Genomic DNA, 137,768 nt, shown 5'->3' with positions numbered 1-137,768 from the left:
TCCTGCGGCCCCGAGGCCCCGCGCCCCGGAAGGGTGATGAGGGGCTGGGCGGGTGCGCACGGTGCCCCCCGGCCCGGCCCGCCAAATTGTCGCCCGATAAGTTTGCGGCGCAGCGTGGGGGGAGGGGACTTTGGCGCTCGGGCCCGAGGGGGTCGCCGCGCGCCGCTCCCCGCCCGCCTTCTGATTCCGCCCCCGGGCACTTGGAGATGCGACCCGCTAGGGTCGATAGTTTTTTTTGGGGGGGGGCTACCGTGTCCTCCCCGCCTTTTTTTTTTTTCTTCTTCCCACCGGGGGAGCTCCCGAGCGGTAATCAATCGGCCCCAGTTTTTATTTATTTACTAGGTCCGGGGAGCCCTTATTTCCCTGCTAATGAGCATCTTGCTCAGGGGTCGGCGCGGTGGGGGGGGTGGAGCGTTTTCCGGGCGCCCGAGGCCCCGGGGGAAGAGCCCTTTGTGCCCGGGGTGGGGGGGAGCCGTGGAGTTTCTTCGCGGGGCCCACCTGGAACAAAAGGGTTAACCCTCCCCCGCCGGCTTCCTCCGGAGAGGAGGGGCGAGCTCCTGGCTGACCCCTCCCCTGATCCTGCCCTGACCTCCCCTTCCCCCCCTGCCCCCTTCATATTGGGTGGGCGCGCGCCCGCGGGGCTCCGGGTGGCATTGGGCACCTTTAGCGGGGGCGCTGGGCGCGTCGGGCGGGACGGGGAGTCGGGGGGCTTCGCGAGTGAAGTCTGGCTGGACTTTGGGGTCTGTTCGCCCGAGCGGCGTTGGGATCCGCAGGCCGGGCCGTGCGCCCCCTCCACGCTTGGGGGGCGGAGGGGGTCGCTATTGATCGCCGGGATTGGAGCGGACGGCCGCGTTGCGCGCGGGTGCCCCCTGCAGGCCCCGCCTGGAGGTGCGCCATGTGCTGAGAGGCGGGTCCCCGCGCAGGTACGGCGCACACCTGACGGGGCGGGGTGAGTCCCTGCGAAATCTTTGGGGGCTCCCGGGAAGAATCCCTCGACCCCAGAATGCGGTAGGGAGCTGCCGCCGTGGAAGGAAGAGCCGTTTCGCCGAGCTCTGCGTTTATTTGCGCGGACTGCGTTTTTGCCTTTGAGCTGCTAGCGTGTGTGTGTGTGTGTGTGTGTGTGTGTGTGTGTGTAAAATATATATACATATGGAAAGGGTTGCTGCAAACTTATCAGTGAAACATTGGCCATTCTTGCAAAGCCAACTTGAGACCCACTTGTGAAGGATGTAGCGTTTGAGAGGAAAATGAGAAAATGAGGTGGGGGGAATCAATTAGCAGGTCAAAAAATCTGCAGGTGGGCAGAGTACCCGCTACCTAGGAGAAAATTAGCATTTTCTCAAAAGAGTTTCAAACGCCCTTTGTGCTGGACTGGATTACAACAATTAGGACTCCCAAATTTCCAGTAACTGCCTGGCCTCCGTAACGAGCCTGGAAGAGGAGATTCAGGCCTCCGGGATTGTGAGACCCAGGCCACTTGGGAGTGCCTGTTGAATGGAGGCAGAGGAAGTCTCGTTAGTGCCTTCGCTAATATTGCAGGGCTGCTTTCTAGGTTTCCAAAAGCCGGGCGGACCTGCCGCTTTCCCGACAGCCCCTTTGTTCTATTAAAAATGCACAAGTGGAGATACTTGATCGGTCAGGGCCGGGCTGACTTCCTCCAGTTTTTTTTTGGGGGGGGGGTGGAGGGAGAGGGGCGTGTAGCTTTGCTCGGCCTCTAAATGAGCTTTGTAGTGGTCGGGTGCTGGGGAAACTGGGTTTGGGGAAAGCCTTTGAAGTGGACCGGTCCAGCCTGGTTCCATGGCTTTTTAACCCTTTGAAGCTCGCGCGAGCATTCCCGTTAGGGTATTGGCGTTCTTCTCTGCAGTGGAGGCTCAGCGTCTTTATTTCAGTTGTTGGAGACCTACTGTGTGCTGGCAATGTGGTCAGCACTGGATTTTGTCCAAAGTAATGAAGACTGTTTGGTTTTCATCCACCCTGGAGTTTTTGAAGTGTGCTGTTGTGCAGGTTTTTAGATTGAGGACCCTGGAAAGCAAATTCAGGCAGTTGTTTTTTCTCTGGCTCTAAGCCCTGTGAAAATGGTCGAAAAGACATTTTGATGAGGGGCTGGAGCGATCGTACAGCAGGTAGGGCGTTTGCCTTGCATGCGGCCGACCTGGGTTCAGTCCCCGGCGTCGCATATGGTCTCCCCATCACCCCAGATGGGAGCCAGGAGTAACCCCTGAGCATTGCTGGGTGTGACCCAAAAAGCAAAAAAAAAAAAAAAAAAAGACATTTTGATAAGTTTTCTTTTCAAAATCACCCTTCGTGCAAGGGGCTGGAGAGAGGACAGCAGGTAGGGCGCTGACCTTATGTGGCGGACTTCTGGGTTCCATCCCTGACACCTCGTATGGTCGCCTGAGCTTGCCAGGAGTTATTCCTGAGCACGGAACCAGCAGTAAGCCCTCAGTAGCGTCGCCAGGTACAGCCCCAAAACCTAAAAACATTTTTGAATTATTTGGGGTTTGGAACCGTAACAGACAGTGCTCAGAGGTCACTCCTGGCTTGGGGACCGTGTGTGGAGCTGGATAGAGCCCTTTTCGGGCACTTTTTTTTTTCTTTGACCTTACCCAGCAGTGCTCAGGGGTTTTCCTCCTGCCTCTGCACTCGGGAATCACTTCTGGAGGGGTCAGGGAACCAAGCCAGGGTCCAACTCGTGCCTGGTAAGGGTCCGACCTGCTGTACGATTGCTCTAGCCCCCTGCTGCCACTTGCGTGGATTTCTGGGGTTTGATCCAAGACCCGCTGAAATAATTTCCTTAGCTCTTCAGCGGTCCCTTTCATTCCAGCTCCGATTTGCCATCTCTGCCCTGAAGACTTGTTTCTGCTGAATTCAGGTGTGAACTGGAGCTGGTAAAAGGGTACTTTGAACTTTTAATACTGACGAACTTCTCATTTCCTTTTTTTCCCCCCTCTAAAGTGCTTATCCTTGAGTGGGGGAGGGGGAGGGGCGATACTGTGTGCTTTAGATAATCTACTCATTGTAGTTCCTTTAATATTGGATGGGGGGGGGGAGATAAGCCGAGGCCTAATGCCTTTCTCAAGATATACAGGTTTTCTTTTTTTTTTTTTTTAAGCATTTTCAGGATCCAATTGGCCCCTAATAGATGAGCTTTCTTCCCATACAATAGTAAGAGTATTTTCTATCCATTTGGCAGTGATTGAATGTAGGACCCCTGCCGGGTTTACCGCATTCTTCCAACTTATTGGATAACTGATGCAGAGAGATAACATTCCTAAAATTCGGAGTGGGGGTGGGGTGGGGGAGGGCCCCACCGCTTGCCTTGTAATCCCTCTGAACTTTGCTTTTTCCTTTGGGGAAGGGTTAAGTTAAACCTAGCCGCGATTGTTCATAACTGAGCCCTCTTACTCTTGGGCAAATAGAGCTTCAGACTCTGCCATTGGTGGTCTGGAGGTCGAGTTTTTTTTTTTTTTTTTTTTTTTTTTTTAACTGCAGGAGCAAACAGCTGCTGCTGCTTTAAGACTGGTGAGATGTTGGGGGTATTGCGGGAGGCTGCAGGGGCCTTGTGTATACAGTGAGGGCAAGTTGGTATTCAGGTTGTAAATCACTCTTGGGAACTGTTGGGATCCTTTTAGTCCGGGGAGCTTAACCTTTTTGGTGCCAAAGACGGCGCCTCAACAGAATATTGGCGGGTGGGGGGCTGCTGAGACGTCCGCTGAAACAGCGCTCAGAAGCCAGGACTTTGGGGATCATGGGCTGCTTTTTATTTATTTATTTTTGCTTTTTTGGGTCACACCCAGCGATGCACAGGGGTTACTCCTGGCTCATGCACTCAGGAATTACTCCTGGTGGTGCTCAGGGGACCCTATGGGATGCTGGGATTCGAACCCGAGTGCAAGGCAAACGCCCTACCCGTTGTGCTATCACACCAGCCCCGGGCTGCTTTTTTTTTTTTTTTTTTTGCACGCTTTTTGGGTCACACACGGTGATGCACAGGGGTTACTCCTGGCTCTGCACTCAGGAACCACTCCTGGCGCGCTCAGGGGACCATATGGGATGCCGGGGATCGAACCCGGACCCGGGTTGGCCATGTGCAAGGCAAACGCCCTGCCCACTGTACTGTCTCTCTGGTCTAAAGCCTCTGTTTTTCTTGCACGATGAAACAGGGTCTGGGAGCCCCAGTGAGGAATGCTCCCCAAATCCAGGACAGGAAGAAGCAGTGTTCTGTGTAGCTCGGGTTCATGACCAAAGGCCAGCTTTCCCGGCCACTTGAGGGTTTGGAACAAACTAGGTCCCCCCAGAGGGGAGATGAGTCTTGATTTGGGTGAAGGGACAGAAACCTGTATTGATACTGGTGGTGGTTTGCGGCCGGCTGTGTAGACACAAATGTGCAGTATCTGAGCCATTAAACTCGCCTGTGTGGGCATGATTCGAGGGACATGCTTTATGAGCTCGTGGAGGGGGGAGGAAGTTAAGAAAGGTTCGAGAAACTTAACACGCTCGCTGTGAAGCTCATTTTCTGAATTAGGCACCATAGGAAATAAACGGCGAGTGCTCAGGACTTAACTCCTGGCTCTGTACTCGGGGTCAACTCCTAGCTCTGCTCTGGGGAACCAAGTGCGGTGACAAGGATTGAACCCAGGTCAGCTGTCTGCAAGGGCAAGCGCCCTCCCCACTGTACTCTCTCTGGCCCACCATGTAATCTACAGGTGGTCTTTGCTGTCCTGGAGACATTTCTCCTGAGGCCTCAGTTTCCACATCTGCAGAGTGGGAGCACCGGCATTCGGTTATGGCTGTGAAGAGTTCAGAATGAGGGGCTTGGGGGTTTGTGGAGAATGGTGGTGCTATTTGGCACTCGGGGTTCCCTTTTGTGGGGCTTGGTCCCCACCTTTGTAGAAAAATCACCTGCACACCCTCTTCTCCCCCAATCTATCTCTTTAAGCAAAAAAAAAAAAAAAAAAAAAACTCCCCCTACTGGCACTGGCAATTTCTACCCCCCTGGATGTTTGGGGGGGTGTGGGGAACAGGATTTATGTGGGTTTACATATTCTCTAGGTATTTGTACGCTTAATACCAGACATCTACCCCTAGTAAATTTAACAGATTGAATTTCTATGGGAAGTTGTTGCAAGTTGTAGTTGTTGCAAGTTGTTGATACAGAGTTGCTCGCCTGCCCTTCAGCCCTTCCTTGAAAGTCCTGGGAAAGAGTCTGCGTGGATACTTCCTGGGAGCCTGGGAACTGATGTTGTTTGTAACCCTTCTTCCTGCAAGGCTATGAGTCCTGTCCCCGCCCCTCCCCACCTGCCTGGGGCAAGGACTGCACCCCCTAATGCTTTCAGTGACGGGTGCTGGGCCCTGGGAAGATGCTTAATGTGTTTGTTTGGGTTTTGGATCTCAGGAGGAAACTCTGGGAACCATGTGGGATGCTGGGGATCAACCCTGGGTCAGCTGCCCACAAGGCAAACACTCGACCCTCTGGGACCCCTCTCCCAGGGTGCTTTTCTAAGCCACACCCCCTTCACCTGGCCTTTCCACCCACCCAGGGTCTCTGGGGTGTTGTAAGAGGAAAGAAAGTTGCAATTCTAAGAGGAAACATGGTGGGAAGCCTTCAGGGTTCAACCGAAGGTTTGAGCGCTGCCCGCGGGCAGAATGGGCTGGGAGCCTTGTGGCTGGAGGTCCCCTGCCTTGGTTTCCCCCTTCTGAGCTGTGAGGGGGACTTCATTTAGTCTCCTGCATGTTTCGAATGGCACCTGGCATCGTTGATCCCGTCAGTCACTATTGTTTCAGAATCACGGGCTCGTTTTCCATTGGTGCTGCCGTGACCTCCGGCAGGCTTGAATGGGCACTGGGAGGGCAGCCGAGAGGTGCCGGTGTCAGCACATCAGCTTCACTGAGCACCGCCCTTGCCCTTCCCCAGAAGTCAGGGATGCACGCCAGGCGTGCTCAAGGCCCCGGGTTCGATGCCTGGCCCTGCATGGAACTCCCTGCCCCTGTGCTCCTGGTGGGTCCTGCCGGTGCCATTCTGTCAACCCTGTAACAGCACTCGGCTGTGTCGGCTGAGTATATGCCGTGTAAGATACATCAGAGAATTTGGGGGCTCTCTCCCGGTGGTGCTCAGGACTTTACTCCTGGCTCGGGAGTCAGCTCCTACCACTGCTAGGAGTATATTTGGGGAATATATTTGGGGAGGTCCTGGGGCCTCCTGAGCACTGTTCTGGAGCCCCAGAGAGGAGTGGAGCAAATATCGACTCACTGATACGAATGCTGTGTGGCCGGCCGACGTCCAGTGGGTGCAAGCTTGTCTGCAAGAGGCTGCCAAGGTCACTTTAATGCCCAACGCGGCTGTGGAGATTCAGAAATGTGGCACTTTCAGAGAGCCTTGTTTTGAGGTCACCCCCTCCCACATTGCTACTGGCCGGACCCTCTCTAAATCAGGGCTTTATTCTGGGGGCTGGGGGAAGATTTTGGCATGGGGGGTGAGGCTTTTTGGGTCACATCCGGCAATGCTTAGGGGTACTCCTGGTTCTGCACCCAGCAGTCACTCCTGGCGGTGCTCAGGGTTCCCAATGGGATGCCGGGGGTCGGACCCAAATTGGCTGCATGCAAGGCAAACGCCCTCCCTCTTGTGCCATGGCTCCGGCCCCTTGGCGAGTTTTTTTTTTCCTTTTTTGGTTATACCCGGCGATGCACAGGGGTTACTCTTGGCTCATGCACTCAGGAATCACTCCTGGTGGTGTTCAGGGGACCCTATGGGATGCTGGGAATCGAACCCGTCTTGGCCGCGTGCAAGGCAAATGCCCTCCCCGCTGTGCTACCGCTCCAGCTCCTTGGCGAGTGTTTTTATCCCGCACCACACGCGCCAGGCTGTTCCCTGCCACTCCTGTCATTGTCTCTGTCCTCCTAATCCTGTCAGTGTTTTTGTTGGCTTGGATGGGAGCCTCCATGGCATGAGTGGTTGGTGCCTGAGCTCAATAGAGCCTCTCTGGCCCCCTAAACCTCACGGGGGTGAGGCTAGTACGGGGGACGGTGCTTGCTTGGCACGTGGCTGGCACTGTCTGGTCATTGGCACCCTATTGGTCTCCTGAGCACCGCTGTGTGCCCCCCCTTTCCCAGAAACCAAATACGCTGAAGTAAGCACTGCTGAGTTAAGAGGAGTAAGCACCGAGGGATACCCCAGGCGGGTGGAGCCAGTGATGGTTAGGGTTCTGCATACCTGCTCTGGCCAGCACCCGCCCATCCCCCAGTCTGTAAGTTTCAGATGGGTCCTTAAAATACAAATGGGCCCTTTTTAATTCTTTAGAAACCGTTTCTCCTTTAAAAGACAATTTGTGGGGTTGGTGGCCACACCAGCATTGCTCAGAAGTTACACTTGGCTCTTCACTTGGGACCCCTTCTGGTAGCACTTGGGGGACCCTCTGGTTGCTGGGGATCAAACCCAGCTTGGCTGCATGTGAGACGAACCTCCTACTTCCTGTCCTGTCGCTCCGAAAACAGCTTTGAGGGGCTGGAGTGATAGCACAGTAGGTAGGGTGTTTGCAAGTGGCCGACCCGGGTTCGAGTCCCAGCATCCCATACGGTCCCCTGAGCACCGCCAGGGGTAATTCCTGAGTGCAGAACCAGGAGTAACCCCAGTGTATTGCCAGGTGTGACCCCAAAAAAAAACCCAACAACAACAACAAAACCCCTGGCAGTGCTCAGGACTTCCTCCTGGCTCTGTGCGGTGCCTGGGATTGAAACTACGCAGACTGTGTGTCGGACGCGCTGGGATTGAACCAAGGCTGACTCATGAGACAAGGGCCTTGGCCTGGGTCATCTCGCTAGCCCCGTGGGAACTGTTATTTTCACCTGAACATTTGACGCCGGGGGCCTGGAAAGACAGCAGGTGGGGAAGGCACTTCCCTTGCACCGGGTCTCCCCAGGGTCAGGCCTGGCACCACGGGGTCCCTGGGGCACCTCCGGGAATATTTTCCTGAGCATAGAGACTGGAGTAAGCTCTGAGCAGTACTGGTGTGGCCCAAAGCCACATCCCCACCCCCTACCGCCAAAAACATAAAAACAAACCAAAGAACCAAACGTTTAAATGTCCACAAGTCTGAAGTCTGCACACTTGGCTTTTGTGCTGCCCGTGGAAGCATTTCATTTGTTCTTTGTCGACACGTGTGTCAAAAAGACCCTTTGGGGGGCTGGAGCGATAGCACAGCAGGGAGGGCGTTTGCCTTGCACGCAGTCGACCCGGGTTCGATTCCCAGCATCCCATAGGATCCCCTGAGCACTGCCAGGAGTGATTCCTGAGTGCAGAGCCAGGAGTAACCGCTGTGCATAGCTGGGTGTGACCTAAAAAGCAAAAAAAAAAAAAAAACCCAAACCTTTGTGCTTGGGCCTTTGCACGGTAGAACCAGCATCTTCGTGATGCATAACCAGGCCTGTGGCTCCCACCGGTGGACAGTGCATATATCGGGTGGCCCAGAAGTAAGAGTGGCCGCGTCCCTCCTCAGCCCCTGGGGAAAGGCCTGTGAGCTGCAGGCGGGCCCCCGCCTCTCAGGTCTCTCTCCCCCAGGGAAGGACTCAGTAATGTCCCTAAGTCCCTAAAGCACAGAAGGAGCTGCGGTCTTGTGACTGGGGACCCCCCCCCAGTGTTGTTCTCTGAGAGTCTTGAGAAACATTCTCCTCCGTGGTACGATCTGGTGTCATCTAGAAGGCTCCAGAAGGCTTGTTCTCCGTGCTCATGCCTTTCCTGGCGCACACGGTCCTTCATCTTCCCAGGGCGGCCTTGCCAGCTTGGGGGGGCGTCTCCCGGCAGCGGTCAGGGCGCCTCGCCCTCTCTCACCCGGCGACTTGATGCCCGACCTCTGCTGTGCTGCTGTTCAGGCCACCCTTGGGGACAGTTGGGGTGGCCAGAAAGAGGGTGGGCCCTGCCCTCCACTCTGGCACGGAGTCTGGTCTTCCTGCCCACCGGGTGGTGCCCAGGGCCGCTCCTGGCCCTGCGCGTGGAGGTGCTGTTTCCCGGCCTTGGACCCTCGTGGGTGGCTCAGACGGCTCCCAGGTCGGCCGCATGCAGAGCCTGACCTAGCCGGCAGCTGCCGCTGGCCCGGTTCCCCCTGTTACTGTTTTGGTTTGGGGGCCACACCCCCACACAGCGCGGGGGTTGACTCTTGGCAGTGCTCAGTGCTATCGGCAGCCCTCTGTCGGCAAGTCGGGGGTGGGAGGGGGCACCGTGTCCTGCCCTCTCCAGCCCCGCCCTTCCCAGTGTTAATCATTAGGCTGGCGGCAGGGTTGAGTCCCCTTGCTCCCTCCCTGACAGGAAGGTGCCCTTTGCTCAGCAGATACTTTGTTCTGGGGCCGTAGCCAGTAATGCTCAGGACTTAACTCCTAGCACTGGTGCTTTGGGATTGCTCCTAGCAGGCTTGGAGGAGTCTCTGGGGCCCTGCGGGGGGGGGGGGTGAATGTGGGTCCTCGATGTGCAAGGCTCCGCTTGGATCCCTGATTCATGAATGTTTTCCCCCCTTTATTTGTTTTTGGGTCACACCCAGTGATGCTCAGAGGTTACTCTTTTTTTTTGCTTTTTGGGTCACACCCGGCGATGCTCAGGGGTCACTCCTGGCTCATGCACTCAGGAATTACCCCTGGCGGTGCTCAGGGGACCATATGGGATGCTTGGAATCGAACCTGGGTCGGCCATGTGCAAGGCAAATGCCCTACCTGCTGTGCTATCGCTCCAGCCCCTCAGAGGTTGCTCTTGACTCTGCAACGCGGGGGTCACTCAGCAGTGCTCATGAGATGCCGGGGATAACCAAGGGCCAGCTGTCTGCAGAGCAGACGCCCTCCCCGCTGGACTGTCCCTGCAGCCCGAGTCCGGGTGCCCAGCTCCGGGTCCGTCCTGCGCTTCCCCGGGTGTTTCCTGCGTGGCTGCAGGCGGCTGGGGTGCTGCTGATCCATCCTGGGGGCCAGACGGGTGTTCTGGGGGTGGTGCCCCTCCCGCGCTTGGGGAGACTGTAGAGGGGCGTGTCCCTATGGGACGGGGGCTGTTAGGACCCGGCCTCCGAGCTGGACATGCGAGGGGACAGCTGTGCCCCAGCGGCCCCGCCCCCGGCCCCCCCGGAAGAGGCGCCTTCACTCTGCCCCCGTGCCCCCTCCTTCCCTGCCCTCCGTCCGCACACGGCTGCCGTGGTGCCCTGAATTGTCGGGGTTCTCCTTGCGCTCACTCTTGGGCAGAGTTCTGAGTTCTCTCTCTCTCCCCCTCTCTCCTGCCTCAGGGACTCCACTGAGCCACCCGGGCGGCGATGACCCCAGCATGGACGGGGCGGCGGCCAAGCGGCGCCGGCGGGAGGAGACCCTGGTGTGCGAGAAGTGCTGTGCCGAGTGCTTCAGCCCCGCCGAGTTCGCGGAGCACAAGAAGAGTTGCACTAAACACCCGCCCGTCCTCATCATGAGCGAGGGCCCGGGGCCGGCTGACGACTTCCCGGGGGCCCTGCTGAGCCCCCCCGCGCCCCCCAGCCCCGGCCGGCAGGACGGGGGCCCCCGGGAGGACGCGCTGGGGGGCGGCAGCGTCATAGGCGTCGGGGACCCCCACGAGAAGCCCCTCGGCGCGGAGCCCGGCGGCTACTTGAAGGCGGAGGCGGGGGCCCTGCCCGCCCCCCCGCAGGACATGAGCTACGTCCCCAAAGGCAAAGTGGCCAGCACCAACGTCACGCTCCAGGCGCTGCGGGGCACCAAGGTGGCCGTGAACCAGCGGAGCGCGGACGCGCCGGCCGCGCCCCTGCCCGGCGCCAGCAGCCTCCCGTGGGTGCTGGAGCAGATCCTGTGCCTCCAGCAGCAGCAGCTGCAGCAGATCCAGCTCACCGAGCAGATCCGCGTGCAGGTGAACCTGTGGGCGTCCCACGCGCTGCACGCGGGCGCCGAGCCCCTCAAGACGCTGGGCGGCCCCGTGTCCCAGCAGGTGTCGGCCGCCGTGGCCTTGCTCAGCCAGAAAGCGGGCGGCCCGGCCGCGCTCGCCCTGGACGCCCTGAAGCCGGCCAAGCTACCTCACGCCGCCCCGTCCCCAGCCGCTGCCGCCGCCGCCGGCCGCGAGGTGTCCCCAGGGCTGGCGGCCCTGGCCCTGAAGCCCGACGGGCCCCGCGTGGTCCCCGGCGTCCTCTCGCGGCTCCCCGGCGCCCTGCTACCTCAGGCCCCCGGCTCGGTGCTCTTGCCGGGCTCTTTCTCCACCGTGGCGTTAGACCCGGCCAAGAAAGGGAAAGGGAAGCCCCCCAACATCGCCCCGGTGGACGCCAAGCCCAAAGACGAGCCCGCCCTCTACAAACACAAGTGTAAGTACTGCAGCAAGGTTCTGGGGACCGATAGCTCCCTGCAGATCCACCTGCGCTCCCACACCGGCGAGAGACCCTTCGTGTGCTCGGTCTGTGGCCACCGGTTCACCACCAAGGGGAACCTCAAGGTGCACTTCCATCGCCACCCCCAGGTGAAGGCCAACCCCCTGCTCTTCGCCGACCTCCACGAGCGCGTGGCAGCCGGTGGCGGCCCCCCCTATGTCCCCGTAGACGAAGCGAGTCTCGGCTTAGACAGCAAGCCGGTCCTGGCCACGGGCCCCCCCCACCTAGGGCTACCTCAGAGTCTCCCCGCCAGCACGCACCCCAAGGACCCCCTGGGCGAGCCGCAGCCCGGCCCCCCGCCCGACAGCGAGGAGGGCGCCCGGCTCTCGGGCCTGGGGGCCTCCCCGCACGCCAGTGGCGGCGGCGGCAACAGCAGGACCCCCGAGCCGGGCTCCGAGACCCTCAAGTTGCAGCAGCTGGTGGAGAACATCGACAAGGCCACGTCGGACCCCAACGAGTGCCTCGTGTGCCACCGCGTGCTGAGCTGCCAGAGCTCCCTGAAGATGCATTACCGCACGCACACGGGCGAGCGCCCCTACCCGTGCCGCGTGTGCGGCCGCGCCTTCTCCACCAAGGGCAACCTCAAGACGCACCTGGGCGTGCACCGCACCAGCGCGGCCGTGAAGACGCAACACTCCTGCCCCATCTGCCAGAAGAAGTTCACCAACGCCGTCCTGCTGCAGCAGCACATCCGCATGCACATGGGCGGCCAGATCCCCAACACGCCGCTGCCCGACCCGCCGCCCGCGGAGCCCGAGGCCGCCACCGGCGGCCCCAACACCGCCTACGACGACGGCTTCCTCCTCGATGGCCTGGACGGGGACGAGGGCGCCCCCCCGGAGACGCCCGGCGGCTCCTCCAAGGGCCCCCTGCCGCTGCCCATCCTGGGGCTGCCAGTGCTGGCCCCCCTGGACCCCCCGGGAAAGGCGGGCCCTGGCACTCTGCGCCTGCAGCGGCAGAGCAGCCGGGAGAATGGCTCGGTGGAGAGCGACGGCTCGTCCTCGTCCCTGGCGGGAGACCAGGAGTACCCGAGCCGGAGTCCAGACGCCCTGGACGCCGTGTCCTCCCAGGCCCTCTCCCCGGCCACTAGCCAAGCGGAAAGTGCCCGCTCCAGGTCTCCCGAGGCCGGCGGCAGAGCGGACGGCTCCGAGAGCGGCCGCCCCGACGTGGAAGGTGATGGCCCTGGGGGTTTCGCTTCTGTCCCGTTGGGAGCACCAGGCCCGGCCCCGAGGAACACGTGGGTCGAACTTGGCCCGACCCCGAGCTGCTCCCCCCCTCCCTCCTGTAGGGCCGCTGGCCTTGGCGTCTCTCTGGCCAGAGGGGACTCGGACGCCTCTGTCGTTTCGTCCTGGGACCTGCGTCCCGAGAGGACCTGGGTTATCCTCAGTGAGCACTGCCCTCCGCGAGCGAGGACAGTAGGGGCTCCCGGAGAGGGGGGGCTGTAGCCTCCTGACCCCCAAGGCTCCCCCTAGGGCTAAGGTCACGCATGGATCACCGGGGGGCCGGGCCAGAAGACTAACCCACCGTGTGCGTAGATAAACCCGAGCTGCGGATTAATGATGAAATGAGGCGGAGCGAGGCACACAGCAGGGTCCGAGCACGCCGGGGGCGTTGGAAGGGGAACCCCAGATGCAGGCGTTTGAACCTGGGTCCCGTGTCACCGCTTTACCTTCGCCCCGAAGGTGGCGATTGTTCTCTGACTCAGGGGGGAACGTGGTGTCGATTTGCTGCCATCGGGGGGCGGGGACGGAGGGGGGGCGGTAGGGGTGGGGCAGGCGGGTCCTAACTTGTCGGCCCTTGGGTCTGTCTGTTCTCCCCCGCAGGTCGGAGCGGCCTCCCCGCCACGCTCATCCGGTCCTCGCAGCCCACCCACGTCAAGGTTGAGGTTCCTGGAGCCTTCGCCGGGCCCGGGACCATGTCCCCCGGCCTGATCCCCCTGCTGGGGGCCCAGCCCCGGCGCCAGGCCAAGCAGCACGGCTGCGGGCGATGCGGGAAGAATTTCTCCTCGGCCAGCGCCCTGCAGATCCACGAGCGCACCCACACCGGAGAGAAGCCTTTCGTGTGCAACATCTGCGGGCGGGCGTTCACCACCAAAGGCAACCTGAAGGTGGGTTCCGGGGGTGCTCGGGGGGCTGCCGCCGCGCCCAGGTTAGCCCTCCACCCGGGTGCGGAATGGCTTGGAGGGCTTTCTGTCTCACATGCAGCCGGCCCTCAGGTGGGTCTTGGTTTTTGTTTTTATTGGTCACATCCAGCATTGCTCAGGGGTTCCTCCTGGCTCTGCACTCAGGAATGACTCCTAGTGCTTGGGAGACCCTATGGGATGCCGGGGCTTGAACCCAGGTCAGCCGCGTGCGAGGCAAGCGCCCTACCTGCTGTGCTATCCCTCAGGCCCCTGGTTTTTCTTTTTCTTTTTGGTCATACCAGCAGCACTCGGGTTACTCCTGGCGCTGGGCTCAGGAATCACTCTTGGTGGTGCTTGGGGGACCACGTGGGATGCCCGGGATTGAATCCGGGTCAACCAAATGCAAGGCAAATGCCCTGCCCACCGTACTTACTATCGCTCTGGTCCACAAGTGGTTCTATTTTCTCCTTTTTTTTCCCCCCCTTTTTGGGTCACACCCAGAAGTGCCCAGGAATTAGTCCTGGTGGTGCTCTGGGGACCCTTTGGGATGCTGGGAATCGAACCCAGGTCGGCCGCGTGCAAGGCAAATGCCCTCCCCGCTCCAGCGCCTCTCCTCTTAATGACGGTTTGACAGATGCTGTCTCTTAGCTAGGGCACCTCGGGCTCTGGCCTCCTGAGGTGCCAGGGTAGGCGCTTTAACCAGCTGCACTGGACTGTGATGACCTTTTTGCCAGAGACGAAGCTATTGGGCCACTTGTCCAAGGGTGGGAGACCAGTGGTCCCCATGACTGACGAGGCAGGTGCCCCCACACCTGTGCCACCCTCCTTCCCCAATGCGCGGCTACTCTGGGGTCTCAGAAACCCACATTACCCCGCTCGGGGCTTGGACCGGAACCCAGAAGGCATTTGTGGACTAGCAAATGGAACAGGTTTCTAACTGCCTTGGTGACTTTTTGTTATTTTGGGGCCATTGGGGTCCGTCACACCCCGCGGGGCTCAGGGCTTCCTCCTGGCTTTGCGCTCAAGGAATCACTCCCGGCAGGACTTGGGACCCTAGGGGTTACTGGGGATTAAATCTGGGTTGTGGCCTCGTGAAAGGCAAACTCCCTCCCTGGTGTTTCTAGCGTTGCTAGTGTTCACATCTAGCGTTCACACAGTGCTCGTGTGAGATTTTGGGTTTGGTTTTCTTTATCTGGTAGTTTGAGAAAATATTTTTCATAGATAATTTATAGCGAGAATTTTTCAGTAATGTTTTTTGTTTGGGGGGGGCCACACCTGGCTATACTCAGGACTTACTCCTGCCTTAGGGGTTACTCCTGGCCACTTAGGGACCATGGGGGTGCCAGGCATAGAAAGAAGTGCAGTTGGCTGCGTGCAAGGCGGAGAGGCATGTTGCTTGCCCCCATGTGACTGACCTGGGTTCAATTCTGGCACCCCGTGTCGTCCCCCAAGCACTACCTCGGTGATTCCCGAGCACTCAAACAGGAGTAAACCCTGAATACCACGAGGTGTGTGATTTGCTTGTTGATTTTTTTTTTTTCTTTTGACTTTTTGGGTCACACCTGGCGTTGCACAGGGGTTAGTCCTGGCTCTGCACTCAGGAATCACCCCTGGCGGTGCTCAGGGGACCATATGGGATATTTGGAATCGAGCCCGGGTCGACCAAGTGCAAGGCAAATGCCCTACCCACTGTGCTATTGCTCCAGCCCCTTGCTTGTTGATTTAAAAAAATCTAATCTATATTATTGAGCAAAAGTAGGATGCAATTTTTTTTTTTTAGTTTTTTCTGTTTGTTTTGCTTTTGGGGTAACACATGGGGATGCACAGAGGTTACTCCTGGCTCTGCACTCAGGAATCACTCCTGCCAGTTCTTGGGGGACCCTATGGGATGCTGGGAATAGAACCCGGACTATGTGCAAGGCAAACGCTCTATACCCTGCCGTGCTATCGCTCCAGCCCCAAAGCAGGATCTATTTAATGCATTCTGTATCTGTGTTAAATGGACTCTGGGCCTCCCCCTCCCCCCCAAGCCTGCCGGCTCTTGTCCCCGCCTACATTTCCTAGACCTGGGCTGATGGCAAGAGCTTGGAAAGGCTATTGGGTGCCCTGGATCCTGTCCCCAGCATAGCACGGCTCCCCCAAGACACCACCCCCCCCCCAAAAGAAAAAGTGTATTTGGGTAAGACTCCAACACAGCAGGGGCGTGGCCGCTCGCAGCCATCATTCGGACACCTTCGTCCCCTGTCCCCAACAGGTCCACTACATGACCCACGGGGCCAGCAACAGCTCGGCCCGCCGCGGGCGGAAGCTGGCCATCGAGAACACCATGGCACTGCTGGGGGCCGACGGGAAGCGGGCCCCGGCCCCCGAGATGTTCGCCAAGGAGGTGCTGGCCCCAGCCGTGAGCGTGGACCCCGCCGTGTGGAACCAGTACGCCACCATGCTCCACGGCGGCCTGGCCATGAAGACCAACGAGATCTCGGTCATCCAGGGCGGGGGCATCCCCACGCTGCCTGTGTCGCTGGGCGCCAGCTCCCTGGTCAACAGCAGCCCCCTTGTCAAGCTCGAGGGCTCGCAGGCGGCCCTCGGTGCCGAGGTGGAGAAGCCCGGCGCGGCCGACAGCCCCCCCTCGCACCCGTTCCCCCACTTCGTGGAGGAGAACAAGATCGCCGTCAGCTGAGAGCCCCCCGCTCGCTTCCGGGGACCAGCGCAGCCTTGGACCGCGACAGCCGGGACCTTTTTGTTTTGGGTTTGGTTTGGTTTTTGGTTTTCTTTTTCATCTGTTGGGGGGGCGGGGGGACCCCCACGTCTTCAGTTTCCTTTTCTTCCTGATGTGCAAAGGATGTTTACAGCAGGGGCGGCGAGCAGCCCTGCAATCACTGAATCTCTCAGCGCTGCTTTGAGAAAGAGACAAAGTGGAGAAAAGACCAAAATCCCATACTCCATCTCCTCCCCGGCCCCCCCAGTCTTCACAGGGGGTGGGCCTTGCAGAGCAGCTTCCTGACTGGCGACGATGCAGACAACCTGGTCCTGTCCTGTCCTTCCCTCCCCCCATCCCCCAAGTCCCAAAGGCTGGCTGACGTCAAGTTGGGTTGGGATGGCTGGACCCCCGAAGCCTGATGAACATTAGAAGGGCTTAGCGTAGTGGGAGGGGCTGTGGCCCCCGGAAGTGGATGCGGGTAAGGGACATGGTCCATGGGGGGGTCTGTTTAGGGACCCGTTTTGCATGCCTCCTTCCCAACCCAACACCTGTTCATTTTTTCGTTGTCCTGTTTGAATGTACTTTGAAAAAAAAAATGGAAAAAAAAAAGCGAGAGGTTGGAGAATTCAACCATTTTCCTCTAGCCTGGGACCCTCGAGTAGGACGAAGCCCCCGGTGCCAGTCCCTGGGGGGAGCCAGAGTATTTGCTGCTTATTTACAGTTCCGGGGAGCCCCGGGAATTGGCCCTCCAGTGCCTTCCTGAGGGGTCGGCCTCTCCCCATGCCCGGGAAAAGGGCCCCCCCTGCAGGGGCGCTCACTCAGGTAACCGCCAGGGCACTGGCAGAACTGGGTTTTTGTTCTCGAACACACAGATGGGCACATGTCCGTGCCCAGCCCCCAGCCCCATCCTTTTCCTGGGTGCAGCCCCAAGCCCAGGGTGGATTGGGGAGATGTCGCACCCCTGACCCAATTGCATGAAGCTACGAGGGAGAAGCCGGCCAGGGCCTGGGAGTGAAAGCTTTAATTTATCTACCTCATTTATTTTTGACATTTCTAGGCTTAGTCCCCTTTTCCTGTCCAGTGACCGCCAAAGTGTTCCTGGGTCGTTCCCCCCCACCCTTAAACCTCAGAGCCGACACACTGGTTGTCGGCAAAGGTTTCTCGACGCTTTTTAAACCCTTTTTGTATCTGCCCTCCGAAGCAGTCGATGAAAAGTCGCTCTCCGGTGGAATAAGGAAGGAGCGAGCCCCCAGCCTCCAGACGTGAGCGGTTCTTTTTTTTTTTCCTCTCTGGAAGATCAAAGACCCCACCCCACCCCACCCCCAAGTTTCTCTCAGTTGTTGCACCTGAATCATAGGGATTCCCCCTCCAAAAAGAAAAAAAAAAATTTTATTATTGCCAAGTTGTGCCTTTTGTTCTGGAATTGTCGGCGAACACAGCGCGAGCACCTGTTTACATGAGTGGGAGCTGTTACAGGCGTGCGGGCTCTGCCTTCCGCCCCGCCGAGCTCGTGAGGCCTCGTGAATGTATGACCTACGGAGAAGCCCTGTAGTTTTACCTGCTGATGCTGTCTGTCTGTTGAAAATAAAGTTTGGATGTTTTTTTTTTTTTCTGCCCCCAACTGTCCTGTGTGTCTCTCCCACTGTGTGCGCATCAACCCTGAGGTGTTTCTGCGGCCCCCTGCCCCTCACTTGGTCAGGACACATACTTTGCTGGCAGATGATGGGGTGGTGGTGGTGGTGAGGGGTTTGGGCTGTATCCTGTGGTGCTCAAGGGCTACTCCTGGCTCTGCTCACATGAGTGTACTTCCGGCATGGGCGGGGGTCCCCACAAGCATTGCAAGGCAAGCCATAGTCCTGACGCCTAGCCCCCAGGGAGAGACGGGGGTGCTGCTGGTGTGTGGGGTCTCGTGCTCAGCTGTTCACGAGGGACTTGAAAAAGCCACTGGCAGGCCAGAGTGATAGCACAGCGGGTGGGGCGTTTGCCTTGCACGCAGCCAATCCGGGTTCGATCCCTGGCATCCCATAGGGTCCCCCAAGCACTGCCAGGAGTAATTCCTGTGCATCACCAGGTGTGACCCAAAAAGAAAAACAAAGCCACTGGCAAGACCAGCACGCAACCTTGGGAGTTTTTGTCTGGTCCCTGTGTTGACCTTCATGGAAACGGAAGTTGTGAGCCTTTGATCCCATTCCCATGGGAATTCTATGGGAGAACTCAGACCTCACGCCCCGCCCCTCCAAACTCCAGGGTTTGTTTTTCATTATTGTTACTTTTATTCTTTTTGGCTTTTTGGGTTATACCCTTGATGCTCCGGGGTCACTCCTGCCTCTGCACTCAGGAATCACCCCTGGTGGTGCTCGGGGGACCCTATAGGATGCTGGGAATCGAACTTGGGTCGGCTGCGTGCAAGGCAAACGCCCTTCCTGCCTTGCTATTGCTCCAGCCCCAGTGGCCTCATTTAATCGGGTGAGGTAGCAACCCTGCTTTCTGTTAGGGGGCCACTTCCGGTGATGCTGTTTCTGGTCCAATGCTTCTTGGGGTTTGCGCCTGCTTGGGGCTCGAACCCGGCATGCCGGCAGAGTGTACGTCCCGCCCGCTGTGCCGTCTCTGGCCCTGAACAGCCCAGTGTGTGTTAGGCCGAGCCTCTATGTCAGAGCCTTGGGGAGAGCTGAGGGACCTTGGGCCTGAAGCCTCTTCTAAGGCCTCACCTGGCTGTGGTTGGGGCCCGGCTGAGATGTCACGCCTGCCGGGGACCATGGGCGAGACCCGTGTTTGTGTGGACACGAGCTGTTTTCTCAGCCTGTTAGTGTATGGTGACGGAAACACACCCAGAGGGTCCCCCCGTTTATGGGAATCTGGGAACGTCCTGATTCGCTCAACTCAGTGACGTGTAATAAACCAGCTCAGCCCCCTCAAAGGGCCTTGAGGGCCTGGGCGGGCTCGCCCTGCGGCAGCCTCTGCTGGGCGGTTTGCCCCAGGGGCAACGGGGCTTGTGTCCTGTGGTGGGCATCCCTGGGACCCCCCGAGAGGAAGCGCCTCTGCTTGCTTCACGTCCGTTCCTAACTTTGTTCTCTTACTGGCATTTTTTTTTGGGGGGGGGGCTGTCACACCCGGTGATGCACAGGGGTTACTCCTGGCTCTGCACTCAGGAATTACTCCTGGCAGTGCTCAGGGAACCCTATGGAATGCTGGAAATCGAACCCAGGTCGACCGAGTGCAAGGCAGACGCCCTCCCCGCTGTGCTATTGTTCCAATCTTGGCCTTTTTTTTTTTTTTAATTTTGGGATTTTGCAGCCAAAGTGACTTTTTTTGGGGGGGGCGGCACACTGAGCAGTGCTCCGGGCTTACCCCTGGCTCTGCTCTCGGGTCACTCTAGGCGGGGCTTGGGGGCTAGGTGGGGGACCGGTGAGTCCCATGCAAGGCAAGCGCCCTCCCTGCTGTACTGAGGCTCCCGCCCCTGTCCAGATTGACTTTTGAAGGTGCAAAGTCACCCCATGGGGGAAATTTTCTGCTGTTTGTGGGGTTGCAATTTCTGGTTTTGGTTTCCAGACAAAATTATTAAGCATTACGGGAATATGCCTTGATGGGGGCGGGGCGGGGGAGGTGCTCATTTCTGGCCGAGCTTGGGGACGGTATCTGGGGTCTGAGGTTGAACCCCAGTTGGGCCACGTGTGAGGCAAGAGACCCCCTGAGCTGCTCTGCTATTTCTCTGGCCCAGGTTTGCAGTGTGGGTCTCGCTTTTCTGCTCTTGGGTTTGGCTGCACGCAGGAAGGCTCAGAGACTGCTCTCCACTCCAGGGGGCACTCCTAGCAGTGCTCAGAGTGTGGCCTAAGTGAGGGTTTGGGGGGAACCACATGTAGTGCTGGTACGGCCCCCTGCAAGGCAAGTGCACCTCAGCCCCTGTGCATACAGCCCCGGGAGTGGACTCTCAAACGCCGTGGGCACTTTGGACACAGGTGACCTCTGGGCCTGTCCACTTGGAGAGGGGCAGAATCCCCCCAAGAAGCAAAGGCGCCTGGCCTGGAAGGGGTGCTAGTGGGCAGCTGCCAGTGTCCATCTCTGTGGACATGGTGTCCATCTGGAAGCAGGTCGCTGGTCTCCTTGGCTCTGTCCCCCACCCCCAACTCACCCCCGTCCCTAAATCCTGTATACTCCATGTGGCCGGAGTATCAGTGAATAAAGGAGGAACTCTCTGTAGGTTCCCCCACGCTCTCTGGATAATTCTGGAGGTATCATCGGTACCAATTAAAAATATGTGCCTAGGGGCTGGAGCAATAGCCCAGTGGGGAGGGTTGTTTGCCTTGCACGCGGCCGACCCGGGTTCTATTCCTAGTATCCCATAGGGTCCTCTGCGCACCGCCAGGGTGAGTCCTGAGTGCAGAGCCAGGAGTAACCCCTGAGCATTGCCGGGTGTGACCCATAAAGCAGAAAAAAAAAATGTATAGTGGGATAGGGCCATGCTGGGCAGTGCTTAGGGCTTACCCCTGGCTCCGCAATCAGGGATCATTCCCGGTGGTGCTCTGGGGAATCAGAGATGGTGCCGGGGACCAAAGCCCGGATCAGCTGTGTGCAAAGCGAGCAGCACCTTACCTGCCATGCTCACTCTCCGACTGCGGCTCGGCGAAGACTAAATCCTAGCTAGCTAGCGTTGCTTGAAGGAGTCTTAAAATTTTCTTTCCAAAACAATAGTGGTAGGGCTGGAGTGATAGCACAGCGGGGAGGGCGTTTGCCTTGCACGCAGCTGATCCCGGGTTCAATTCCCAGCATCCCATAGGGTCCCCCGAGCACTGCCAGGAGTAATTCTTGAGTGCATGAGCCAGGAGTAACCCCTGTGTATGGCAGTGTGTGATCCCCCCCCCCCAAAAAAAAAAGCAAATAGTGGCAGAGGGGCGGAAGGAGGAGATTTGTTACAGAAACAGCCTTACTGGTGGTTTGAAAAGTAATTTGAGGGGCTGCAGCGTTAATACAGCAGGGAGAGCTTTTGCCTAGCACACGGCTGACCTGGGTTCGATCCCTAGTATCCGGCATCCCATATGATTCCCCCCCGAGCACCACCAGGAGTAATTCCTGAGTGCAGAGCCAGGAGGAACTCTTGAGCATTGCTGGGTATGACCTAAAAAAGCAAAAAGCAAAAAATAATAATAATTTTTAAAAATCGTCTGAAGGGGCTGGAATTTGCAGTGCTCCAGCACTTTCTGTGCCTGCGTGAAACCTGGGTTCGGTCCGGCTGACTTTCTGGAAGTGCCTCTGCCGAGAGGACAGACCCAGAACACCTGAAATATCCTGACAGGCCCACGGCCCACAGACCCCCACCCTGACCACGCAGCCGAGAGCAGAGCTGCTGAACCCTTTTCCTTTTGCAACCACTTTCTGCCCCAGAAACGTTTGCGTGGTCCGGGTAGGTGAAAACAGGCCTCAGGGTTGCAGAAATGGTGTAGGGCGAAGGCAGCTCCCATGGTTGGATTCCCGGCACCACGGAAGTTCCCGTGAGCACCACCAGGGGTCACTCGGCACAGAATCAGGAATAACCCCTGAGCATCCCCTGTCCCCAGATCCCACTCAAGAATCTTCTCGAATTGACAAGTCTCTGGGCTTGTTGCATTCTTTTTTTTTTTTTTTTTTTTTTTTTGCTTTTTGGGTCACACCTGGCGATGCACAGGGGTTACTCCTGGCTCCGCACTCAGGAATCACCCCTGGCGGTGCTCAGGGGAACATATGGGATGCTGGATGCTGGGAATTGAACCCGGGTTGACCGCGTCCAAGGCAAAACGCCCTACCCGCTGTGCTATTGCTCCAGCCCCGATGAGGATTCAGTTTTGCAGCTTAGGGTACCACTTAATGTGGGGGCAAGGGGGTCCTGTTTGGACCAGAGTAACCCTGAAGGGGCAAGAATCCGGATGAGGGGCCCTTGGAGGATACCCTAGTGCGGACTCAGCTGGTCACAGACCCTCTTTTTTTTTTTTCTTTTTGGCTTTTGGGGTCACACCCAGCGATGCTCAAGGGTGACTCCTGGCTCTGCACTCAGGAATTACTTCTAGAGGTGCTCGGGGAACCCTATGGGATGCTGGGGCGTCGGCCGCGTGCAAGGCAAACGCCCTACCTGCTGTGCTATCACTCCAGCCTCCAACTGACTCTCTTTCCTGTCCCTGCAGTGGCAGCTGTTTCCGCTGAATCCTCCTTCCTTGCCAATGGCCTGGCATCCTCTGAGCCCGCCCGGGTCTATTTCCTCTCTGCCCAGTGACTGGCAGGTGCTGGGGGCTGCACTTGTTCAAAAAACATCGGGGAGGGCTGGAGAGATAGCACAGCGGGGAGGGCGTTTGCCTTGCACGTGGCCGACCCGGGTTCAAATCCCAGCATCCCACATGGTCCCCTGAGCACGGCCAGGGGTAATTCCTGAGTGCAGAGCCAGGACTAACCCCTGTGCATCGCCAGGTGTGACCCAAAAAGCAAAACAAACAAACAAACAAACAAAAGCCATCGGGGATGGGAGCGATGGTGTAGAGGGAAGCATCGCCGGACGTTTGCCTCGCACGTGGCCAACCCAGATCCAGTCCCTGGCACCCCAGAGGGTCCCCCCAAGCCCCCCAGGAGTGATCCCTGAGTGTAGAGCCAGGAGTGAGTGAGCCCTGAGCACCCCCAGGTGTGGGACCCCCCACAAAACACAGAGACACACACACGACTCCATCCATGTTGGAGGTGTTTGAGAGAACACTATTTTGCTTTTTGGGTCGCACCCGGCAATGCACAGGGGTTACTCCTGGCTCTGCACTCAGGAATTACTCCTGGCGGTGCTCAGGGGATCCTATGGGATGCTGGGGATTGAACCCGGGTTGGCTGCGTGCAAGGCAAACGCCCTCCCCACTGTACAATCGATCCAGCTTCCGAGAACAGTAACTTTTTTGTGTGTGTGTGTGTTTTGGGTCACACCCAGTGATGCTCAGGGGTTACTCCTGGCTCATGCACTCAGGAATTACCCCTGGCGGTGCTCGGGGGACCCTATGGGATGCTGGGAATCAAACCCAGGTCGGCCGAGTGCAAGGCAAACGCCCTCCCCACTGTACTCACGCCCTCCCCACTGTACTCACGCTCCAGCCTTGGAGAACAGTAACTTGTTTGTGAACACAGCCTTGTGTCTGGGGCCGGCAGGGGGCTGGGGTGAGGTAATGTTGGGGCCTGGCACGAGGGGCGGGGCCTGAGGGGAAATGCCAGGTTGAAGGTGGTGGAGGGAGGGGCCTGCTCTGATGCCATAATTAGGCTCGGGGTGAGCCGGGCATCTGGCTCCTGTATTACTGAACCTGCCGTGGGCAGGAGGCAGGGGAGGTGGGCAGATAGGTGGGCCCGGGATGCTGAGCGCCGGGCACAGGTTCCAGGCAGCAGCAAACACTGCGGGCATGCTGCCCCAAGCGGCTTCACGGGACAGGAGAGGAGTGGAGCTTCTGGGTCCCGCTGGAGGCGTGGTGGGGACCCCTCCCTCAGGGCAATCCAGTGAAAGGGGCCCCAAACTACAGAGGAAGTGACACAGTGAGAAGGTCCTTTGACTTAGGAGTTTGGGGGGGGCACCAGGAGTCAGGTGTGGGGATTGCTTAATTACAAATGGACAGGGGTACTCCCAATTTAGTGCTCGGCAGAGCTGCCAGGGATGGAACCCAGGCCTTCGACATGCCATGAGCTCAGCCCTTTGAGCTCTCCCTTGGGCCCAGGAAATGGATTCTCTCTCTGTTTCTGTCTCTCTCTCTGTCTCCCTCCCTCACTCCCTCCCTCCCTCCCTCTCTCTCTCTCCCCCTCCTTTCCTCCCTCCCTCCCTCCCTCTCTTACCCCCCCTATCTGCCCCTCCCTTTTCTTTCTGTTTTTGGGTCACAGCACTGCTCAGGGCTTACTCCTGGCTTTGTGCTCACGGATCGGAGCTGGGGGAGCCATCCGCAGTGCCGGGGATGGGATGGAAGCCGGGCCCACCGAGTGCCAGGCAAGTGCCCACCCGCTGTCCCGTGTCTCGGACCCTTATGGATGGATTTTCAACCTTCCTTTCCTCCCCGCCTCTGTTCGTTTCCTTCCCACCGCAGCAAAGGCCGAGGGCGGGGGTGGGCCGGGAGAGTGGGTCTGTGTGAAGGGGTCGTGTGCGTGTGTGTGTGCACGCGCGCGCGCGCGATAAAGGGGGGCGAGAGGGTCGAGGGGGGTCTGGGAGGCCCAGCCGGGCTCTGGGTGGCCCCGGGTCCCCTTGGTGTGAGGCCCGGCGCGGGGGGCGTGCAAGTGGGGGGAGGTCTGAGCGGGGTGGGGGGCGCTGCCTGCCCGGGGGCCTCTCCCGGGGGCGGGGAGCGCGCGCGCGCGCGGGGGCCGGGGGCGGCGTCCGGGCGCGCGCACGGCGGGGCGGGGGGGCGCGTGGCCGGGGGCGCGCGTGGGGGGCGCGCGGCGCGGGCCGGGGGCGGGGACACTGCGGCGGCGGCGGCGCCGAGCGGGGCCCATGGTGCGGCCGTGTCCGTCGGTCGGGCCGCGCGGGCGGCTCCGCGCGTGGCCCGGCGCTCGCGAGCTCGCCCCGTCGCTGCGGACCCGGCCGGCCCGGTGCCGCCGCCTCCTCCCGCGGGGCGGCGCGGAGGCCGGCGCGGGCGGCGCGGGGGGCGCGGCGGCCAAGGCGGGCGGCGCGGGCGACATGACGGACAACATCCCGCTGCAGCCGGTGCGCCCCAAGAAGCGGATGGACAGCAGGCCGCGCGCAGGGTGAGCCCCGGGACGCCCCCGGCCGCTCGGGACGCCGGGCCGGGCCTGGCAGGTCGGCGGCGCCGGGCGCGGCCCCGCGCGCGGTTCCCTGCGGCCGGCTGGGGCACGGGCCTGGGCCGCGGGCCGGCTCTCCCGCGCCTCCCCCGGGCGCCCCCACCTCCCCTGGGCGCCCCCACCTCCCCCGGGGTCCCTCTCCCTGCTCCCCCGGCTCCCCCCGGACCCCTCTCCCGGCTCCCCCGGGCTCCCCCCGCCTTCCCCGGGCCCCTCACCGCACCGGGACACCCCCCCCGCGACACCCCCGCCTCTCCCGGACACCCTCTCCCATCTCCCCCGGGACCCCCACCTCCCCGGGGTTCCCTCCCCGTCTCCCCCGGGCACCCGCGCGTTCCCCCCGGCTTCCCCCAGCTCCCCAGGGGCCGCGCCTGGCCGGGCACTGTCTGCCGAGCCCCCGCCCCGCGGCCCCTGCGCGCTGCCCCTCGGAGGCCGTTTCTGCCCAGCCCGGGGCGCGCGGGCCCGCGTGGGCCGCGGGAGGCTGGGCGGGGAGGGGGCCCTCGCGGGTGGATCCGTGACCCCCCGCGACCCGAGAGGGTGGAGCCGCCGGGCGATCCCCCGCGGTGACCACCTGCTGTGTCCCCGTTTTTTCCCCCTCCCCCCCGCCGCCGGGCCCCACGGTCGCCGGAGGGTGGGGGCGCCTGGACGTTCGCCTACTGGGAGAGGGCGGTGACCAGTTGGGGTGGGGGCGTGCGGCGGGGGACCGTCCCTGGCGACACTTAGGGAAGCCGAGGGTGGGGGCGAGCCGGGCCCGCTGCAATTGGGGGACCGGGAATGTGCTTTTCCCCAGGGTTGTGGCCCAGCCCGCCCTGTTGTCGTGTTTGTCCCCGCCCTGTCGCTCCCTCTCGGCCTGTCCCCGCCCTGTCCCTCCCCCACCGCACCCTGCGTCCCTCCCCCTAGAGGCCTGTCCCGGCCGGCGCTGCCGGCTCACCCCGCGGGTGGCTTTGCCAGGTGGAGGCTTTATCAAAGGGAGCAGGAGAGGCGCCAGCTGCCATCTTGTGGGGTCTTTGTCCCCGTCCCCGGCCACGGCCACGGGGCCCAGGCAGCCAGAGGAGGACGCAGCTCCGCACCCCTGCGGGATGGGGACTGGACCCGGAGTCACTGCCCCAGGGTGAGCCCGGACAGCCTGGAACCTCAGCCTTGGCCACTGTTAATGACCACCAGCCAGACGCTCGCTGGCTCCTAATTCATGCCGAGGCCCCCCCTACCCGTCCCCCCCACAGGCACCCGGACAGGCAGGGGTGGGGGTGGGGGTCTCCCCTGGGGGAACTTGAGAGGTCCCTTCCTGCTGAGGGCAGTGTGCAGGGGGCGGGGTATCCACTTCACTTTGCCTAAGTTTTCATGTGCAGAAGCTCTCAGCTTCTGGTTCGGCTCCTGGGAGAAAAAAAAAATTGCAGATGATTATTTAGAAGGGTTGATTTCCGGGATAGAGAAACAGGCACCCCTCATCTGGGGCCCAGAGGGAGCCCTGTTTTTTTTTTTTTTTTAAACAACAAAAAGAATGGATTTCTATTTGGTGTTGGGATGGAGGGGCTGTTGCTGTCTGTCTTTGGAACTTGCCACTTTTGGAATTGTGTGTTCGCAAAGAGTGACGCGCGTTCACATCCGGGTTGTGTACTTGGAGGCCCTGGGGCGTACGTGTGTGTTCTTGAACCTGGGCTGCGTCCGGGGGAGCAGGCGTGTGGCGGAGGCTCTCGGTTTCCCCCCCCCCCCCAGAAGGAGTGCTCAGCGGGCTGCCTTGAGATGCCAGGTTGGGGGGGGGAGGTGATGAAGGGGACCGGGCTGGCAGCTGGAGAATTCTGTTTCTGGCCTTGGGACGGCCGTGGGTTTGGGAGTTGAGTGATGTTGGTTTCCCCGCCTCTTGAGACTGCAGAGGGCCTGGTCCCTGGAGAACGAGCACAGGGCTTGAAGCCTTTGCCTTGCCTGCTGCTGACGCCGGTTCAGTCCTCAGCCTGCGCCTCCCCCTGCCCCAAACTGCCAGGAAGGATCCCCGAGCACTGCTGGGTGTGGCCCCAAACCCAAGCCACCAGCATCAAATTCCACCTGGTGGCTCTAAACTAGAGGAGGTTTTTTTTGGGGGGGGGTCACACCTGGTGATGCACAGGGGTTACTCCTGGCTCATGCACTCAGGAATTACTCCTGGCAGTGCTCAGGGGATCCTTTGGGATGCTGGGAATCGAACCCAGGTCAGCCGCGTGCAAGGCAAATGCCCTACCTGCTGTGCTATCGCTCCAGCTCCATAAGCTATAGGAATTTTGTGGTGGCTTCGGGGCGGGGGGGGGGGGATGTGCTGGGTCATACCCGCACTGCAGTGCTCAAGGTTTGCTTAATCCTGGCTCAGTGCTCAGGAATCACTCCTGGCCTGGCTGGGGGCGGGAAGGGGAGGGAAACCTCTTTGGTGCCAGGGATCGAACCCGGAGTGGGTGTGGGCATGGTAAGCGCTTCCGCAGTCGACTGTCTCTCCGGCCCCTTCTCTGGTTTATCTCTCCATTGAAACCTGTGAAAGAGAAGTGAGGGGATGGAGCGATAGCACAGCGGGGAGGGCGTTTGCCTTGCACAAGGCCGACCTGGGTTCGATTCCCAGCATCCCAATGGGTCCCCCGAGCACCGCCAGGAGTAATTCCTGAGTACAGAGCCAGGAGTAACCCCTGTGCCTCGCCGGGTGTCTGGTCAAGCCGCAGGGACTCCCCCTGGGGAATATCCTCACCCCACAGGGGCAGTGGGGGTCTTTCCTTTTCTCCCGGGGGTGGGATGGGGGGTGCCTAAGCCGTGCTCAGGAGTCCCAGGGCCCCTGCTGGAGACGCTCCACCAAACCAGGTTGGCAGTTGAGGGCGAGGCCCGAGGATGCGGTGCCACACGTGTTCTGGGCTGCCCAGAGAACCCCCAGACCGTGCCAGCAGCGTTCGGGGCCTCGGGGCTCCTCCCCGCTCCGTGTTTAGAAGCCCCTGTGGAGCCGGGGGTCGAATAATCCGGGCCAGCTGCTTGCAGGGCATGCGCCTTCACCCCAAACTCTCTCCGGCTCCCGAAAGCCGGATGATCTGAGGAAAGCCATCCCTGCTGCAGGAGAGCCCCGGGTCACCATCTTCACCTTGCATGTGGTCAGCCCCGGTTCAGTCCCGAGCACCCCGTATGGTCCCCTGAGCACTGCCAGGCGGGATGCCTGAGTGCAGGGCCGGGAGGAAGCCCCGAGCACCTCCATGTGGCCCAAAACCCCCAAACCAAACCAAAACCAAAAAACCCATAAACCAATAACAAAACCCCAACCACCCTGCCCCCAGACCAAACCACCACAGGCTTCCGGTGGGCGGCCCCTCAGGGATTGCCAGCAGCGGGGCCAGGATTGTCTGGGCGTAGCGGGAGGCTGAGCCCGGCTGCCTGCAAGAGAAACAGCCTTGGTTTCTTCAGGTGCATTCAGAGACTGTGCAGCCCGACATTGAAGTAACGTTTCCAGACTGTTTTTGTTTTTGTTTTGTTTTGTTTTGCTTTTTGGGTCACACCCAGCGATGCACAGGGGTTACTCCTGGCTCTGCACTCAGGAATCACTCCTGGCGGTGCTCGGAGGCGCATTTGGGATGCTGGGAATTGAACCCGGGTCGGCCGTGTGCAAGGCAAATGCCCTCCCCGCTGTGCTGTTGCTCTGGGCCCCCCCCTCCCCGTAGCTGCCCGCCTTCTGTCTGTAGGCCTGTGCCGCCTGCATGCGCCCACTCTGTGGGAGTGTTTAGAGGTTCCCTCTCCTGGCTCTGAGTTTTCTGTCCAGGGCTCTGCCGCGTTTGTTTATCCGCTCAGCGAGCCGGGCCCTGGGATCCCTTCCAGTTTGGGACTGTTGATGATAATGTGGCCGGGAACATTCCAGACTGGCTCCGTGCTTTCATCCCCTTTCCCGCCAGGAGGGTCCGAGGGGCTGTTTATCAGTGCCCTTGGTCCCGCCTGCCGTGCCTTGCCTGGCTCCTATCTCTCAGGCCAGGCCCGCCCGCACCTACCGGCCAGCTCGCCCCAGGCTCTGCCCCCTTGGGACTCTCAGCCTGCCCTCTGCCCCTGCCCCCCTGCGCCCAGGCTATTGGCCGGCGGTGAGGAGGGCCCTGGCAGAGACGTGGTCAGCCCCGGGGAGACCCAGGACTGTCCAGCCATCGGCCGAGGAACTGCCTTCCTGTGGCATTTTCAGTTCAGATTTGAAATGATTCGAGTTCAGGGGCTGGAGTGATAGCACAGCGGGGAGGGCATTTGCCTTGCACGCAGCTGACCCGGATTCGATCCTCAGCATCCCATAGGGTCCCCCAAGCACCGCCAGGAGTAATTCCTGAGTGCAAAGCCAGGGGTAACTCCTGTGCATCGCTGGGTCAGACTCAAAAAGCAAAAAAAAAAAAAAAAGAATGAAATGATTTGAGTTCATGGGGCCAGGCAGGGGGTTCCAAGCGCTGGGCACCGGGTGGCATGGCGGGCCCCGGGTTCGGTTCCCAGCACCGTGTGGCCCCTTGGGTGGCCTGGAGCCGCCCTCTGGAGTTACCACGTGTGTGTGGGCGAGGCAGTCCAGGGGCTGAGGCCTTTTTTTTTTTCTTTCCTTTTGGGTCACACCTGGTGATGCTCAGGGGTTATTCCTGGCTCTGCACTCAGGAATCACCCCTGGTGGTGCTGTGGGGACCCTATGGGATGCTGGGATTCGAACCCGGTCAGCCACAGCTGCCACCTGGCGTCTCAGCTCCCCGCACAGCGCTGCGTCCGGGTGGGTGCCTGAGTGGCAGCTAACGGAGCTCGATTAGTGTGACCCCCCCCTCAGCCACGGCACAAAGGAGGGTGACCCCGGCAAACGTGGGACTGGTACGTGCCACCCCAGGGAGCCCCTGCCCGACACCCAGCCCGCGGCTCTGCCCGTCCCGGCACTGGGGGAGGGGGGCCACCGTCTGCTCTGCACCGTCTCCTCGGCGCGAGGACCTCTAGCTGTCCAACCTGTGTTGCGGGGGACTATGTGGTGGCTGGGGTCACCGCGAGGGTCGGCCTCAGACAGGCCGTGTCCCTCCCCCGTGCCGTCTCTCGGCCCCGGCTCTGCTGTCTGAAGGGCTTCTCGGGACCAGGCGGGGCTCGGGGGGAGCTCAGGAATTGAGGGGTGGGCGCGGGAGAGGGGAACTGCTCGCAGGCAGAAGAGACAGCCAGTGCCTCGACTGCCTCGTCTCTGCCCGTCCACGAGGGGCTTGATGGGGACGGGAGTGGCAGGTGGGGGGGTTGGTAGAGCCTGGGCAATCACTTTGCTTTCACTTGATTTATTTTTGGGTTTGGGGTCACAGCCGGCGATGCTCAGGGATCACTCCTGGCTCTGCCCTCAGGGATCACTCCCGACAGTGCTTGGGGGACCCTATGGGGTGCCGGGGATCAACCCGGGTCGGCTGCGTGCAAGGCGAGTCCCCTGCCCATTGCACTATTGCTCTGGATCCTGGTTTTCATTTTTTTTACTTTTTGTTTGTTTGTTTTGAGGCCGAATCTGGAGATGCTCAGGGGTTACTCCTGGCTCTGCACTGAGGGATCACTCCCGACAGTGCTCGGGGGACTGTACGGGAGGTGGGAATCGAATCTGGGTCTGCAGCGTGCAAGGCCAATGCCCTCCCCGTTGTGTTCTCACTCCAGCCTTTTATTTTATTTTTATTTTATCTTTTTTTTTTTTTTTTTTTTGCTTTTTGGGTCACCCCTGGCGACGCACAGGGGTTCCTCCTGGCTCTGCACTCAGGAATTACTCCTGGCAGTGCTCAGGGGACCCTATGGGATGCTGAGAATCAAACCCTGGTCAGCCGCGTGTAAGGCCAACGCCCTACCTGCTGTGCTATTGCTCCAGCCCCTCGTTTTTATTTGAAACTCAGACCCAGTGCCCGGGGAGCGAGCTTACAGGAGCAGCCCGGATTTTGATCCTCGGTACCTCATGGCCCTCCCTACCTGCCCCCTGCATTGCTGGCTGAGCACTGAACTATCAGGACACACTGCTGGGCTAAGTATTGCCTGGAGTGACTCCTGGGACCCCTGAGCCGTTGGGAAGTGCCCCCTCCCCACAAGGAAGCCCCACTAGGCCAGTGTTCTGGCCAAGGCTTTGTGTGTATGAGTTGTCTTTGCTAAAAAAGAAAAAAAAATCGGATATGCTGGAGAGAGAGAGTAGAGGACGCCGAGTGGGGAGCCTGGTCTGTCTGATCCCTGACACCCCAGAGGGTCCCCCGAGCACTGCCAGGAGGGATCCCTGAGTACAGAGCCCTGAGCACTGCTCCGTGTGACCCCCTAACAGATGCAGCCAGTCCGGTGTTTAATGGACAGGCAACGGTCAGCAGCAGGTGGCCGAGGCTGCGGACACGCTGCTGTGGGGGTCTTCTTGCAGGTGACCGAGCATCTCGCACCCGCGGCTGGTGCATCGCGTAGGCGGGGCAGAGCGGAGGGGGACGTGGGCGGGCAGGACCACCTGAGGGACGCAGCAGTGCCCGGCTGGGTCTGGAGCGCTTGTCGCAGCCTTGGGGCTCTGGGCTGCAGGGCCCGGAGTGCGGGTGGTCTCAGCTTGTCGTGTGTGTGTGTGTGGGGGGGGGGGGCGTGCTCCTCCCCTCGCAGCCCTCCTGGATGGGCCCGGGACCCCAGGGTGGTGTCTCCAGCCGCAGCCCCCCCGCCCACCCCTGCCCCCGGCTGCCTTGGGCCCGTCATGTCCCATTTCCGAGGTTCCTGCCTGCCCAGTCCTGGTGGGTGCAAGCGGGCTGACGGCTGAGGGGAGGCTCAGGGGAGGGAGCCCCCCAGGGCCGGAGAAGGGGGTCTCGTGTGCGGCCCCTGCGCCGGGCGGGGAGAGGCGGTGGGCGTGGTCTGGCCCCTCTGCGCTGTGGACTGTTGGAACCGGAAGTTCTTTTGTTTGTTTTGGGGCCACACCCGGTGTTGCTCAGGTCCTGCTCTCTCTGCGCTCTGGGATCACGCCTGGCGGGGTCCGGGGGCCAGGTGGGGTCGGGGGGCCAGGCGGGGTCGGGGGCCAGGCGGTGCTGTGGCCTGCCCGGGTCTCCAGCCCGCAGTTCTTTACATCTTCTCCCAGATGAAGACATGGGGGTCCCTCGAGGGCTGGCCTGCGCTGATGGCCACTTTGGTAGTGGACACAGAGTGTCCTCAACGCTGCACAGGATGACAGGCAGGGGCTGTGCTTTCACTTAGGCGAAGGGAAAAAAGGCTGGGAGACATTTTTGTTTTGGCCACGCCCACCAGGGCCCGGCGCTGACTCCTGGCTCAGTGCTCAGATCCTATGAATGCTGGGGACAGAACCGGGGTCGGCCGCGTACTCAGTGAGCACCCTCCCCGCTGTCCTATGGCTCCGGCCCCGGGCTGGGCGACCCTCCCCTGAGGCCCTGTGAGCCCTCCAGCGGTGCCTTTTGCTTTCTTGGGGAACATGGACTCATGGGCCTGGTGCCCAGCCTGGCACAGGCTGCCCCCCCCCCCCCGGAAAGGAGCGCGGTTCCTTTTAGGGGCCTTTCTGTTGGGGCCTGGTGATACTTGATTTCTCTTGCTTGTGACAGGAAGTTTCTTGCTAGAGCCGTTTAATGTCCATAACACTTGGCCTGGCGCACAGCTCAGTCATTTTGTAACTAAATGTTTCTCTGATGTAATAGCCTGACTCCTAACGACCATCATACATAGTATGTAGCAGCGTAATTGTGGGATGTAAACATGTAGTTTGTGAGTGCATGGTCGTGTCTCAGTATGTCTGATGGCATGTGCGTGTGCTGCTGTATGTGACATGTATGTGGGGGGTTGGGGAGGGGGCTCGGAGGACTGGAGCGCGTGGCTCTGGGGTCCGCTCCTTCCTGGGCGACCTCTCAAGCACGGCCAAGTCCAGAATCCGAAGGCCGGGCCGGGGTGATAGCACAGTGGGGAGGGCATTAGCCTTGCTCGCGCCATCCTGGGTTCGATCCCCGGCATCCCGGTGGGTCCCCGAGCACTGCCTGGAGTGGTTGCTGAGTGCAGAGCCAGGAGTGACCCCTGAGCATCGATGGGTGTCATGACCCAGAAAGCAAAAAAAAAAAAAAAAAAACAAACCCAAACCCAAAACCCCACAAACCCCAAGCCCTGAAAGAGGTCAGTCATCGTCCCTGGATCTGGCGGGTCAGAGGGTGTCTGCACCCAGGGGTCACTCCTGTGGGTGCCAGGGGTCGATCGTGGGCCGGCAGTGCGCAAGGCCGACGCCCTCCCCACCTACCTGTGAGCTGCTCCTCTGCGTGGCTCCGGAACAATGGCCCAGTGGTCCGTGTTCTCGGCTGACCCCGGGTGCCCAGCGGTCACGTGGCGGGCTGGGGGCGGGCGGGGAGAGAAAGGCTCCTTGTGAGGACAGGGCTGGCGCGATGCCAGCCGGCGAGTTCTCTGGCGCCAGACCAGCGCTGGGCACGGGCCTGCCGGTTGAGCCCTCCCAGAAGGGGGTCGGCGGGACCCGCTCCCTGCCCGGAAGGTGGGCGTGTGGCCTCCCCGATCCCTGTGGGTTCCCAGGCCTCGCCCCAGCCCACCTGGGGGCACACAGAGGGGGTGGGCGGGGCCTCCCTCTCTCCCTTCTCCTCTCTCCCTCTCTCCTCTCTTCTCCTCCCTCTCTTTTCTTTCTTTTTTGCTTTTTGGGTCACACCTGGCTCTGCACTCAGGAATTACCCCTGGCCGTGCTCAGGGGACCATATGGGATGCTGGGAATCAAACCCGGGTTGGCCGCGTGCAAGGCAAACGCCCTACCTGCTGTGCTATCACTCCAGCCCCTCTCTTTTCTTTTCTACTCTCCCCTCTCTCCCTCCCCTCTCCCTCTCTCTTTCTCTCCTCCTCTCTCTCTCCCTCTGTCCAGCCACATTCCCTGCAGTATTGTCCTAAAGGTGCCACACCCTGTTGTCTGGTGTGGGGGGAGGAAGAACCCGTCAGACGAGAAATCCCTGTTGAGAAATCCCTGTCCTGGTTCTTGCCTTCGGCTGAGTTCGACTCTCCAGCTTAGTGACCCGGGACCTCGGCCTGCGGGGACGGGGGCGTGGGAGGGCCTTGGAGGGCGCTGGACAGCTGCCTGGCGTGGAGGTCTCCGGGCGGGATCCCCAGGGCTGTGGGCCCCAAACCCCACCCCAGGCACTGCCTCGCTGGGGCCAAGCTCTGGACCCCCAGCCCAGCTGGCCGGGTCTCACGGCAAGAGGCCTCGCGCCCCTGACCACTGCTTGTCCCCCCGCCTGCCCCACGCTCATCTCGGTGCTGGCCAGGGCCCTGGTCACTCCCTGCTCACAGACGGGCCTCAGGGCCTTGGCCGATGCTCCTGGGAAGAGACCAGGACGGGAGGGGGGGAGGGGGCGGGGCAGGGGGAGGCCTCAGGACTCAGGGAATGTGGGCTCAGCTCACGGCCCCCTCATACCCCACAGCCTGCTTCCTGCCCCACCCCCTTGCTCTCAGAGTCCCTGGACCCAGGGACAACAGGAAACTTGTCATTTCTGGTGATTTCGGCAGGTGTGGCCTCTCCCGGTGAGCGTGAGGCTTGCTTCAGTGTAGGGCCTTAGACGGCAAATGGACCGTGCTCAGGATCACTCCTGACCCAGTGCTCAGGGCTCACTCCTGACCCAGTGCTCAGGGTCACCCGACTCAGTGCTCAGGATCACTCCTGACCCAGTGCTCAGGGATCACTCCTGACTCAGTGCTCAAGATCACTCCTGACTCGGTGCTCAGGGATCACTCCTGGATGTGCTTGGGATCATAAGTGGTGCCGGAGATCAATCCTGCAAAGCAGGTGCCTTAACTTACCCTGCTCCATCTCTCGGGCCCCCTCAGTGATATTAAGCCTTTACTTGGGGGCCTGGGCAGTTAGCGCTGCCGCTTGCCGTAGATGCTCCTGGTGTTTGAGCTTTTCCCCTGAGCCCAGAACCTTCATTTCAGTGTTACTTTTGGGCCGCAGCAATAGCACAGCGGGGAGGGCGTTTGCCTTGCATGCGGCCGACCTGGGTTCGATCCCCGGCATCCCATAGTGTCCCCCGAGCACTGCCAGGACTAAATCCCGAGTGCAGAGCCGGGAGTAACCCCAGAGCATCGCTGGGTGGGACCGAAAAGCACTTCATTGTTACTCTCCCCCCCACCCCTCGGTGCTGGGGGGTGAGGGGCCTGTCTTTGAAAAGGATGTTGAGTTCTCCACACTCTGCGGCTGGGTCTCTGGGGGGTGGGGGGGCTGCCGAGCACCCGCCCCTCCCCCAGGCAGCCTGCATCAGCCGCTCGTGCTCTGCCAGCAGATGTGCCTTCCAGATGTTTCCTCGGGCTGGAGTTCACGCGGTCCCATTGCCAGTCTGTCGGCACGTCCCTCTCCTCGGGTCCTTTGTCGCCGCTGTTTGTGCCTGTGGAGGGCGGGGGCTGGGGGGGCCTCACTGGCAGATCTGGGGGTCACGGCGGGCGGGGCCCGGGACTGACCTCGCCCCTCGCCAGGCCGAGGGGCGGGTGCTCCTGCCCGTCCCTGGATCGTGTTCGATTCATTTGCCGGGAACTACACCCGCTAACTCCAAGGCAGTGCTCCCTCGCCACCCAGAGCTGTTCCGTGGGGGTCACCACACTGAGTCTTCCCGAGAACCCTCCTCTCGGGGTGGAGACGGGGGATGGGTAGATTTTTCTCTCCCTTCTAGGATCGTTTTTTTTGTTTTGTTTTGGTTTTTGGGTCATACCCAGCAATGCACAGGGGTGATTCCTGACTCTGAACTCAGGAATTACCCCTGGCGGTGCTCAGGAGACCATATGGGATGCTGGGATTTGAACCCGGGTCGGCCGCATGCAAGGCAAACGCCCTCCCCGCTATGCTATCACTCCAGCCCCTCTAGGATCGTTTTGGTTTAGGACTTTGTGAACATTTTCCCAGGCGATGCCCGCTTTTTGCCTGAAACACTACTGTGACATGGGGCCACAGATGCTGCTGACCCCACCGGGTTCATCACACAGTTGGTTCTGAAATCACTTTTGGTTTCTGCGTGTCCAGAAACTCCGTTCTGTTGCCAGAGTTTCCTCTAGAGTTGAGAATGACACAGCCCAGTTTCCGGTTGGGGTTTTATTTGTGGGACTGAGGACATGCCCGGCGATGCCCAGGGGACCGTGAGTGCAGGGCCTCAAACCCGAGCTCCCTCGGGCTCGAGGGGTGGTGCAGGGGGTGGGACACTTGCTTGCACGTGCTGGCCCCTGGCTGGTCCTCGGGGCCACATATGGTTCCCCCCAAGGCTCATCAGGAGTGAGCACTAAGTGTAGAGCCAGGAGTCGGCCCTGAGCACTGCCAGGTGTGGTCCCAAAACAAAACCAACCATGAAACAAAGATCCTCTCAGCTTCCTGCACTGCTCCCTTCGAGCTGTTTTCTACAGCCTCTAGTTTTAGGGCTTTTTTTTTTTTTTTCTTTTTTTGCTTTTTTGGGTCACACCCAGCGATGCACAGGGGTTACTCCTGGCTCATGCACTCAGGAATTACTCCTGGCGGTGCTCGGGGGACCCTATGGGATGCTGGGAATCGAACCCGGGTTGGCTGCGTGCAAGGCAAACACCCTCCCCGCTGTGCTATTGCTCCAGCCCCCCTAGTTTTAGGTTTTTAAAAAATTCTTATAACAGATTTTTAAGAAATTGTGCTTCACTGTGAGTCTGCATAATCCCTCCTCCGCATCCTTTTTTTTTCTTTTTTATTGACTCACTGTGAGATAAAGTCACAAAGCCTTCGTGCTTGAGTTTCTGTCACACTGATCTGCCACCCATCCTTCACCAGTGCACATTTTCCACCACCAAAATCCCTGGTATCCCCCCCCACCCCTATTCCAAACCTTCCCCTGCCTGTGTGGTAGACAATTTCCACAGCCCTGCCCAGTGTTGGAGGTTTTTTTTGTTTTTGTTTTTTTTGGGGGGGTTTATTTTTGGCTTTTGGGCCACACCTGGTGGTGCTCAGGGGCTTATTCCTGGCTCTGCGCTTGGGGATCACTCCTGGTGGGCTCGGGGACCCTCTGGGACGCCCGGGATTGAACCAGGGCTGGCTGCATGCAAGGCAAACGCCCTGCCTGCTGTGCCATTGCTCCGGCCCCCAGGTTCGCTTTTTATCCTCCCCACTGGCATTGCCACTGCCGTCACAACCGTCACACACCCTGGTCCCCAGCAGCAGTGTTTTGGGGGTGGGCAGTCGGCAGGGAGCACTGGGATCGGGTGCCAGGCCTCGAGAGCCCCAGGGGACTCCCTCTCTCCCATCCTCTCCCCTCCTTCCTCCCCCTGATAGCCCTGTGGGCCACGGGCCGAGGGGGCAGCTGCGTCTCTAGCCCATCTGGTAGGTTTCCCCCTAAATAAAGGGATCTTCGGGCTGGTTGGTTTGGGGGCCACACCTGGTGATGCTCAGGCGTTACTCCTAGCTTTCGCACTCAGGGATATTACTCCTGGCGACGCTCGGGGGACCACACGGGATGCCGGGGATCGAACCCAGGTTGGCCGTGTGCAGGGCAACTGCCCTCCCCGCTGTACTATGGCTTCAGCCCCAAGAAGGAGATTTGTTGGGTCTTGATTTGTTTGCGGTGGTTGGGTCGCCCTGGGCAGTGCTCAGGGGTCCTTCTCGCCTCCGTGCTCAGGGCACCTTCTCTGGTCGCGATGATTCAACCCGGCGGGCTCCATGCATGCACGCCACGTGCCGTATGCCCTGAGCTTTAGACGTTATGCGCCGGGGGCTGGAGAGGGAACTGCAAGGGCACCTACATGTTCTGCCCGTGGGTTTGAGACCCCCCGAGCACAGGATCAGGAGCAGGCCATGAGCAAAGCTGCAGGAAGGAAACAAAATTAAGAAGCCTGGGCCGGAGCGATAGTACAGCGGGGAGGGCGTTTGCCTTGCACTTGCCTGACCCGGGTTTGATTCCCAGCATCCCATAGCGTCCCCTGAGCACTGCCAGGAGTGTTTCCTGAGTGCATGAGCCAGGAGTGACCCCGGAGCATCGCCGGGTGTGACCCAAAACGCCAAAAACAAAACAAAAACAAGAAGCCCCCAGCACACGTGTGTGCTCTGGAGGGGATAGGTGCGTGCCCATGTCTGATGTTCCATGGGGCTCCTCTCCCCTCACCCCTGCCCGCTCCCTGCCACTGCCTGGTCTCTCCCTGCCACTCCCTGCCACTCCCTGGTCTCTCCCTGGCTTCCCCCTGGAGGCTCGCAGCTGAGAGCCCGCGCTCCCGTTGGAAGCTGGGAAATGCAGCCATGGGCCGGAAGGATGGCACCGCGGGGAGGGCGCGCCTCGCCTCCCGCTTACCCGCGTACCCCTGGAGTGGGCCCCGAGCACCGCCCGCTGCACGGCCTCCCGAGGTCCTGGGGCTCCGAGCCCCGCGCTTGTCTCTGCCTCGGTTTGGCAGTTGGGACCGAGCCATCCGCTCCCAGCCACAAATGCCGCCAGCACGAATGCTTCCTGCTGCGGACACAGAAGGTGCCCTGTTGGGCTCGTGTCAGCTCTGCCGGCTTCCTGGTGCCCGCAGCACTGGCCCGGGCACGGCAGTGGCGCAGTGTCTCACCAGGGTCCCTGGGCCTGGCGCTCGCCGGTTCCCCGCAGCCTGGGTCAGCTGAGCGCTCGAGCTCCCGGGGCTTCCGCCGTCTCACTTGCCACCCTCCCCCCCCTTCACAGAAGCCTGCGACCCCCTCAGAGTCAGGGGTCCCCCCGAAAGAATGGGCTCTACAAAGAGCTGGTCAGTCAGGTTGGCATATTGAGTGGCTTGGCATCAAGATGGGCACATAGTAGCTGCTCATTAAATCTCACTGGGAGCAAGGGAGCGAGACCACAGCTCCCTGGCAGGCAGCCGCCTCCCATGCCCTGAGCTTTTTGGGTTTTCCACATGTATGGTTTTTGCACCAGACCCAGCGGTGTTTTGGGGTTACTCCTGGTTTGGTGCCTGGAGGTCTTAGGGGGACCAGGCAGTGCCTGAGACTGAACCTGGACCTCCTGCCTGCACTGCAGGAGCCTTGTCTAGTCTGCTCAGCCCTCCGGCCCGGCTTTGTCGGGGAACATCGCCCCAAAGGCCTGTGTTCTTCATTCCCCTGGGGGGTTCCCGGCACAAAGAGGGGCGTCTGGGTGAGCTCCGTGCTAGTCCAGGGGCTGGAAGAAGAAAAGTAGTGGAGGGGGCCGGAGCGATAGCACAGTAGGGAGGGAGTTTGCCTTGCACGTAGCCGACCCGGGTTCGATCCCCGGCATCCCATAGGGTCCCTAAGCACCTCCGGGAGTAATTCCCGAGTGCAGAGCCAGGAGGAACCCGTGAGCATCACTGGTGTGACCCCCCCCCCCCAAAAAAAGTAATGGAGCCTCCCTCTCTCTCTTTCTTCCTTCTCTCTTCCTCCCTTCCATCCTCCCTCCTTTTCTCTCCCTCCCTCCCTCCCTCCCTCCCTCCCTCCCTCCCTCCCTCCCTCCCTCCCTCCCTTCCTTCCTTCCTTCCTTCCTTCCTTCCTTCCTTCCTTCCTTCCTTCCTTCCTTCCTTCCTTCCTCCCTTCCTTCCTCTTCCTCCTTCTCTCTCTTTCTTCCTCCCTTTCTCTCTTCCTCCCTTCCTTCCTCCCTCCCTTCCTCACTTCCTTCCTTCCTCCCTCCTCCCTCCCTCCTTTTCCTATTTTCCTTTCTTCCTTCTGTCACAGCTGTACTCAGGGGTCACTCCTGGCTGGCTTGGGGGACCACACAGGATGCCGGGGATTGAACCCAACTTGGCCGTGTGCACGGCCCCTGCCGCTCCAGGCTCTTCTCTGAGGCCTGGACACAACTCTCGCGTCCCCCCTGGATGCCACTCGGTGGAGGTGTGTCCCATCTAGGTTTTGCCATTTCCAGTGACTTGGGATGAGTCCAAGGCCCCCGTCGTTTCCGTTCCCTGCATGCGCGCTGAGCTGCATCTCTGCTGTCCTCACGGGTACTGAGCCCCGAGAAGGAGCCGCCGGGCCTCACCCCGGGGAGCTCAGGGCCCCAGGAGGAGCCCGGAGCCCTCCCCGAGTGCCCAGCTCGCCCTTTGGAACAAAGTGTTTGACTTTCCAGTTGCAAGAGAAGTAGCCAGGAACTCCCGGTGGCAGTAGCTGGAATTATTTAAAGGCCTTCCCACCCTGCTGACTTTTGGGGACTTTATGTTGTTCATTTTGTTTTGGGGCCACGCCTGGAGGTGCTCAGGAGTCGTTCCTGTTGGTGCTTGGCTGAGCTTACAGCACGCCGGGGGTCAAACCCTGGTCGGGAGTGTGCAAGGCGAACACCCTAGCTGCTGTTCTATTGCTCCAACCCAAGTTCATTTTCTGAAGGGGTCGCACTGGAGGTGTTGGGGGCAGCTGTGTGGGGCCTGGGGTGGAACTCGGGGCTCACGCCTGCTGCATGACCACCCTCTGCTGCTCATCGAGCACCGCCCCCGACCTGCATTTTTATTGAGTGACTATTATGGGGACACGATTCCTATCCAGGTTTGTTCTTACACGGGGAGGCCGGCTTGCTCATGCGCTTCACGTCTCACTCGCCTCCCGGGCTGGAGTGCGCAGGTCCTTGAGGGGCGATGGGCTCTCAGGGTGGAGTCTGAGTGGTCCTCTGCCTGCCCCAGATGCCAGGCTCCCTCCCGGCCGCAGGTCTGCACACGGGCCACGGCTTGCACGTCACTCTGGGTTTGGTGCTCCCGTCCCTTGCTGAGTCACCCTCATCCTGCAGCTGCTGCCGGGTCCCGGGCAGGCAGGGGTGTGGCTGAGAGCTACTGTGGGCGGGGGCGGGCTCTGGTTGGGCGCTGGGTGCCGAGAAGACCAGGCCTGTGTGGGTGCGGAGCGTTTGGTCTGTCCTGTGACGCTGGGGCCAGATTCGAGGCCCAGGTCAGGGCTCAGGGGGTGCTTTTCCTCTGGTTTGGGAGTTACACCCGGCCGTGCCCAGCTCTGGCTGCTGGCTCTGCGCTCAGGGATCACTTTACCAGGGTTGAACCCGGCGTCTCCTGCAGGAGGGGATGTGCATTTTTTTGGGGGGTCTACAGGGGTTACTCCTGGCTCTGCACTCAGGAATAACTCCTGGCGGTGCTCAGGGGACCCTACGGGATGCCGGGGATCGAACCTGGGTTGGCCGCGTGCAAGGCAAACGCCCTCCCTGTTGTGCTACCGCTCCAGCCCCCTCTTTTGCTCTTAAGATGTGTTTGTTCTGTCACCCTTTGTGTGACAGAACAAGTCTCTCCAGGACTTGGCCCAATGATTCCTTCTGTGTCATTCTAGAGAATTTTTTTTTTAATGAAAAAAAGTGGAATGTTATTCACCTTCACTCAATTTCATTGAATTCAGGGTTCAAGTTTAATTCATTCCAAGATTCGTTATTCACTTTAAGACCTTTACTAAAATATTACTAGCAAGCAAATAAAAGGTAAAAAAATTAGCGAGAGCATCTGATGAAAGGAACCAGTGGGTCTTCCCTAAGGCCAGGAAGACAAGGGTCCCACGAGCACCGGAAGCAGAGTCACCATCTGTGCCTCCAGCTGAGCCATGGGCTTCCATGGAGATCAGAGATCAGAGCAGCAGGGCCTTTGCACGAGGGGACGGTGGTCCCGGACAGGCCCATCCTGCTCTGCGAAGAGTTTCCGGTCACGGAAACAAGATGACTGCGATTTAAGAGGGCGAGAAAACGGTGAAAGCCTCACTTGTCCTTGTGGGCCTTGACTAGAGAATTTTTATCTTTTTCTAATAATTATTATTTTGCTTTTTGGGTCACACCAGCAATGCTCAGGGGTTACTCCTGGCTCTGCACTCAGGAATCACCCCTGGCGGTGCTCAGGGGACCCTATGGGATGCTGGGAATCGAACCCAGGTCGGCTGCGTGCAAGGCCAACGCCCTCCCCGCTGTGCTGTTGCTCCAGCCCCCTTTGGGTAGTTTTTGAATGAAGAGGAAGCGCGTCCCTCATGCTCCCCTTGCCCCCATTAGGCATCTGTGCTGGAGGTGGGAATCGGGGGATGGGAGCCGCAGTGCAGGGCTAAGTGCTTGCCTGGCCCGTGGCTGACCAGCTCCTAGTCACCCTCAGGAGCGAGCCCTGTTCACCTTGGGTGTGGCCCCCAAACTGCAACAGTAGCCAAAGGGCTGGCATTCCATCCTTGTAGCGGTGCTGTGTGGGGGCGGGTGCCCCAGGCCCCAGGGGCTGTCCAAGGAAGGGTCACCATGTACCTGTCACTTGCCAAACTCGGGGGCACTGGGGTGGACAGTGCCAGCGGCCACCCGGGCAGAGACGGACCCCGGGCGGTGCTGCCCCAGGCCAGGGCCTCTCCTGGGCTGTTGATATTCAGGGTGGGGCAGGCCTGCATCCGCTCTACTGGAGGCTGGTGAACTCTGGACTTCCCCTTGCACACCTGCCCCCTCCCCCCGACCCCGGGACAGCAGTGGGGACAAGTCCAGGCATCTGGGATCACTGAGGCCTGGGGCGGGGAGCCCACCCCGTGCCCGCTTGGGCACCCCTGCTGCAGCCCGGCCTCTCCACACCTCTCCTCCCTCTCCTTTCCCAGAGTGAACAGAGCCCCAGGGCTCCCGGCAGGTTGCGGGGAGCCCAGAGACGACCTCTGGGCAAATATTGACCCAGCGGGGGCAGCTCCTGGCTACATTTGTTACCTTTTCTAGAAACATCGGTCCCTGGCGCTCCCCAGGAATGTTAGCTTCCCCAAGCACTTCCACCAGGCTGTGGGGCCCCTGCACCGCCGTGGCTCCCGTGGGCTCTGGTGGTGGCCAGAATCTTTGCTTTCACTGATTTCGTTTGGACCAGGGATAAGGCTCGGGCGGAGAGACTGCCTTGCGTGTGCCAGGCCCTGGGTTGGATCCCTGGCCTTGCAGGGGGAAAAAAATAATTGTGGGGGCCGGAGCGATAGCACAGCGGGGAGGGCGTTGGCCTTGCACTCGGCTGACCCGGGTTCGATCCCCGGCATCCCATAGGGTCCCCCAAGCACCGCCAGGAGTGATTCCTGAGTGCATGAACCAGGAGTAACCCCTGAGCATCGCTGGGTGTGACCCAAAAAGCAAAAAAAAAAAAAAAAAATTGTGGGACTCAGTTAAATATAGCTTGGGGACCGTTCCGTTCCCAGCTCAGCGCTGGGCGGGGCCGAGAGTGGACCCTGGACCACCGCTTGTGGGGCGGGTGCTCAGCCCTTAGAGTGCCCCCTGGCCCCCTGCCCCCTCCAACCCCCCAAGCCCAGCGTGAAAGACGCTCAGACCCCATCCGAGCCCTCTGAGGCTGGTCCTGCCGTGTGCCGCGTCCTGCAGGTGGACCCGGGTCGGCCACCTTCGCGGCAGGCGCCCTCCCCACTGTGCTGTGGCCCCGCCCCTCTAACCGACAGCTACAGTGGTGACCACAGTCCCGGCTGGTTCTGTGCATGGGTCAGCGTGTCAGTGGGATGGTGTCAGCTCATCTGTCCCCTGTCAGGTTTCCCTGGAGGCGGCTGTTTCTGTCCCGACACCGTCCTGGGGGGCCTCTGCCCTCCTGGCTCCTCGCTGTCCCCTCTGCTCTGCCCAGTGTCCCCTCTCAGTGCTGGGCGGGCCCACGGGTCACCCAGTGTCCCATCCAGCCACACACACATTGGCTGTTGCCAGCGCGGGCAGAGCCGTGCCCCCCCCCACTAGTGGTCACGCCCAGTGTGCCCCTTCCCCAGCAAACTCACCCCCCCTTTCCCACTTCCGTTCTTGCCCACTGTGGCGTCCTGTCGGCCAGCTGGACTTGAGAACGGCCCCGGTGGGCACGGGGCCCGCTCCAGCGTTCTCCCCGGGTTGTGTCCCTGGCACCGCCGCCCGTACCTGCGGGGTGTAGCCCTGCTGGCCCTGGGCTCGCCGGCATCTGCCCCACCTGCCTGAGTTTGGCCAATTATTGCCCTCGTTTAAGAAGCGCACCTGTGGGGCCAGGGCCGTGGTACAACGGGAAAGGCTCCTGCCTTGCACACGGCAGACCCGGGTTCGATTCCTGGCATCCCGTGTGGTTCCCCTGAGCACTGCCAGAAATGGTTCCTGAGTGCAGAGCCAGGAGTGACCCCTGAGCATCGCCATTGTGACCCACCCCCCAAAATAAATACATAAACAGCATCACCTCCAGACTGGCCGGATAGTACAGTGGGTAGGACACTTGCCCTGCACGTGGCCAACCCAGGTTCGATTCCTGCTACCTCCTAAGCTTCCTGGAGCACTGGCCAGGAGCAAACCCTGAGCACCAGCAGGTGTAGCTTCAGGGGGCAGGGCTGAAGCCAGGAGCAACCCCTGTGCATCGCCGGGTGTGACGCCCCCAGGGCACCTCGAGATGTGACCCTAAATCAAAATGTGGGAGACTAGGCCTTCCCTGCTGCCCCGTGTGTGGTCCCACTGTTTGTTGGGACCCCTTGCTCCGCCCAGGAAGGGCCCAGCTCGTCTTCTGCACACCCCTGGCCTTGCCAACCCCCTCCCCCCGCCCTGTGATACTGGGGTCCTCCCTCCACGCCCGCTTCTTGTGGTCTGAGCGCCCAGGGCGGGTGAGTCGGTCCTGGGCGTGCCGCGTGCTCTTCTGGCGGCTGCTGTGACGGGAAGTGGCCGGGATAACGATCCGTCAGAGCCGGCGCTGGTGACGAAAGCCGGGAGACAGCAAGTCCTTGCTGTGTTCTGGCGCCGAGCCGGGGGTCCGACCTGGGGCTCCTTCTCAGCCCTCCGAGCGTCGGCCTGGCCCTCAGCCCTGTTTTATCTTCATCCAAACACCCAGTTTTGCAGCGTGATGGGAGGAAGCAGGAAGGAGGAAGCCACGGGGCCGAGCTGGCCCTGGAGGAGTCTCTGGCCCTTCACAAAGGCCTCCGTGTTCGGGCTGGCCAGAGAACCAGCGGAGCAGGACGGATGTCACCTCGGGCAGGCCGGAGCCGTGCCACAGAGCGGAGGGGCTGGCCGTGCACACGGCTGACCTGGGGTCGATCCCCGGCATCCCATAGGGTCCCCTGAGCCCCCGAAAGGTGATCCCTGAGTGCAGAACTTGGAGTAAGCCCTGAGCACTGCCAGGTGGGGCCCCCCACCCTCCAGCCCCACACAAAAAGACAAGTGACCTAGTAGACCCAAGGGAGAGGCAGGGGAGGAGGCATTTGCCTGAGGGCCGGAGGGATTAAGACAGCAGGCTGGGGGGCTGGAGCCATAGCACAGTGGGTAGGGCATTTGCCTTGCACTCGGCTGACCCGGGTTCAATTCCCAGCATCCCGTAGGGTCCCCTGAGCATTGCCAGGAGTAATTCCTGAGTGCATGAGCCAGGAATAACCCCTGAGCATCGCCAGGTGTGACCCAAAAGGCAAAAAAAAAAAAAAAAAGGCAGCAGGCTGGGTACTCACCTTGTCACATAGTCCCAAGAGTGACAAACCACCACCACCACAGCAAACCGAAACAGTGTCCTTTATGGCTCGGGAAATAGGGCGGCGAGTAGGGGGGAGAGGTCCTTGCAGGGGGGAGAGGAGCTGAGGGCTTTTATGCGAACTGAGGTGAGACCTAGGGTATCTACTATCAGGAACCTCAGACGCGTGGTCGCATTCACCCGGGTGACCCCGTCCTTGGCGGCGCACAGCATGCGTGGACACAGCGTGTGGTCCGCGCCTTCCCGGGAGCCCCACGCGTGTTTCTGGAACATTTACCCGACTGTGTCCGCCGGTTCCTGGGCACTGGACCTGCAGGGCTGCAGCTCTTCGGGATGTAGCTGTCTTACAAGTGAGGTCATGTGGTTTCCCAGCTCTCCCTCCCTCCATCTCTCCCTCCATCTCTCCCTCTCCCTCCCTCCATCTCTCTCCCTCTCCCTCCCTCCATCTCTCCCTCCATCTCTCCATCTCTCCCTCTCCCTCCCTCCATCTCTCCATCTCTCCCTCTCCCTCCCTCCATCTCTCCCTCCATCTCTCCATCTCTCCCTCTCCCTCCCTCCATCTCTCCCTCCATCTCTCCCTCTCCCTCCCTCCATCTCTCCCTCCATCTCTCCATCTCTCCTTCTCCCTCCCTCCATCTCTCTCCCTCTCCCTCCCTCCATCTCTCCCTCCATCTCTCCATCTCTCCCTCTCCCTCCCTTCATCTCTCCCTCTCCCTCCCTCCATCTCTCCATCTCTCCCTCTCCCTCCATCTCTCCCTCTCCTTCCCTCCCTCTCTCTCTTCCCTCTCCTTCCCTCCCTCTCTCTCTCCCTCTCCCTCCCTCCATCTCACCCTCTCTCTCCCTCCCTCCCTCTGTCTCTCCCTCTCCCTCCCTCCATCTCTCCTTCCCTCTCTCCATCTCTCCCTTCCTCCATCTCTCCCTCCCTCTCTCTCTCTCCCTCCCTCCCTCTCTCTCTCTGTTGATTCCTGGGAGCACTCCTGGTGGTGCTGAAGCAACCCTAGGGGGTGCCTGCTCTCTCCAGCCCCTGCTTCCGTGTGTCTGTGTGTGTGAGGGGGGCAGGGGGCCACGCCCAGCCATACCCGGGTTCTTCCTGGCTCAGCTCTCAGGAGTCACTCCTGGCAGGCTCTGGGGACCATATGGGATGCTGAGGATCAACCCTGGGTTGGCCTCCTGCAAGACAAACGCCCTCCCCGCTGTGCTGCCTCTCTGGCCCCTTTATGTATTTGTGGATTCAGAGTCCAGAGTCCCCAGCCGGCAGTTCTTGGCTCTCCGGGGCCTGAACTCCATGCAGGGGCAGAAGGGCCTGGTGTGGGGACTAGGCACTGGTGTTGGCCAGTTGTTGGATCCGGGTCAGGGCCATGTAGGCACTGTGCCATCTCTCTGACCCTCGCTCTGCTCATTTTATTTTTGCTTTTTGGGTCACACCCGGCGATGCACAGGGGTTCCTCCTGGCTCTGCACTCAGGAATCACTCCTGGCCGTGCTCAGGGGACCATATGGGATGCTGGGAATAGAATCCGGGTTGGCCGCGTGCAAGGCCAACGCCCTCCCCGCTGTGCTGTGGCTCCAGCCCCTCTGCTCATTTAAAGACTGTGGAGGGCGCCCTTTGCTGGGCGCTCCTGGTTTATATAACAGCTCCGAGCGCTCAAGGAATAATTTGATTTTTCAGCCTTTGCTGCCTTTCGGGAAGGAGTAGCGAGCATGTGAGGTGAAGGCTGGAGAGCACAGGGCCCAGTGGAGTGCAGAGGGGAGGCGCTTGCCCTGCAGATCCTGGTTTGATCCCCGGCACCCAGCATCAGCAGACACCAGCAGGGGTGGCCCGATAATGCGCTCCTCCTCCCCCCACAACTCCACAGCTCCTCAAGTGAGGCTGCGGGGGGGGGGGGGGCAGAGAGTACAGCAGCGAAGGTGCTTGTGCTGCCCAGGGCTGTCCTGGGTTCAAACTCCGGCTCTACATGTGGTCCCCCCCCCCAGCACTGCCAGGAGTGATCCCTGAGCAAGGAGCCAGGAGCAAGCCCTGAGTCCTGTCAGATGTGGTCATAAAAACCAAATCACAAAATTCATTCCTGACTGGACTAACCTGTAATATAAATAATATAAATAATAATAATAATAATTCTTTAAAAAATTTTTTTTATTGAGGTACTGTAATTTACAAAGTTATTCATAGCTCCCACCTTTACAGTCAGTCAAGATCAAATTCCATATGTATGGTTTACCCGACTTCAGATCTCAGCCTCATCACACATCACTCCCGCCTGGGCTCTGGGGCCATATGGGGTGCCAGGGACCGAACCCGGATCAGCCGCATTGCGAGGCAAACGCCGTAACCGCTGTCCTATCACTCTGGCTCTAATAATAATTCTTGAAGCTGGAGGAAATGATGTCTTCTAAACTGATGACTTTAAATAATGGGTATTTTGTTTTTGTTGTTGTTGTTGTTGTTATTTTGCTCTTTGGGTCACACCCAGAGATGCTTTAGGGCTTACTCCTGGCTCTGCACTCAGGAATTACTCCTGGCGGTCCATCGGGGGACCCTGTGGGATGCAGGAAATCAAACCCGGGTTGGCCGCGTGCAAGGCAAACGCCCTCCCCGCTGTGCTATCGCTCCGGACCCCGTTTTCTATTTCTAAGTCCCTTTTGTGAAAACATTTCCTCACGCTTCCATTCTGCACACAAGAGCCTGTGCATTTCTCGCTCTCTTTCTCTCTCTCACACACACACGCAGTGACTGTGCCTGGCAGGAGTGGTCCCCAGGATTCTCGGTCCCGCATCCTTCTCCAGCACCCGGGGGAGCCGGCGTCACGGGCTTATTATGGGCTGGGAGAGTCGCGGAGCGCTTCCTGCCCGGGGACGCGCGCGCCTGCCCGCCCGCCTCCGGCGCTCGGTCACCGGGGAGTGCCGGCTGCCCGGGGCCCGTGGGTGCGGCTGGCCTTTGGACTGATCCCGGGGGTCCTCCGTGCCCAGAAGAGGCCACGGGCAGGAGCTCCTAGGGGAGGGAGAGAGGGGCCGGCCCGCGCGAGCCACCCTGCCCGCCGCCCGCCCGCCCGGCCGGGGCGAGGATGCTATTTTTAAGAGCGCGGGGAGAGCGCTGGGTTTCATCATGGAAACTGTGAGCGTCTCGCCGGGCATCGGGCCGGCGGGCTCCCCCGGGGGGCCCTGAGGCCGGGCATCGGGCTGGCGGGGCCCTGTGCCCGCACCCCGGCAGAGGAGGGAGCAGGCGGCGGCGCCCACCAGCAATTATGTAAGTTGTTCTGCTCCTCTGGGCCGTGCTCGCGGCGGGGGGCTGGCGGCTGGACGTCACCGCCAGGCTGACCTCCCGGCTCCCGCCTTCCTGCGGGGCTGCCCTGGAGGGCAGGACGGGGCGTTGTCGGGGATGATGCTTGGTCCACCCTGAGCCGGTGGCACGGGCTGGCAGTGCCCGCGGTCGGTTCCTCCGCAGACAGCCAGGTGCGGGGGAGGGGCGGGAAGGGTGGGTCCGTGAATGCGGCCAGGAGAAGGGGGAGGGGCATGGAGACTGTCCCCCTCTCTTTCCTTTCATTATCTCGGGTGCCCTGCAGCGTGGCCAGCGCGGGGGAGGGGAAATACCCCGCTGTAGGAAAGCCGGGTTCAAGGAAACTCGGGTTTCTCGCCCCGGCCCCATCCGCCGCTCCGCTTTTCTCCCTCTCGGCTGCAAAGTGGGTACAGATGAAAAGTAGTTTTTCATACAATCTAATGATGCCATTCCGACAAGTCTGACTGTTGGGGGAAAAACTCCAAATAATGGTAGTGAGTTTCCTGTCGAAAATTGAATGTAATCAAAGTAAGGAAAGAGTAAAGTGAAAATCATCTGCCACACAGGCAGAGGGGGAGTGGGAGGGGGGTATGCTGGGGTTTTTGGTGGTGGAACATGTGCACTGATGAAGGAATGGGTGTTCGAGCATAGTATGACTGAGGCTCGATCCTAAAAGCCCTGTAACTGTTCTCACGGTGACTCAATTAAAAAATAAATAAAACAGGGGCTGGAGCGATAGCACAGAGGGTAGGGCGTTTGCCTTGCACGCGGCCTATCCGGGTTCAAATCCCAGAATCCCATATGGTCCCCTGAGCACGGCCAGGGGTAATTCCTGAGTGCAGAGCCAGGAGTAACCCCTGTGCATCGCCAGGTATGACCCAAAAAGCAAAAAATAATAATAATAAATAAAATAAATAAAACAAAAATTTAAAAAAATTTATCTTAGCCTTATCTTAGCACATGTATACTGGGGAAACTGTGCAATGATCCAGCCAATATATGAAAAAGCTACAGAAATTGATTTTTCTAAAATGAATTTTAGAAATAAAAAAAAAAAAAACAAGTAGTTTTCGCGGAAACTGACCATGTCTTCAGCAAACTGAACGTTCCCGTTGAGGATGCAGTGTTTCTGCACCTTTCCCTGTCTCCAGTCTGTCTTAATTATCCCCGAAACTTGGCTGTCACCGGGGAAAATACCACCACACCAGCTGAGAGCCCCCCTCTGCCCCTCCCCACCCCCCGCCTCCCGTGTGTGCCCTCAGAAAATACTCGAACTCTCCCCCAATCTGGTTATGGTGTTTTTATCATTCATATAGTCCTTTAGGTGTTTTTTTTTTCTTTTTGGGTCACACCTGGCGATGCACAGGGGTCACTCCTGGCTCTGCACTCAGGAATTACTCCTGGCGGGGCTCAGGGGACCCTATGGGATGCTGGGAATTGAACCCGGATCTGCTGCTTGCAAGGCAAGCGTCCTCCCCACTGTGCTACTGCTCCAGCCCCCCCGTCCTTTAGGTTTTTAGGCCACACCTGGTGGCACTCAGGGCTTCCTCCTGGCTCAGCATCCAGGGGGCCGTTCGTGGGGCTGGAATCAGGCTCGGGTCAGTCGTGTGCAAGGCCAGCATCCTATGTGGGGCCCTATTGCTCCTGCTGTAGTTTTTTTTTTTTCTTTTTGGGTCACACCCAGAAATGCTCAGGAGTTCCTCCTGCCTCTGCACTCAGGAATTATTCCTGCCAGTGCTCGGGGGACCCTATGGGATGCCGGGGATTGAACCCGGGTCAGCTGCGTTCAAGGCAAACGCCCTCCCCGCTGTGCTACCACTCCAGCCCTCCAGCCCTATTTTTAAAAACTTTATTTTAGACACTCCGGTTTGCAAGACTGTCCATGGCAGGGTTTCTGCATAAGCCATTCCAACCCCTCCCCCAGCACTATGTCCTCCCCCCTCCTCGACTCGACTGTCCCAATGTGTCCCTACCCCCCATTCTCCTATTTTGCTGTTTCGTGATTGAGACTGGAGTTCAGCTGAGTCACAGATTGATCTTGGTCGCCAAAGTGTAAAAATATCACCACGCCTTCCGAGAGGGACTGACTGCAGGGAGCACTTTCCCAAAAGTGCTGCAAAATTCTACATTTCTACTATAATGGGGTGAAAAAATAAATGTATGGAATTATATCAGGTGTGACCTATTTCAAATACTTCATTGTTTAAGATTTGTCTTTGGTTTTGGGCCACTGTACTCAGGGCTGACTCCTGGCTCTGTGCTCAGGGGTCACGCCCGGTGGGGTTCGAGGGACCCTATGGGATGCTGAGAGTTGAACCTGGGTCAGCCACACGCAAGGCAAGTGCTCTTCCAGCTACACTGGCTCCCGCCATCCCCTGCTCCCTTGATCCTCACAACAGAAAATTAAGAACGTGTTGCTGTCTTTTTCTCTGTATGTGTAGATACTTTTTTTCAAAATCACACAACTCTTTTTAATGCCTGAAACATTCTTTTTTTTTTTTTCTTTTTGGGTCACACCCAGCAATGCACAGGGGTTCCTCCTGGCTCTGCACTCAGGAATTACTCCTGGTGGTGCTTGAGGGACCCTATGGGATGCTGGGAATCGGACCCGGGTCGGCTGCATGCAAGGCAAACACCCTCCCTGCTGTGCTATCGCTCCAGCCCCTGAAACTTTGTTTAGACACCATGTGATTTCCAAAGTTGTCCATAATGCAGTTTTCTAGGTACTCAGTGTTCCAACACCAGTCCCACCCCCAGTGTGACCTTCCCTCCTCCAGTGTCCCCAGTGTCCGTCCCCTCACCCCACCCCCAGCCCACCCCCTTGGCAGGCACAAAATCATTTCCTTTGTATTGCCGGCTACAACAGAACTCTCACACGGTGTTCAGAAGTCACTGAGCGTGTGCTGAGCCGGTTGGTGCCGACTGAGCCTCCTCTGTTAGTTTCCGCTCACTGAGCTTGGTGGCCTCGACCAAACGTCCCCTTCCAGTTTGCCTGACTCCTCTGAGGTGGGTGCCATGGAGCGAGGCGGCGTTGGTGGCCAGGCTCTCCAGGGACCACTCTGCAGCGCGGCGTCTCCTCGAAGTTAGTCTTGGAGCTGAGAGGCTGGGCCGTTTATCTGCTGCAGGGTGTTGGGGTGGGTGGGCGCTGGGCTCTCTGGCAGGGCGGGGACGCCGCCGGCCCCATCTGGGAAGGCTCCGAGCACCCAGCCTAGATCCCCGGCCCCCCTGGTCCTTGCCTAGCTGGCGAGGTTAGTCATGGCGCCCGAAAGCACATCATGCTGGTGTTACCAGGACTCCCAAAGGGATGCCTTGAAAGCCGGATCCGTTCTGCACTGCGGGAGGCTCTGCCCAGTCCTTCCGTCTCCTGGGTGGGCCCCTGTGTCTGGGTGATTCCGTATCTCCTACTGGATGGCTCCATGTCCTCTGCATGGTTCCACGTCTCCATATGGTTCTGTGTCCCCGGGTGGTTCCTTGTCTCTAGGGTGGCACCATGTCCCTTGGGCTGCCAGATGGTCCCATGTCCCTCAGTTGGTCCCGTGTCCCCTGGATGGCCCCATGTCCCCCAGATGGTCCAGTGTCCCCCCAATGGTCCCGTGTTCCCCGGATGGTCCCGTGTCCCAGATGGTGCCGTATCCCCCAGATGTCCGCGTCCCCCGGCTGGTTCCCTGTCCCCTGGGTGGTGTGTCTCCGCATGCTTCTGTTTCTCCCGGATGCTTCTGTGTCTGGGCAGCAGTGCTGGGGGACATGGCCCACTCCCGGTGATGCTGCGGATCAGGCAGTCCTGGGTCCACTTGATTCCCTGCCGGCCATGTGTCCTTGACCACTGGGCCATCTCCTTGATCCCAGCCCTTATTTTATTTTCTAAAGATTTGGGTGCATGGGGTGGGGCGGGTTTGAGTGGGTGTCCCAAGTGGCTCAGGGCCCAGGGTCTCCCCTGGTGCGATACTCAAGCCAGCCACGCTGGCGGTCAGTGCTCGGGCAAGGCGGAGGGGCTGCTCAGGCTCTGTGGTGCTGGGGCCACTCCTAGGGCCAACCTCGGAGCCTTGGGGGCTTCTGCAGCCACAGCCAGAGAGGGTGGGGGGCAGGGTTTGATGCTGGGGATTGATGCTATGGATAGATGCAAGGCATGTGCCTGAACCCTGGTATTGTGCTCCCACTTACTATCTTATTATTTGAAAATGAGTCTTGCTGAAATAATTGGGGCTTGGGGACAAAGCCCTTTTTATTTGGGTCACAGTTGCTTGGAAAGCCTCCACTGTTTGCCCAGCTCGGGCTGTATCCAGGCCAGAAACTGGGCAGCGCAGAGAAAAACCTGGGTGTGGGCGTGGCTTGGAGGATGCAGGCGGACCTGGTGCGGAGCGTGGGCGTGGCTTTAGCGTGGGCGTGGTCGAAAGGCTGGGGCGTGGCCTCGGCCTTGTGGGCGTGACCTCGGATGGGTGTTTTTCCCCTACCTGTAGGCGTGGCTTTGACCGTGTGGGCGTGTCTTCCCCACAGGTGCTGCGAATGGCTGAGATGCTGTGGTGGAGGGGACCCCAGGCCCCGCACCGTCTGGTTGGGGCACCCGGAGAAGAGGGATCAGAGGTACCCTCGAAATGTCATCAACAATCAGAAGTACAACTTCTTCACCTTCCTCCCCGGGGTAGGTATGAGTGGGTTGGATTTCCGGAGCTCATGCAAGACAAGCCCCCAACTCCTTTACTATCCTCTGGCCTCTGGAACGTTTTTGCTGATGAATATTCTGCTTTACCTAGTGGGGGCTTTTGTCATACCTGGCGATGCTCAGGGGTTACTCCTGGCTCTGAACACAGGAATCACTCGTGGTGGTGCTCGGGGAACCCTATGGGATGCTGGGGATTGAACCCGGGTCGGCCTCTTGCAAGGCAAATGCCCCCTTTTACTTTGTGATTTACTCTTCTGGTCTCCCCACACTGGCTTGTACAAATCCAGGGGTGTGGACCCACACACCTTCCGCAGCACACACATCAACTTCATACCCTTGATTGGTTTTAGAAATAGCAGCCCTCAAAAAGAAAAAAAAAAAACAGAGCTGGAGCAATAGCACAGCGGGGAGGCGTTTGCCTTGCACTCGGCTGACCCCGGTTCCATTCCCAGCATCCCATATGGTCCCCTAGCACTGCCAGGAGTCATTCCTGAGTGCATGAGCCAGGAGTCACCCCTGAGCATCGCCGGGTGTGACCCAAAAAGAAAACAAAAACCAAAAAAACAAAAATAGCGGCCCTTAGTTCAAGTACTGTAAGGAATATGTGACTGTTTTGAGAGGTAAATAGAAATCCAAGTATACGGTACCTAAGAATCAGTTTAAGGGTTTCATTATTTTTTATTTCTGGGGGGGGTCACTCCCTGCAGTGCCTAAGAGCAGAGCTCAGGGACCACCATTGCCACACCTGGCAGTTTTAGGGGTCATGTGATGCTGGAATGGAGCCCGGAAGTCTGTGCTCTGCCAGTGAGGCATATCCCTGGTCTCCAAATTCTTTCATCTTTGGTTTTTGTTTTTGGCCACACCCAGCGTTGTTCAGATGCCCAGGCCCTGTGCCTGGGGCAGGTCTCGGCAGTCCTTGGGGGACCGTTGGATGCTGGGGATCAACCCCTCGTCTCCTCTGAGCCTTCTCCTGCAGAAGCATTTCGTGGGGGAGCAGGGTGCGGGTGAGGGGTGCTTAGAGCTGGCTCCTGGCTCAGTGCTCAGGGGTCACTGCAGGTGAGGGTTGGAGGACCATATGTCTGGCAGGGATTGAACCTGCTCCGGCCCCGTGGAGACCCATTAAACGAAACAACATTTTGAGTGGCCGTCCTTTTATTTTGTGTATTTTTGTTGTTGTTGTTGTTGTTGTTGTTGTTTGTTTTGAGGCACACCTGGTGATACTTAGGGGTTACTCCTGGCTCTGTACTCAGCAATTACTCCTGGCAGTGCTTGGGGGACGGTCATATGGGATGCCAGGGACCGAACCCGGGCCAGCTGTGTACAAGGCAAATGGCCCCCTGCTGTGCTGTCTCTCAGGTCCCGGGTCTCTCCTTAGAGAATAGAGCTGAAGCCCCTGGAGTGCCCCCCCACCCCAGGAGGTGCCCCATCTAGAATCCAGCCTGTATAATGAGTCTGTATGGATGTACAGATGACTAAGTCCTAGGGATTTTCCTGACCCGTGTTGTACTTTCAGCGCGTGGAACCGGAAACTGGCTCGGGGCTGGCCTGGCACGAGCATGCTTGGTCCTCCCGGGTCTGGTCGGTTCTGTGCAGGGGAGAATGGTCTTGGCCCCGCTGCTGCCTCCGCTCGACCCCCTCCTCGGACCACCCGTGACGCTCCCCTTTCTCTTCTCTGCCTTCCAGGTGCTGTTCAACCAGTTCAAGTACTTCTTCAACCTCTACTTCCTGCTGCTCGCCTGCTCCCAGTTCGTGCCCGAGATGAGGCTCGGGGCGCTCTATACCTACTGGGTGCCTCTGGTGAGTGGGCGTGCCTCGTTCGTTCCGCTAGACTCGGGGGCCGGGTCTCTCTCTCTGTAGGCTCTGACCCTGGCGTTTGAGCCCAGCAGGTGACACCCTCCGCCATCCCCACTGGGAACCCCCAGGTTTTCTTCCTGAAGCTGTTTTCCTCCAGCACTGATGCCCTGGACAGCAGCGACTGGGCTGCTCAGCGCTTTGTAGATTCTCTGAAAAGTGGTCACAGGCAGTGCTCTTGATCGTTGGGTCTAGACTGGGTCTTGCCTGGTTGGGTGTTGCCTGGTTGGGTCTTGTGGGTTGGGTCTAGACTAGGTTTTGCCTGGTTGGGTGTTGCCTGGTTGGGTGTTTTGGGTCTAGACTGGGTGTTGCCTGGTTGGGTGTTGTCTGATTGGGTCTTGTGTGTTGGATGTAGACTGGGTGTTCCCTGGTTGGTGTTTTGGGTCTACACTGGGTCTCACCTGGTTGGGTGTTGCCTGGTTGGGTCTTGTGTGTTGGATGTAGACTGGGTGTTGCCTGGTTGGGTGTTTTGGGTCTAGAATGAGTGTTGCTTGGTTGGGTGTTGCCTGGTTGGGTGTTCTGGGTCTAGACTGGGTCTTTCCTGGTTGGGTATTTTAGGTCTAGACTGGGTGTTGCCTGGTTGGGTGTTGTCTGATTGGGTCTTGTGTGTTGTATATGCACTGGGTGTTGCCTGATTGTATGTTTTGAGTCTAGACTGGGTGTTGCCTGGTTGGGTGTTTTGGGTCTAGACTGGGTGTTGCCTGGTTGGTGTTTTGGGTCTAGAATGAGTGTTGTCTGGTTGGGTCTTGTGTGTTGGATGTAGACTGGGTGTTGCCTGGTTGGGTGTTTTGGATCTAGAATGAGTGTTGCCTGGTTGGGCCTTGTGTGTTGTATATACACTGGGTGTTGTATATACACTGGGTGTTGCCTAGTTGGGTGTTCTGGGTCTAGACTGGGTGTTGCCTGGTTGGGTGTTGTCTGGTTGGGTCTTGTGTGTTGTATATACACTGGGTGTTGCCTGGTTGTATGTTTTGAGTCTAGACTGGGTGTTGCCTAGTTGGGTGTTTTGGGTCTACACTGGGTCTCACTTGGTTAGGTGTTGCCTGGTTGAGTGCATTGGGTCTACACTGGGTCTTGTCTGGCTGGTTCTTGCGAGTTGGGCAGTGTCTGGGTCTGCAGAGGACAGAGATGTGGCCCGTCGCCCTTTGCTCTTGGTGCTCTCCACGAAGAACCTCATGGCATGGATTCAGTTTGTGCGTTGTGTAGTGGCTTTCGACCTCTCTGAGCCAGGCCAGCCCCGCGCTGAGGACTCGTCTAAACCTCAGCGCTGTGCCGGAGAGATAGTTCAGGGCTAAGGTGCTTACTTGCCAGCGACCGTGTTGGCCAACCTTGGTTTGCTCCCTGGCACTGCATTTGGCCCCCTGAGCACTGCCAGGGTGGCTCTTGAGCACTGTAAGTTCGATCCAATTCCCCCCCCCCGTCCCCCCACCCAGAGAAAACACTCCACCTTGTTTGGGGCCAGAGATATTACAGATGTGAAGGCACTTGCCTTGCATAGGCGGATCCCCATTCAACCCCAGCACCATAAGGAGTGAGTCTGAGCACAGAGCCCAGGAGTAAGCTCCGAACACCACTGGGGTGTGGTCCCGAAAGAAAACAAAAACTAAAATACAGGGACTGGAGAGAGAGCATGGTGGTTACAGTGCTCGCCTTGCACATGGCCGGCCCAGGTTCGTTCCCTGGCCCCCCACACGGTCCTTCACCCACTACCAGGAGTGACCCCTGAGCACAGAGTCTGGAGTATGCCCTGCGCACTGCCGAGTTGAGCAGCTGTAGCTTAGTTTGGGTGAAGCAGGAAGTGTCCAGGGCCAGTGGTGGACACCCGCGGCTTTAGCTTACGGGACCTGTGACCAGGCAGGCCAGCACCCCTCTGGCTAGCTGCCCCCCCACATCCTCCTCTTCTGCCCCCCTTGGCAAATGGCTGCCGGGCACCTCCTCTGTACCAGGCTGGCTGGGGGCATCAGTCTGTGTGGGAAACAGTCTGTTTTGAAGTTTGTCCTTTTATTTTTATTGGGGGGGATGGGCAGGGGGATTTGAAGAGCTACCCCTGGTCGTGCTGGGGTGGAACCTGGGCTTCTGTGTGTAGAGCTGAACTCTGGCCCTGTGACCTGTCTCCTTGGCTCGCCATTATAAACACACACACACACACACACACACACACACACACACACACACACACACACAAATCACACAGTCTTTATTTTTGTTTGGGGGCCACACATGGCGGGGCTCAGGGTTTATTCCTGGCTCTGCACTCAGGGATCACTTCTGGCGGGCTCCTATGGGATGCTGGGGACCAAATCCAGGTCAGTGTGTGTAAGGCAAACTGCCCTAACCACTGTACTATCTCTCTGGCCTTGCTCATCATTTTTTTTTTCCTTTTTTTTTTCTTTTTGGGTCACACCCAGCGATGCACAGGGGTTACTCCTGGCTCATGCACTCAGGAATTACCCCTGGCAGTGCTCAGGGAACCCTATGGGATGCTGGGAATTGAACCCAGGTCGGCCGTGCGCAAGGCAAACAAACGCCCTACCTGCTGTGCTATCTCTCCAGCCCTCCCCCCCATCATTTTTAACTGTCAGTTGTAAACTCTCATCATCGTTCTGTTGATTGTCCTTTAAAGTGTAGTTATTTGATGGGCCGGGAGATGACCCCGGGAGCCTTGGGTTCAATCCCCACCACCGCCTGGGTCCCAGCCTCCTCCCCACTGGGAGCCACCCTAAACACCACTGGACGTGACCCCTCTTGCACACAGCCGACCTGGGGTCGATTCCCAGCATCCCATAGGGTCCCCCGAGCACCACCAGGAGTAACCCCTGAGCATCTCTGGGTGTGACCCAAATAAAGCAAAAAAAAAAAAAAAAGTGGGAAGTGTTAGGATAAGACTGAAGATCCCCCTTTACCCCAGCCCCTTCTTCGTTACTGGGAGCAATCATACCCAGCGGTGCTCAGGGAGCACTCCTGGTGGGCTCAGAGGACCATATGGGTTTCTGGGGATCAAATCTGGGTCAGCCGCATGTAAGGCAAGCACCCTACACACTGAACTATTTCTTCTGGCCTCCTCCTTTCTCTCTCTGTCTGTCTCTCTTTCTTCCTTTTCCTCCCAACTTTATTTTTTTTTTTTTTTTGGTTTTGGTTTTTGGGTCACACCTGGCAATGCACAGGGGTTATTCCTGGCTCTGCACTCAGGAATTACCCCTGGCGGTGCTCAGGGGACCATATGGGATGCTGGGAATCGAACCCGGGTTGGCCGCGTGCAAGGCAAATGCCCTACCCGCTGTGCTATTGCTCCAGCCCCCCAACTTTATTTTATTTTTATGAAGTTGTAGCACAGTGGTTGGGCAATCGCCTTTCACATGGCTGACCCGAGTTCGATTCCTCCGCCCCTCTCGGAGAGCCCGGCAAGCTACCGAGAGTATCTCGCCCGCACGGCAGAGCCTGGCAAGCTACCCGTGCATATTGGATATGCCAAAAACAGTAACAATAAGTCTCTCAAGGAGAGACATTGCTGGTGCCCGCTCAAACAAATCGATGAGCAACGGGATGACAGTGACAGTGACAGTGTTCACAATAACTTATTACATTCAATATTCCAGCACCAATCCTACCACCATGACACCTTCCCACCACCATTATTTTGAATTTTCCCACCACCACCCAAATCTGCCCCCCAAAAGCAGGTCCTAAATAATGTATTTTGTATGGCTTGTTATGAAGAATGCATTAAGAAATCATCCCAAAAAATTTCCTTAGGGGTAAATGAGTGAAGATTGCTGTATCTCAGCCTGGAGCCATCAAGCCCTTGTGTGAGAGATTACTAACAAGCTATTACATGTTGAGCCTCGTGTGGTAATACTTAGTTATTTTTGGATAAAATAATTTTATCCAAAAATTTAATCTTTTATCTTTTTCTTTTTGGGTCACACCCAGCGATGCTCAGGGGTTACTCCTGGCTCTGCACTCAGGAATTATTCCTGGTGATGCTTTGGGGGACCCTATGGGATGCTGGGAATCGAACCCGGGTAAAAACAAATGCCCTCCCCGCTGTGCTATCGCTCCAGCCCTGTTTCTCTCTCTCTCTCTCTCTCTCTCTCTCTCTCTCTCTCTCTCTGTCTCTCTCTCTCTCTCTCTCTCTCTCTCTCTCTCTCTCTCTCTCTCTCTCTTCCTCCTCTCCTCTCCCTCTCCCTCCCTTTGTCCCTTCCCTCCCTCTCCCTCCCGTGCAGAGGGCTCTGGCCCCTCCCTGTCCCTCCCGTGCAGAGGGCTCTGGCCCGTGGGTAAGAACTTTGGGAAATTATCGCAGACACAGAAAATGATTGCTGCTATGGAAGAGCGTCCCCGGGGGCGGCTGTTCTGAGAGGGGACTGTCCCCTCCCCTCTGCGCCCGGCCTGCCAGAGAGAGGGGACAGGGGGCAGCCTCACTCCCTGTGTCCTTGGTCAGCTGATGCCTCCCCTCTCCGACTGGTCCCGCCAGGGGCTGGTTCTGTGCCAGGAGGGCAGGTGGCATCCTTGTGACACTTTCGGGGGGTCACACTGAGTGTCACATTCCTTTGGGGAATAGCGCTGGGCGTGTGGGCAGGTGCTGGGCACTAAGCTGTCCTGGGCCACTTTCTCCTTCCTTCCGCCCGGGCCCTGATGTCCCCTCTCGTTGGTGCCTCCTGTGGGGTTCCTGGACGGCAGGGGGGGGCGGGGGGGGGCGGGGGGGGGGCCGTGGGGGGCCGAGGGGGGCTGCCCTGGGCATTCCCGCCTGGCCTTCAGCCTTCTGCCTCTGTCCACTTCCCCTCTCTAGCGGGGCTCCGGGAGCCCCCAGTTGTCGCCCGGCGGGGGGCGCTCACCGGCCCCTGGCAAAGGGCTCCACTCTGGACGTGTGTCCCAGGGTGCCCCACCCTCTGCCTCAGCTTTTAGGGGGGACCTTAGGGGGGTTCCCAAGGGGTGCCAGGGGCTTCGGGGCCCTCCTGGTGATGTGGGTCAGGCCAGGGCCCTGCGTGGGTGGGGGCTGGGTGGGGGCGCCGGCCACATCCCTGCGCGCGCTCCCCTCAGGCGTCTGTCCTCCCGGTCACCGGCCGCCCCCTCGTCTCTCCGTAGGGGTTCGTGCTGACCGTCACCGTCATCCGAGAGGCCGTGGAGGAGATTCGCTGCTACGTGCGTGACAAGGAAGTCAACTCCCATGTCTACAGCCGGCTTACGGCGCGAGGTCAGGCCAGGGGCTGACTGGGGTGTGTGTGTGTGTGTATGTGTGTGTATGCCCCAGCTATCTACAAGGAGGCTGCAAGGTGCTGCCCAGGGTCCCAGACACACGTGTGTATGTGTGTGTGTGCGTGCGTATGCGTGTGCATGTGTGTGTGTGCACACACATGCGCATGCCTCAGCTATCCATGTGGAGGCTGCAAGCTGCTGCCCAGGGTCCCAGACACGCACAGCTGTTCTGTTTTGGGTTTGGGGGGTTCCCTGGGGATGCTCGGAGCACTGTGCACAGTGAGGGAGGAACCAGGGTTAGGTGCTCGGCAGCAAACGCCTTCACCCCTGCGCTGTCTCTGGCCTCTGTAGCTCTGGCCGTCTGGGACTGCTGACAGGCTTGTGGCGGCTGCCTGCGGAGTTGCCTCTTCCCAGAGGCCCCAGGGTGGCTCCGGGTCACCTGGTGTTGGGGGGGGGGGGCGGGGGGGGGGCAAGGCCGGAGACTGGACACCTTCCAGCGCTGGGCTCCTGCAGAGATGCGGGAGTTCTGGGGGGCTTGTTTTGGTTCTGTTTGGCGTCTTCAGGAGGGGGGTTGGGGGAGAAGGAGAGAGACCATGGGCTTCCCCAGAGGTGCCGAGGGCCCCAGGACACATCAGAAGGGGGGACCTGTGGGCGACACGTGTGCGCCGCATGGGGGCACAGGCGGCACATGGGGGGACTCGGGCATTACGGGTGGTGGCCTTTCCCGACCCAGCCAGTCTAGAAGCCACCAGGCATCCCGGCCCCCAATGGGGGCTGCGTTGCCGGCTTGATTTCCCTCCGGCTTTGCTCTTCCAGGCGCCTCCTTTTTTTTTTTCTTTTTGGGTCACACCCGGCGATGCTCAGGGGTCACTCCTGGCTCTGCACTCAGGAATTACTCCTGGCGGTGCTCAAGGGACCCTATGGGATGCTGGGAATCGAACCCGGGTCGGCCCTGTGCAAGGCAAACGCCCTCCCCGCTGTGCTATGGCTCCAGCCCCCACGCGCCTGTTTTCATGTGTTTGGGGGAAGGGGGCGTGTGCCCCTTCCAGTCCAGTGCTTCCAGGCTCATTGGTTGCTGGTTTCCCGGGCACTGGGCCCCAGCCTGCTGCTCCTGAGCGGTGACCCCGGGGGGCAGAGAAGGCTGGACACTCAGCCGGGGCCAGAGGCTGGGGCGCCCGGGGCAGGTCCGGCCTCTGAGCCTGGGCAGGGACTCAGGGGCAGGGCTCAGGGCTCTGGGCTGGTGACACCTGGCGGTGCCGGGCACGGTGGGATAGCCCTGGGCTCCTTCCCCACACCTTGCAGTTCTTCCACCTGGATCTTCCCGGGACGTTTCCTCCCTCACCTCGGCTCCAAGTGGGGGGGATGTGGCAGAGACGGGATGTTTCAGAGAGACCGAGGCACGTCAGAGCACATCTGGCGGGCACAGTCCTGTGAGGGTGCTCAAAGGGAGAAGCTGGGTGCTCGGGGCGGGGTGTGGGGGGCTTTCTGGATTCCCAGCCTGGGGAGCCCCTGGAAAGTGCATTTGCCACCCTGTGGGGGATCAGGTTTGGCCTCGATTATTTTTCTTTCTTTCTTTCTTTTTTTTCTTTTTTTTGCTGACCAACAGTTTTTTGACATATCAAATACGCCACGGGGAGCTTGCCAGGCTCTGCCATGTGGGCGAGATACTCTCAGTAGCTTGCCGGGCTCTCCGAGAGGGACGGAGGAACCGAACCCGGGTCGGCCGCGTGTATTCGATATGCCAAAAACCGTAACAAGTCTCACGTTGGAGACGTTACTGGTGCCCGCTCGAGCAAATCGATGAGCAACGGGATGACAGTGATACAGTGACAGTGATCAACATTTTATTTTATTAATTTTTTCCTTGGAATCACTGTGAGATGGTGATTCACCCTTTCGAAGCTGTTCATAATTAGGTGTCAGTCGTAGTGTTTGGACACCAGCCCTCCACCTGTGTACATTCCCCGGCACCAGTTTCCCCAGATTCCTCCCATCATCCCCCCACGCCCCACCCCTCCTAGTCTGCCTGTGTCTGTGTCTGTGTCTCTCTGTCTGTCTGTCTCTCTCTCTCCCCTTTTGGGCATTGTGGTTTGCAGTACTGATGCTGAGAGGTTATCAAGCATATCCCTTACCTACTTTTATTTATTTTTATTTTATTTTATTTTATTTTTGCTTTTTGGGTCACACCCAGTGATGCTCAGGGGTTACTCCTGGTACTCCTGGCTCTGCACTCAGGAATTACTCCTGGCGGTGCTTGGGGGACCATATGGGATGCCAGGGATCGAACCCAGGTCGGCCGAGTGCAAGGCAAACGCCCTCCCCACTGTGCTATGGCTCCAGCCCCCCCTTACCTACTTTTAACCCTCAGATCTTGCCCAGCGTGATCACTCCCAGATAGTATTATCATACGGGTCTCTTCTCTGTCTTTCCTACCCTCCGCCCCCCCTCCACACACACACCCTTGTGGTTGACTCCAATCACTGACCAGTCCTTCTGGGCCCTGTTTTCCCTGGCCTAGAGTTTTCTTTCTAGAAAAACCAGTCTGTGTCTTCAGAACAGAACAATGAAAATTTTAATCAACTCCCTGAGGACACAAGGGTCTTTTGTTTGGATGCATTTGAATAGGTCTTCATAGTAGGTGGTCTTAAAAATTTGCAAGTCTCTGTGACTGAGCAGGAGATTTCAAGTTGGCAGAGAAATGCTTTATTCTTGCTAAACTACTGTTCATGCCAGGGCATTTTGCTATTTAAATGAGAAACAAAGCCAAAAAAACCCCTCTGTAATCTTTGTGAAGGCAGGTGGCCTGGCTTTCCATGTGGGCCATCAGAAGACCCCTCTGAAGGCTGTTGTGTGTGTTTGTGTGTGTGTGTGTGTGTGTGTGTCGCTTGTGTTCATTAAATCTCCCCCTAATAACATATTCTTACTATAACATTTAAAACGCTTGGCAACAGACAAAAGCCCCTTGGGAGGAGTGCTGGGGAGATTGTCTCGAGGGCCGGGCAGGGCCGGGGCTTCTATTCATGGCCCTGCCGGGGCCTGACCCTTCTGTGGTTCTTTTCATATTGCAGTTGCTCCGCCTGTGGGTGATTTTTCTACCCCCCCTGCAGATCCCCTCCTCTGTTCCCCCAGCGACCCTAAGGAGAATTGGCAGATGGCTCTAGCTTTCAAGACTTGTCTCCTTTTGTCTCGCCCCATTTGTGGCCGGTGGGTCTCATTGTCCTGCCGGTGCAACCCCTGGGGGAGAGAGAATAGACTCCGGAATATTAACCCGGGCCTGAGTTTGGCAATTTGTTTGAAAAGCGGGGACCCCCCCCCCACCTCACCCCGTCCCCCCACCCAAACAGCAGAGAGTCTGTCTGCTCCAAGGGGGGTGGCGGGGAACCGGCGGCAGAAGCCTAGACTGGAAGATTGGGGGGAAGCCCCTCCCCCCTTTTGGAATCTCTCTTATTTAGATTTTTGTTTTTGTGTGTTGTGTGTGTATGTGGGGGGGGGGGGAGTGTGTGGTCACACCCAGCAGCCTGGCTCCGCTCCCAGGGATCAAACCTGGGCGGGTGAGTGCAGAGCAAGTGCCCTAAACCCTGTCCTGCCTTACGCCTGAGCTGCCTGCTGGCTTACACGAGGCCGTGTTGGGCACCCGATCATCTTCATGCAGCAAGAGCCAAAGCAAAATGAAACTGATGTATGGGAATGGATGTGAAGGACTGTTAGGTTTTTTTTTTTTAATCATATCAAATCTTTTGCTTTTTTGGTCACACCCAGCGATGCTCAGGGGTGACTCCTGGCTCTGCACTCAGAAATTACTCCTGGTGGTACTTGGGGGGACCCTATGGGATGCCGGGGATCGAACCCAGGTTGGCCCTATGCAAGGCCAACCCTCCCCGCTGAAGTATTGCTCCGGCCCCAAATCTTTGCTTTTTGTTTCTGGTTGGGGGCTTACTGCTGGCTCTGTGCTCAGGGAGCACTCCTGGAGGTGCTCCGGAGAACTCGGAGTGTTGAACCCGGGTCCACTGCGTGTAAGGCAGGTGCCCGAGCCACTGTACCAGGCCCTCGGCGCTCCAAATGGTCCCGGAATGTCAAGGCCTTGGATGAACTTTCACCCGGATCAGCAGTGGCTGGCACCCCGCTGTGTTTGCTCCTTCAGATTCCTCCTCTCACACCCGGGACAGGACGGGTCTGTTGCCCAGCAGATACTTTCGGTTTAATTCCTCCCAGAACCTTCCTCTCCCGGAACTCCCCCGGGGTCTCAAGGCCAGGACTCGTCCTATTTGGCTGTTCCTGTTCGCCTCCCCTGCCTGGGAGCTTGTCCCGACCAAGGTCCTGTGCTGCCCGGGGCCCGTGTCCAGCTCTCCCTCGCGCTCCGCGTCCCTGACCAGCTGCCCCGTCCTGGCTGCTGTTGTTGCCTACGTCATCGGTGCATCTGGCGTGGTTCTCCACGTCATCGGCGTCTCTAAAGAGGACGCCCTTTTGGTCACTTCTGCCTCGATTTGTGTTTGCCATATGTTACCGGATGGAGGGGCCGGTGGCCGTGGCAGCGGGAAGTCAGAGGGTGCCCGTGCGTGACTTCCTGTGGGGACGTCCCCAGCACTCTGCAGGGTTTACATTCAGGCCAGTGAACGCCTGGCAGAGCCGTGGAGGTGGCAGGCTTGATTCTGTGTGTTGGTGGTGGTCTTTTTTTTTTTTTTCTACACCCGGCGATGCACAGGGGTGACTCCTGGCTCTGCACTCAGGAATTACTCCTGGCGGTGCTCAGGGAACCATATGGGATGCTGGGAATCGAACCCAGGTCGGCTTCGTGCAAGGCAAACGCCCTCCCCGCTGTGCTATCTCTCCAGCCCTCCGTGGTGGTCTTTTTGTTTGGTTTTCCTTTGTTTTTAGGCCACTCCCAGGCATGCTCAGGGTTACTCCTGGGTCTGCACTCAGGACTGAATCCTGGCGGGGTTCTGGGGACCGTGTAGGGTGCTGGGGATCGAACCTGGGTCTGCTGTGTGCAAGGCAAGTGCCCTCCCCGCTGTGCTGTCTCTCTGGCCCGCACATTGTTTTTGCTTTTTTTCCCCCCTCTGGTGTTTGGACCCCACTGGGTGGTGCTCAAAGGTCACTCTTGGCTCTGTGCTCAGGAATCAGCCCTGGTGGTCTCGGGGGACCACCTGCGAGGCCAGGAATTGAACCCGAGTTGGCTGTGTGCAGGGCAAGCACCTTTCCTGCTGTGCTCAGGCCAGATTTGTCCAGATTTGTTGTTGTTGATTTGGGGGCATACCTAGTGGTGCTCAGGGGGTACTCCTGGCTCTGCACTCAGGACTCACTCCTGCTGGTGCTCGGGGGACCCTATGGGATTCCAGGGCTCGAACTCAGGTCAGCCAAGTGCAAGGCAAATGCCCTCCCCGCTGTGCTATAGCTTCAGTCCTTGTATTCATTCTTTTGGGAATAGTTAAGACGCCAGCCCAAGCCTGGGATACTTTTTTTTTTTTTTTTTTTTTTGCTTTTTCGGTCACACCCGGCGATGCTCAGGGCTTACTCCTGGCTCTGCACTCAGGAATTACTCCTGGCGGTGCTCAAGGGACCCTGTGGGATGCTGGGAATCAAACCCGGGTTGGCCGTGTGCAAGGCAAATGCCCTCCCCGCTGTGCTCTCTCTCCAGCCCCGGAAATTGATTCTTGGTTTATTTTGGTTTGGGGGCCACACCTTGCTGCAGCCAGAAGCTACTCCCGGCCCGGTGCTCAGGAGTGACCCCTGGTGGTAGTGAGAGGCCATGCGCGTCATAACGTCTTTCCCGTGTTATTTGGGGTCCACACCTGGTGGTCTCAGGGGTCACTCCTGGCGGGGCTCAGGGACCCTAAGAGATGCCAGAGATTGAGCCCAGATGTGCCGTGCGCAAGGGCAGTGCCCTCCCTGCTGGCCTGTTGCTCCAGCCCCCGAGACGGGGTCTCCGAGCAGCTGCTGCGTGTGCCCTGCCAGGACCCCCGTGTGGCCCAGGACATGCCCTTTGTGGGGCTGCCCCTTTCCCGGACACGCCCACCCGGCCAGACCCTGGCGTGGGAGGGATTCGGCCCAGTGCTTGGGAGTTGGGGCACCCTCCTGAGTTGGAGCTGATGGTCCTGGGTCTGGGCGCGGTGAGCACTGGTGGGTGAGTCAGGGAGGCTGTGGGAGGGAGCTCTTCAGAGTGGAGCTGATAGTACCTGCCGGAGAGGGGGCTTCCCTCCCGAGGCTTCAGGGACGAGAGGCAGTGGGCCTTCCCGGTGATTTGGGGGCCTCGGCACAGGGCAAGCACGTGGGATTCTTGTTTTTAAAAATTCGGGTTTCTGTGGCTGGAGCGATAGCACAGCAGGTAGCGCATTTGCCTTCCACGCGGCTGACCCGGGTACGATTCCTCCTCCCCTCCCGGAGAGCCCTGCAAGCTACCAAGAGTATCCTGCCCTCACAGCAGAGCCTGGCAAGCTCCCCGTGGCGTATTCGATATGCCAAAAACAGTAACAACAAGACTCACAATGGAGACGTTACTGGTGCCCGCTCGAGCAAATCATTGAGCAACGGGATGATAGTGATACAGTGATGAAATTTGTCTGTTTCCATACCGAAATTTTTTCCCAGACAAATTTGTGATATGGGCTAATGGAGGCAGAGGGCTAATTAGCCCCAAGAGGGTGCAGACAGGAGCGTGATGGACTCAGTGCTGGGTTCTTTCCTGCTGGGGACACCTGAACTGGGAACCAGCGGGCAGATGCCTCCCCTGTTTGTTTTGGTTTTTAGGCCACACCCCGTGATGCTCAGGGCTGACTCCTGGCTCTGCACTCAGGGATCCCTCCTGGCGGGCCTGGTGGACCCTATGGGGCGCTGGGGAATCGAACCCGGGTTGGCCACATGCAAGGCAAATGCCCCACCTGCTGTACTGTCCATCGCTTTGGCCCCCACCAGAATTTGTTTCTGCAAAGACAATTTCAGTGATCGTCTTCCTGTCTTACTGCAGCACATTGCACTGAACATCCTCTCTGAGGGGGTCACTGTCACGGTCACTGTCATCCCATTGCTCATCGACTTGCTCAAGCGGGCACCAGTAATGTCTCCATGGTGAGACTTGTTACTGTTTTTGGCATATCGAATATGCCACGGGGAGCTTGCCAGGCTCTGCCGTGGGGGCAAGATACTCTCGGTAGCTGGCCGGGTCGGCCGCGTGCAAGGCAAACGCCCTCCCCGCTGTGCTATCGCTCTGGGGCCCTGGGTCTGTTTCCGAGTCTTTCCTTAGGCTCAGGGGCATGGAGAGGTTGCTGTCGGTCTGACCGTTTCAGCCTGGAACCTCAGAGGCGCTGTTGGGTCCCCAGAGGGGTTTTAACATCCAGCCCAGGAGATGTAGGTGCAAACGTCACCGTGTTTCTTTCTTTCTCTCTCTCTCTCTCTCTCTTCCTCTTTCTTTCTTTCTTTCTTTCTTTCTTTCTTTCTTTCTTTCTTTCTTTCTTTCTTTCTTTCTTTCTTTCTTTCTTTCTTTCTTTCTTTCTTTCTTCCTTCCTTCCTTCCTTCCCTTCTTTCTTTCCTTCCTTTCTTTCTTTCTTTCTTTCTTTCTTTCTTTCTTTCTTTCTTTCTTTCTTTCTTTCTTTCTTTCTTTCTTTCTTTCTTTCTTTCTTTCTTTCTTTCTTTCTTTCTTTCTTTCTTTCTTTCTTTCTTTCTTTCTCCCCACCGTGCTCCGGCCCCACATGCCAGCCCTTTGGGCCACCTCCCTGGCCCCTCTCTCACGCAGTTCCCGGGGGCACCGGACGCCCAGATGCCACCAGGCCCTGGGGCTCAGGGACCAGAGATGGAGGCGGGCTCATGGGCGTCACTCAGGACCCTGAGCAAACACAGCGGGGCCGGGGAGGCAGAGTCCAGACGGGCCGACTGTAAGTCAGACCCTGCGGGAGCGTGGGAGGTCTAGGCCTGCGCCTCGAAGTGGGCGCTGATAGGATTGATGGTTCCTTTTTTTCTCTTTCTGGGTCACACCCAGCGATGCACAGGGCTGACTCCTGGCTCTGCACTCAGGAATCACTCCTGGTGGTGCTCAGGGGACCCTATGGGATGCTGGGAATTGAAACCGGGGTCGGCCACGTGCAAGGCAAACGTCCTCCCCGCTGTGCTATCGCTCCAGCCCAGTGGTTTCTTTTTTCTTTTTAGAAAAGCATCTCATGTCTGTCATTAAAAAAATCCATGGGGCTGGAGCGATAGCACAGCGGGGAGGGCGTTTGCCTTGCACGCGGCCAACCCGGGTTCAATTCCCAGCATCCCATAGGGTCCCCTGAGCACCACCAGGAGTGATTCCTGAGTGCAAAGCCAGGAGTAACCCCTGTGCATCGCCGGGTGCGACCCAAAAAGAAAAAAAAAATCCAGGTAAGGGGTCAGGAAGGGGCCCAGTGCTCACTCAGACTTTGCACCGGGAACCCCAGCCTTATCCCACCACCACCTGGTACCCGGACACTGGGCCCGGGCATCCCTGGCCATGGTCCTCAAACCAAACAGTGAGTGTGAGGGTTCAAGACAGAGCCTTGGCCAAAGAGCGGGTGCACCCTGCAGCCCCCGCCCCAGCTGGTGGCCCTATGTTGGCAGACTCTGCTAACCTTTGTCCTTTCTCTCATTCATGTCCTGGCTACGTACTGTGGGTGGTTTGTTTTGGGGCCACACCTACCTGGTGATGCTTGGAGCTGACTCCTCGCTCTGTGCTCAGGGATCACTTCTGGCAAGGCTCGGGGGGCCCTGTGGGATGCTGGGGGTCAAATCCGGGTTGGCTGTGTGTAAGGCAAGCGCCCTGCCCGCTGGACTCTCCCCGCCCGTGGGTCAGTGCACGCACACTCCCTTCAGGAACCCTACACCATGGCCAGTGAGGCAGTACGACGGGGAAGGCGCTGGCCGCACATGGTACCCACCCAGGTTGGTGCCCCAACATCCTGTGTGGTACCCAGCAGCCAGCAGGAGCCATTCCTGCAGAGCCAGGAGTCCTCGCTGCTGGGTGTGGCCCCAGAACTGAGAAAGGAGAGGGGAGAGACAGAGACAGAGAGAGACAGGCAGAGACAGAGCAAGCGAGAGACAGGAGAGAGAGAGAGACAGACAGACAGAGGGGGCACTGGAGTGATAGCACAGCAGGTAGGGCATTGGCCTTGCATGCAGCCGACCCGGGTTCAATTCCCAGCATCCCATAGGGTCCCCTGGGCACCGCCAGGAGTAATTTCTGAGTGCAGAGCCAGGAGGAACCCCTGAGCATCGCCGGGTGTGACCCAAAAAGCAAAAAAAGAAAAAAGAGACAGAGCAAGTGAGAGACAGGAGAGGGAATGAGAGAGAGGGAGAGGGAGGGAGAAAGAGAGAGGAGGAGGGGAGAGAGTGAGAGTGAGAGTGAGAATGACTGAGTTCTTGGCAGTCCCGAGCTGGGGGTGGTGCTGGTGTGGCCGCACCTGCAGTTTCCTCTGGGCCAGGAAAGCAGAGCCCGTGTGTCACTGGAGGCCGGGGCAGGGGGTGAAGGGACCCTTTGTGGGTGCAGGGACCCAAGGGACCGTCCAGGGAAGGGCCCCGAGAGACGAGCAGCCACGCCTGCTGCTGCTGCCACCTACTGGCTCAGCAGGAAGAGAACTTGGGATTCTTGGAATTCTTCCCTCTCCTCAGAGCCTCAGAGCTTCCTCTCCCCCCCCCCCCGCATCCTCCCCAACCCCCCTAACACCCCAACGCAGCTTCGTAGAAGATTCACCCATTTGGCTTTGGATTTTGGTTTTGGGCCGAACCTGACGGTGCTCAGGGCTGACTCCCGGCTCAGTGCTCGGGGATCACCCCTGGAGGGCCAGGGGACCGAATGCGGGTGCCAGGCTCAGACCCAGGTTGGCTGCGTGGGAGGCGAGAGTCTAAGCCATGTTGGCGCCCTCCTGTGCCGCGACGCAGCCATTTGCAAGAGAAACGTGTCCTGATTCAGACGCACGGAACAGCCAATGCCAGCATCTGGCTCGCCCGGACACCGGGAAACTGTGTGCTCCGAGCACTCCCCTGCCGTCAGGCCAAAGCGTCCCGGCCAAAGCTTGGTTTCTGTCAAGGGCTGAATCGCTTCGTTTACTGAGTTCTGTGCTACTGGGGAAAAGTGGTCTTCACGCCCGCCGCAGGGATTCATTCATTTAAATATTTTTTTTGTTTTGTTTTTTTGCCTTTTGGGTCACACCCGGTGATGCTCAGGGGTCACTCCTGGCTCTGCACTCAGGAATCACTCCTGGTGGTGCTCAGGGGACCCTATGGGATGCCGGGGATTCCACCGGGGTCAGTCACATGCAAGGCAGACGCCCTCCCCACCGTCCTACAGCTCTGGCCCCTCTCAGTGACCCCATCCCGTGCTTGTCGGGCCGGCAGGCAGCTGAGAGCATCCCGAGGGGAGCCAGCTGGTCCGGGACGATTTGAAGCAGGATTTCTGCTGTGTGTGATTTCAGTACCACTGTCAAGGCCTGTCGCTGTGGGTCAAGTCTGACTTTGTGTGTCTCTTAATTTTTTTCCCCCCTTTTTTGGGCCACACCTGGCAGTGCTCTGGAATCACTATGGGATGTTGGGGATTGAACCTGGGTTGGCTGTGTACAATGCCAGCATTCTCCCCGCTGTGCTATCTCTCTGGCCACTCTGGATTGTTTTTTTTTTTTTTTTAATGGAGGCATTTTGATTTTCGACGTTACTTAAGGTTGTACTTCAAGCACCAAGTCCCTTCCCTGCGTCTTTCCTTCACTGATGGTCTGTGACGGTTTTGACGGGAGGAAGCCGGAGGCTGATGAGTCTGCAGCTTGCCCGGACTCCGGCCGTTGGGTCCCCGCGGCCCTGGCTTTATGAAGACCAACGCATTCTTAGTAGGGTGAGATTCCTGAGCTCGGTGGCGGGTCACACCCGGGCACTGCACAGCTGTTGCTGCGTCTTCGCCGGCATCCTCAGCTCTGCGCGTTCCCGTGACAGCACGGTTCGTACACACATGAGCTCCAGCAAACGCCCTGGAGCTGCTTCAGTGGCAGTACCCGGGCGCTTTGAGCATTCTCAGTGGCGCCGAACCCATGGGATGACACAAGTCAGCAACGGGGAACGCGCAGGGGGACGATGGCACCGGGACGGCCCTGCGTCTGCTCGGTGGCCTCATCCGTGGTCCTGCGGCGTGCGTGGCTCTGATCTGTGTCCGGAGCCTTAATGACCGTTCGGCTGTGTGGCCCCCGCGTTGTTGTTGGTGGGCTTAACTAAACACAGGCTCAGGGTATGCTGAGCACAGAGGCGCCCGCCAGGGAGAGTTTCGTGGTTGTTCCGGGGCTGTAGCGAGAGGGTGAACCCTGACCCCGGCCCATTCTCCCTGTGCTGGGGGGGTGGGGAGGGACCCGCCCACTCTCACCCTTCACCTGCCCACGGGAGAGGTGGGAAGGAGGCCAGACAGACGGATGAAAGGCCGTACAGACAGCCCTGTACCCGGCAGTATAGACAGGTCAGAATCCTTCCTGGGGCGAAACCCCAGCCATTCGGGACGAACCCCTTTTCTTTTGGGGGATGTTGAAAACTGAGCAACTCCTCGGGAGGGGTCTGGACCCCCTTGTTTGTCCTTCTGTGTTTGGGTTGGTTTTGAATCTGAGTTTCTCTATTTTGTTGTTGTTGTTGTTGTTATTTTTGGGTCCTCGCTCAGCAGTGCTCAGGAGTTACTCCTGGCTCTATGCCCAGAACACTCCTGACAGGGGCCCCTGTGGGAGGCTGGAGAGCAAACCCAGGCTGGCCGCGTGCAGGGAAGTGCGCTGCCCACTGTGCTTTCTCTCTAGCCCCCGACGCCAAGTCTCTGCGATGCCATTTAGGGAGGCTGCTCAGGGACGCTGCAGATCTCCCTTAGGGACCTGAGTGACCGGGTGCCGGGAGCAGGATTAGCCGTGACCTAGCTTGAGGCGGCAGCGGGGCTGATGCTGCCGGTGGGTTTCCTGGGCTGTGGCCGTGGACTCAGGCCTCACGTGCTGGCCCATTGCTTTGCAGGGACGGTGAAGGTGAAGAGCTGCAACATCCAGGTGGGCGACCTCATCATTGTGGAGAAGGTGAGTGGGGGGTGCCTGGAGGGGCGCCGGGGGCTGTGCGGGCGTGTGTGTGCATGTGCAGATGGTGTCCTGGCCGCTTGGGGTGTTTTGTGTGCGTGTGTGTGTGCAGATGGTGCCCTGGCCTCTTGGTGTGTGTGTGTGTGTGTGCAGATGGTGCCCTGGCTGCTTGGTGTGTGTGTGTGTGTGTGTGTGTGTGTGTGTGTGTGTTATGTGTGTGTGTGTGTTTGTGTGCAGTTGGTACTCTGGCCACCTGGGGTTTGTATGTGCAGATAGTGCTCTAAAGTGGGTGGGTTCTTATATGGGCCTTGGGGACTGTGCGTGCACGTGTGTGTATGCCTGTGTGTGTGCATGTGCATGCATGTGTGCACGTGCATATATGTATGTGTGTGCACGTGCATGCATGCGTGTGTGCATGCGCATGTGCGTGCGCATGTATGTACGTGCATGCGTGTGTGTGTGCATGTGTGTGTATGTGCGTGTGCATGCATGCACGTGCGCGCAGATAGAGCTCTGGCCACCTGGCCAGGACCCTACCATGAGTCCCGCCGTCTGACGTCTGCCGGAGGATCTGATTGTATCTGACCGAGGCATTGTTCTCAGGAAATGTGTTACACAGGCTTTGTTTTGGTTTTTAATTTTTGTTTTTGGGGCCACACCCGCTTGTGCCCGGGCCTTACTCCTGGTTCTGCGCTCAGGGCTCTGTCCTGGCATGTGTGGCGCCGGGGATATGGGCCAGGCGCATGCAGGACAAGTGCCCTCCCCGCGTACCACCTCCAGCCCTATCCTACGGGCTTGGGGTTTTTTGTAGTGATTGCTCTGTTTTGTGGTTTTTTTTTTTTTTTTTTGCTTTTTGGGTCACACCTGGTGATGCACAGGGGTCACTCCTGGCTCTGCACTCAGGAATTACCCCTGGCCGTGCTCAGGGGACCCTATGGGATGCTGGGAATCGAACCCGGGTCGGCTGCGTGCAAGGCAAACACCCTACCTGCTGTGCTATCTCTCCAGCCCCCTGTTCTGTTTTGTTTTGAGGCCACACCCCAGTGGGTGTCCTCAGGCCTGGCTCTTGGTTCAGTGCTCAGGAATCACTCCTGGGGTGCCGGGGGGAGGGGGGCGGAAATCAAACTTGGTGCCGGGGATGGAGCTGGGCCTGAGCCCTGAGCAGCCCTGAGCGTCTCACTGGTCTGCAGCTCGCTGTTACCCGGGACAGAAAGCTCTCAAGCTCTCGCCTCAGAGACACTCACAAAGCACTCTCTCCAGACAGTGCCCTGAGTTAGCCCCTCCCGCTGTCCAGCACAGCCCCGCGCTTGGGGTCTCAGTGGCTGGATCTGCCGTGTTGAGGCTTTCGTTGGAGACTTGTTAGAAAGTCTCCCCAGCCTCCTGCTTGCTTCATAAGCACTTAAACCAGTTGCGACACCCTGAAAACATACACAGTGTTGCAACGGAAACCACAAAAGCTGCAAAACATAACCACTCTCCCCTGGAGAAGTACCTGTCACTGGACGGCGTTAGTTTCAGCTTTGGGCTCTCCCGGCACTTTGAGGGATTTGGGGATGGGAGGTTATATAGGGGATCTCTAAAAATGGCTCTCAGAGGTCACTGTGTTGACAAGCCTGTGGCAGCAGTCAGCTCTCCTTGGGGTATCGGGAGGGCCTTGGATTATGACAGAGGCCCCGGAGAGCCTCAGAGTCGTGTTTGATTGAAAAAAGAGAATCGTGTTGAAAGGAGCGTGTCAGCCCAGCTCCTCCAGGAGGGTTAAACGCAAGGACGCAGCTTGCAGCTTTGATTTGAGGCGCTCAGACCCGCCCCCGCCCCCCGCCGAGTTCTGGCCGGCTTTGCAGCTCATAATTCAAGGCGGGTGGCCGGAAAGTGGGTCCAGCAGAAAGCAGGAGCCAGCGCCTGTCCCTGTCTGTGTGCCAGCAGAGGAGTGGGCCAGGGTGTGGACAGGCCCTGTGGAGGGAGGGAGGGAGGGAGGGAGGGCGGGCGGGGGGAGGAAGGAGGGGAGCGGTCAGCCACACGGCCCTTCTGATTTAAGGTTTCAGTAGGGGATTAGCTGGGCATTGGAGAGTCACCGCAGAATAAGCCCCGGCTGGAGAGGCCTCTGGGACAAAGCCTTGAAGAGGCCTTGGGTTTGCGTTGCCCGCCCCCCCCACCCTTCCCCGCCCCCCTCCCCCTAGGCCGGGGCTGGGGGGAAGCGGATGCCCCACACACTAACCCTCTTTCTTTTCCTCACCCAGAACCAGCGGGTTCCTGCCGACATGATCTTCCTGAGGACGTCGGAAAAAAACGGTAAACATCTGGGATCCATTTCGAAAATAACCATTAACCTTTCAGTCGTAATTTGGCAAAATAATCATTTGAAAATGGAACAGAAGTTAGACGATCGCTTTCGGAGCCACGGAGGCGAATGAAAAACATCTTCCTTAAAGAGCAGGTTTGGGGGTGGTGGGGTGGGGGGTGGCCGGCCTGTGCATGGCGTGTCCCCCCCGCCACGTGTGGCAGCTGGCTCTTGGCCAGGAATCCCCCCTTGTGCCCGGGGGTTGTGTGTGTCCCCTGAGAATATGGGGGGGGGCTCTGAGGAGGAGGTGCTGGTGTCCTTGCCACACCCTGCCCCAGTCTCTCGAAGACCCTGACTACTGCCATCGTGTCCTTGGTGGCTGCCCCCTCCCCCTCCCCCATCTCTTTTTTTTTTTTTTCTTTTTGGATCACACCCGGCGATGCACAGGGGTTACTCCTGGCTCTGCACTCAGGAATCACTCCTGGCTGTGCTCAGGGGACCATATGGGATGCTGGGAATCGAACCCGGGTCGGCCGCAAGCAAGGCAAACGCCCTCCCCGCTGTGCTATCACTCCAGCCCCCGAAGGCCCCCAATTTTAAGTCTTTTTTTTTTTTCTTGTTGGGTCACACCCGGCGATGCTCAGGGGTTACTCCTGGCTCTGCACTCAGGAATCATTCCTGGCGGTGCTCGGGGGACCCTAGGGGATGCTGGGAATTTAACCCAGGTTGGCTGCATGCAAGGCCAATGCCCTCCCCGCTGTGCTATCGCTCCGGCCCTGCAAGTCTCTTTCAAAAGCTGCCGCGCCGTCTTCAGATTGGCTTCCCATGTCCTCGTCTGTGAAATGGGTGCTCTGGGTCGGGGTCCTCCTCCCCACCTGCCCAGTGGAGCCTGGGGTGCCCCTGGGCGGCTGTCAGGGCCGGGCCCCTCTCACGATTCTGGATGCTGGGCACGGGGCGGCTGCCCCCGGGGCTGTGTGCGGGTGCCGGGCCCCTGCCCCGTGTCCCCGTGTCCATCTCACGCGGTGGCCGAGCTCGTGCATGCAGGCCAGGGCCCAAGGGCCGCAGTCCCCCTGGAAGTCACCTGACCCGGCCTGGCCTGGCTCCGGGTGCCAGCGCCCCCGGACGCCCCCGGATGGCGGCTACCCCACGCCAGTCCCCTGTGGGCTCTCTGCACCTCCCGGAGCGGCGAGGGCGGCTTCCTGCAGGGTCAGGAACGGGTGCGAGGAGGGGCGATGACCCCAGCCTTCCCGTCCCCCCAGGCTCCTGCTTCTTGCGGACGGACCAGCTGGACGGGGAGACGGACTGGAAGCTGCGGCTGCCGGTGGCCTGCACGCAGAGGCTCCCCACTGCTGCCGTGAGCACCCCTGCCCCCCCATCCCCGCCCCCCCCCCCCCGCCCTGGCTGGCCCTCAGGGAGGGCCCAGATTGGGGGAGGTGCCCAGAGCCTCAGACACAGGCTGGGTCCAAGAAACGTGGCCGCGCGCAGGGTGATGGGCCCTTTCACAGACATGGGGAGTCAGCAGAGAGCCCCGACCCCCTATTCCACCCCCACTTACCCCCCCCACCCCGCGCCACCAACTCCCCAGTTTCTTCCTGGCGCCCTCTGCTGGCCGCAGCTGGACCCGCTCCTGCTGGGCTTTGTGCATCAGGCTGGGGATGAGGCTGCTGTGTGCATCCAACTGACGCTCCCCCGCCCCCCCCCCCCCCCGCCTCCGGACAGGACCTTCTCCAGATCCGCTCGTACATCTACGCCGAGGAGCCCAACATCGACATCCACAACTTCGTGGGCACTTTCACCAGAGTACGCGGGAGCAGCCGAGCGTGGGGGCGGGGGTGGGGGCGGGGTACTGACCTCGGTGCCCGAGGCTGGGTGCTCGAGTCCGTTACACTCCCCTGGGTGGCTCCTACGTGGACTGTCCACTTTCCTGGGCTGGGGAACCTCTGTTCACTGAGGTTTGGGTTTCCTTATTTCCACTGGGTGGTGATGCTGTGGTTGTGTTCTAAGAGCTCTTGGAATTGCGTTAACCCCAGTGATGAGCTTTTTTTTTTTTTTTCTTTTTGGGTCACACCCGGCGATGCACAGGGGTCACTCCTGGCTCATGCACTCAGAAATCACCCCTGGTGGTGCTCAGGGGACCCTATGCGATGCTGGGAATCGAACCCGGGTTGGCCACGTGCAAGGCAAATGCCCTCCTCGCTGTGCTATCACTCCAGCCCCAAGACCTGCAACTCTTTCCTGTTTTTCCTTGTGTTTTGGGGTTCACGCCCAGCTCTGTGCGTGGTCCTCCCCCGATGCCTGGCGTGTGCCTCGACCCTGGCACCTCTGGCTCATGTCTGCGGTCTGCAGGGTGCAGAGACGCCCCTGTGGACAGGCCGGGAGTGCCCCCCCCCCCCCCCGCTATGCTCCCCTCTCGGTCTCGAAAGGACGGGTTCTGCCTCCCCGTGATGGTGACCGTGTCCGTGTCTCTTCCAGGAGGACAGCGACCCGCCCATCAGCGAGAGCCTGAGCATCGAGAACGCCCTGTGGGCGGGCACCGTCATTGCCTCCGGTGAGAGCACTCGCCAGGGAGCAGCTCCTGGCAGCCGGCCGGGAAAGCAGCACTCGGTGTTTTCCCATCAGCTCCTCCCGGAGATGCCCCTGGCGTCTAGACCCCCCGCGCCCCCATCCGGGAGAGAGGCCGCTGCAGCGGGGGTCGAGCCCCGGGGAACAGCTCCCACCCCGGTCTCTCCCAGAAAGGGGGGTGCCGCTTCACAGCTGCCGTGACTCCCACCGGGACAGGGACGCCCCTGCCCAGGAAGGGGCTGTGGACCTGGGAGGCCTTGGGGGCGGCCACCGGGTGATGGGGACTCGGTTTCCAATCCTGGGGTGGGGCAGAGCAGAAGGGCCCAGGGGCTGAGCAGGGCCTGTGACATGAGGAGACAGATTCGTGATTCATGATTCATCGAATGATTTGTGTGTGTGTATGTGTGCATGTGAGTGTGCATGTGAGTGTGTGTGAGAGTGCATATGTGTGTATATGTGTGAGTACATATGTGTGTGGATGTGTGAGTGTATGTATGTGTGATTGTGAGTGTGAATGTGAGTGTATGTGAGAGGGTATGAGTGTGTGATTGTGTGTGTAAGTGTGTGTGTATATGTTTGTGATTGTATGTAAGTGTGTGTGTGTATATGTTTGTGCTTATGGGTGTGTGTGATTGTATGTAAGTGTGTGTGTGTATATGTTTGTGCTTATGGGTGTGTGTGTGTGTTTTGTCGGGGATGAGCCCTTGCAGGCAAAGAGATAACTCTCATTTTATTCCCGCGTTTCAAACCCAGCCCTCGTTCTTGCAAGGCGCATGCTTCCCCAAGCAGCCTCAAGGGCCGAGTGCGGGGGGGTGGGGGGGGTGAGAGCACTTGCCCTGGGCGGGCCGTCAGTCCAGAGCCTAAGGCGTTTGTTTTGTACATGCTGACCGTACATCTCCAGCACCCCAGAGGGTCACTCCTGCGCACAGAGCCAGGAGTGGCCCCTGGGTACTGCCAGGTGTAGCACAAGGAGTTGGGAGTCGTGCATTTCCCCCCAGCATCACCAGAAACGAGGTTTTTTTTTTTCTTTTTGGGTCACACCTGGCGATGCACAGGTGTTACTCCTGGTTCTGCACTCAGGAATTACTCCTGGCGGTGCTCAGGGGACCCTATGGGATGCTGGGAATCAAACCCAGGTCGACCGCGTGCAAGGCAAATGCCCTCCCCGCTGTGCTATCGCTCCAGCCCCCCAGAAACGATTTTTTGAAAAAGAGGTGGAGGTGGCTTGGGAGATGGCCCAGGGCTGAGGCGCCTGCCCATGGACGCCTGCCCCGGCCTTTGAGCGTGGGCTGACAGGGACACCATGGCCTGCCCTCATGCCTCTGCCTGGTCTGCAGATGCCAGCCCAGACAGCCCTGGGCACGCGTGGAGACGCGCCAGCCTCGAGCCTGCCTGGCACGGAGGCGCACGGGGGCGGGTGGCAGGTGGGCCGTGCCCTTGAGTGCCCTCTGTCCTGCGGACCGCCGGGTCTGGGGGCGGGGCCCGAGAGCTGGTGGGCACTGCTGCGGGGGGTCTGGGCGCCGCGGGCGCCGTAGGGGTGCTGGGGGAGGCCAGGCAGCGTGGGGTGTGGGAGCTGGCGGGTGCCCACTCACGGTGTCGCCCGGCGTGTGTCCTGCAGGGACGGTGGTGGGGGTCGTGCTGTACACGGGCAGGGAGCTCCGGAGCGTCATGAACACGTCCAACCCGCGGAGCAAGGTGCGTGGGTGCCCCCGGGGGCGTGAGCGCGGGGGCAGGGCTGCAGTGCGGGGTGCCCCGGGCGGTGGTCGGTCCCTGTGGGCCCCGGGACCCAGGCCGAGGGCAGCGACAGCAGTGGGCCGTCTGGGTGCCAGGAGGGGCCTCCAGAGCCCCCTTGGTCGTGCCTGGGAAACCCCCCCAGGCCCTTGATGGCTTCATGTCCTCGCACCTGTCTGAGCATCTGTGTACAGTGCATGGGTGCAGACACACCTGTATGAACACACAGACTCACAGACACGTGGACAGACAGACATACAGACACACAGACTCACGGACACAGATGCACAGACACACATACACACGGACTCATGGACTCATAGACATGCAGACTCACAGACACAACAGACTCACGGACACACAAACACACAGACTCACAGACTCAGACACACGGACACACACAGACACACAGACTCACAGGCACGTGGACAGACAGACAGACACACAGACTCACGGACACAGACACACAGACACACATAGACACACGGACTCACGGACTCAGACATGCAGACTCACAGACACAACAGACTCACGGACACACAAACACACAGACTCACAGACTCAGACACACACGGACTTACGGACTCAGACATGCAGACTCACAGACACAACAGACTCACAGACTCACAGATACATGGACAGACACAACAAACTCACGGACACACAGACTCACAGACTCATGGACACAGATGCACAGACACACATAGACACACGGACTCACGGACTCAGACACGCAGACTCACAGACACAACAGACTTACGGACACACAAACACACAGACTCACAGACTCAGACACACACAGACACACAGACTCATGGACTCATACACATGCAGACTCACAGACTCAACATACTTACAGACACACAGACTCACAGACTCACAGACTCAACAGACTCACAGACTCATGGACACAGACTCACAGACACACAGACACACGAACTCACACTCACAGATACACAGACACAGACACACAGACACACAGACATACAGACTCACAGCACACAGACACAGACTCACTCACAGACTCAGCGGCCCGTCATGGCAGTTCCGGGCCGCAGGCCGCACCCCGCTGCGTGCATGGGCCTCGCCCCCGGTTCCCCTCGGGCCCTCCGCTAGCAGTGCAGGGGATCGGAACTCACTTCAGTGACGTCTAGGGCATTTTATTTTATTTTCTGGCCGGGCGGGGAGAGGTAACCCAGCAGTCCTCAGGGTTGCTCTGGGCTCAGTGCTCACGGGTCACTGCTGGCAGGCCCAGGGGACCACGTGAGGTTCCACATCCAACCCAGGTCAGCTGCACGCAAGCAGGTCCCCTTCCTGCTGTGCGGGTCTCCAGCCCTCTGTGTATACATACATGATTTCTCTGGGGGGTGTTGTTTGGGCCACACCTGGTGGTGGTCGGGGCTTACTCCTGGCTAGCTCAGGGGTTACCCGCAGGCTTGGGGGACCATATGGGCTGCAAGAGATTTAACCTGGGCCAGCCACAAGCAAGGCTCCAACCCCTCTAGCCGCCTATATTTTAATTAAATTAATTTTTTTTTCTTTTTGGGTCACACCCAGCGATGCTCAGGGGTTACTCCTGGCTCTGCACTCAGGAATCAGTCCTGGCAGTACTCGGGGGACCCTATGGGATGCTGGGGATTGAACCCGGGTCGGCTGCTTACAAGGCAAACACTTGCCCTCCCCACTGTACTATCGCTCCAGCCCTATTTTTAGTTTTCAAGGTTCGATCCCGGCACCCTGTGTGGTCCGCCCAAACCCTGCCAGGAGAAATCCCCGAGCGCAGAGCCGGCAGTCAAAGCAGGGCGGGACAGAGAGTACAGTGGGTAAGGTGCTTGCACCAACCTGGATTCAGATCCTGGCATCATAAGTGGTGTCCTGGAGCCCTGCCAGGAGTGAGCCCTGAGCACAGAACTGAGAGTGAGTCCTGAGCACAGAGCCAGGAGTGAGCCCTGAGCACAGAACTGAGAGTGATCCCCGAGCACAGAGCCAGGAGTCAGCCCTGAGCACAGAGCCAGGCATGAGTCCTGAGCACAGAGCCATGAGTGATCCCTGAGCACAGAGCCAGGAGTCAGCCCTGAGCACAGAGCTGGGAGTGAGCCCTGAGCACAGAGCCAGGAGTGAGCCCTGAGCCCAGAGCCGGGAGTGATCCCTGAGCACAGAGCCGGGAGTCAGCCCTGACCACAGCCAGGAGTGAGCCCTGAGCACAGAGCCGGGAGTCAGCCCTGAGCACAGAGCCAGGCATGAGTCCTGAGCACAGAGCCATGAGTGATCCCTGAGCACAGAGCCAGGAGTCAGCCCTGAGCACAGAGCTGGGAGTGAGCCCTGAGCACAGAGCCAGGAGTGAGCCCTGAGCCCAGAGCCGGGAGTGAGCCCTGAGCACAGAGCCGGGAGTCAGCCCTGACCACAGCCAGGAGTGAGCCCTGAGCACAGAGCCGGGAGTGAGCCCTGAGCACAGAGCCGGGAGTCAGCCCTGAGCACAGAGCCGGGAGTTAGCCCTGAGCACAGAGGGCCCTGCCGTCTCTCTGGCACCCGGGGGGCTGTGGGCGGGGCCGTGAGCACCCAGCCCCCCGCTTGCCCTCCCAGATCGGCCTGTTCGACCTGGAGGTGAACTGCCTCACCAAGATCCTGTTCGGGGCGCTGGTGGTGGTGTCGCTGGTGATGGTGGCCCTGCAGCACTTCGCCGGCCGCTGGTACCTGCAGATCATCCGCTTCCTCCTGCTCTTCTCCAACATCATCCCCATCAGGTGAGGGGGCCCCTGCTTCTCCCGCCCCCAACCGGGGCGGGTGTGGGGGCCGCGGATGGAGCCATGGGGGGCGGCAGCACCAGCCACGCCTCTGGCTGGCCCACAGGAGGGACGAGCCCCTCCCCGGGGCAACCCCCTGTTTTATTTATTTATTTATTTATTTTTGCTTTTTTGGTCACACCCGGCAATGCTCAGGGGTCACTCCTGGCTCTGCACTCAGGAATCACTCCTGGCGGTGCTCGGGGGACCCTATGGGATTCTGGGATTCGAACCCGGGCCGGCCGCGTGCAAGGCAAACGCCCTCCCCGCTGTGCTATCGCTCGGGCCCTGGGACCCTCTCTCAGTGACCGCGAAAGCGCCGCGTGCCCGGTCTGAGGCATTCAGCCCGGAGCACTGCCGGGTGCGAACCCCCCCCTCCCCAGAGACACACCCCTGAGGGGCCGGAGCTGCCCCCGGCGTCCCGCTGACCCGCTGACCGCTCCGCCTCCTCAGCCTGCGAGTGAATTTGGACATGGGCAAGATCGTGTATAGCTGGATGATCCGCCGGGACCCCAAGATCCCCGCCACCGTCGTGCGCTCCAGCACCATCCCCGAGCAGCTGGGCAGGATCTCCTACCTGCTCACCGACAAGACAGGTGGGCGGCGGGGCGGGGCACCCAGGGGGGGCGGCTGGGCCTGAGCTGGGCCCCATAGCCGGAGCCACCTGAGAGGCAGCGGCGGGGGAAGCCCCCAGGTGGCTGCCCAGAGCTGCCGTCCAGGGACTTCCGGCTTGGACCCGCTCCAGGTCCCGGGGCCCTTCACGGCTGAATCAGATTGGCTCAGCCCGGGCCATGACCACCCACCCTCTCGGTCAGTGGACCGCGTGGGGCTCCCCGATGGACACTCCCTCTCATCTGCCCACCAGGGTTTCTTTTCCCAATGGTCCTATTGTCTGTTGCTGCCCTGGCCCTGCAGAGCCGGTGACTGAACTGGACTCAGATGTGTGCAAGGCCCGACCCCTGACCCTTGACCCCTGTTCCGTCTCTCCAGTCCCCGGGATGTAACTTTCGGGGATTTTCATTCGTATATTTTTGTTTTTGTGTGGTGCTCAGGGGTTACTCCTAGCTCGGTGCTCAGTCCCTGGTGGGACTAGATTTCCTGCTCCTCCTGTTTTTGGATACTGGGCCGTCCCCAGCTGTGCTCAGGGCTTACTCCTGACTTTGTGCTCAGGGCCCACTCTTCGTGGTGCTCGGGGACCCTACAGTGTGTCGGGGATCGAACCCAGGTCAGCAGCGTGCAGGGCCAGCGCCCTCCCTGCGGTTCCAACTCTCTGGCCCTTCCAGGATGTAATTTTCTAAAGAAAGGGCCAGGAGGGTGGGTGGGTGGGCAGACGGGGCCTGAAACCTGTCCGTGATAAGCAGGAACGTCTGGACAAGGTCCCGAGAGTGAAGGCGGGGCCCAGACGATAGGACAGCGGGCCGGGCACTGGCCTTGACACAGCTGAGCTGGGTCCGATCCCATGTGGCCACCCCGGCCTGCCAGGTGCCGCCCCTGAGTGCAGAGCCCAGACGAAACCCTGAGCACGGCCAGGGGTGCTCCCCCCCTCAAAAAAAATACCCTGGGGCTGGAGGAATAGCACAGCGGGAAGGGCGTTTGCCTTGCACGCGGCCGACCCGGGTTCGATTCCCAGCATCCCATATGGTCCCCTGAGCACCGCCAGGGGTGATTCCTGAGTGAAGAGCCAGGAGTAACCCCTGTGCATCACCAGGTGTGACCCAAAAAGAAAAAAAAATACCCCCCAAAATCCAAAACCCAGAAGCCCTCCCCCCCCCCCCCCCCGTGCTGGCCCAGTGACGAGGGTCCCGTTGCAGGAACTCTGACGCAGAACGAGATGGTTTTCAAGCGGCTGCACCTGGGCACGGTGGCCTACGGCCCGGACTCCATGGACGAGGTGCAGAGCCACATCTTCAGTGTGTACACGCAGGTAACTCTCGCCCCCCCCGCCCCCCCCCCGTGGCTGGGACACGCCCTCCCCCGCCAGGAGGCTGGGGCCGGGGCCCTGCTCGTCACGGGATAAGGAAATGGCGTGGCCGGGTGAGATGGGCCCGTGGCGCGTGCTTCAGTCACTGCAGGCTCGAGGCCCTGGCCGTGTGACCGTCCGTCAGCTGCTGGGTTTTTTTTTTTGGGGGGGGGGTTCCCACGAGGGCGGGGCTTGGGGGACACCCCCCCAGTGCTGTTCGGCCGACTGGGCGGGTGCTCCTGTCGGGGCCCCACTGATGGAGGTTCAGGTGCTGTCTGTTGGGTTGGGGACCGAGGGGCACTTGGGTCCCTGTCTGTGGCGGTGCCCGGGGGACTGTGAGGTCGTTGGCGTCTCGCCCGGAGCCCCACGTGGGCAGGGCCTCCCCTTGTTCTGGGCCTCGAGTGTCTCCTCTCCTTTCCCGCCCCTTGGCCCCCCGCCCTCCCCCCTTACACTCTGTGTGTCTGGGGGTCTCACCCGGGGGTGCTCAGGGCTGACTCCTGGCTCCGCACTCAGGAGTCACTCCGGGCAGTGCTCCAGGGACCCTACTCGGATGCCGGGGACGGAACCTGGGTCGGCCATGTGCAAGGCAAACGCCCTCCCCGCCGTGCTCACGCTCTGGCCCCCCTATTTAACAGTTAATCCCTGGAACATCCCTCTGCAGATACTCTCGCTCCCAGGGTACTTCCTGCAGACGGAGCTGGGTGCCCCTGTGGCGGGGGAGTGGCCTTCCAACAGTGACCGCTGGCCAGCACTGTCTGAGGAGCCGCCCGCCCAGGGAGCCCTCGCTCCTCTGAGACTCTTCCGGTTCTGGGTCACAGGTGGCTGTGCTCGGGGATCCCTCCTGGTGGGCCTGGGACCACAGTGGGTGCTGGGGGTGGGCCCGGCTGGGTCAGGTTTGCACCTGCGCACGGCACCATCCCTCCAGCCCGACATGGTGCTCAACATTCTCTTATTTTTTTTTTTAATTTTGGCTCACACTTGGAGATGCTCAGGGCTTACTCTGGGCTCTGTGCATGTGTGCGTGCGTGTGTATGTGTGTGTGTGTGTGTGTGTGTGTGTGTGTGTGTGTGTGTAGGGGCTGGGGGCCATATAAGGTGCTGGCACTTCTCCCTGATGGTCCGGCACCTGAACATGGATCCGACCTCATCCTTGACTGGCTCTTTTCCATCAAATCTCCGCATCACATTTGTGCACATGTGTATATTATGTGTGCGCGTGTGTGCGCTTGAGTGTATGCATGTGTGTGCGTGTGTGTGCACATGTCTGTGTGAGTATGCATGTTCATGTGCATGTGTGTGCATGTGTATGCATGTGTGTATGCGTATGTGTGCCTGTATGTGTGTACGTGCGTGTGTGTGTGTGTGTGTGTGTGTGCGTGTGTGTGTGTGTGTGTGTGTGTGTGTGTGTGTGTGTGTAGGGGCTGAGGGACCATATGGGTGCTGGGACTTCTCCCTGATGGTCCAGCACCTGGACACGGATCTGGTCTTGTCCGTCTCTGCATTTCACTTGTATGCATGCGTGTGTGTGTGTGTGTGTGAGAGAGAGAGAGAGAGAGAGAGAGAGAGAGAGACAGAGACAGAGACAGAGACAGAGAGACAGAGACAGAGAAAGAGAGACAGAGACGCAGGAGCATTGTAGGATGTGAGCCACCAGCCCCTGGCCGAGTCGGGGGCTGCATCTCTCTCCCCCCCGGCCGCTGACCTCCGAGGGTCGTCCCGCCCTTCCTCCCGAGACAGCCGGGACTCCCCCGGGGCAGCGGCTCGAGCCTGCCGCTGCCCGCCACATCTGGTTCCGCTTTGCCCTGCCGTTCCTTCAGGAAGGAGACGCGTGTGCAGGTCCCAGCCCGAGGGCCGAGGCCGGGCAGAGCCCGGGAGCGCGGGGGACCGTGTGTGTGGGAGAGGGTCTCGGGGTCGGGCCTGGCCTAGCCCCCGAGCATCGTGCTGGGGTGTCATCTGGGAGTGAGGAGAGCCGTTAGGGGGCCCCGGGGTGAGGACCCTCCTCCCGGCTCATCCCAGGGGGAGCGGGAGCCGTGCCCTCACCCCTGCACCTGTGGACGGGCGGGACCCCGGGGCCTCACCTGTTTCCTGACCCCCCTGGCCCGTGCAGGGCCGGACTGTGTGTCGCCCGGGGCCTCGCTTCACCTGGGGGGCCGGACCCCAGAGCCCAGCCCACCCCCAGCCCCTCCCCGGGCTGGCCCGTGCCCGTAGAGCAGGTCAGGCACAGTGGATGGAAGATGCTCGTCTTGCACGTGGCTGCCCAGGGTGCAGTTCCCGTTGGTCCACACCCGCCCCCCCGCCGTGCGACTCTGGAGCCCAGAGTTAGCTCGGAGCCCTGCGGGCGTGGCACCCCTGACTCGGAAAGCAATCAGGTCGCCTGTAGCATCCCCGCGGTGGGGAAGGCGGCCTCGGTTCAAACCCCACCGCCAGGAAAACTCGGCAGCCAGCACCGCCGGAGCTGGAGGCCTTGCTCTGGCCCTGACGGCCCGCAGTAATTTGGTCCAGGTGCCGGGAACGTGGACGGACGGACGCGGAGGCCCGAGTCGGAGCGTGAATGTAATTACTGGGCTTCGGCCGAGCCGAGAGAAGCCTCTGTCCGTCTTTCCTTCTTGTTTATCATTTCAGAGTTAAATTCTTTATAATGAAAAGCACTTGGCAAATAATGATCCGTTTAAGCCGGAGCTCTGATTCATGGCTCTAATTATCGTTACCATGCCGTGCCCTTTGGCCTGGAAGTGAAACGCATATCCTTTGACACCAGAGGTTAACGGAGCAGGAAGCCGGGGCGGGGGTGTGTGTGTGTGTGTGTGTGCGTGTGTGTGTGTGTGTGTGTGTGTGTGTGTGTGTGTGTGTGTGCCTGCGCGACCAGAATAATTCAGTAATTGTCTAATTACCCCGGGAGTCCAGCGCCGTGGCTAAAAATAGTATTCAAGAATGAAACGGGAGTCCTTTTCTTGGGTCTTGCAACCCATCTGTTGCCTGTTTGGGCGACCCTTTGCTCGTGGGGATACAGCCCGACTTGTTGCAGAGGGTCGGATCGATTCGCTTTCTGGTGGATAAAAGATGTTTTTAATGAAACGTGGCATCCAGTGATCCGTAAACACCTCTCAGTTTCCGGGACCGGGCTAACCGTGCCGGATTATTGTTGGAGGTCTGGGACCCCGGTTTTAAATCTGGAAGGGGGGTGGGAGGGGCACTTGCCTTGCGTGCGGCTCAGCCGAGTTTAAGCTCTGAGCACAGAGCTAGGCGTGAGCCCTGGGCACGGCCGGGAATGGTTCAAAATAAAATAAAATAGGAGCTGGAGTGACAGCATAGTGGGGAGGGCGTTTGCCTTGCACGCGGCCGACCCGGGTTCAAATCCCAGCATCCCATATGGTCCCCCGAGCACCGCTAGGAGTAACCCCTGAGTGCAGAGCCAGGGGTAACCCCTGTGCATCACCGGGTGTGACCCCCCCCCCAAAAAAAAGCAAAATAAAATAAAATAGAATAAAATCTACAGCCTGGGCTGGAGTGATGATAGCATGCAGGGCATGTGCCTTGCCTATGGCCCTCCGGGTCCCATCCCCAGTGCCCTTGTGGTCCCGGTGTGCCCGCCAGGAGTGACCCCTGAGCACAGAGCCCTGAGCACCTCTGGGTGTGGCCCCCAGGACAAAACAAATCTGGAAATGATGTCGGTCAGTTTTGGTTATTTCTTCTTTGGGAGAAAGGATTTGTGCCCAGTGGGGTCTCCACGCGCCCCCACCCCCTGCCCATGAGTTCGGTGCTGGCCCCTTTATCACCAGCGTCGCGCCAGCTCTAGGTACGGTACCTCGCATGGCACTGGAGCTTCCCCAGATGTCCAAACCAGTCTCTGAGGGGGGCAGACCGGGCAGAGGGGGAGCCTAGGCTCAGTTGGGGAGGGGGGTGGGCGGCCAGCAGAGTCTTGTGGACAGGGGGCTTTAGGGAGGGTCTCTTCAGTGGGCAGCATCTGGACTGAGACCCGATTGCTGAGATGCAGTGAGCCTCGGCTGCAGAGCACGGGAGGCAGTGCAAAGGGCCTGGGGCAGGCGGGAGGCACGCTTACAGGGCAGAAAGGCCATGTGGCTTCAGCAGGGTGGACAGGCAGGATGGGTGGGTAAACTTGGAGGGGTGGATGGGGCTGATCAGGGCTCCGGGCCGGGGGAGAGGGTCTGGGGATCCTGCTCGGCACGTGGGCGGTGCCAGGGTGCCGACTGGCAGCCTCACACCTGCCCGGCTGGCGCTGTGGCCCCGAGCCACGTCCCGGGCCTGCTGCCTTCTGCCTGACGCACAGACCAAGGTGCATTTGGAGCAGGGGGCCCAGGGCGGCTGCTCTGGGCTCCCGGGGGGTCTGGGCCACGGCTTGTTAGAGTTGGGGGCTGCCCCCGCCCCTGGGGCTGAGGCCGGAGCCCCCAGGATTGCCCTGAGTGTGGGGGCCCCGCCCGCGTGGCGCCCCCACGACCCCGGGTTCCCTGACTGCGACTCCCCTCGGGGCGCGGAGGCCTTTGGGTCCGCCCCGCCCACCGTCAGTGCCTCCCACCCTGTCCCCGCAGCAGGCCCAGGACCCCCCCGCCCAAAAGGGCCCCGCGCTCACCACCAAGGTCCGCCGCACCATGAGCAGCCGCGTGCACGAGGCGGTCAAGGCCATCGCGCTCTGCCACAACGTCACCCCTGTGTACGAGTCCAATGGCGTCACCGACCAGGCCGAGGCCGAGAAGCAGTATGAGGACTCGTGCCGCGTGTACCAGGCGTCCAGCCCCGACGAGGTGAGCCCCGCCCAAGGCCGCACGCCCCGGGCCCCTGGCACGCGCAGGCGGGCGGGCGTGTGCGAAAACACGGATGTGCACGCAGGCATGCACACTCACTCACCGTGGACCGACCCCTTCCCTGCCCAGCCGGTGGTGGCGTCCCGCCTTTGGCCATTTTCCGGGAGTCCCGTGGGCCCAGGGCCCGTGTCCGTCTCCTCCCACTCACTCCTTCCTTCCCGGGGGAAAACTTGGTTCTGGACCCTGGTACAGAGCCCAGCGCTGCGGGCGGGCACCGTGCCCTGGGAAAGCCTCCCTGCCCTCCCGTGTGGGTGAGTGTGCGGGGGGGCTGGTGACGGGCCCTGGAGCAGACGGGACCCGACCTTACAGAAGCGAGAGGGAGAGTCTGGGCAGGGCCGGCATGAGCAGGGCATCAGCACTGGGTGACCGACCCTGAGCCTCCCTCGACCTCCTGGTCGCTGGAGCCCCAGACCCAGAAACTGGCATACGCCTCGCAAGTCATCCCAGCCGCAGCAGCTGGCCCTGGTGGGGGCGGGGCCGGGGCAAGGCAGAGTCGGGGAGCTGCTGGGCCCACATGGCTGAGCTTCATGTGACACGGCTTTCTCATACGCCGAGACCCTCTGTAACACACGCGTGTATTTGGCGGTGGCAAGCAACCCCCGTGGTGTATGTGAGATGCCAGAAACATAGCGACAAGTCTCACAGTGGAGACGTGACTGGTGCCCGCTCGAGCAAATCAATGATGGTAACGGTGACAGTGACGGTATTTGGCGCTAAGGTGAACAGCCCTCGGCTGCTCCCGGAGGCTGTTTCTTCTCTGCCGCCTGTCATCCTTCCATCCCGGGCCCGGTGCGCACGTGTCTGGGCGCTGGGGGAAAACTGTCCCCAGCACGAGTGTCAGGGGCAGCATGCACGGACACTCCGGCCCTGCAGGTGTTTCCCGTCTGAGGTCTGAGTCCAGCCCGCAGCCCGGAGGCGCCATTGGTGCTCCTGGGATTCTGAAATATCAGCTAATTAGGGGCTGGGGAAACCTCTGCAGGGGGCTGCTCCGCTCGGAGAGTCTCGTGTGTGTCCCTGGGCCATGGCCCCCTGCCCTGCCCTGGTGCCAGCACTGGATCTGTTGGAAGGAGCGTATTGATCCCTCATTGATCTCGATTGGTGGGTCCAGTTTTGCGGGTTTCTTTTAGCCCAGGAGCTGGGGGGGCCCCCAGGGCCGCTCAGTGATGCTCAACCCAGCCCCCTGGGCGCTTCCTGGGCAGACGGCTGGCCGCTGGCCATGCAGCTCGGGCCCAGGGCTCGTGCGAGGTCCGTGCTGGGCCCTTGGAGCTGTCTCGGGGCCCCGGTGCGGATTCTCCCGCGTCCGGGCCTGGAGAAGGTGGGCTGGACCTTCCCGGGGCAGCTCTGCCTGCAGGCCTGGAGCCCTGGGGACATCCTGGGCTGGCCACCACCTGCCCCAGGGCCCTGACCCTGCCTGTCCCCTTCGATGTCCGCATGTCGCTGAGCCCGACCTGCCCCCTGCAGGTGGCCCTGGTGCAGTGGACTGAGAGCGTGGGCCTGACCCTGGTGGGCCGGGACCAGTCCTCCGTGCAGCTGAGGACCCCTGGTGACCAGATCCTGAACTTCACCATCCTGCAGATCTTCCCCTTCACCTACGAGAGCAAGCGCATGGGCGTCATCGTGCGGGTGAGTGTCCCGCCACCCCTCCCTCCAACCTCCCCCTGCACCCTCCCCCCGCACGCCTCCCCGGCACCGTGTCTCCACGGACCCACGATCCCGCTTCCTGCTGCGTCATGATGCCCCAAACACAGGAGTGCCCGGCTAGGCAGAGCCAACCAGGCCCCCTCTGCTTGGAGCGAGGGCTGATCAAGGCGGTGGAGAGGGTGGGCGGGGAGGTAGGGGGGAGGTGGGAGGGGTGGAGTGTTCCCATCTGTGGCCGGAAGTAAATAAGTGCAGGTTTTATTTATTTATTTATTTATTTATTTTGCTTTTTGGGTCACACCCGGCGATGCACAGGGGTGACTCCTGGCTCTGCACTCAGGAATCACCCCTGGCGGTGCCCAGGGGACCATATGGGATGCTGGGAATCGAATCCGGGTTGGCCGCGTGCAAGGCACACGCCCTCCCCGCTGTGCTGTCGTTCCTGCCCTAAGTGCAGGCTTTCTGTGGGGAGCTGCTCCTGGCTCTGTGCTCGGGGACCACGAGGGACCCAAGCTGGGCTGACCGCGTGCCAGGCGAGTGCCTCTCGCTGCACCGTCTCCCCAGCCCCCCTTTCCGCCAAGCCAGGGGGGTCGCTGGGGTCGCAGGCAGGAGCGTCTCTCAGGCTGGGGGCTGGGAGCCTGGGCGTGGCCTCCCCTCCCCCCTTCCTCTGCTCTCTGGGGGGGCCGTGTGCGGGCAGGGGCAGTGCCCGCTGGAGGCCGCCGGGGTCAGCGCTGCCCGGTCACTGCCTCCCGGCTCAGTGGGGGGGTCTGCTGTGGTCTGGTGGGGCGGGGCCAGGGCGGGGCCGGGGTGGGCCCTCCCCCTTCCTGCAGCCGCCCTTCCCTGTGTGCCCGCTGCACTCAGGACCCGGGCTTGGGACGCAGGCTCGGGAAACGCTCTTGTTTGGTTTTGTGTGGGCCACGCCCGGCGGAGCCCAGACCTCCCTCCTGACTCTGGGCCCGGCTTGGGCAGCCTGCGGGGTGCCAGGGATCGAGCCTGGGGTGGTCCCACGCCAGGCCTGCGCCCTCCCCGCTGTGCCGCCCCCCTGGCCCCCTCGGGGCACAGTGCCTCTGCCTGGGGTGCAGACTGGCACCTTGTTGGGGTTCCGGACCCCCAGCCGGGACCCTCAGACGCCACGGGGGGCGGGGGCTCCCAGCGCAGCCTGAGCGTGTGGGCGGGGGCCTTCCTGGGGGTCCTCCCTGTCCCCCCCTACCCCCCCCCGTTCTCAGCCGGCGGTGTCGGCGTCTCGGTGGACCAGCCCCTGGCACTGCGGGGCGCCTGGCCGGGCCCGTGGGGGCGGCGGAGTGCACCCCCCTTTCTGGATGTAGCTCCACCCCCACGCCCTCCCGCCCTTCTTTTTTTATTTATTTATTTTTTTGGTCACACCCGGCGATGCACAGGGGTTACTCCTGGCTCTGCACTCAGGAATTACCCCTGGCAGTGCTCAGGGGACCCTATGGGATGCTGGGATTCGAACCCAGGTCGGCCGCGTGTAAGGCAAACGCCCTCCCCGCTGTGCTATGGCTCCAGCCCCCCTCCCGCCCTTCTTTCTCTGTGTGTGTGTTTGGGGCCCACACCCGGCCGTGCTCAGGGGCTGCTCCTGGGCCCAGTGCTGGGGGCCCCTCGGGGATTGAACCTGGTGTCCTGTGCAGAGTCTGCGCCCGGCCTCCTCAGCCTGTCTCTGGCCCCGCCTTCGCCGCTGCCCCAGGTGCGACAGTTTCTGGAAAACTGCCCCAGGCCTGGCCCAGCACCTCCACCCCCGCCCGTACCCACGCGCCCCCCCCCCCAGACTGAGTCCCCCACCCAGACCCGCGTCCCCCATCCACACCTCCCCTGTCCAGACCCGCGTCCACCAGAGCTGAGTTTCACCACTTGCACACGCACCTCACGTCTCGCTGACAAACCCCGTTCTTCCTTCTTAATGTTTATTGTATCGTCGTGAGATAGTTACAGGCGTTCATGTTTGAGTTTCAGTCCTGCAATGACAACACCCATCCCTCCACCAGTGCACATTCCCCACCACCAATGTCCCCAGTGTCCCCCCCATCCCACCCCTCCCCCTGCCTCCATGGCAGACAATTTCCCCCATACTCTCGCTCTACTTTTGGACATTATGGTTTGCAATACAGATACTGAGAGGCCATCACGTTTGGTCCTTTATCTACTTTCAGCACACATCTCCCATCCCGAACGATCCCTCCAGCCATCATTGACTTAGTGATCCCTTCTCTCCCAGCTGCCCTCTCCCCCAGCTCATGAGGCAGGCTGCCAACTATGGAGCAATCTTCCTGGCCCTTGTCTCTTGGGTGTCAGTCTCATATTTTGTTATTTTATATTCCACCAATGAGTGCAGTCCCTCTATGTCTATCCCTCTCTTTCTGACTCATTTCACTTAGCATGATACTCTCCATGACCATCCACTTACAGTCACATTTCATAGCTTCATCTTTGCTGACAGCTGCATAGTATTCCACTGTGCAGACGTACCAAAGTTTCTTTAGCCAGCCATCTGTTCTCGGGCCTTCGGGTTGTTTCCAGATTCTGGCTCTTGTGCACAGTGGCAAAGCCCCTTTTCCTGGAGCGACTATTGCCATGTGGGCCTGGGGCAGGGTCCGTCCTGGTGGCCTCTTGGCAGCCAGGGCTCCAAGGACGGGCCACCCCCCTGGGGTGTCTGTCTGTCTGGCGACTGCCCTTCGTGCTTTCCTAGGAGCAGAGGGGTCAGGGCGCCTGGCAGGGACCCGTCCTGCCCAGTGTTGGCGCCCAGGGGACACAGGTCTGTCCACTTCATCCCCCCGGGTGGGTCTGGGCGGCCGCTGAGTGGCCCCGAGGTGCGGCTTCACGTCTTCTGTTCTCGAGAGGGGGGCCTGTGCACGGAGAGACCCCCCACCCCCCGCCTCTGCACGGTCCCTGCCCTCCGCTCCCGGGTGGAGCTCAGGGCGGCCCGTGGTGGGAGGCCTTTGAGCGGGGGCCAGAATCCCACCCCAGTGGGAAGAGATGAACCCCCCGCCCCCCAGTGCGGGCGGCCGGGCTGTGGGAACAGCATAGCCCGCGGATGAACCCGGGAGGAAATGAGTCAGGGCGGAGACGGTGATGGGTGTTTGTGCTGGACACGGGGGACGCTGGGGAGGGGCGCGGCTTCCTGCAGCCGCCGTGAACCCCGTTTGGGTATGGGGGGGATCCCTGGGCTGCTTCCAGCCCCACCCCCACCCCGCAGCCCCCGGCCAGGAGCGGGTCCCCCAGGGGACGGGCACGGCTGCATTGCGGACAGTCGTCCCCCGTACCCCGCGCTCCCCCAGAGCTTGGCTGTGTGCGTCAGCTGCCATTCTAGGGCAGGGCTGCTCAGAGCGTGTGCGTGGCCGGGCTGTGGGGTACGGAACAGGCGAACAACAGCGCGTCCCGGGGCCGGAGAAATACAGCACAGCGGGGAGGGCGTTTGCCTTGCACGCGGCCGGCCCGGGTTCGATTCCCGGCATCCCATAGGGTCCCCCGAGCACCGCCAGGAGTAATTCCTGAGTGCAGAGCCAGGAGGAACCCCTGAGCATTGCCGGGTGAGACCCAAAAAGAAGAAAACAGAACAAAACAAAACCCAGAGAGAAAAAGAGCTGTTCCCCTCGGTTGCCTGCGCTTGGGGCAGGGCTGCTCCTGGCTCTGTGCTCCGAGGCGGCCCTGGTAGGGACCTGCTGAGGCTGCAGAGGTGAGGCCGGCCTGGCCTCCTGTGCACGGTCGCTCCGGCCCTGCGTGTTCGTTGTGAAGCAAAACCTGCACGTTGTGTTTCCTGAGCCCGAGGCGGGTTGTGACTGTGGTTTAAGAAGCTCTGGGTTTGGGGGGTGTTGGGCAAGCAGTGACCTGGGGAAAGTCCCGGAAACATCGGGGGGGCCGTCGAGGGCCAGAGAGTGGGCACAGCGGGTGGGCGCCTCCCTGGCACACGGCCAAGCCGGATTCCCCGAGCACCGCCAGGAGTAGCCCCTGAGCATCGCCGGGTGTGACCCAAAAAGCAAAAAAACCCAAAAAAACAAAACAACAACAACAAAAAAACCACAACAAAAACAAACTAGAAGCGTAGAACATGGAGTTCCCCACCCACATGCTCCCGGCCAGAGGCGGTGGGTCTGTGCCCACGGGTGCCGAGGTGGCCCAACGCCCCACGCCAGCTGCCCCTGCCCTGCCCTGCAGAGCAGAGCTCGCGCCAACGCCGCCTCACCTCTGCTCTGTGGCCTTTGCCCCAAGTGGGGACTCCCCAGCCCCCAGGAGTTCCCTTGAATCTCGGCGGGGGGACCTGAGCGCCCCTGTCCTCCTGTCCCTCCGCCCGCAGGACGACAGCACGGGCGAGATCACCTTCTACATGAAGGGCGCGGATGTGGTCATGGCCGGCATCGTGCAGTACAACGACTGGCTGGAGGAGGAGGTGAGCAGCGTGTTCTAGACTGTTCTAGAAGCTGTGTGGCGGGGCAGGTGGGGCTCCGTATGCAGCGCTTGGGTCCCTCCCCCCACGACTTGGCAGCTCGAGGCAGCCCAGGGCCCTGCCGAGGGGCCAGAAGACAGCGTCCCCGAAGACTCAGCGGGAGCATCTCTGCACCCCTACACCCCGCGCCCCTGCTCCCCTACACCCCTGCACCCCTGCATCCCTGCATCCCTGCATCCTGTGCCCTTACACCCCTGCATCCCACGCCCCTGCATCCCTGCACCCCTGCATCCTGCACCCCTGAATCTTGTGCCCTTATACCCCTGCATCCCGTGCCACACACCCCTGCACCCCTGTACCCCACGCCCCGGCATTCCTGTACCCCTGCATCCCATGCCGTTGCATCCCTGCACCTCTGCATCCTGTGCCCTTACACCCCTGCATCCCGTGCCCCACATCCCTGCACCCCTGCATCCCATGCCCTTGCACCCCTGCATCCCTGCACCCCTGCATCCCACGCCCTTGCACCCCTGCATCCCTGCACCCCTGCGTCCCATGCCCTTGCATTCCTGCACCCCTGCATCACTGAGCCCCTGTACCCCTGCATCCCTGCACTCGCACTCCTGCATCCCTGCACCCCTTTACCCCTTTGTCCCTGCGTCCCTATACCTCCATCCCCACATCCCTTTGCCCTGCATCCCTGCATCCTTCTGTGCCCAGACCCTTGTCCCTGTGCCCCCACATCCTTGCATCCCCCATGTACTCGTGTCCCCCAGTCCCTGCTTCCCCGGGCCCCTGTGCCCCCCCCCTCCACCTGCTGTCCCCGCGTCCCCGGGTCCCCACACTCAGGCCCTCACCTGCCCCTGGCAGCTGGCGTCTGCCCCAGGTGCTCTGGGCGGCCCTGGCTCTGTCAGGGGCCGGGTGGGGGGACAGGCTGCCGCCGCCGAGGGGAGCGGCTCCCTCTGCTCTGCCACCTGCAGGAACAGGGTCCCAGCCAGGCGAGAGCCGTAGGCTCCCGGGTGTGGGGCCTGCAGGTGGCGCCCAGAGGCCGCCCCGCCCACCCGTGGCGTGGCAAGAGGCCCAGGGCTGTGGTCGGCGGTTCCAGGCTCATTGATATGCATGGGGTGTTTGGTGGTGCTCAGGGCTTGCTCCTGGCTCTGTGCTCAGTGACTGCTCCTGGCTCTGTGCTCAGGGCTTGCTCCTGGCTCTGTGCTCAGGGCTTGCTCCTGGCATTGCTCAGTTGCTGTGTGGGGTTCCAGGGGTTAAACTGAAATTCACCCCAATTGGTCGGGTTTTTCCCCAGTGTGGCCTCAGTACTCAGGGTGTGGGGCCCTTTCTGGCCGCTCTTGGCCCCTGGTGGACATCAGTGCCCGGGCCTGACCATGTGGTGGACAGAGCTGCCCAGCCCGCGGTGCTGGGTGGGGTCAGTGCGGGCCCCCCGGCCCCCTCTCCTCTGACCGCGCCCTCCCTCCCTGCAGTGCGGGAACATGGCCCGGGAGGGGCTGCGGGTGCTCGTGGTGGCCAAGAAGTCTCTGGCCGAGGAGCAGTACCAGGACTTCGAAGTAAGTGCTCCCTCCCCTCCTCCTCCGCTCTGCCCGCCTGGCTTGCTCCTCTGCCTGCAGTGACAACCCCTCAGAGCCCAGGTCATTCCCGTAGGACTCAGCTCAGGGGCCGCCTCCTCTGGGAAGCCTTCCTGGGCTTCAGCACCTCAGGCAGTCCCACCTTGCCCGTTGCCCCCCCCATCACCGGCACAGCCCATCACCCCCTTTCATGTGTGTCACATCTCACCGCAGCGGCCCTGTTTCTGCTTGTGCTTTCACCTTCGCAACCTGTCTTGGAGTGATCAGTCACAGTCAAAGGTCCTGTGGCAGGCAGCGCTGTGGCTGTGCTCTGCCCGGTGTGCCCAGCAGTGGTCCCTGGCACACGCGGTGCCTTCTGGGAGCGGGGATGAGGCGTCCTGGCAGCCTGTGCGTCGGCAGCTGTGAGAGTCCCGGTGTTGGGTCAAGGCGCCCCAGAAACAAGACCCGCTCCCGCCTGTCTCTTATCTCTGTCACGCGGCTGGGCGTGGCGGGCGGGGCGAGGTGGGCCCCAGGGCTGTGACCTGCCTTTGTGCCAGGCTCTGAGTCAGACGAGGGTCCCAGCCCTGCTGAGCCACTTTAGTTCTTTTTTATTTTATTTTATTTTATTTTTTTTCTTTTTGATTTTGGGTCACACTTGGCGATGCTCAGGGGTCACTCCTGGCTCTGCACTCAGGAATTACTCCTGGTGGTGCTCAGGGGACCATATGGGATGCTGGGAATCGAACCCAGGTTGGTTGTGTGCAAGGCAAACGCCCTACCCGCTGTGCTATCACTCCAGCCCTAGTTCTTTTTTAAAACACTTTGTTTGGGGGCCACACCCTATGATGCTCAGGGCCTACTCCTGGCTCTGTGCTCATGGGTCCCTCCTGGCGGTGTTTGGGTAACCTGATGGGACGCCGGGGATCGAACCCGTGTTGCTGGGTGCGAGGCAAACGCCCTCCACGCTGCACTGTTGCTCTGGCACCTTCTCAGTTTTTATTTTATTTTATTTGCTTTTTGGGTCACACCCGGCGATGCACAGGGGTCACTCCTGGCTCTGCACTCAGGAATTACTCCTGGTGGTGCTCAGGGGACCCTATGGGATGCTGGGAATTGAACCCGGGCCAGCCGTGTGCAAGGCAAACGCCCTCCCCGCTGTGCTGCTGCTCCAGCCCCTTCTCTCAGCTTTTAAGGCACGTCCCAGGCCGGCAGGGGTCACGGTGGGAGGGCGGAGAGGGGAGAGGGTCGGACTCCGTCCAGCTCCCGGACCAGGACGGAGGCGGCGAGCCTCGACTGCTCAGTGCTGGTGCCCCCACCGGGACGCGGCGGCGGCCTGGTGCCCCTTCCTCAGCACTGACCTCGGCCCCCTCCCCCGTGGCCCCAGGCCCGTTACGTCCAGGCCAAGCTGAGCGTGCACGACCGGTCCCTGAAGGTGGCCACGGTCATCGAGAGCCTGGAGATGGAGATGGAGCTGCTCTGCCTGACCGGCGTGGAGGACCAGCTGCAGGCGGACGTCCGGCCCACGCTGGAGACCCTGCGCAACGCCGGCATCAAGGTAGGGCCCCCCAGCGGGCGCCTGCACCCAGGTAGGGCCCCCCGGGCGAGCTGGGGGCTGGCGCCCCCGTCAGCACACCAAGGCCCCAGGGAGAGGCAACGTGAGCCAGACCGGGCAGAGCACCCCCCCTCCCCATGCCCTGCCCTGCCCCGTGGTCTCTGTGATGGGTCAGGATGAGTGAGGCATGAGATACCCGCGGAGAACAGCAGAGGGCGCCAGAGGACGGGCGCAGACGCTCACTGGTGGACACGTGTGTGTGCTTGTATATGTGTATGTTTGTGCATGCGTGTATGTGTGTGTGCGTGCATGTCTGTGTGAGTACATGTGTGTGTGTGTGTCTGTACGTGCGTGCTGTGTCTGTGCCCGTGCATGTGTGTGTCTGTGCATGCGCGTATGTTTGTGTGTGCGTGTCTGTGTGAGTGCATGCGTGTGTGTGTCTGTACATGCCTGCTGTGTCTGCCTGTGCGTGCGTGCATGTGTGTGTCCGTCTGTGTGTGTGCATGTCTGTGTGCGTGCGTGTGTCTGTGCATATCTGTGTGCGTGTCTGTGCGTGCATGTGTATGTCTGTGTGTGCGTGTCTGTGTGTGCACACATGTGTGTCTGTGTGCATGCATGTGTGGGTGTGTGTCTGTGCATGTGTCTTTGCATATGTGTATGCATGTGTCTGTGTGCATGTGTGTGTCTGCACGTGTGTGTCTGTGCATGTGTCTTTGCATATGTGTATGTATCTGTGCATGTGCGTGTGTTTGTGTGCGTGTGTCTGTGTGTGTATGTGTGCGTGTTCTCGCGAGTTTGTAGTTCTGCGCACACGTGCACGTGTGTGTATCTGTCTGTGTATGCACATGCGTACTCACATGTGCTTGTATGTGTGCTCGGGGGGCACACGTGTCTATGCATGTGCACGCATGCACACGTGCACATGTCCGGAGGGCCCTGGCCCCTGCTCGGCTGCACCTGCTCTCGCTCCTGCCTCTGGCTTTGTCCTGAGCTTTTTGTTTGTTTTTGGCTCACGCCCGGCGGTGCTCCGGGGTCACACCCGGCTCTGCACTCAGGAGCCCTCCCCGCCGTCCCTGCACTCCAGCCCTGTCCTGAGCTCCTGTCCTTTCTCTGGACGTGTCCCCGGTGTCCCCCATGGGCTGCTCTCGGGGCAGGGGGGCCGCGCGTGCTGCTCGCCGAGGCTCCGCCCCAGCTCGCGAGTGCCGTTGCCTCGGAGACCAGAGGGGGCGCGGGGAGTGGTGACAGGTGGGCGGTGCTGGTGGCCGGCCCAGGGCCTCAGTCTCCCGCATGCCCGCACAGCCTCTGTCAGCCTCGGGGCGGGGCCCGCACTGCCGCTGCCGTGTTTGACGATTTGAGGGAGCCTACGGGGGCTGGCCAGGTGGGCACTTCCTCCTGCGAGGGGCCCCAGGTGCAGAGTCCCCCAGGTGCAGGCTCTGGGGCTGTGTCCGCTGCCGCGAGCTGGGGTGGGCAGCGTCTTCTGCTGCCTCGGGCGGTGGGGGCGGGGCCAGGAAACGCCCCGCCCCCGTGCCCGCCGAGGTCAGTGGGACGCCCGAGTCCGGCCAAACCCGGCAGCCTCGGTGCTCACCGGGGCCGCCCTGTCCCTGGCGCAGGTTTGGATGCTGACGGGGGACAAGCTGGAGACGGCCACCTGCACGGCCAAGAACGCGCACCTGGTCACCCGGAGCCAGGACATCCACGTCTTCCGGCTGGTGAGGGGCTGGCCCCGGGGGTGGGCTGGCGTGGGGCCGCTGACTCAGCAGAGCCAGCCCAGAGGCCGGGCGTGCCGCGGCCCAGCGGGATGGACACGGCCTTCTGACCGGGCGCAGGCCTCTCCCGAGAGGACCCTCGAGAAGGTTGGAAAAAAAAATTAGTTTGGGCCACACCCGGCCGCTGCTGAGGGCTTTACTCCTAGCTCCGTGCTCAGGGAGCACTCCTGGCGGGGCTCGGGACTCTGCTTGCATCACCAGAGACCAGAGACAGCCACGTGCAAAGCGAATGCCTCCCCCCAACCCCCCCTCCCCGTCGGTCTCTCTCCAGGCCCCTTCCAGCACGTGCTTTATTTTTTCCCCCTCTTTTGGGCCACACCCAGCAGTACTCAGGGCTTGCTCCTGGCTCTGTGCTCAGGGCTTGCTCCTGGCAGGCTCAGAGAATCACAAGGGGTGCCGGGGGCCAGACCCAGGTGCTTCCCCCGCCCCATCACTCCGGCCCCACCTTTGGGGAGTGTTGAAGGGGGTGTGGGGGGGGCGTCCAGTTCAGCGCAGGCGCTGGGGCTGGGATCAAGGGGCAGGACGGAGGGCGTCCCCCCCGCAAAGGCAGAGGTGCCGTGCCCAGCACCCGGGGCCTCTCCAGGATCCCTCGCTGGCCCCGGTGGGATGGCACGGCCAGTCCCCGTCCCTGTGCCCGGCGCCCGGCCAGGGTCAGGTGGGGGTCTCCAGAGACACAGCCCGAGGCGGGGGTCCCGCTGGCGGAGGGCGCCCACTCCCAGCGCCGTCTGGACCCCTTCCGCCATTCCCGCTGCCTCCTGGCCGGGCGGTGGGCAGGCCCTGGGGCCTCGGGGGCAGCGATTCCAAACGGTCCCTCGAGTGTCAGCTCCTGGCCTGACCCTGGGCAGATGCCGCGGCCAGAGGCCTGCTGGCCCCCTTTCCTCTTTTTTCTTTTTTTAGCTTTTTGGGTCACACCTGGCGGTACACAAGGGTGACTCCTGGCTCTGTGCTCAGGAATGACTCCTGGCGGTGCTCAGGGGACCGTATGGGATGCTGGGAATCGAACCCGGGTCGGCCGCTTGCAAGGCAAACGCCCTCCCCGCTGTGCTGCCGCTCCAGCCCCACCCCTTCCTTTCCTCTCACCCCCGGGGTCTTGGGCACTGGGGGTCTCGGGCACTGGGGGTCTCGGGCAGTGCCGCTGACGCCTCACCAGCCCAGGCCCTCAGGCGCTCGCCTTGCATGGGGCCGGCCGGGTTCCCTCCCCAGCACACGCATGGTCCCCCGAGCACTGCTGGGAGTGGCTCCTGCACCGCAGGGTCAGCACTGGGCTGAGTGTATGTGAGTCCCCTGCCTTGGGTGGGGGCGAGTTTTAGAGTCTTTGTGCTGAATGCCCTGGAGATCGAGCGTCACACGCAGTTCATCGTCCAACACCCGCCCCCCACAGTGCACGTTCCCTACACCAGGTGCCCCCTCTCCCTCCACCCCCCAGCCCGCCTCTACGGCAGGCACTTTCCTTCTTTCTCTCTCCTTCTGTGTGGCCCCCCTGCACTCATAGGTGAAGTTGAGTCGCATTTGAGGGGCTGGGGACATGGCTCATAGGGCTGGAGTGCTGTGACATGCAGGAGGCCTGGGCTCAATTCCGGCACTGCAGAGGGACTCAGACTACTAAGCAGGAAGTAATCCCTGAGCACCGAGAAAGGAGTAACCCTGAGCACTGAGTAGGGAGTAATCCCCGAGCACCAAGCAGGGAGCAATCCCTGAGCACTGAGTAGGGAGTAGCCCCAGAGCAGTGTGTGCTGTGGCCCCCAGACCTAAGCAAACTGAGCCTCCTTGGAGCGTGGCGGTGCCGTTGGTGGGCACTGCCGGACGCAGCCAGAGGCGGGTGGCCGGAGCCCGCAGGGCTGATTCCGGCCTCTGGAGGGTGGACGTGCCATGCGGGGCTGGCTGGGCATCAAGGTCCCGCTCGCGGTTATCTTGACACCGCGGGGCCGGGAGCCGGAAGTGGACGGTGGCGGTGGGTCAGCCGCTGGTGGTTCCCCTGGAGCCGGGGCCGGCCCGCACCGCACCGCGTGGCCGCTGTCTGAGCGCGCGGCCTGCCCGCCCTGCAGGTGACCAACCGTGGGGAGGCGCACCTGGAGCTGAACGCCTTCCGGAGGAAGCACGACTGCGCCCTGGTCATCTCGGGGGACTCCCTGGAGGTGGGTGCGGGCCCGCGGGGCCGCCGGGGGGTGGGTGGGCCGGGGTGGCCGGCGGGGCTGACCTCCCGGCCCCCAGGTCTGCCTCAAGTACTACGAGTACGAGTTCATGGAGCTGGCCTGCCAGTGCCCCGCCGTGGTCTGCTGCCGCTGCGCGCCCACCCAGAAGGCCCAGATCGTGCGGCTGCTGCAGGAGCGCACCGGGAAGCTCACCTGCGCTGTCGGTAGGCCGCCCGGGGCCCGCCTGGGGGGACTCACCTGGGGGGGACCCACCTGTTGGGGGAGGCGGGACTCACCGGTGGGGTGATGGGACTCACCTGTGCGGGGTAGGATGATGGGACAGTGCTCAGGACTCCCGCGGGTGGACAGTGCTCAGGACTCCCCATGGGTGGACAGTGCTCAGGACTCCCCCTGGGTGGACAGTGCTCAGGATTCCCCGTGGGTGGACAGTGCTCAGGACTCCCGTGGGTGGACAGTGCTCAGGACTCCCCCTAGGTGGACAGTGCTCAGGACTCCCGTGGGTGGACAGTGCTCAGGACTCCCCGCGGGTGGACAGTGCTCAGGACTCCCGTGGGTGGACAGTGCTCAGGACTCCCCCTAGGTGGACAGTGCTCAGGACTCCCGTGGGTGGACAGTGCTCAGGACTCCCCGCGGGTGGACAGTGCTCAGGACTCCCGTGGGTGGACAGTGCTCAGGACTCCCCCTAGGTGGACAGTGCTCAGGACTCCCGTGGGTGGACAGTGCTCAGGACTCCCCGCGGGTGGACAGTGCTCAGGGCTCGCCCAGGTCCGACTGGCCCTGTTCCCCTCTGCGGCCTGACCCCGGGGTGTCTGCTCCTGCCGCTGCTCCCATGGCTCATCTGGGGGTCCCTCCCCTGGACTCGGCCCAGTTCGGCTGGGCTGGGGGTGGCCCTGCGTCCAGCTGCTCCTCCTGGGGGCCTCCCCGGCTCTCCCCAGAGGGGCTGCGGTCCTGATGGGTGGGGCCCGGGCCGTGTGCAGTGACCCCTCCCCCCGAGTGGCTGCAGCCCCTGTCCCGCCCGGGTGTTTGAGCCGTCCTGGCCCTGCTCACCCCTCCCGCCCCGCCCCTCTCTGCTGTGCAGGGGACGGGGGCAACGACGTGAGCATGATCCAGGAGGCCGACTGCGGCGTGGGCGTGGAGGGCAAGGTGGGTCCCGCCCTGCGGGGGTCTCCTCCGGGCTGCTGATCTGTGTGTGTGTGGGGGGGGGGGAGCCCAATGGTGTTCACGGTTCCCTCTTGGCGGGGCCACGGGGTCTCTGCGGGGCACCAAGCCCGGGTGCGAGCAGAGTAGCCCCCCAGCAGGCCTCTTGGGCATGAGGGTTCTGTTCCCGTGCGGCGTCTGTGACCCAGCCCTGGGGCGGGTCCATGAACGACACCTTCAAAGGACGCTCGGGGGCCACCCGAGACCCAAGCCGGGCCAGACGAGAACCCGGCACTCCGCACGGGTCCTGGCACTCGAGTCGTGGGCCAGAGCCCCGCCTGTGTGCAGCCCCCCGAGTCCCCCCCCCGCCATGCCTGCGTCCCCCTCGGCCGCTCGGGGCCTCATGCCGTCCCTCCCCTGCCCCAGGAGGGGAAACAGGCTTCCCTGGCTGCCGACTTCTCGGTCACGCAGTTCCGGCACCTCGGCCGCCTGCTCATGGTGCACGGGCGAAACAGCTACAAGCGCTCGGCCGCGCTCAGCCAGTTCGTGATCCACCGCAGCCTGTGCATCAGCACCATGCAGGTGGGCCGGGGGGCGACGGATGGCTGGGGTGTTGGGGGGGCGGGATGGCCCAGGGCCCGAGTGGTCCCCTCAGCACCAGCCCGGGGGGCCTGAGAGGCTGGCGTAGGCTGGGCGAGGCTCTGAGCGGTGATGGGTGCAGTGGGGGTGCCCGTGTCCGCGGCACAGCGGGGCTGCTGTGGCCCCGCGCTCAGCACGGCTCCCGTCCCCGCAGGCCGTCTTCTCGTCCGTGTTCTACTTCGCCTCGGTTCCGCTCTACCAGGGCTTCCTCATCATCGGGTGAGTCCCTGCCCCCCCGCCCCGGCCCTGCGGCCGGCAGCTCCGCGGGACCCTGCACCCTTGCTCCCCTGGGTGCGAGCTGGGCTGCACTGCCGGCGTCTCCCGTGGTGCCCCCGCCCCGCCTGCTCTGAGTGCGCCGTGGCCCCCCCCAGGTACTCCACCATCTACACCATGTTCCCCGTCTTCTCGCTGGTGCTGGACAAGGACGTGAAGTCGGAGGTGGCCATGCTGTACCCCGAGCTCTACAAGGACCTGCTCAAGGTCGGCCCGCGGCCCCCCTCCGCCCCCTCCCTCCTCCGCTTCTGCTCTTCCCCCTCCTCCCCTCCCCCTCCTCCCTCCTCCGACTCTGCTCTTCCCCCTCCTCCACAGCTTCCTCCTCCCCTTCCCCCTCCTCCCTCCTCCGACTCTGCTCTTCCCCCTCCTCCCCACCTTCCTCCTCCTCTTCCCCCTCCTCCCTCCTCCGACTCTGCTCTTCCCCCTCCTCCCCTTCCCCCTCCTCTCTCCTACTCTGCTCTTCCCCCTCCTTCCCTTCTCCCTCCTCCTACTTTGCTCTTTGCCCTCCTCCCTCACTTGCTCCCCCTCCTCCCATTATTTTACACTGATCCTTCGGCCAGTGGCCCACGGAGAGGGTCTGGTAGGCTGCTTGGGCTGTGTGGTGCCTGGGGGTCTCCGGGCTACGCTGCCGGAGCCGGGGGCGGCGAGGTGTGGGAGTTGGCCCCTGGCCCTGCGGGGCCTTTCTTCCTTCAGAGAGGAACCAGGGGAGCGAGTCTCCTCAGAGGCATGCCACGGACGTGGCAAGCATGAGAGCCGCACGGGTGGCACATGCTGGAACCGCGTGGGGTCAATGTCCTGCCCTTCGACCCCGTGGGTGGCACCCCCACAGCTCATTTTTGTCCCCACGGGCACATTATCTCTTTAACCCACCTCTGGGGGGCAGGCACGATGCTAAGATGCTAAGGGGCGAGGGTGTTTGCCCTGCATGTGCCCGACCTGGGCTTGGCCCCCCCAGGGACCCCTGAGCCCTGCCAAGGGGGAACCGGGAGCACGGCTGGGCTCCCCGGACCCGAACCCAACACCAGGCAGCCCCCAGCCAGCCGGGAACGCGATGCGCATGCTCTGGCCGGAGGCCTTGGCAGCTGTGCGGGGGAGGGGAGGCAGCCCACCGCCCCTGACCTGCGCGCTCTCCCCTAGGGACGCCCCCTCTCCTACAAGACCTTCCTCATCTGGGTGCTGATCAGCGTCTACCAAGGTAGGCGGGGGCGGCCCCACCCGTGCCTGGGCCCTGGCGCCCGGCCCGGAGCAGCTCCTGGAGGGTGGGGGTCCCCCGTGCCCCGAGACCCCCAGCACCTCCCAGGGCTTCGGGCTCTGAGCCGGGGGGCTGCGCGGGGAGGGGGCTGCAAGGGAGGGTGCTGGCCTCACACGTGGCCAGCCCGGGTGTGGCCCCCGGCACCCCCGAGGGTCCCTCAGCCTCGTCAGCAGTGACCCCCGAGGGCTGGAGCGACGGCACAGCGGGGAGGGCGTTTGCCTTGCACGCGGCCGACCCGGGTTCGAGTCCCAGCATCCCATAGGGTCCCCTGAGCACCGCCAGGAGTGATTCCTGAGTGTGTGAGGCAGGAGTGACCCCGGAGCATCGCCGGGTGTGACCCCCAAAAAAGAAAACACTAAAAGGAGTGACCCCGAGGCTGGCGGGCGGCGGGCAGGGCGCGGCGGGCGGGCGGGCCGGGTGCCAGGCGCTGTCCTCGCAGGGAGCACCATCATGTACGGCGCGCTGCTGCTCTTCGAGTCGGAGTTCGTGCACATCGTGGCCATCTCCTTCACGGCGCTCATCCTCACGGAGCTGCTCATGGTGGCGCTCACCATCCAGACGTGGCACTGGCTCATGACGGTGGCCGAGCTGCTCAGCCTGGCCTGCTACATCGCCTCGCTCGTGTTCCTGCACGAGTTCATCGGTGCGGCCCGCGCGTGCGCGGACGGGGCCGGGGGCGGGGCGGGGGCGGGGCAGGCCGGGGCGGGGCGGGGCGGGGGCGGGGCAGGCCGGGGCGGGGCAGGCCCGGGGGCGGGGCAGGCCGGGGGCGGGGCAGCGCCGTGGTCCCCGTGCTGAGTCGACAGGTGACCCCTGGAGAGGGGGGCGGGGTCACCGGGCGCCCAGGGCCCTGTCCAGAGCCCGCGGGGGGTGGGGCTCAGGCCTGGCACGTGTCTGTCGCTGTTTCCCGTGGGTGTGGGAAGGAGGGTGGTCCCAGGAGCCGTGCCCAGCCCTGTCGCCCCCGGGCACCGCAGGGTCAGCCTCCTGCAGCAGGCGGTGGACGCCCCGTCTCGACCCCGGGCTCGGCTCCAACTCAGACCCAGACGTTCCTGTCACCGCCTCCTAAACCTGGAGGGGAGGGACTGGGAGATAGTGCAGTGGTCAGGGCACATGCCCAGCTGACCTGGGGTTTATCCCTGGCACCACATGGTCCCCCAAGCCTACCGGGAGTCAGCCCTGAGCACAGAGCCGGGAGTCAGCCTGTGAACTGTGGGCCCCAAGCCAAAAAAGCCCAAGAAGAAACTCCCCTGATGGGCCCGGGTCGAGCTTGGCTCTCGGCAGTGCTGGTCCAGGACACCACGGGGTGCGGCGCCCTGTCAGGAGACCCCCCGAGGCCCGGAGAAGCTCAGTGACCCCCACGGCCTGTGGGAGGAGGGAGGGAGGGAGAGGGAGGGGAAGAGAGAGGGGAGAGAGATAAATAGGTGTGTGTCTGTGTCTGAGTGTGTATGTGTCTGTGTGTCTGTGTGTCTGTGTGTATGTGTATCTGTTATATGTCTGATCTGTGTGTGTGTCTGTATGTGTGTATAAATCTGTATGTGTGTGTCTGTGTGTGTATGTCTGTATCTGTGTTTGTGTGAGTCTGCCCGTGTGTTAGTGTATCTATCTGTATGTGTCTTTGTATATGTCTGTGTATGTCTGTCTGTACCTGTGTGTATGTCTGTTCCTGTGTGTGTGTATGTCTGTACCTGTGTGTGTGTATGTTTGTACCTGTGTGTGTATTTCTGTACCTGTGTGTGTATATGTCTGTTCCTGTGTGTGTGTATGTCTGTACCTGTGTGTGTGTATGTCTACCTGTGTGTGTGTGTATGTCTGTACCTGTGTGTGTGTCTGTACTTGTGTGTGTGTGTCTGTACCTGTGTGTGTATATGTCTGTACCTGTGTGTGTGTATGTCTGTACCTGTGTGTGTGTATGTCTACCTGTGTGTGTGTATGTCTGTACCTGTGTGTGTGTCTGTACTTGTGTGTGTGTGTCTGTACCTGTGTGTGTATATGTCTGTACCTGTGTGTGTATGTCTGTACTTGTGTGTGTGTATGTCTGTACCTGTATGTGTATGTCTGTACCTGTGTGTGTGTATGTCTGTACCTGTGTGTGTATGTCTGTACGTGTGTGTGTGTGTGTGTGTGTGTGTGGTGGGTGGCCCGTCCCTACCCCCCCTGCTCACTGCCCGCCCCTTGCAGACATGTACTTCATCGTGACGCTGTCGTTCCTGTGGAAGGTGTCGGTGATCACGCTGGTCAGCTGCCTGCCCCTCTACGCGCTCAAGTACCTGCGCCGCCGCTTCTCCCCGCCCAGCTACTCCAAGCTCACGTCCTAGGTGCTGGGCGCGGCCGGGCGTCTCCGCCCCCCGGAGGACAGCTCTGACTTCCGCCCCTCGCCCGCGCCCAGCCGCTCACTCGCTGCGCTGGCCGGCCGGGATGGACACGGCGGGGCCCGCGCTCCTGTGTGAGCCGGTGTCTGTCCCCGCCGCCGGCCGGGGGCGCTGACCGGGAGGTTTCCCGCCGCCCCGAGCACGTCCGTGACCAACGCGTGTGGCGCCGGGGCAGGGGGGGCTCCCACGGCCGTCGTTCTTCCTGTCATGTCCTGACGCTCGACTCTCGTCCTGGCTGCCCCACAGCTGGTCCCGGGGCGAGGGGCAGCTGTTCCTGGGGTTTGGGCTGGCTCTGGGGCTGGGCTCCCGCCTGACCCAGCCCACATGCAGCGTCGTGACGCTTAGGGGCCCGCGGGGCTCGTGCCCACTGCAGAAACGCGTTTCTGGGTGGGAGCAAGCCGGGGCGCGTCTCCCCCCGCCCCCGCCCGCAGCTGAGCGAGGAGCCCTGGGTGGGGGTCAGCTGGAGTGGGTTCTAGAAGGAGACTGTGTCTGGGGGCGCGGCAGGGAGTCCTGGGGGTGTCTGGGCGCGTGGTCTCGGCTGCAGTCTGCGGGGCTCCCGTGCATGGGGCGTGGCCGGGACACCAGGGTGTGGGGCCCAGGCTGTGGGGGACGGTTGTGGCAGGCAGGGGCCGGACGCACAGTGCCCAGCCATCCCCAGGGGCGGGGTGAGCTCGTGTACACGGGTGGCGGGGGCGTCCTCTCTCCCTGCAGGCCGTGCCATGGCCCTTGCTCGGGACCCCGCGGGGGTCCCCTCCAGAGGGCGGCCGTTTGCTCTGACTCACCCCCGAGGTGCCACTTGGCTCGCGTGGGGGAAGACGCCGGAGAGAAGGGGGTCCCCACCTCCCTAGCACCTGCCACGGGCCCCCCTGAGACCTTCCTTGTTGGGGGGGCGTGCAGCAGGACGAGGGGAGTGGAAACCCCAGCATGAGCACCTGGGGGCTCCCAGGATGGGGGGAGGAAGGGCAGCAGGTCCCCCGATTCCCGGTCTGGAAGGGCCGGGCTGGCGCCAGGCAGTGACCCCACACTCGGCCCGGGTGGGGTCAGAGGCTCCGCGGCACACCGTCCGCCCTGCCTCCAGCCCTTTCCTTGAAGCCAACCCCCCACTTCCTGCTGGAGTCAGCACTTTGGGGTTCCTTTCTGCCCATGGTGGTTTGCCAGCGGGAGGCGGCGATCCCGCTTACCCCCCCCTCCCTTCCTTCCTCCCTTTCTCTAAGAAAACAGCCACAGACCCGAGGCCCCGAGGCCCGTTTCTCATCGTTGACAGTTGCTGAGAGCACGCGGGCGTGCGTGCGTGGGGCGCAGGGGCGCGGGGGTGAGGGCAGGGAGAGGGGTGTCGCCCTGCCCCGGTTCCTTGTGCGCGCCGGGCCTGGGTGCCTCCCGGGAGCGCCTGACGCCTGAAGCCTCGCACCTGCTGGAAGAGGGGCCCAGCCGGGGACGCCTGCCCGTGCCGGCGTCCAGCCCGAGCCCCCCTGCGGCCGGCCCTGCCTCGCACCCATCTGCTCACGTTTCCGAAGCCTGTTCTCGGCTGGGGGCTTCCTGGCAACACTCTGAATGTAGTTTGGATTTTATGCTTCTTGCAGACTGACACGACCGTGCCCCGCGCTCCCCTCTCCGTCCAGACTTCTTACCTTGTTTTACTTCCCTGAGGTGGGCACAGGACCCACCCACCCGCCTCATGTCTTTTAGGCGGGGCCCAGATTTCAGACCTCTGTCCAGATTTCATACGCGGCCCCCTTGTCCTCCTGCCTCGCCCTTCTTCAGGCGGACACCTGTTCGCCCTTTTCATCTTTGACCTTTGTGGCGTGTTGAGACGTGTGTGTTGTGAGATGTCACCTCAGACCTCTTCCGAGCTATCCCCGGCTTCCAGGTCGCTCCCGATGTCTCTCCCAGCTTACTCTTCATCTTCAAAATACACAAGGGACTTTGTAAATAACACAGATTTTATTTATTCCCCCACCTCCCTGTTCTCTTTAAAAGTAAAGCTTTTGGTTGTTCTCTTTCTTAAGAAAACATTTCCGTGAATTGTGTCCGTTTCATCTTGGGGTGGGGGGGAGTCTAGATTATGATTGGGAACAGAATTGAAAAGTGCCCCCACCGTTTTGAGTGTGTGTGTGTGTGTTTGTGCCTGTGTGCATGTGTGTGTGTGTGTATGTAGGGGCTTTCGTGATCCCTTGTGACTCAGAGCATTTCTCACGCCAAAGCAGCCTTTTGGGGGGGGGGTTCCATCTTCTCCATCACCCAGGACTGGGGTGGGATTGGGGGTGGGGATTGCAGTGTTTAATGGTGCCGGGCATTGTCAGTGAATATTGTGTTGGGGCGGGGAGGGGCCGTGGTATTTGCAAAAAACAAACAAACAAAAAAACCCAAAAAAAACGATCTGCGTCTGATTGATTACGTTGTGGCGTGCGAGGTTGGATGTTTGCACCTGAGCAAGGACCAGGGCAGGCCACGCCCAGGCCACGCCCACGGGGGACCTGGCGCTGAGTGCAGGCCAGGAAGTCCCGGCCCTGGCCCCCACGTGCCCCCCACTTTCCCAGCGGCTCTCCTTTCATTGTCTGCCAGCGCGGCCGGTTCCTGTTGCCCAATAAAGCTTGTGTACTGTATGCCTTCGGGGAGCATTTTGATTTGTGCGGAAACGCGACTTCTGGTGGCAGGACGGAGGGCGCTCTCTTCCACGCACGGCTTTTCTGCTTATCTCGTGGTCTCCGGAAATGTGAACTGTTTTTTTTTTATAAAAATTTTATTTTCAAGTTTTCCCCAGCTAAAGTGATTTTGACTTCAAAAAAGAAAAAAAATTCAAGAAAAACAAACCTCATGCATTATGTGTAATTCTGTACTTTGCTTATTCTGGACGGCCCGGATTTCACCGTTAACTGAAATCCTGTTGGCTGTCATCGCGCTGATCTCGTGCAGCGGAAGTCACGGTTGATGGTTCCCGTTTATCCCCGATGGCGCTGCCGCTGCCACCCTTTTATTTTAAAGAGAAGGGTGTCACGGGGCTGGATTGAAAGATAGCACAGAGGGCAGGGCGTTTGCCTTGCACGAGGCCGACCCGGGTTCGATTCCCAGCATCCCATACGGTCCCCTGAGCACCGCCAGGAGTCATTCCTGAGTGCAGAGCCAGGAGTAACCCCTGAACATCGCCGGGTGTGACAAAAAAAGAAAAAAAAAGAAGGGTGTCAGAAATGCAGTCCCTTCCATTTCAGGTAGAACAGGTGGCATCTGGGAAGCCAGTGAGTCGGGGGACCTGTGACAGAGTGGGGAGCCACCCCTGGAGCGGGCTCTGCAGAGAGGAGCCCCAACCAGGGGAGCAGGTGGCAGCTCCTCCAGGTGGAGAAACTGGACTCCCATCTGCACAAGTCCCTGTCGCAGCCCTGCCACCTCCAACTGTGTCATTTACAATTTACTAATTGCGGGGCTGGAGCAGTAGCACAGCGGGTAGGGCATTTGCCTTGCACGCGGCCGACCCGGGTTCGATTCCCAGCATCCCATAGGGTCCCCCGAGCACTGCCAGGAGTCATTCCTGAGTGCATGAGCCAGGAGTAACCCCTGAGCATCGCCGTGTGTGACCCAAAAAGAAAAAAAAAATTTACTAATTGCTTGCTGGCTTCCTCTCCTTGGCCTTTGTGGGGGTGGGTGAGGACTGCCACCTGCAATGAGGGTATCCGGATGGACACCCATCCTGGTGCATTCAGAGCCTCTTGGTCCTCGTCCCTCACCTGTGGTCCACACCGGAAGTCCGGGGACCAGCTGGCTCCCAAGGTGAGCTTGGGTACCGGTGCGGAGTGCCCTGGACCACCAGGGGGCGCCGGAGGACCGGGTGAGCTTGGGTTCTTGCAAGCGCGCTGGTTTCTGCTCGAGGCTTCTTCAAAACAGACATTCCTTTTTATGTCCTTTACTAGACTATTTTGCTGGTCTGCGGGGCGGGGGGTGCGGGCGGTTGTGGGTGGAAGATGAATATTTATTTGATCTGGGGTATTTGCATTTTTGAATAATTGGCCGCGGGAGAAGGTCTGCCCTGCTCGCTCTTGGAGCTGACGACGAAATGTTCCAACTCCCCAAGTGCTTGAGCTGTTTTTGTTATGAAACTTTTCAGGGTGACATGAAACGCTGTGGTATTTGTGAGTCCATCTATAAATGATGGATTTGCTCACCTCAAAATAGAACGGCAGTCGCTCCCAACTTTCCAGAAGCCCCGAGCACAGTAACCGAATTCATTCAGGAGTCGCTAATTTCCTCCTCTAAAATGGTTACATAACAGAGCCGGGGGCCCGCCTTCGCGCCTCAGAACTCCCCGTGCAAGGGGGGGGTTGTTGGGGGGGAGGGCGATGTGTCATGAAAACTCGAAATAGCTTTGCTAAACTCTGGGAAAAAGATGTCTGTCTTTTCCCCTGATAGCCCTTCCCCCGCTTTTCACCCAAACATTGCATAATGTTAAAAAAAAAAAAAGCCAACTCTTTCCATGGGGTTTAATTTCATTCTCCATGTGGCTGTGGTCGGAGGGGTGATTGAAGCGCCTTGGGGGCTGGCGGATTTTTGGGGCATCACGCAGTCCCAGATCAGTTTTCGCCCGAGGCCGTAGCCGATTTGCTCGCCCGCCCACCCTGGGGCTCCTCCCGTCCCCTCCTGCCCCACTTCTGCGGACGGACGAGTTATCTCCGACGTAGCGTTTTTTTTTTTTCTCCCAGCCTGTCTTGGCGGGGGGCCAGCTCCAAGCCACCGGTGGCTTTCCTCCCGAGGTTGGGTTCTGAAATGGAGTCCCCCTAGCATTTGGGGTTACTGAATCATGTGTGAGGTCACCAGCGGCCCCGCCACCACTGCCTCGTGCCCGCCAGCACCCTCGCCTGGCAGCTCCGCCGGCAGGTCCGGTTTGCTCCAGGACTCGGTGGCCACGTGCCGGGAGTCCGTCCCCAGGAGCTTCCAGAAGAAACGTTCTCTGGCTCCACACCAACCCGGGGGTGTCTTTCTTCTACTCCTCCAAGGAGGAAGGAGGGACCCCGAGGGCACGGGGCTGGGGGTCAGAGGGGACACGGCCACTGCCTGGTGGCCCACCGGTGGCCGGAGCACACGGGAAGGGGCGTCTCCGCCTGCCTGGTGCTGTGTCGGCGCGTAGACACAGGGGCCTGTGCAGCCCGCCAGGATGAGGCCGGGCAGGGGACAAGGGACCGTGCCCGGGAAGGCCCTCGGGGGCCCTGGGGGTGTCCATGAAGGCTCTTTGGGGGCTTGGGGTGTCCGGGAAGGCCCTTGGGAGGTCTGGGAGTGTCTGAGAAGACGCTTTTTAAGAGTCTGGGGGTGTCGGGGCTGGAGCGATAGCACAGTGGGGAGTGCGTTTGCCTTGCACGCGGCTGACCCAGGTTCGATTCCCAGCATCCCATAGGGTCCCCTGAGCACCACCAGGAGTAATTCCTGAGTGCAGAGCCAGGAGGAACCCCTGTGCATCATCGGGTATGACCCAAAAAGCAAAAAAAAAGAGTCTGGGGGTGTCTGGGAAGGCCCTTTGGGGGCCTGGGGTTGTCTGGGAAGCCTCTTTGGGGGTCTGAGAAAGCCCTCAGGGAGCCTGGGGGGTGTCCAGGAAGGCCCTTGGGGTCCTGGGGATGTTCATAAAGGCTCTTTGGAGGTTTGGGGTGTCCAGGAGGGCCTTTAGAGGGTCTGGGAAGACCCTTTGAGGGTCTGGGGGTGTCCGGAAAGGCCCTTGTGGGTTTCAGGGGTTTCTGGGGAGGCCCTTTGGGGGTCTGGCACAAGTGTGGGGCCCGACAGAAGAGAAGGAAGAGGCCATGGGCATTCTGGAGAGACGCCCTGGGCAGGAGAGTGGGCACGGGGGGGAGGGGAGGAGCAGGCAGAGGGCACTGAGCTACAGGGAGGAGGGCGAGGAGAGGGAGGGGAGGAGGAGCACAGGGAGGAGGAAGAGGGGGGCCGGGAGAGGTGGAGGCAGGTGGAGGTGGGGGAGGGGCAGCCTGGGGACACGCCCACGGAGGGAATGAGCCTCTCAGGCCTGAGCTGGGGTCTGGGGGTTGTGGGGGGGCTACCTGCCTCTTCTCTGCCCCAAGGACTCAGGGGCGCCTCCGTGTACCCACCCTGCCCCCTGCCCTACAGGGCGCCGCCGGTACACCCCACTGATGGGCAGCGGGCACCGGCTCCTGTGCGCTGGGCCGCTGCCCCCTGGCTGCTGCCGCTGGCTCTGGGCGGGGAGAGGAGCCCCTCCAGCCGGGCCGCTCAGATCCTTCCCAGAGGAAGAAATAACGAGAACAGTCTGTGGAAAAGAATGTCGTTAGTGTCTTAAAGATGGGCAGAGATTCGTTCTCATTTGTTCTTTGATGTGAAACAGATTTCTCTCAAGGCAGTCGGAGTTTTCAAGGCTCTAACGACCTCCAGAGCCCCCTTGATTCCGGGGGGCGGGGGGGGGGGCGGGAATCAGGGGTCCGGTTGGCTCCGAGGACTAATCAGGCCCCAAGAAAGAGGTGAGTTGATTACCCTGGAAATTGTGCCCGAGTGCTTCAAAGCCGGGGCCAGTCATTAGGGTGTAAGATGCTCCTCTCTATGCACATAACTTAGCATAATGTTATTAGGCAGCTCATCACCCCCAGAATGGGAGGACGCGGGGCCAGAGAAGCCGCTCGCCAGCCCCCAGCTTTCTGCAGACGTGGAGCTCTTCACTCTAAGATGGCCGGGGCGAGGTGGCACGGAAAGAACAGCCTCTTCCCCCTGCCCGCACGGGAGCAGAGCGAGAAAGGGGAACTGCATGATTAGGGGGCGGCATGCCGGGGTTGGGGCACCCGGGGGCGGTGTGCCTTCGGGGACGTTCCCCCCGGCGCCTCTGCCCCATCCCGTCCCCGTGCCCACAGCGCAGACTGGAGTCCAGGCGTGGCCCGGGGTTGAGTCCGTCCTAAACACGAAGACCCCCAGGGGCAAGGAGAAGGGACAGGGCAGTCGGTGGCAGAGGGTCTCAGCTCAGTGTCCGTCCAGACCACGTGGGGGGAGATGACAGACAGTCCTCGGCCCCCAGCCCTTGGGCACCGTCTCGACTCTGCTGCCAAGACTTGCTCATCTTTTTTAAATTTTTTTATTTTTGGGTCACACTGGGCGATGCTCAGGGGTTTCTCCTGGCTCTGCGCTCAGGAATCACTCCTCTTGGTGCTCGGGGGACCCTAGGGGATGCCGGGAATTGAACCCAGGTTGGCCGCATGCAAGGCAAACACCCTCCCCGCTGTACTATGGGTCTGGACCATTTTTTTTTTCTCTTTGAGTCACACCTGGCAATGCACAGGGATTACCTCCTGGCTCTGCACTCAGGAATTACCCCTGGCGGTGCTCGGGGACCATATGGCATGCTGGGAATAGAACCCAGGTTGGCCACATGCAAGGCAAACGCCCTCCCTGCTGTGTTATTGCTCTGGGCCCAAAACTTTTCATCTTGGGTTTGTCTGTCTGTCCATGGCTCCTGGCAGCATCTGCTCTCCAGGGCCCAACTGCTGGGTGAGGGACCATGCTGGACTCTAAAGGGTGCCCAGGGGTTCCCAGAGTACCACCAGCACTTTGGGAGGAGGGGCCTCACCGAGAAGCCCTGGAAACACCTTCTTCCTTCTTTCAACCCCAAGGACAGAGGAGCTGGAGGCAGGGGAGAGGGCTGACTGCTGACGGGGCGGGGGTGGGGTGGGGTGGGGGGTGGGGTGGGGTTGGGCCGTGGAGGCCCCAGCAGTGGGTTCACTCTTCTGGCTTCGCTCTTCTGCCTGAGGGGGCAGGCGCTGGCCCTGGTTCCATCCTCAGCCCGCCCAGGAAACCTTGGTCTCACGAGAGCAGCCCTTTGCCAAGGCTCGGGCCGGATGCTGCCGCGTCCCCGGAAACGTTTCACTCAGATCGGAGCGCGTGGCCCCATGCCTCGGGAGCACAAATCCTGGAAGGCGAGATGGTTCGGGCTCAGAGCAGCCTGCGTGGCCTTGGCCTGGCACAGCTCCAAGTGCGTCCCTCGCCTGCACAGCGCCCCAGCAAAGTGGGGCCCCCCAGACGCCCCCCCCAGCATCTCGAGAGAGGGCTCTCGGGCCCCACGGGGAGGGGAGGGAGCAGAGCCCAGGGAACCACAGCTCGGGGCTCGGGTACACGGAGGCCACCAGAAGAAGCAGAAGCCGCAGATACGGGGAGATACAGAGGTGGTAGTTACCTTGGGTTGGGGAAGGGAGGGGAATGGGGTGACTCCTAATGGGCACCAGCCTTCTTTTGGGAGGGGGGAAAGAGAGAGAGAGAGACAGAGACAGAGAGAGACAGAGACAGAGAGAGACAGAGACAGAGAGAGACAGACAGAGAGACAGAGAAAGGAGAGAGATTTCTAGAACATTCTAGAATTAAAGGCTGATAGTTGCACAATTGCAAATCTACCAAAAACCATCGACATTTCTTTTGTTGGGGGGGGGTCACACCCGGCGATGCACAGGGGTTAGTCCTGGCTCATGCACTCAGGAACTACTCCTGGCGGTGCTCGGAGGACCCTATGGGATGCTGGGAATTGAACCCAGGTCAGCCGCGTGCAAGGCAAACACTCTCCCTGCTGTGCTATTGTTCCAGCCCCACCATCGCTGTTTATGCTCTTTAAAGGGTGTATTTCTGAGTTGGAGGGGAAGGCGCCTGCCTTGCATGTGGTAGACCTGGGTTCGATCCCTGACTTCCCATAGGGTCCCCTGAGCATCGCCAGGTGTGGCCCCCCAAACTGTATGAATAAATGAATAAATATTTCACCATCGGCTCTAGCCTGCCTCAGTGAGGAGGAGGAGCCGGGGGCGGGGGGACTCCCAGGCTGGGCACCCCTGCCCGTGAGAGCAGGGGCAGTGAGGGGAGGGCGAGTGTGGAGGGAAGGCCTCCTGACTCCTGGGCTCGGGCGTGTCTGCAGGAGGCCCAGACTGCTGCAGCCTGGCTGGCCCCGGGCAGCTGCCCTGCTGGGGTGGCGGCTGACCAGATGGCCTGTGCCTCGAGAGCGTGGGGCTCCCTGGCTGGGGACAGGGCACACCTGCTCCCGTGCTGCTCTGCCGTCCCACCCCTTCCTAGGTGAGGGCGTGAATCTCTTGCACTCTTTTTTTTTTCTTTTTTTGGGTCACACCCAGCGATGCTCAGGGGTTACTCCTGGCTCTGCACTCAGGAATGACTCCTGGCAGTGCTCGGGGGACCCTATGGGATGCTGGGAATCGAACCCAGGTTGGCCATGTGCAAGGCAGACGCCCTCCCCGCTGTGCTATCGCTCCAGCCCTCCGTTTGCTTTTTTATTTTTATTTTATTTATTTTTTTTGCTTTTTGGGTCACACCCAGCGATGTTCAGGGGTCACTCCTGGCTTTGCACTCAGGAATTACTCCTGGCGGTGCTCGGGGGACCCTATGGGATGCTGGGAATCGAACCCAGGTTGGCCACGTGCAAGGCAAGCGCCCTCCCCGCTGTGCTATCGCTCCAGCCCTCCGTTTGCTTTTTTAAAAAAAAGATGTTTTCTATATTGCTAGGTGTCGGTTTGGGGGCTATACCCAGAGTGCTTGGGGGGGGTGCCCAGAGTGCCAGGGGTCACCTCTGGGCCTCCCATGCATGCAAGGGCGTCTCCCTGGCCTGGGCGTTCTCCCCCGAGTGTGAGTTCTGAGCGTTAGATGTGCCCTGGATGTTCGGTTGCCACCTGCTTTATCCTCCCCACCACAGCCGTAGCCACCCCTCGGGGGTGCTGAGTGTGGCGTGGGAATGTCTGAGTTGCCATCGGACCGTTCCTCAGTGGCCGGTGGCGCCTTGGGTCAAGGGCAGCTGTGATGGCCAGTGGCGTGGGCACAGCCCCGACTGGGCAGACCCTGGGGCCACACACACGGGCGCAGTCTCCTCTCCTGGGCTGAGGGCACAGGGCGGCCTGCCCTGGAAGGGCCGAGCAGAAACAGTGCTGGGCTCCGGAGGACAGGGCCAGCGTGTCGCCCAGGCAGGGCCTGGGGTCTGGAGGGCCTGGGGTGCGAGGTCAGGTGTGCGGTGCAGGTGACAGGGCCCCTGCTGAGAGGCGAGAGGGTGCCTATACCCGTGGGAGCTGAGGGCGGCCACCAGCTGCAGGCCAAGGGTCAGTCTCCCCTGTCCACGCTGTGTGGCCACTGCAGTGTCCCTAAAGGCTGGGAAATGCCCAGGAAGCAGGGGTGGGGCGGGGTGGGCGCGCACTTTATCTCACCCGTCTGCCGTCACCTGCTCTGAGTCAGACACAGGAGGGGCAGAGGCCTTAAACTTAGCAAGTTTAAGTTTTGGGGTGGAGGGGGATGTCAGGGAGGGCACCAGGGGAAGAGACCCCCGATTGTCTGGAGGCACCTCACAGCCTGCCTCCGCCCCCCCCATGATATTTCTTGAGCACCTACTGAGTGCAGGCAGTCCTCGGCCATGCAACCATCCGGAATAGCCCTGCTCTCTCTCTCTCCCTCCCTCCCTCTCTCTCTCTCTCTCTCTCTCTCTCTCTCTCCCTCCCTCCCTCCCTCTCTCTCTCTCTCTCTCCCTCTCTCTCTCTCTCTCTCTCTCTCTCTCTCTGTCTGTCCTTGACGGGGGACAGGCCCCTGCAAACATCACAGCCCTGTCTTGCCCTGATACCTGCACTTAGCGTGGAGAGCGTTGAGTCAGCTGCCCCGGAGCAACCCCCGGTTCATCGCTGCTCTGGGGGGTACGTGATGGGGTGGGCTACGTGGGGGAATGAATGAAGCAAGACGTCAAGTGTGGGGCGAATGAGAATCGGGTCACACATTAGAATAGGTCAGTGATGCCAAGTGGCAGGGGAAGGGCTGGTGAGGAGACTGGCCAGGGAGGGAGGGAGGGAGGGAGGAGAGCGGGGGAGTGTTCTGGGATTCTGTCTGAGTGTGTTGGTCTGTATCAGCACACAGAGAGTGGTCCAGGCTGAGTAGGGAGCAGATGCAAATGTCCTGTGGCAGCTCGAGCAGGTTGAGCACATATCCCTCCTTCCTGTGGGCACCCCCGGCTCAGTGGCAGAAAGTGGGTGCTTGCTGCAGCCCGGTTGGATGACAGGTTTACACCGCCCCCCCCCCCGCCCCGCCCAAGCCCACTGCCGCCTGACCTGATGAGGTCGGTTCAGAGAGGCCCCCTGGCAGTGCGGGGACCGTGAGACTCCAGATCCCAGGCTCGGGCAGCTGAGAGCCAGGCATCACCGGATGTGGCTCCCGGCAGACCACAGTGCCCTGTGGACCGGCTTCACCTCTGTCTCCAGGCCTGTGGCTTTCTCTAGCTGGAACAGCCCATGAGAAAGTTGTGTTTACTCGGCAGGGACGCTCCCCGGGGCCTCAGAAATGCCTCTTCAGAAAGGAGATTTCGGGAGGCAGCCGCAAGGGTTCCCAGCGGGTGGGCGGGCAGCGCGGGAGGCCCGTCCACCGGGAGCCAGGCGGCGGCAGTGGGAAAGCCTCAGCCCGCCAACCCCCTGCGAGGCCATTTGCTTTCTTTCACGGGCGTCCGCTTATCAATTACTGGGCGGCCGGCGCAGGTGCGCAGAGCTGGGCTGGGTCACCTGGGAGAGGGTGTGTGAGTGTGTGCATCTCCCTAAGAGAGGTGAGGCGGGGAGGGCCAGCAACCCCTGCACACACACACACACACACACACACACACACACACACACACACACACACACACACGAAGCCCGCTGCAGCCCTGAGCGCACAACTCAGCCCCATGCCCCGAAGCCAGAGCCCTGGGGAGGGTCGGGAAGAGAGTCCCCGAGAGTGGAGGCCTCTCCGAGTGGAACCGGGACTTGGACCCGGCCAGAACCGGGCCTCGCAGGCACATTCGCCCGCAGCCCGGTCCGTGCAGCTTGTCTTACGGCCCCAGGAGGGTCAGTGCCTCCCTCCCTCCCTCCCTCCCTCCCTCCCCATACCCTACTTAGCATCAGACAGATCAAAGCACGGGGGGCTTGTGAACCCCGTTTGGGGGCGCGCAGTGGGCTGTTTTGATGACAGACGGCTCCTGCCATGGGGACGGGGTAGTTGTCTAAAGGGACCTTTTGTCCCTTTTTTGTTTGCCTAAGAAGAAAGGGCAAGGGGACCCCGGCGGGCCAAGAACGGCCGGTGCCTACCCATCCCCCTGACACGTTGGCTGAACATGGCATCAGCTGCAGCCGATCCAATGCGGGATGGAGAGTCCCACACGCGAGCGATGCTTGGATTTTCCGTGGAACTTGGGAAAAACCTGGACATGTTCTTCAGGCCGTTAGCTTTGAGAACTTGCATCCCCTAGAATTCCCCTCCTAACTCTCATTGGCCAGGCCAGGGGGCTGTGCCCACCCGGCAGCCAATCATTGGCCAGAGGGAAACAAGTCAAGACCAATCAGATCCGGCTCTGGCTTTAGGGCGGGGCCGAGCCCCGCCTGCTTTCCCAGATGCGCGTGGAGGGGACGCTCTAGAGCTGGGGACCCCGAGAACCCACACTCGGGGTGTCCATCCTTGCTGGTCCGCAGTTGTCCTTCCCGGTTGCCCTGGCCAGCGCCCCCACGGGAGGTCATGCGCCCCCCACCCCCCAGACTGCAGTGACCCCGGCTATGAAACAGGCCACAGCGAGGCGTGGAGGTGGAGAGAAACGTCCAATAAATAAGGATTGTGGCTGTTCTGGAAAAAAAAAAAAATCCTGGTGCCAGGCCCCATGACTGCGCTGGTGTTGACTTAAGGCAGGTTTTATATTTTAGTTCCAGGTAAGCGCTGCTGTGTGCCTGGGGCCGGCCCGCCGCTGTCAGCTCCACTTACCTTCCCGGGGGCTGACAGTGACATGGTGGCACTTTCCACTCGCCTGTGACCGAATACAGCCCCTTTTCTCAAATGCTGGTAACTAAATTGGAGGTGCTGAAAGAAATATTGCCATTGAAATAATGCTTGAGGGAACGTTTATATGCCTTGCAGTGAATTAATGTTTCCCCCCACACCCCCCACCAGAAAAAAAAAAAAGGCCCTTCTCGAAGCACAAATACATACTTTTTACATTCCTTTTTTGGCACGAAGGATCTTAACAGCAGTGTAAATCAGATTTTACAGGCCACATATTTCAAGTATGGAGTTCATTAAATGTGTGAAATTCGACATGTGCTTCAGGGCGTGGCCAAGGTCCCTGGTAATGAATCACAAATTGTGCTGGGCTTTCTGATCAAATTCAATATGCTAATACCCCTTTGGATTTGCACAAAGGGGCCGTTTCTCCTCAGGCCTTCCCAGCTCCCGGGAGCCGTCTTGTCCCGAGGGACCAGGCACTCAGGGGACGGGTGGTGCCGCCACCTTTATGAAGTTAAGTATGTGCCACCTGTGCTTCTCATGGCGTTCTCAGCGGTGTCCACTGCTACTTACCTCTGACCTCTCGTTGGCCAGGCCAGCACTCCACCATCAGGACCATTTACTCAGTTTCCCTGTGCGGGGCCGGGTTTCACCTGGGGGAGGCAGTGGCCCACGAGAACATCTTACCCGATGAGTTCAAGGTGTCAGGTGGGTAAATGGACACAACAGAATCGTGAATCTCGAGGGTCGGGCCACAATTTAGCAGGGAGGGCATTTGCCTTGCACAGGGCCAGCCTGGGTTCAATCCCTGGCACCCCATATGGTTCCCTGAGCCCTTCAGGAGTGAACCCTGAGCTCAGAGCCGGGAGTAATTCCTGAGTACCACCGGATGTGGCCCCAAAGTCAGAAGAAAGAAAGACAAGAAATAAAGAGAAGGAGGGGCTGGAGCGATAGCACAGCGGGGAGGGCATTTGGCTTGTACGCGGCCGACCCAGGTTTGAATCCCAGCATCCCATATGGTCCCCTGAGCACCGCCAGGGGTGGTTCCTGAGTGCAGAGGCAGGAGTAATCCCTGTACATCGCCAGGTGTGACCCAAAAAAAGCAAAAATAAATAAATAAAATAAAGAGAAGGAAAGAAAGAAAGAAAAAAAGAAAGAAAGAAAGAAAGAAAGAAAGAAAGAAAGAGGGAGAAATCACAGTGATTCAATTAAAAAGTTAAAAAAAGAAAAGAAAGAAAAGAAAAGAATGATTCTCCCCTGCAACTGGGCAGTCACTGGCGTTCTGGTTTTTTTTTTTTTTGGTTTTTGGGTCACACCTGGCAATGCGCAGGGGTTCCTCCTGGCTCTGCACTCAGGAATCACCCCTGGCGGTGCTCAGGGGACCATATGGGATGCTGGGAATCGAACCCGGCTCGGCCGCTTGCAAGGCAAACACTTTACCAGCTGTGCTACCGCTCCAGCCCCAAGTCACTGGCATTCTGGCCAGGAAGGGAACCCCTGGGGTGTGACGAGGCCCCAGGAGATGCTGCTGGGAGCCTTTGGAAGGATCCTTCTGGGGGTCACAGTTGAGGCTTGAAGGAGGCTGGGGAGTGTGGCATGGGGGTGGGGGGAGCGCGGAGCCCTTAGCTGGGGGGCACCGGGTAGTCAGACACCCTTGGCTCTGTGGTGCCACACGGACTCAGAGAAAGATCAGAGCGTTGCTGGGACTCATGCTTGCAAGAGACGGAGCGGGCGGATGGGTGTGTGAAGGCGTCAGTGCACGTGGGGGTGCGGCTGGATCCAGCACCTGCCGTCACCTCCTGGGCCCACTTGGCTTCTTTCTGATTTTTTTTTCCTCCCTTTCTCTCTCTCTTTTTTTTTTCTTTTTTGGTCACACCCAGCGATGCTCAGGGCTTCCGTCTGGCTCTGCACTCAGGAATCACTCCTGGCGCTGCTCGGGGGACCCTATGGGATGCTGGGAATCGAACCCGGGTCGGCCGCGTGCAAGGCAAACGCCCTCCCTGCTGTGCTGTTGCTCCAGCCCCCACTTAGCTTCTTCCTCAGGCCCGCCCGCCCCTCGCTCCCCCCCCCCCGCCTCTCCCCTGTCCAGCCCCTCAGCCTACGGGTCCTCCAGTCGCAGCCCCTAGAGTCACCTTTAGGTGAGTGGAGGGGTCTGTTTTCTGGATCTGACGCCCTGCATCCCGGAGCTGACCACCGGTGTGTTCTGACTGGCCAGTGCCGGGCCCGGAGCGGGCGCTGAGGGGCTGAGCCACTGGACGGAGCCTGCAGGTGGGTGAGCCCCGGGGGAGAAGGACATGCCAGGACAGGGCGCAGGTGCCCGCAGGAGAGGGCGAGCTGGGAGAAGGCTCGCAGGGTTCCCGTGGAGGGGGCTTGAGTGTGATTCCCCCTCGCTGCTGGGCACGACCCCTGAGCACTGAGCTGGGAGGAGCCCCAGGACAAAGCGAAGCAGGGCGTCAAGGGGGGGGGTTGCCTCCTCTCAGTGCTCAGGAGGGGACCGTGCGAGGACGTGGCCGTGGTCCCTCTCCGTCCTCCGGGCAGGCTTGGGGACACCAGGGACCAGGATCCGAGCGGGGCCGGCTCTGGGAGGGCGCTTTAGGGTCGAGGGCCGGGAGGCACCTGTGGGGATTTGACTCCTGCGAGAGCCTGAGATGCACTGCAGCGGGCAGAGGGGGGTGCTGGGGCCCCAGAGCAGAGGCTCAGAGGCCTGCCGGGTTCGGGAAGTGGGGAGTCCTCCCGGAGAACCCCCACTGGCAGGGTGTAAGTGACAGAACCTCTCCAAAGCTGCGCAGACCTTTCAAAAGGGAGTAGGGACGGGGAGGAGGAGGGGGGATGGCTTCAGGCCCGGCTGCATCCAGGTGCTTGAAAATGTCTTAGGGAGGTAGAGGGAGATGACAGGTGTTCAGTTTTATTTTATACTTTTGGGTACTTTTCAAATTTTCTTTTTGTCTTAATTTTTTAACATGATTGATTGAGGTACTGTGAGTTACAAGACCGTTAGTGATGGTTTTCGGTATACGTAATTCCAGCACCATGCCCACCACCATGGCACCCTCTCCCTCCACAAGGGTCTGATGTCCCCCCCTTCAGCCCCTCCCACTAACTTGATTTTGTGGGTCAGTTCTCCTGCTGTGTAGCCTGTTTGCTACTACCTTGCTGTGTCTTAAGCCCCACCATGAGAGGTCATTCTGTAGCTGTCCCTTGCTGCCCTCATTCAGCGCGACACCCTCTATGTGGCCCCTCTAGTTCCAGCCACGTCACTGCAAACTGTGATTGTGTCCTTTCTTAGAGCTGCTTGAACACGTCTTCTTAAAGAGCACTTCAGAGAGAGAGGGGGAAAGGGAGAGAAAGAGGGAGAGGGAGAGAGAGGGAGAGGGAGAGAGAGAAAGAGAGAGAGAGGGAGAGGGAGGGAGAGAGACAGAGGGAGAGAGAGAGGGACGGAGAGAGAGAGGGAGAGAAAAGGAGAGAGGAAGAGAGAGATGGAGAGAGGGAGAGAGATGGAGAGAGGGAGAGAGGAGAAAGGGAGAGGGAGAGAGGCAGAGAGAGGGAGAGAGGGAGGGAGAGAAGAAGAGAGGGAGGGAGGGAGAAATGGAGAGAGGGAAAGAAAAGGGGGAGAGAGGGAGAGGGAGAGAGAGGGGGAAAGAGAGGGAGTGAGAGAGGGAGTGAGAGAGGGAGGGAGAGAAAGGGAGAGAGGGAAAGAGGGAGAGATGGAGAGAGGGAGAGAGGAGAAAGGGAGAGGGAGAGAGGAAGAGAGAGAGGGAGGGAGAGAAAGGGAGAGAGAGGGAGGGAAAGAAGGAGAGATGGAGAGAGGGAGAGAGGAGAAAGGGAGAGGAAGAGGGAGAGGGAGAGGGAGAGAGGGAGAGGGAGAGGGAGGGAGACTCTTTCTTGGTTCTCAACAGTTTCCGTCAAAGCCCTGGGGTCTCCCCGAGGTCACAGGTTCCCCTGAACCGAGTCCTTTGTTAAGGGAACAGAGCGCAGAGCACAGCCATGAGCCCAATTAGGACCCTCAGCCTCTTGGACTCGGAACTCAGGCCAACCCCAGGCCCATGAGAAGGGGTTCCCCCCAGAGAACCGAGAGTGGCGGCGTTAACCAGGGCTGAGGAAGCATCAGAAAGAGGCGGTGCGGCCCAGTGGGGTGCGGCGCCGGGACCGGTGTCACTGGAGCACTGGGGGGGGGGCTGGGTGGTACCTTCGGTAATGGGGGGGGTGCGGGATGGAGTGAACTGGAAGAAGAGGAAGAAGAGGTGAGATGCTGAGAGGAGGCTCGTGATGGGATAGGAGGAGAGGCCTGTCAGTCCGCGGGGGCAGAGCTGCCATTGGCTGGAGCGGGGGGCGGGGCGGGGTGGGATGGGGTGCGCGGCCCGCGGGAGCTGGTGCAGAGGCTGGACGCGAACCCGGGCGGGGACGGGGCTTGGGAGGAGAACAGAGGGGCAGTGTCTGCGGCCGGGAGCATTTGGGGGCCAGTTGCAAACCCCATGGGCCTTTGCGCCCTGACTCCGGGGAGGGTGGGTCCTCGATGGCATTTTCCACAAAGCTTTCCAGATGTGCGCTGTTGGTTTGCTTTATTTATTCCTCGTTTTAAGTGGTAACAACAGAGAAAGCAGAAAAGAAGCAAAACCAAAGTTGAAAGTAAGGCGCCGGGGTGGCGAGGGCCCGAGTCAGACCCGGGGGGACGGAGGCTGGGCTCGGGCCCCGCGCGGCTTCCCGTGCTGCCCGCCGTGCCCTGTCCGGCTGCCCGCGAGGGGAGAGCCTCGCCTCGGGGCTCCTGCTGACCCCAGCACCCCACTCCACCGCCCCCCGGGACTTCCTCGGAGGGAGCCCGGGCGGGTCCGCGGTGGCGCCCACTCGGTAGGACACTGGCACCAGAGCTCGGCTGACGGATACAGAACCTCCAGTCTCAGTTTCCCCTGTAGTTCCGTCTGGTCTCGGGATGGGGCCGCAGCATCAGGACAGCGGGAGAGCAGGGCCCGCGGTACCCAGAGCTCCTCTGGGGATGGAGTGGACCGGGCTGGCCCGTGCAGACGCTCCGGGTGGGGGGGCAGAACCTGGACCCCAGCCCCGGGGAAACACGGCTTCAGGCACCCAGTCACTAAGGCCGCCAGGTTCTGCGAGGAGCAGAGGCATCTCACGGGAAGGAAGAGCTCGAGGTCTGTGGAGTTCAGACCCGGGTGGCACAGGCTCTGGCCCATTCTGGGGTCACACAATGATGCTCCCTCCTCCTCTTGGCCAGTCCTCCTCTTCCTCTTCCTCCTCCTCTTCTTCCTCTCTCTCCTCCTCTTCTTCCTCTCTCTCCTCCTCCTTCTTCTTCTTCTCTTCTTCTTCTCTTCTTCTTCTTCTTCTTCTTCTTCTTCTTCTTCTTCTTCTTCTTCTTCTTCTTCTTCTTCTTCCTCTTCCTCTTCCTCTTCCTCTTCTTCTTCTTCTTCTTCTTCTTCTTCTTCTTCTTCTTCTTCTTCTTCTTCTTCTTCTTCTTCTTCTTCTTCTTCTTCTTCTTCTCCTCCTCCTCCTCCTCCTCCTCCTCCTCCTTCTCCTTCTCCTTTTCCTGCTTGTCTTCCTCCTCCTCTTCCTGCTCTTTCTCCTCCTCCTCCTCCTTTTTTTCTTCTCCTTCCTTCCCTATTCTCTCTGCCTCACTTCCCTCCTTCCTCTTCTTTCTCCTCTCCTCCCCTCCTGACTATGACAGCACGTATTATTATTTATTTATTTTGTTTGGGGGGCTCACACGGCAGTGTTCAGGATTTTCTCCTGCTCTGCCCTCAGGGATCGTTCCTGGAGGTGCGGGGATCAAACCCTGGTTGGCTGCGTGCAAGGCAAGCGCCTAACCTCTCCAGCCCCAATCTCCTCGTTACTATTGTGTTTTCATCAGGGAAGTGTCGTGGCAACGCTACGAATGCCTTCTCCCTGGGCATCTCTGTCTTTGGAGAGACCAGCGTCTGGTGAGCATGGCGGCAGGACCTTTGGCCCCGTTGCCCTGGGGTCTGGCTCCGGATGTGGGTGTACAATGTGTCAAAACATGACCTGCACTTGGAACATACTGGCACAGGCCGTCAGCGGCCCTGCATTTCTCCGTGGTGGTTCTCAGAAACGCAGCCTGAAGCTTCGTCTGTCTTCGACGGGGAAGAAACATGGCAGGATGGTTCTTTGCCTGTTGACGTGTCTTCCGCATGGTCTGAGATGCGTATCAGGTGGTACAGGGAGAGGATTTTTTAGTTTTTAGTTTTTGGCTTTTGGGGTCACACCTGGCGATGCTCAGGGGTTACTCCTGGCTCTGCGCTCAGGAGTTACTCCTGACAGTGCTCGGGGAACCAACGGGGAGGGCATTTTGCCTTGTATGAGGCAAACCCGGGTTCAATCTCCGGCATCCCCGAGCACCACCAGGAGTAATTCCTGAGTTACTCCACGAGTAATCTCCTGGAGCCCAGAGCTCCCACTTGACTTTTCGAAAGAGTTTTGCTGTCAAAGCTGATGGTGCTGGAGTTTCCCACCGTCTGCAGCCAGAGGCAGCGCCACGGACGAGAATCAGGGAGGGTCGGGCGCCTCGCACTGTTCTCTAGCAAGAGAGAAGGAAGGAAGGAACGGAGAGGGACGGAGGGAGGGAGGATGGAAGGAAGGAATGAAAAGAAGGGAGGAGAGAAGGGGAGAAGGGAGGGAGGGCAGAGGGAGGGGGGAAAAGGGGAACAAAAGATGGAAAGAAACGAAGGCGAGATGGAAAGGGACAAAGGAGGGAAGGAGGAAGTGAGTTTGGCGGAATGTATTTAAATATATTGACTGTCCTTAAACGTCATCTAGGGAATGTGAACATTTCCGCCGGGCGGTCCCCGCTGCCCTGCCCCCTGGGGCTGGCTTCTGTGGGAGGACCGTCCCCTTGAGTCCCTGCTCGAGCCAGATGGCGGATAGCTTCCACGTGGCGGACCCCTTGGTCTCTTCTGCTGCCCAGCTGTACCTACCCTCTGCCACTGGGTCCTGGGGCCAGACAGTCCCGGCCCAGCAGGTCCTGTTCGTGACGGCATCCCAATAAAACTTTATTCCTGCGCGGGCAGCGAGCCAAGCGCGCTAACCGTTTGGGAGCCCCTGGCCTAAAGCGAAGGCACTGGAGGAACAGTTTGTACCCTGAGTCAGGGAGCTGGCAGGTTTTTTTTCTCTCTCTCTCTCTTCTTTTCTTTCTTCAGACAAACTGCTAAATTATAATGTCCAGCCAGCGAAACGCACAGTTTATGTGTGTCGCTCACCCCGTCCTCAGCGGCACCCCCGGTCGGAATCGAGAACATCTGTGTGGCCTTTGGCGCGGGGCCGCCCCCCTGACCCCCCCCACCCCTGCCAGCCATCCACTTGATCTCACTGCCAGGGTGCACATCAGTTTGGACTATTCCAGAATTTCATTCCCATCTGGTTAGCGAATCTGCCGTGATTTCTTTCTTTTCTTTCTTTCTTTTTTTTTTTTCCCCAGTGCTGGGCCTTCCGTGTGAGGTGTGTGCACATCTGCCAGGATTTTAGTTTTTTAGTTTATATACTTTTGATCTGTGGGCCACACTCCGCCCATGCTCAGGGCCTACTCCTGGCTCTGTGCTCAGCCACCACTCCTGATAGACTCGGGGAATTTTATGGGGGTCGAACCCGGGTTGGCTGCGTGCAGGGCAAATGCCCCACCCACTGTACTGTCTCCTTGGCCCCTCTGTCGTGATGGCAAACCAGGCCGGTGAGCTCTTGGACACGCTGCCCTTCGGAAGGCAGAGGTGAGGCAGTTTGCGTTTCCAGTGGCTCAGGGCGGGGCAGGCACGCAAAGGGAGCCGTGGGAGAGGCGAGGATGACTTCCGCCCATGCTCACAGCGCCCGACTCGGCCTGGCGCCTTCCTCTTCACCCCCTCCTTGGGCAGGGGGGAGTCCCTGCCATGCCCCGAGGATGCTTCAGCAGCCCCAGGAGGCCCCCGGGAGAGGGTGGTCGCCTCCTGCCTCAGCTGAGACTGCGGGCCTCACCCCCTCCCAGGCTGCAAAGCAGCATAAAGCTTGACCCCAACCGCTTCTCCAAAACGTCTCACTCAATGAAATCAGAGAACAAATGTTCATCGTTGAAAGATTCTGTGCGTGGGGCTGATCTGTTACACAACGCTCAGTTCCTGATGATGCTACGGACCCTCACGCTTCCTGCTTCCTTCCACACTCCCACCACTTATTCACCCATTTAGATATCCATACATTGACTTCTATCATCCCCATCCACCTATCCTTCCACCCATCCAACCATCCACTGTGTGTACATATATCCACACATTGATCTATTCACCCATCCACCCATTCAACCATCCATTATCCATCCATCCGTCTCTCCATCATCTATCCATACACCCATCCAACCATCCACCTATCCATCCATCCATCCATCCATCCACCCACCCACCCGCCCGCCCATCCATCCACCCATCCACCCACCCACCCACCCATCCATTCATCCATCCATCCACCCATCCATCCCTCCATCCATCCACCCACCCATCCTTCCACCCATCCATCCATCCATCCATCCATCCATCCATCCATCCATCCATCCATCCATCCATCCATCCATCCACCCACCCATCCATCCACCCACCCACCCACCCACCCATTCATCCATCCACCCATCCATCCCTCCATCCATCCACCCACCCATCCCTCCACCCACACATCCATGCACCCATCCATCCACCCATCCATCCATCCATCCATCCATCCATCCATCCATCCATCCATCCATCCATCCATCCATCCACCCATCCATCCCTCCATCCCTCCACCCACCCATCCCTCCACCCATCCATCCATCCATCCCTCCACCCACCCATCCCTCCACCCATCCTTCCACCCATCCATCCACCCATCCATCCATCCATCCATCCATCCATCCACCCATCCATCCCTCCATCCCTCCACCCACCCATCCCTCCACCCATCCATCCATCCATCCATCCACCCATCCCTCCACCCATCCATCCATCCATCCACCCATCCATCCATCCATCCATCCATCCATCCATCCATCTATCCATCTATCCATCTATCCATCCACCCATCCACGCACCCACCCATCCACCCATCCATTCATCCCTCCCTCAATCCCTCCCTTCCCAATGTCAGTACTTTTAGCAGCAATTTCACAGCTACTCTTCACTAGTGTCTCCCTTTTGGCAGATGTGACAAGGGTCTTCCTGGAAAGTTGCCCAAGCCCCCCAGTGTCCACCGCCATGCTGATTTGCCGCCCTTGCTTGTCCTGGGGGAGACACCTCCATGTTCACCCCTGGTGTCCACCAGGCGGTCCTGGGAGTCGGATCTCCCTGTTCCTGCCGAGCCCAGAGCGGGGGTCGGTGGGCAGTGATGGGCACTGGCTGACGGGCAGGCAGGCGGGAGGGACTGAGGATGGTCGTGTCCTGCCCTCCCGGTCCCTGACGTCTCTGTCCCTCTGCTCTCCCTGCCGCTCAGAGCTCAGAGAGCCCCGACTGCTCAGAGTCCCCCTCCCGCGGCCCCGAGTGGCCTCCAGGTCCGGGACGAGCTCTGTTTGCCTTGGAAGGCACGGTTCCTTTTGTAACACTCATTGTTGCCGGGAGCCCAAAAATACTTTTATTAATGGAAAATCAGGGATGGTTCCCCAAGGAAATATTTTGACAAGCACGAAGGAGCCAGCAGGAAGGCTCAGAGCACATCCTCGGGAAGTCCCGGGCCTCTTATCTCTCAGGGAGCCCGAGGAGGTGGGGGCGTGGGCGCTGGCCCGTCTCCCCCGTCTCCAGGCAGTGCTCTGGGCTGTGGCCCCCCAGGGCTCCGGGATACCCCAGCACCTGGGGACGGAGGAGCCAAAGCACTTTTTCTTTTTCTTTTTTGCTTTTTGGGCCACACCTGGCGATGCTCAGGGGTTCCTCCTGGCTCTGCACTCAGGAATTACCCCTGGCGGTGCCTGGGGGACCCTATGGGATGCTGGGAATCAAACCTGGGTTGGCCGCGTGCAAGGCAAACACCTTCCCTGCTGTGCTATCGCTCCGGCCCAGACAATGTGCTTTTCTAGCATCCAGACCGGAGGGCTTGGGAGGGGTCCCCTGAAGCCACGCGCAGAGCCTGATGCTCCCGGCCGCATGCCAGGGGAGTCTTCCTGGACTGACGTCGCACCCAGTCTCCAGTTGGGTCTGATTGCCCTCCTTTTGTGGATAAAAACAAATAAACAAAGACCAAGGGACCCAGTGGTTAGGTAGATGCTGGCCCTGGACTACCAAGTGGCCCTGGGCTGACCCTGGGAAAACCAGCCCAGGGTCAGGGTGCTGGCGCCAAGCCTGTGCCATCTCTCCGTCCCTTTCCAAAGGGTGTCTTTGGATGGTGTCTTCAACCTGCTCCTACAAGAGCGCTTAAAATAAGGGACCCCCTATTTTTTAAACTTAATTTTTTTTGGGGGGTTCCACCCAGCGATGCGCAGGGCTTACTCCGGCTCTGCACTCATCTGGTGATGCTCGGGGGACCCTATGGGATGCCAGGGATTGAACCTGGGCAAGCGCCCTCCCCTCTGTGCTATCGCTCTGGCCCCCAGAGCCAGTTGGCATGAGTGAGGTGTTGTCCTGAGATCCTCAGACAGAAGCTTCAGCAATGGGATGTTTCTGTGTCTCTTAGAGCAGAACCCGAGTGGAAGTTCAGGGTGGCTAGGAAACCGCCGTGATCATTAGGGACCCGAGCGCCTTCGGTCCGGCTGCTCTGTCTTTCAGAGGAATTTCTACTTCATTGGCCCAACGTGGCTGCCTGAGCTCCTGCCATCATGCCCCCCACCCCCTGCTAGCGGAAAGGAGAGAAGCGGAAGCTGCGAGTTTGTCCTGTCTCTTTAAGACTCTTAGGTCCGGGTGATTCCACCATATGACTCAGAGTAAATCATTTAACTTCTTTTGTCAGCTGTGAAAGGAGAAAATATTTGAACTCTTTTCAAAGGTTATAAGGATTAGATGAGTTAATACATGTCAAAAACTTGGAATGGAGCAAAGGGTCGAGCAAACACTCCTGACAGTGCGTGTTCGGATCACAGTTTCTGCAGCCCTTCCCCAGCCCCTGCCCCCAGTAGAGGCCACCAGGCCCCCCGCCCGCCGCTGTCTTGGAGCGTCTGCTCACCTCTCCGCTCCCCACATACACGTAGCCCAGCCATTCACGGGGACTCACCCCGGGCTATTCCCGCAGCAGACACGTCCTCGGGGCCCCAATGCTCTGCTTCCCCACAAATCCCCCCAGCAGCCAGCATCTAGCCCTTGAACTCCACTTGGTTCTACTCAGTGTCTCTGCTTCCAGGAAGCCTTCCCTGACCACCCTTAGGAAAAGCGCCAAGATTCTCTCCCGAGCCCTTTCCAGGCCTTGCTCACAGGAGAAGCAGGTATGCGACCATGTCTGTCGAATGGGTCCACAAGGCCACAGAGAGAGGCGCCCCCCTTGGATGTTTTAAAAAGGAAGAGAAACACGCCAACTTGCCTTCCACAACCTCAGCCCGTCCGGCGGACCCGTCTGCTTCCCTCTCCCCGCCCCTTTACTCCTGTCCACAGCCGTGGCGGCCCGGGGAGGCCCTAGCCAAGTCCCCGTCCTCCACGTCAGCGTTCCAGCTTCTAGGAAAATCCTCCGTCTCCGAGGGCCGGGGGTTCCGCGGGCTGGTGTCTGCCCACCCTCCCCCTCACCCCCCTTCCCGCCCCCAGCCCGCACGCCCAGCTGGGCCCAAGGCCCCTGGGGGCCCCGGGCGGGCGGGGGCAGCGCCCCTGGAATCTCGCAGTCAGCAGCCCGAGGGGCTGACAGAGTGTCTGGGGTTCCCCCCGCAGCCCTGGAACCTCCCCGCTGGGTCACATTCTGGCCGGGGGACCCTGGGATCACCCAGCTCCGGGAGCTCCGGCACTTCCCAGCTGGAAAAAGCGGCTCGGGGGTTATTTTGGGAAGGTTCGGGAGCTGCGAGAGGGGCAGGACAATGTGCTTTGAGAGGAGCCAGGCCCGGCCACCTCGGCCCGGCCCGCGGCGGGAACGGGGCGTTCTTCCTGCCCGAGGCCAAGCTTCCCGCCCCAGCGGGACGGGGAAAGCCTCCGTGCCCGCCCGGCCGCCGCCCTGTCCCCCGCCCCCACCAGCCCCACGGGGCACCTCGGCGACCTCCCGGCCACCTGGCGGCCAGGCTCTGAGAACGCGCATTCATTCATTCATTCATTCATTCATTCATTCATTCATTCATTCATTCATTCGTCTGCTCAGTCATTCATTCAGCAAACCCCGAAGGGCCTGAGGATAATGGGAATTTGACTCGGGGGTCTGATACTGACCTTAGTTTCCGTGCCTCAGTCTCCCCCACCTGCAGAATGGAGTCAGTCGGGGTCTGCCTGCCCCGGGAGCACGGCAGTTCCTTCTCTGGGGGCCTCGGGAGGCCCCCCCAGTCAGTGTCTGGGAGGGGGTGAGAGGGGCTGAGCAGGCGGGGGTCCACCCGAGGTGGGAGGCAGGCCCGCTACACGCAGGGTCTATGAGAGCACTGAGGGAAGGAGCACCCAGCCCCGGGAGGCATGAGGGCAGGGTGAGGCGGCTGGACTAGGGCTCCCGCTGGCCAGGGAGGCCGTGAGATGGGGAGCTGGAGCGGGGTCCCTGCACTGACCACCCCGGCCCACCCCACAGTGGCCTCAGGGCCCGCCTATGATGCTGCAGTTCTGTGGTCAGCGGCGTCCAGCTGGGGTCACGGGGCTTGGGGGGAGGGGGCTCGGCTTGTCATCCCGGGGCCTCTCCAAGACATGGTGTGGGGGTTTGGTGTGGGGGTCCCCAGAAATGGAGCCCCAGGGCCCAGAGAACCATTTCCCCGGGGGCTGATGCAGCTGGCCGAGCTGCTCTCTTCTGGGGCCCGGGGCGCCCCTCAAAGGCTCCTGCCCTCACCCTACGAGGGGCTCGGCGCACAGCAGGCTCCGGCCCAAGTGCTCCAGCAGACCCCAGCCCAGAGCTGCTCGCATCCCCCACAAACCCGGGCCAGCCCCGCCTCCCCGGCCGGAAGCCAAGTGTCCCCAAGGACAGCGCGAGGCCCAGCGGCCGGCGGAAGGACCACGGACACCAAGGAGGCCAGCAGGGACAGAAGCGTCTCCGAGGCTCAACAGGGGCACCCGAGTGCGAGGAAAGGCCCCCTGAATGCGTGGAGGTCACGCAGGGAGCACGGTGTGTGGACCGGCCCCTGGGGCCCCCACAGCCCAGGACGGGCCATGGGGGGGGACAGCGGGCTTCGGGGTCAGAGTGCAGGAGCAGGATGGGGAGGGGGCTAGAGAAACCCCAAGGGATGGGGAGGCGGGCAAGGCCGACGGTACAGGAAGGAAGCTGGGGGTGGGGTGGGGGGGATTCAGAGAGACGGAGATGGTGGGCTGAGGACAGGGACGGCCGGGCGGGGGGGGGGGGCGGGCCACAGCCACCGGGACCCCTGGCCACCAGGGCTCACCCCTCCCTCACACCCTCTGGCTGTGCTTCCTCGAGGGCATGGGGGCCTCGCCTCCCGGGTGGCCCGCCAGGTCCCTGTCTCACGGCCATGTCCAGCGCCTGTCCCCGCCCCGTCAGAGAGGGGAGCACAGAGCAAGCCTGGCAGCAAATGGACACGGGGCAGGGGCACCCGCAGACCGTCGGGGACAGCGCAGTCACGTGTGAGCCCCCCTCCCCCCGCCCCCCACCTTGGTTGACGGTGGGACACGTGGGGTCCTGCAGACTCTGTTGCTGACCCTCTCTCTGGTCTGACTTCCCTGGGCCAAACCATAATCATGGGGCGGGACTCACTCCACAGTGCTCCTTCTTCGTGGGTCTGGACTTGTCTCCACGGCCATCCACTCAGAAAGGGTGGACAGTCAAAGTGACCAGCAGGTTGGGAAGACACTTGGACTGGACGGGCCGAGAGGACGCTGGCGAGGCCTGCATGAGGCCACCCCTCAGCTTTCAGGCCCGCTGGGCTTTGAGTTGGGGGCTGGCCGGGGCCAGAAGCGGGGGGCGGGGGGTGGTCTCCGTAGAAACCGGCGCCTTCCTGATTCACACATGGTCAGGAGCGGGGGCGTGGGGGGGAGGCGCCCCTCCAAGGCTTCCCCGTGATCCCGGGCCTCCCACTGGCCAGATGGCCCGTGTCCCCCCCGGCCCCCGCACCCCGCGGCCACCTGGGTGCTTCTCTGGGCCCAGATTCCGCTTCTCTTGCGCTTTTTCCCCTCCCAGCCTGGCGCGCTCCCACCTCCGCGGAGAGCCTCTATTTTGGGGAGTTTTCGTGGAGAAATTCGTGGGCGGAAGCTCCCCACCCACCCCCCCCAGAGCCAGCCCCGCAAGAAAAAAAAAAAGTAAAAAGGTGGGGCGAGTGCGAGGGAACGAGCGAGCGGTGGGTGGCTCAGTTCAAAAGGACACCATCGCCCGCCTGGCATCGGCCGAGGAAAGAGCCGTGGGAGGAAGCAGCGGCCACTGGACTGGACCGAGCGCAGGGCCGAGGCCCGTGAGGACGGGCGGTGACTCAGCCCTGACCCCCCGACTCCCCGAGCAGGCTGCTGGCTGCAGCGGAGGGGCACCCCGCCCCCCTCCCCCCAGGGTAGCCAAGGCTGATTCCACCCAGGCCCCCTCCTCCTCCTCCCCCCTCCCCCCCCAGGCGTCCACCCTGGCAGTGCCGGGCACCTGTGGAGGCCGGCCCGCCTCAGAGGCCTGGGCCTGGGTGGGGCCGAGTCTAAAATTATCCCCGATAATGAGTCTGGCAGAGGGGGCCCAGCCTGCTCGTTTCCTGCCTGGCTGCAGGCCCCGAGACCTCGGCTCCCAGGGAGGCCTCTGGGAGGCGGGGCGGCCGGCCAAGAGAGCGGGCCCCGCTGCCCAACAGCTCCGGGTTCAGGTCCGGATGGATGGACGCTGGGAGCCTCTGCCTGCGGCTCTGTCCATAGGGCGGCGGGAAGGGACGCAGGGCCACCGGCCACCGGTCCTGGCAGGTCGGTCATCGAAAGGGACTGATTTTTTTTCAATGGTTTTAATCACAGTGTTTGGTTTGGGGACTTGGGGCCACAGCAGGTGATGCCCAGGAATCACTCCTGGAGGCGTTTGGGGCGGGGGGACCACACGGGGTGACGGGGATCGAACCTGGGATGGCTGCGTGCAAGGCAAACACTTCATCCACCGTTCTCTTGCTCCGACTCCTGATTTTTATGGTTTTGAGGCCACACTGGTGCTCCTCGCACGTTACTCGCTGCTCAGTGCTCGGAGTCTCTCCTGACGGTGCTCGGGCAGGAATGGAACCTACAGTTCCCGCGTGCAGAGCACACACATTTTGCGAAGGGTTTTTTTTTTTTTTTTTTTTTTTGCTTTTTGGGTCACACCTGGCGATGCTCAGGGGTTACTCCTGGCTCTGCACTCAGGAATTACCCCTGGCCGTGCTCAGGGGACCATATGGGATGCTGGGATTTGAACCCGGGTCGGCCGCGTGCAAGGCAAACGCCCTACCCGCTGTGCTATCGCTCCAGCCCCTGTGAAGGGTTTTTTAAATTTAAAGTTTTTTTCTTCCCCTCCAACGCCCGCAGTCTTCAGCATCCCGTGCTTGCAGCCACGCTGAGCAAAGTGTCCCCATCTTGTTGAGTGGGTCAGGGGGCAAGAATCATGACGCTGCCTTGAACAGCTCTGACCCAAGCTGCTCAATAGAACCTCCTAGAACCGTGGAATTGTTCGGCTGTGCACCAGGCTCCTGGGTGCCCAGGCGAACTTAGCGGCTTCCGAGGGCTTGAAACAGGGCTGTGAGGTTTCAGCGGCTTTGATGTGAACCTGGTTACACTGTAGCAGCCGCCCTGGGCTGCCTGGCTGGGCCCCGACACCACAGCCCCGGGGACGGGGGGGTGATGGATGGTTTTGGGGTGACTCTGCAGGGGTATGAAGACCCTGGCTCAGGGTGGGCGCACAGCGGGCGCGGAGCTGGACTTGCTGAGTGGCCAGTATAATCGGGCTTATGAACCGGCTTGTCCAACCCTTCCTCGGTTTCCATGAAGGCATCAGGCCCAGTGTCCCAGGAACGCCTCCATGTCAGCCGAGTGGGGACAGCGGAGCCCCCCGGGCTTGACTCAGGTGAGGGGGAACAGCCTGATCTCGAAAAGTCTCCTCTGCAGCGCCCCCAGACACAGCAGGCCAGCCCCCTGCCCTCCGGGTGCCTCGGCTTCCCCCCTCGCCCCAGGACATGGGGGATGAGGGGCCTTCCCTGGCACAGAGCCCGCACAGAATTCTGGGTAAGAGGTCAGGGTCGCTGGGCACGGCCGGAGGGAGGCCGGGCTACCAAGTGCAGGGGTCCAGCACGCTTCTTGTTTGTTTGTTTGGGGGTCACGCTCAGCAGTGCTCAGGGCCTTCTCCTGGCTCTGTGCTCAGAAATCCCTCCTGGCGGGCTCGGGGGGCTCTCTGGGGTGGCAGGGATCGAACCCAGGTCAGCCGTGTGCAAGGCAAGTGCCCTACCCGCTGGACTGGGGGCTCTGGTCCCCTGGAGCCAGCTTTGGGGTGAGTCCCGGTGTAAGGGGACGGGATATCCTAGTCTCCGAGGTGCCTCTAACAGGCAGAGACCCCCCCATGGGGCTGCTCAGGGGTGTCCCCCCAGAAGGAGCCAGCTCCTTGCACGTGGCTCCAAGTCCTGGGCTCTGTCAGAGGGGAGAGGGAGAGGGTACTGAGCCACGGTTTGAGGGGGGCACAGAAGCGCCCTGAGTGCAGTGTGGGGGTCTTGGGCGTGGGGTGGGGTCTGCGGGGCATCCCCGGGACCTCGCTGCAGCGGCTGGTGGAGTTCACGACATCCCTTCCCGTTATTTTCCTGTTTACTCAGAGCATGTAAACACACGGGTTGCCTGGTTTCCGCGTCTTTGACCATTTCATCCTCGCTGCAGCTCGGAGCATCACTGGAAACCTGGGGTTTTCTAAATGGATCTAAAAATAAAGTCTGCCGGGGGGGGGGGGGGAAACTCTTGGAGAGTTGACATCGGCAGTTTCTCTCCCCTCCTCCTCCTCCCGCCAGCCCTAAAGCCCCCCAAATCTGAGCAGCGAGAGACCCCTGGGGACTCAAAGCTCCCTTCCCCCCTCCCCCCGCCCCAACACTCTCCCAGGCGCTGACCTCTGGGGTGGGGGTGTAGGACTGGTCAGCTTTGTATAAAGGGCACCCCCTCCCCACCTCCAGGAAAAGGGGCCGGAGACCTGCGGGGTCCTGGTCGTGCGCTGCCGCCCCCCCCCGCCCCCCCCCCGCCCTCCCCTGCCCACCCGCGCCAGGCCCGGCGTGGACACTCACTCGCTGCCCCCACCCCCGCTCCCTGACTCGGCTGGAACAATCGGGGACTTGTGCTGGCGGCCGAGAGAGCCACGGAGCTGGCTGGCCGCGGAGGAGGCGACGTCACGGATTCCTGAGTGTGTGAAGTTTGCAGGAAAGCCCTTAGTTTTGGAGATGGCCGGGATCCAGGGGTTTCCATGGCGCTGGATAAACAGGAGGAAACAGTGAGGGAATCCCGTTATTTTACTGCATTGAAAGCCTATAAACACGGAGCGCGGGGAAGGAAGTCGCGCTCCCTGGCGAGGGAGCCGGAGCATGCTGGAGAGAGGGCGCCCCTCGGCTCCGCGCCCCGCGCCGCATCCCCGCCACATGCAGAGACACGCTGCGACCCGCCGGGGGCTCTGCCACCCGCTCCGCGTCATGGGGTCTGCGGACCAAGGTAACCGCCTCGCCCTGCCCTTCCCCTGCTGCTCCTGCCGGGCTGAGGTCGCGGGGAGGCCCGGGGACCCCCGGGCGCGCAGGGCGCGCGTGGCCGGAGCCGGGATGCGCGCGCGGAGAGAGGGGACCCCCGGCCCGGGCGCGCGCTGCGCGGGGGTGGCAGGACTGCCCCGCGGACGCGGGCGGACTGACGGACCCCCGCCCCCGCCACCCGGGGGTCCCTCCTCCCTGCGCAGGACCCCAGGAGGGGTGCTCGCTGCTAACCCTGGCTCCCTTAACCATTTCCGCGCTCGGCTTGGGACCGCAGGCGC

The 137,768-nt window shown here is 60.6% G+C and overlaps 2 protein-coding genes across 7 annotated transcripts in view; both read left to right on the top strand.

Annotated features, from left to right (window-relative positions):
- Window positions 1-16,165, top strand: part of SALL4 (spalt like transcription factor 4) — a 17,205-nt gene extending 1,040 nt beyond the window's left edge. Inside the window, exons 2-4 of one of the 2 annotated variants that reach the window (XM_055140583.1) lie at window positions 10,251-11,300; window positions 13,187-13,470; window positions 15,740-16,165. In XM_055140583.1, coding sequence (XP_054996558.1) covers window positions 10,251-11,300; window positions 13,187-13,470; window positions 15,740-16,165 — 1,760 coding nt within the window. Of the gene's footprint in view, window positions 1-10,250; window positions 12,537-13,186; window positions 13,471-15,739 lie in introns of both variants that reach the window. The other variant, XM_004618763.2, reaches the window with a different exon arrangement.
- A 7,862-nt stretch (window positions 16,166-24,027) lies between these two features.
- ATP9A (ATPase phospholipid transporting 9A (putative)) lies at window positions 24,028-109,678 on the top strand. Of its 5 annotated transcripts, none has more exons than XM_055137726.1 (28): window positions 24,028-24,149; window positions 52,979-53,123; window positions 54,828-54,941; window positions 60,078-60,186; window positions 72,153-72,211; window positions 74,446-74,497; window positions 75,746-75,840; window positions 76,206-76,286; window positions 76,959-77,034; window positions 78,667-78,743; window positions 81,363-81,523; window positions 82,016-82,158; window positions 83,374-83,486; window positions 88,069-88,281; window positions 89,803-89,964; window positions 94,289-94,381; window positions 95,857-95,940; window positions 97,322-97,492; window positions 99,100-99,198; window positions 101,301-101,390; window positions 101,467-101,611; window positions 102,487-102,551; window positions 102,972-103,127; window positions 103,339-103,403; window positions 103,556-103,664; window positions 104,595-104,652; window positions 105,149-105,352; window positions 106,885-109,678. In XM_055137726.1, exons 1-28 carry the CDS (start codon window positions 24,118-24,120, stop codon window positions 107,019-107,021), a joined length of 3,108 nt encoding a protein of 1,035 aa, XP_054993701.1. In that variant the 5' UTR covers window positions 24,028-24,117; the 3' UTR covers window positions 107,022-109,678. The 5 variants fall into 5 exon arrangements, with proteins under 5 accessions (XP_054993701.1, XP_054993700.1, XP_054993699.1 ...); XM_055137725.1 differs by lacking the exon at window positions 24,028-24,149 and adding an exon at window positions 24,744-24,898 and having other exon boundaries at window positions 88,072-88,281; XM_055137724.1 differs by lacking the exon at window positions 24,028-24,149 and adding an exon at window positions 24,744-24,898.
- The last annotated feature ends 28,090 nt before the right edge of the window (window positions 109,679-137,768 follow it).

This window comes from Sorex araneus, chromosome 5, assembly GCF_027595985.1.
Source record: "Sorex araneus isolate mSorAra2 chromosome 5, mSorAra2.pri, whole genome shotgun sequence".
Taxonomy (NCBI): domain Eukaryota; kingdom Metazoa; phylum Chordata; class Mammalia; order Eulipotyphla; family Soricidae; genus Sorex; species Sorex araneus.
The sequence above is the reverse complement of the archived record's forward strand: the minus strand, read 5'-3'. Positions and strand labels throughout refer to the sequence as shown.

Bases quoted from the DNA above. Each gene is read 5' to 3' on its own strand.
- ATP9A (XM_055137724.1), top strand. From the start codon at position 24,831: ATGACGGACAACATCCCGCTGCAGCCGGTGCGCCCCAAGAAGCGGATG. The intron at 72,212-74,445 runs GTGAGTGGGGGG...TTCCTCACCCAG, and splicing joins ACCTCATCATTGTGGAGAAG to AACCAGCGGGTTCCTGCCGA. The intron at 74,498-75,745 runs GTAAACATCTGG...CCGTCCCCCCAG, and splicing joins GAGGACGTCGGAAAAAAACG to GCTCCTGCTTCTTGCGGACG.